This window comes from Antechinus flavipes, chromosome 4 (genome assembly GCF_016432865.1).
Source record: "Antechinus flavipes isolate AdamAnt ecotype Samford, QLD, Australia chromosome 4, AdamAnt_v2, whole genome shotgun sequence".
Taxonomy (NCBI): Eukaryota; Metazoa; Chordata; class Mammalia; order Dasyuromorphia; family Dasyuridae; genus Antechinus; species Antechinus flavipes.
The window spans coordinates 94,516,431-94,660,609 of record NC_067401.1 but is presented as its reverse complement, the minus strand read 5'-3'; the positions used below and the strand labels follow the sequence as shown (position 1 = coordinate 94,660,609).

General features: G+C 35.9%; 3 protein-coding genes across 6 annotated transcripts in view; 2 read left to right on the top strand and 1 right to left on the bottom strand.

Annotated features, from left to right (window-relative positions):
- LOC127559627 (galectin-8-like) overlaps window positions 1-32,294 on the top strand; it is a 37,219-nt gene extending 4,925 nt beyond the window's left edge. For 3 of the 4 annotated variants that reach the window (XM_051993547.1, XM_051993548.1, XM_051993546.1), the window contains 8 exons: window positions 2,695-2,783; window positions 15,810-16,020; window positions 18,011-18,130; window positions 19,330-19,386; window positions 20,463-20,489; window positions 21,587-21,675; window positions 23,019-23,187; window positions 24,601-27,671. In XM_051993547.1, coding sequence (XP_051849507.1) covers window positions 2,695-2,783; window positions 15,810-16,020; window positions 18,011-18,130; window positions 19,330-19,386; window positions 20,463-20,489; window positions 21,587-21,675; window positions 23,019-23,187; window positions 24,601-24,750 — 912 coding nt within the window. In that variant the 3' untranslated portion in view covers window positions 24,751-27,671. Of the gene's footprint in view, window positions 1-2,694; window positions 2,784-15,809; window positions 16,021-18,010; window positions 18,131-19,329; window positions 19,387-20,462; window positions 20,490-21,586; window positions 21,676-23,018; window positions 23,188-24,600; window positions 27,672-32,046 lie in introns of those variants that run through there. The other variant, XM_051993549.1, reaches the window with a different exon arrangement.
- On the top strand, window positions 28,801-51,392 carry LOC127561284 (galectin-8-like). Its single transcript, XM_051996570.1, is given in 7 exon segments — window positions 28,801-28,979; window positions 43,738-43,819; window positions 45,267-45,355; window positions 47,857-47,869; window positions 47,871-48,068; window positions 50,076-50,186; window positions 51,309-51,392. Coding segments are annotated over 7 exon segments (756 nt in total).
- A 17,514-nt stretch (window positions 51,393-68,906) lies between these two features.
- Window positions 68,907-124,159, bottom strand: HEATR1 (HEAT repeat containing 1). The gene is made up of 45 exons (XM_051993545.1): window positions 124,078-124,159; window positions 121,491-121,642; window positions 119,608-119,824; window positions 116,249-116,390; window positions 115,002-115,103; window positions 113,439-113,579; window positions 112,288-112,499; window positions 112,013-112,146; window positions 110,695-110,800; window positions 110,035-110,145; window positions 107,382-107,499; window positions 106,056-106,163; window positions 105,271-105,366; window positions 102,270-102,358; window positions 101,493-101,704; window positions 100,545-100,666; window positions 99,418-99,606; window positions 96,352-96,532; window positions 96,013-96,149; window positions 95,461-95,653; window positions 94,268-94,437; window positions 93,580-93,738; window positions 91,730-91,972; window positions 90,872-91,003; window positions 88,611-88,714; window positions 88,065-88,208; window positions 87,187-87,305; window positions 86,974-87,095; window positions 85,253-85,381; window positions 83,491-83,721; window positions 81,203-81,332; window positions 80,849-81,009; window positions 80,461-80,507; window positions 80,042-80,165; window positions 79,613-79,753; window positions 79,151-79,443; window positions 78,543-78,693; window positions 77,051-77,209; window positions 76,703-76,837; window positions 75,900-76,004; window positions 75,640-75,808; window positions 72,734-72,888; window positions 71,529-71,687; window positions 70,651-70,759; window positions 68,907-70,107 (listed from the first exon to the last, which is right to left on the bottom strand). The coding sequence occupies exons 2-45, from the start codon at window positions 121,630-121,632 to the stop codon at window positions 70,019-70,021; spliced, it is 6,432 nt and encodes a 2,143-aa protein (XP_051849505.1). The 5' UTR covers window positions 121,633-121,642; window positions 124,078-124,159; the 3' UTR covers window positions 68,907-70,018.
- Window positions 124,160-144,179: the final 20,020 nt, after the last annotated feature.

Genomic DNA, 144,179 nt, shown 5'->3' with positions numbered 1-144,179 from the left:
ACAGAGAGATAGAAATAGGTACACATAGGTAGAAAAAGAGAGAAGTGGAAATAGGTAGATAGGAAGATAGAGATAGGTAGAGAAAAAGATGGAGGATAGGTAGGTGGAAATAGAGAGAGATGAGTAGAATGATTTGTATAGACAGAGAAGCAGCAGCCTAGATAAGTAGAGACAAATATAGATAGAAACAGACAGGATAGGTAAATATATAATAGATGGAGAAAGAGAGAAAAAGAATGTCTAACAGGAAAATTTTTGAATTTATGTAATGATAAGACCATTAAGAAATCAACTGGTTGTCACATTTTTCATGCTGAGAGGTATTTGTGTGTTTATTGTATCATGACTTTTATACTGTAACAACTCAGTACAATAAAAGAAAAGCTCAGTGTAGAAGTCAAGGGAAAATGATCTTTAACAAAAACAATTTTCCACTTCTACTCCCAAGATAATATTTCTATTTTTTAATCAACACTATTTTTCAGGGTCTTGCTAGACAATATATGGATTAGATAGAAAGTCTATGTAGATCATTTACTTCTTTCTTACCCTTAGCCTTTGGGAGAGATCTCTGTTTCAAAGTATAATAAAAAAGCTGGACTATTTGAAATGAATGGCTAAAACTTCCATGAACTGATGCTGAGTGAAATGAGCAGGACCAGGAGATCATTATATATTTCAACAACAATACTATATGATGATCAATTCTGATGGACATGGCCATCTCCAGCAATGAGACAAACCAAATCAGTTCCAATAGAGCAGTAATGAATTGAACCAGCTACACCCAGCGAAAGAACTCTGAGAGATAATTAGGAACTATTACATAGAATTCCCAATCCCTATCTTTTTGTCTGCTTGCATTTTTGATTTCCTTCACAGGCTAATGGTACACTGTTTCAAAGTCCGATTCTCTTTGTACAGGAAAATAACTGTTTGGATATGTATACATATATTGTATTTAATTTATATTTTAACATATTTAACATGTATTGGTCAACCTGCCATCTGGGGGAGGGGGTGGAGGGAAGGAGGGGAAAAATTGGAACAAAAGGTTTGGCATTTGTCAATGCTGTAAAATTACCCATGCTATACTTGTAAATAAAAAACTATATATTAAGAAAAAAAAAAAGAAATGAATGGCTAAAATAAAATCCTTGAATCTGATTTATTATTAAATAAGTACAATACTGAATGCCCATAATTCACTATAGTTCTTCCTCTGTCTGGTTTGCATATGACTGTCCTTGAAGTCTGAAGAACAAAGCAAAGCTATGAATAGGACAGATAATCCATTAGAGTGATTTATGATATAGACTTGGAAAAGTTGTGGCTCCTATTCTCATAAATGTATAATTTCAGATACTATAACAACTCAGTATATAATGAATACTTATACTGTGCTTAGCTAGGTGCTGTAGTGGATAAAATAATTTTACTCTTTTAACTTGTGTATTGAGTTTCAAAGTTTTACTCTTGTAATCCTTGTAGTAGATGGACAATGCAAATTGTAGTTATCATAAAATCATAGAAAGCAAAATGTAAGTTGTGTATCTGGCTTTTCCTTCCTTATTCATTATACATTTTTTCTATAAGTAGCATCTTAAGAATATTTCCAGTACTACAATGGGAATGAATTAGGCTCATTTTTTCTCTCCATTCAGAGTTAGTCAAAAAGGTACAGAAGGCAATAACAAATTTGTTACTTTACATCTCAGATTTGGCAAACATTCCCTATTGCTATTGGATTCATTGAATTACTACAAAATATATAAGGATGGTGCCTTTGAGAAAATGACATGGCCATAGACCTCAGAGAGTTCATATGCTAAAATAGCCCCCAAACCCTCTAAATATAAACATCTCACCCTGCCCTGTAGTCACAATTTTTTTTAAATTTCCGAGGCTTATTTTTTCCAAACTTATTCCTTCCACTAGAACACAATCATATTCTCATTTTGTTTTAATTTTGCTTCCAAAAACACGTCTCCTTTATCTTATTAAAAAAAATTTCTTGTATTTGATGCTGCTATCTTTTCGGCTACTGAGCATTTCTTTTGTTTAACAATTATTTATTAAGCTCCTATATTTTTATAAGGCATTATGCTAGATTCTGAGAATTCTCAGAAAGATTAAAAAAACATGGCACTCCCCTTAAAGACCTTTTTAATGGGAGATATACACAAAATAAGTATATTGCAAAAATTAGTAATGGAGAAAAATGTTGAAATAATGTTTAAGGAGTAAGAGAACACGTTTAGATGCAAAAATCAAAAAAGTTTACAGGGAGGAATGGTTCCTATCAGCCTTTGGCCATGATCCTGCGCATTGGAGAATCTTGGTTTAAGCCCATCCCTCAAATTTTTCTGCTTCCTATGATAGGAGTGGGCAGGAGCTGATTACATACCTGGGATCAATTAAGAGGGGTTCTAAAAGATAAAAAAGATGGGGAGGCAACTAGTTGGCTAAGTTTTGCACTTTGAGAAGCCAAAACAATTTAGAAAAATTTGGCTACCAGTATTCACTGGTAAAAGCATAGTTTTTAGAAGTGACATAGACCTTAAATATCACCTGTACTTAGTTTAGTTTCTCACTCAACATCCAAATTTTTGGCTGATATCATTTAATAAAATAATTTCTTTTATTATTTACATAAATGCATAAGTGAGAGAAAACTGTTTTCTTCTTCCTTAGGTGATTCCGTATGTTGGTACACTTTCTGAGGAGCTGGGGTCTGGGAAATTGGTTATTATCCATGGTTGTGTGCCCAGTGATGCAGACAGGTAACCTTCTCTCCTGATGTATACTTGCTCAGTGTCCTCTGCCTTGCTTTTGTTAGAAGGGAAAAGAGAAGAAAGAAATTGAATTTTTGTGGGTAAGAGCAAAAGGAAAAAATATTAGTAAAGACCATTATATTTCTTGCTCTTTCTCCTTGTGAAGTTAATCTGATTAGTAACAATTTCATATTTGTAGCACTTTGTAATTAAAAATCACTTTCACATATTATTTTAGAAACTTGGTGAAAAGATAGACTAAAGAAAGGAAGATAGACAGAGGTAGACAGACCAATTAAGACATTATCACAGTAGGAGTAGATGAAATCACTAGGGATATAAGTTTTTTTTTTTTTTTCTCAATAGTATTTTATTTTTTGAAATACATGTAAAGATAGTTTTCAACATTCATTCTTTTTTGAAAAATGTTTAATTTTTATTTTTTCCAATTTTATGCAAAGATAGTTTTAAACATTCACCTTTGCAAAACCTTGTGTTCCAAATTTTTTTCCCTCATTCCCCTGCCAATCCAATATAAGTTAAATATCAGCATTCATTCTTGTAAGACTTAGTGTTTCTTCCTTCCCTGAGAAAGGGGAAAAAAAACAAGCAAACAAACAACAACAACAACAACAAAGTGAAAATACTATGCTTTGGTCAACATTCAGTGTCCATAGTGCTCCCTCTGAATTCAGATGGCATTTTTCATTCCAAGTCTACTGGAATTGCCTTGAATTGATTTATTGCTGAGAAGAGCCAAGTCCATCATAGCTGATGAGGGATAACTTTAGAAGAAGAAGAGGACCTACTGCAGAACTTTGCCTTCTCTGCCTGAGAAACAGGGAAGTTATTGGAATTTTATCCAAGGTTGTACAAAACAGGAGACTAAGGACTTGGGACCTGAGTTTAGGTCTTCTAATTCTATGTTATCATCCAGGATAAAAACAATTTTGAAAGTAGAGTTCTTCAAAAACAATTACCTCTTTATTTAGCATTTTCTAATGAGCCACCAGAACAATTTTCATCAAATTTCTCATAGATACATTTTTTAAAATCTTACTATTTCCATGCTTCCCTCAAACTTCGTAGATTAGCATTTGCTTAACTGCTGATCAATTTACCAGAAAATTTCATAAGTCATTTTTATATATCCTGGTGATTTTTTCTGGTCAAATATTATGTTCTTTGCTTATTCTCAAGGAGATTTTGAGTTCTTGTATTCATGGAGGGGGTGATTTTTTTTTTTTGTCAGTTAATGTAAGATAGAACTTTCTGTTGTATGATGCTAACCACTATGATAAGTATTTAGTAGGTTATTATTATGGTTATCATCATCATCTCTTACTTTAACTTTCAATAGGGTTCAGATGTAAGCATTCATGGGACTTTCCACTTCTTGTTGTTTGGTTGTTTCAATCCTGTCTCATTCTTAATGATCTCATTTTGGATTTTCTTGGCAAAGGTATTGCTGTGTTTTTCCATTTCCTTCTCCAGCTCATTTTGCAGATGAAGAAACTAAGGCAACCAGGGTGAAGTGCCTTGTCTGGGGGCCCAGAGCTAGTAAATGTCTGAGGCCAGTATTGGACTCAGAAAAATAATTCTTCCTGACTCTCCAGGTCTGGTACTCTGTTCACTGAACCAACCCACTGCCCAGACTTATTGCATAGTTGAATAAAATAGCTGCTTTTTTTGAGTTAAATAAAAGAAGTTTTAGGATGTAAGCTCAATCTCCATAGGTTCATGTCCCATGAAAATACTTAGCATGGCAGTTAGAATCACATAACAGAGTTCTATCATTTCTTTTTTTTTTTTTTTTTTTTTTATAAAATTTTTTTATTTAATAATTACATTATATTTACACTCATTTCTGTTCCGATTTTTTTTTTCCCCTCCCTCCCTCCACCCCCTCCCCTAGATGGCAAGCAGTCCTTTATATGTTGGATATGTTGCAGTATATCCTAGATACAATATATGTTTGCAGAACCGAACAGTTCTCTTGTTGCGTAGGGAGAATTGGATTCAGAAGGTATAAATAATCCGGGAAGAGAAACAAAAATGCAGATAGTTCACATTCGTTTCCCAGTGTTCTTTCTTTGGGTGTAGCTGCTTTTGTCCGTCATTTATCAATTGAAACTCAGGTCTCTTTGTCAAAGAAATCCACTTCCATCAAAATATGTCCTCATACAATATCGTTGTCGAAGTGTATAATGATCTCCTGGTTCTGCTCATTTCACTTAGCATCAGTTCATGTAGGTCTCTCCAAGCCTCTCTGTATTCATCCTGCTGGTCATTTCTTACAGAACAATAATATTCCATAACATTCATATACCACAATTTACCCAGCCATTCTCCAATTGATGGGCATCCATTCATTTTCCAGTTTCTAGCCACTACAAACAGGGCTGCTACAAACATTTTGGCACATACAGGTCCCTTTCCCTTCTTTAGTATTTCTTTGGGATATAAGCCCAATAGAAACACTGCTGGATCAAAGGATATGCACATTTTGATAATTTTTTGGGCATAATTCCAGATTGCTCTCCAGAATGGTTGGATTCGTTCACAACTCCACCAACAATGCATTAGTGTCCCAGTTTCCCCGCATCCCCTCCAACATTCATCATTATTTTTTCCTGTCATCTTAGCCAATCTGACAGGTGTGTAGTGGTATCTCAGAGTTGTCTTAATTTGCATTTCTCTGATCAATAATGATTTGGAACACTCTTTCATATGAGTGGTAATAGTTTCAATCTCATCCTCTGAAAATTGTCTGTTCATATCCTTTGACCATTTATCAATTGGAGAATGGCTTGATTTCTTATAAATTTGAGTCAGTTCTCTATATATTTTGGAAATGAGGCCTTTATCAGAACCTTTAACTGTGAAAATGTTTTCCCAGTTTGTTGCTTCCCTTCTAATCTTGTTTGCATTAGTTTTATTTGTACAAAGGCTTTTTAATTTGATGTAATCGAAATTTTCTATTCTGTGATCAGTAATGGTCTCTAGTTCATCTTTGGTCACAAATTTCTTTCTCCTCCACAAGTCTGAGAGATAAACTATTCTATGTTCCTCTAATTTATTTATAGTCTCGTTCTTTATGCCTAGGTCATAGACCCATTTTGATCTTATCTTGGTATATGGTGTTAAGTGTGGGTCCATGCCTAATTTCTGCCATACTAATTTCCAATTATCCCAGCAGTTTTTTATCAAATATGAATTCTTTTCCCAGAAGTTAGGGGCTTTGGGTTTGTCAAACACTAGATTGCTATAGTTGACTATTCTGTCTTGTGAGCCTAGCCTTTTCCACTGATCCACTAATCTATTTCTTAGCCAATACCAAATGGTTTTGGTGACTGCTGCTTTATAATATAATTTTAGATCAGGTACAGCTAGGCCACCTTCATTTGATTTTTTTTTCATTAATTCCCTTGAGATTCTCGACTTTTTATTGTTCCATATGAATTTTGTTGTTATTTTTTCTAGATCAATAAAATATTTTCTTGGAAGTCTGATTGGTATAGCACTAAATAAATAGATTAGTTTAGGGAGTATTGTCATCTTTATTATGTTCGCTCGGCCGATCCAAGAGCACTTAATATTTTTCCAATTATTTAAGTCTGACTTTATTTGTGTGGAGACTTTTTTATAATTTTGCTCATATAATTCCTGACTTTCCTTTGGTAGATAGATTCCCAAATATTTTATGGTATCAACAGTTATTCTGAATGGAATTTCTCTTTGTATCTCTTGCTGTTGGGTTTTGTTGGTGATGTATAAAAATGCTGAGGATTTATGGGGATTTATTTTGTAGCCAGCTACTTTGCTAAAATTATGAATTATTTCCAATAGCTTTTTGGTAGAATCTCTGGGGTTCTCTAGGTATACCATCATATCATCTGCAAAGAGTGATAGTTTGGTTTCCTCATTGCCTACTCTAATTCCTTTTATATCTTTCTCGACTCTTATTGCCGAGGCTAGTGTTTCTAATACGATATTAAATAATAATGGTGATAGTGGGCAACCTTGCTTCACTCCAGATCTTACTGGGAAAGGTTCCAGTTTTTCCCCATTGCATATGATGCTTACTGATGGTTTTAAATATATGCTCCTGACTATTTTAAGGAAAAGTCCATTTATTCCTATGCTCTCAAGTGTTTTTATTAGGAATGGATGTTGGATTTTATCAAATGCTTTTTCTGCATCTATTGAGATGATCATGTGGTTTTTGTTTGTTTGGTTATTGATATAGTCAATTATGTTAATAGTTTTCCTAATATTGAACCAGCCCTGCATTCCTGGTATAAATCCTACTTGGTCATAGTGTATTATCCTGGTGACAATTTTCTGTAATCTTTTTGCTAATATTTTATTTAAGATTTTAGCATCAATATTCATTAGGGAGATTGGTCTATAATTTTCTTTCTCTGTTTTCAGCCTACCTGGTTTAGGTATCAGTACCATATCTGTGTCATAAAAGGAGTTTGGTAGGACTCCTTCAATCCCTATTTTTTCAAATAGTTTATATAACATTGGAGTTAATTGTTCTTTAAATGTTTGGTAGAATTCACATGTAAATCCATCTGGTCCTGGGGATTTTTTCTTAGGGAGTTGATTGATAGTTTGTTCTATTTCTTTTTCTGAGATGGGACTGTTTAGGATATTTACTTCTTCCTCTGTTAGTTTGGGCAAGCTGTATTTTTGGAGGTATTTTTCTATTTCATTTAAGTTGTCGAATTTATTGGCATAAAGTTGGGCAAAGTAACTCCTAATTATTGCTCTAATTTCCTCTTCGTTAGTGGTGAGTTCTCCCTTTTCATTTTTAAGACTAACAATTTGATTTTCCTCTTTCCTTTTTTTAATCAGATTTACTAAGGGTTTGTCTATTTTGTTGGTTTTTTCATAGAACCAACTCTTAGTTTTATTAATCAATTCAATAGTTTTTTTACTTTCAATTTTATTGATCTCACCTTTTACTTTTAGAATTTCAAGTTTAGTGTTTGACTGGGGGTTTTTAATTTGTTCCTTTTCTAGCATTTTTAATTGCAAACCCAATTCATTGACCTTCTCTTTCTCTATTTTATACAAATAGGCCTCTAGAGATATGAAATTTCCCCTTATTACCGCTTTGGCTGCATCCCATACATTTTGGTATGATGTCTCATTATTATCGTTTTCTTGGGTGAAGTTATTAATTATGTCTATGATTTGCTGTTTTACCCAATCATTCTTTAGTATGAGATTATTTAGTTTCCAATTATTTTTTGGTCTACTTCCCCCTGCTTTTTTGTTGAATGTAATTTTCATTGCATCGTGGTCTGAAAAGGATGCATTTACTATTTCTGCCTTACTACATTTGAGTTTGAGGTTTTTATGTCCTAATATATGGTCAATTTTTGTATAGGTTCCATGAACTGCTGAAAAGAAAGTGTATTCCCTTCTGTCTCCATTACATTTTCTCCAGAGATCTATCATATCTAGCTTTTCTAGTATTCTGTTTACCTCTTTGACTTCTTTCTTATTTATTTTCTGGTTTGATTTATCTAATTCTGAGAGTGCAAGGTTAAGATCTCCCACTATTATAGTTTTACTGTCTATTTCTTCTTGCAGCTCTCTTAGTTTCTCTTTTAAGAATTTAGATGCTACCCCACTTGGTGCATATATGTTTAATATAGATAGTGCTTCATTATCCATGCTACCCTTTAGCAAGATATAGTGTCCTTCCTTATCTCTTTTAATTAGGTCAATTTTTGCTTTAGCTTGATCTGAGATCAGGATGGCTACCCCTGCTTTTTTGACTTCACCTGAAGCATAGTAGATTTTGCTCCAACCTTTTACCTTTAACCTGCATGTATCTCCCCGCTTCAGGTGTGTTTCCTGTAAACAACATATTGTAGGATTCTGGCTTTTAATCCATTCTGCTAACCGCTTCCTCTTTATGGGGGAGTTTACCCCGTTCACGTTTATGGTTAGAATGACCAATTCTGTATTACTTGCCATCTTGTTAACCCCGGTTTATGCTTTCCTCCCTTCTTTCCCCTTTCCCCCCCTTCCAAGTATTAAGCTTGTGAGCACCCCTTGCTTCTCACAGCCCTCCCTTTTTAGTGTCCCTCCCCCCGCCTTAGAGTTCCTCCCCCTATCTTACCCCTTTCCCTCCCAGTTCCCGTATTCCCTTCCGCTTAGCTTATTCCTTCCCTTTCCACTTTTCCCTTCTCACTTTTCAATGAGATGGGAGAAGTTTCACCATAGATTGAATATGTCTTAAGATTTTTCACTTAAAGCCAATTCTGAAGGCAGTAAGATACCCACTATATTCATCCCCCTCCATTCTTTCTCTCAGATATAATAGGTTTCCTATGCCTCTTCATGAGATGTACTACCCCCACTTTACCCTTTTTCTGGTACAATGTCCTTTCCACATCAATTTCTAGAACAAGGTATACATGTATTCTTTATACATCTATATAGTCAAAATATAGTTCCCAAGATTAATCTTTACCTTTTTAGATTTCTCTTGAGTTCTATATTTGTAGATCAAACTTTTTGTTAAGTTCTGGTTTTTTCATCAGAAATAGATGAAATTCGCTTACTTCGTTGAATGTCCATCTTCTTCCCTGGAAAAAGATGCTCATTCTCGCTGGGTAAGTTATTTTTGGTTGCATACCAAGTTCCTTAGCCTTTCGGAATATCATATTCCAGGCCCTTCGATCTTTTAATGTGGATGCTGCCAGATCCTGGGTGATCCTTATTGTGGCTCCTTGATACTTGAATTGGGTTTTTCTAGCCGCTTGCAATATTTTTTCTTTCACCTGAGGGTTCTGGCATTTGGCCACTATATTCCTTGGTGTTTTGATTTTAGGATCCCTTTCAGTGGGTGATCGATGAATCCTTTCAATGTTTATTTTTTCCTCTGTTCCTATGACTTCTGGGCAGTTCTCTTTGATGATTTCCTGGAAGACAGTGTCCAGGCTCTTTTTTTCATCATGTTTTTCTGGGAGTCCAATGATTCTCAGATTGTCTCTCCTGGATCTGTTTTCCAGGTCTGTTGTCTTCCCCAGAAGGTATTTCACATTTTTCTCCATTGTTTGCTTTTTTTGGATTTGCTTGACTGATTCTTCTTGTCTCCTCGAGTCATTCAATTCCACTTGTTCAATTCTGATTTTCAGTGAAGTATTCTCTTCACTCACTTTTTTAAAATCTTTCTCTAATTGTCCAATTGAGTTCTTTTGTTCTGTGGAATTTTTTTCCATTTCGCCAATTTTGTTTTTTAGAGAGCTGTTTTCTGTTTCCAGTTCACTAATCCTATTTTTCAAGGATTTTACTTCTTTATCCACTCTCTCTTTAACTTTCTCCAGGCTCTTTTGCCAAGCCTCCCTCTCCTTTTCCCAAGCCTCCCTCTCCTTTTGCCAAGCCTCACTCTGCTTTCCCCATTTTTCTTCTAGCTCCCTTGTGAGAGCCTTTTTAATCACTTCTATGAGGTTCATCTGTGCTGAGGAACAGATGATTTCCTCCTTTGGGGAATCACCTGGGGACTGCCTGTTTTTAGTCTCCTCAGGATTTAGAGTCTGCTCTCTATCTGTATAGAAGCTGTCAAGGGTTAAAGTCCTCTTCAGCTTCTTGCTCATTCTGTCTATTAATCAGAGATAAACTACCAAAGAAAAACAGAAAAAACTGGAGTCTTTCTTTGGGGGGGGCTGGGTGTGTTATCGAGCTTCCTCTACAGACTGCAGGTGGCAGCAGTGAGGCACTAGCAGGACTGTGCTGCGCCTGCGCTCTGAGATCCCAAAGCGTGCTGAGTCACTGAGGGGGGGGAAGGGGGGGGGCCAGGTCCTGAGAGAGTCCAGCTGTTTGCGGTTGTATTCTTCAGCCCCGGTGTTTTTAGCTTCTCTGCTGGGCTGTTGACTTGCTGCAGGTTCCAAACCTGTAGCGAAGCTCTCCCTGCAGAGACGGCTACGATCACTCCCCACCCCCTCTCAGCTCTGCTCCCGTGCTCTCACTGCCGCTGCCCTCAGCCTGCGCCCGATCTAAAACCGCCCCAGCCCTCCAGTAAAGACAGACCTTTCTTGGCGGATCTCAAGGATGGCTTCTCTTGGTAACTATTTGTGGGTTTTTTTCAGTCAAGCATTGATTCAGAGGCTTGTAATGAAGTGGATAGTGAGAGAAAGCGCGGAGCTTATGCAACTGTGAGCCTCCTCTCCGCCATCTTAACCGGAAGTCCCCGTTCTATCATTTCTTAACCAACAAAAGAAAAATTCCTATCCTGAGAATACGGAACTCAAAATCTCCTTGAGAATAAGCAAAGAGTATTATCAAGTATTTAACATTTGGCCAGAAAAATCACCAGGATATATAAAAATGACCTCTGAAATTTTCTGGTAAATTGACCATTCTTTATATAACCCGAGTAACAGAAAACACAGCAGCATGATAATATGCCTGTTTATCCTGTCCCTTCCTAACTCTGATCTCCTCTGCTAAGCTTCTACTTTGTGGCTTTGTATTTTGAATATTTTGGAGACTATGGATCTGGTATGATGACATTTAGATGTTTTCACTTTTCTGCTTGCTGTTTTTGTTGTTAGATTAATTATGCTGTTAGCTGATGGTCTCTTTTGCTTTTCTCTTTTTTTCACAATTTCACTTTCACTTTTGTAGCTCAGGCCAAAGATTTGGGGCAATAGTTGAAATTATGTTTTTGGATTGTTTCTCTATTTTATTTATAGGTAGAATTCTTGCCTGGAACATAGTAGGCACTTAATAAATGCTAGTTGACTTGACTTGACTTGACTTGATTTGTCTCAGTATCAGTAATCCAAATATGCTATAATAGGGTAAACAAATATTGGAAGTTTCATTTAGAACACAGTAGATAAGTGGAATTAGATATTAGAAAACCTACCACTGTTCCTTGGGATATGCTTAGAGATTGAGATGGGTTCATAAATATCTGTAATGAGTTCAGAATTAATTGAGTCTATAGAAAATGTCAAACAGGATGAACCAAGAGATTCCCAAAATGGGAATCATTTCACCCAGGCATATGAGGGAAGGCATTTTAAAGAAGGCCTGTAAGTCATATAGCATTTATATCACTTACCATGTTCAGAGAATAGGAAGCATCTGATCTGCATCTTGAATGTCTTCAGTAGGCAAAAATGAGCCAATTCCAGGATGAGGGACTTAATTACTTACGTACTTCACAACAGCCATTTCTGAATCTTTCCCACAAGGCCAGTGTTGGTCATCTGTGCATATTGTGATTTGCAAAGACCAGGAGGTCCTGGGCCATTTACAGTATGTGCCCAAGAAAAGACTTTCATTGTCTAAGACATTCTATGCTATAACGCTGTAGATTATATGGCCTGGCCAAAGAGAAGCCTCCAGTCCTCCCTCAACTCCTCCAAAATGACTCTTGGTTGCAATATGTCCTATATAATTTCCATAGAGAAGTCTAAAAGCCAATGTAAATACATAAAGATAGAAGATGATAGTACCATCTTGGGAAATTATGATAGTAGTCTAGTTCAGTTGGAGTGAAGAAAATAAAAAGAGAAAATTCAAAATTATTAATATGTTTTGATCACAATTACTTTCATCTGGAATATCTCAGAAATAAGTATATTATCTGAAGTATTGAATAATTTATGGCAATTCAAAATTGAGATCCAAATAATTCCTTTGATCTCTCAAATGGAATGTCACTTAAAGAAACAGACTAAATATTGCAGCAAATGATACAGGGCATTTTAAGTGTCAAGTTAATTCAAGAAGAATTAAGTTTCTACTATGTGCTAGGCACTGTTCTAAAAGAAAGGCAACAGAAAATGTTTGTGGCAGCTCTGTTTGTAGTGGCTAGAAACTGGAAAATGAATGGATGCCCATCAATTGGAGAATGGTTGAGTAAATTGTGGTATATGAATGTTATGGAATATTATTGTTCTGTAAGAAATGACCAGCAGGATGAATACAGAGACACTTGGAGAGACTTACATGATCTGATGCTAAGTGAAATGAGCAGAACCAGGAGATCATTATACACTTCAACAACGATACTGTATGAGGATGTATTCTGATGGAAGTGGATTTCTTCAACAAATAGAAGATCTAATTCAGTTCCAGTTGATCAATGATGGACAGAAGCAGCTACACCCAAAGAAAGAACACTGGGAAATGAGTGTAAACTGTTTGCATTTTTGTTTTTCTTCCTGGGTTATTTTTACCTTCTGAATCCAATTCTTCCTGTGCAACAAGAGAACTGTTCAGTTCTACACACATATATTGTATCTAGGATATACTGTGACATATTTAACATGTATAGGACTGCTTGCCATCTGGGGGAGGGGGTGGAGGGAGGGAGGGGAAGAGTCGGAACAGAAGTGAGTGCAAGGGATAATGTTGTAAAAAATTACCCAGGCATGGGTTCTATCATTTAAAAAATTAAAATTAATTAAAATTTATAATTAAAATTATTTTTAAAAATAAAATAAAATTAGTGGGGCAGCTAGATAGTATAGTGGATAGAGCCTCAGCTCTGAAGTCAGGAGGACCTGAGTTCAAATGTAGTTTTAGATACTTAATATATCCTAGCTGTATGATCCTAAGCAAGTTATTTACCTCGAATTGCCTTGCCAAAAAATAACAACAAAGTAACAAAATTGGCAATTCTACCTAAATTGATTTACTTATTCACTGCTATTCTAATCAAATTTTCAACTGTGATAGGCCCTGAAGAAAGTATGAATGAGAATAAATCCCTAACATATTCAAAGGACATAACCTGCTGAACATATGGATTTTGCTTGGTCAATCTAGGTCACTTATACTTCTGTAAAGTGAATAAGAAATATCTCCATGTCTACAAGTCTTCAGAAAAGACATTAGAAGTGATCAGACCAAAACCTTGTGTTTGACAGATCAGGAAACTGAAACCAAAGAGTTTGAATGACCTTGTTGTTCAATCATTTTTCATTTATGAGCAACTTTTCATGACCTCATTTGGGATTAGCCAAAGAAACTAGAATGATTTACCATTTACTTCTCCAGCTCATTGCACAGATGAGGAAACTGAGATAAGTAGAGTTTAGTGATAAGGTCATACAGCTAGGAAGTATCTGAAGTCAGAATTAAACTCAGGAAGATGAGTCTTTCTGACTTCAGGCTCTCTAACCAGAAAGCCATCTAGCTGCCCCTGGATGATCTTCCCAATATCAAATAGATCATAATGACAGAGTCAGAATTGGAATCCAGATTTTATGACCACAAGTCCCATCTTTCAGCACTATCTTATGTGGTGATTTTAAAAAGTGCATCTTCAATAATAATGTAGAATGATTAACAAAGCAAGCAATTCATGCATTTTACAGATGAAGATAAAGAATGATGATTTTTTTTAAAATGATTTTTTTAAATCTCCACTAAAAATGGGGATGAGAACGTAAGACATGGCATGATGTCTATAGCATTGGAACTGGAGTCAGGAAGCCTTGCCTTACCATGCCGCTTCAGTTGTAAACTTGGATCAAGTCTTTCAACAGTTTGAGTCTTGACTTTCTCATCTATAGGGAAGAATAATAACAGCTACTTCACATAGTTGATATGAGGGTTGAACAATGTAAAGACAAGATATTATTATGCAGACTATTATTCAGTGGATTTTAGTTTACCATGAATTAATCAATAACCATTTATCAAGCATCTACTGTGTGTGAGAATACAAAGAAAGGCAAAAGATAGTTGTTACTTTCAAGGAGTTCATAGATAAATGGGGCAGATAACATGCAAGCAATTACATACAAAGATGATATAAACAGGACAAATTAGAGACAATTGATAGTGGGAAGGCACTATCATTAATGCATTAAATCAAGGCTCTAAACATACTATTTGTGGAAAAGCCACAGAAACACTGATGATGGTGTGGATCCAAGAGTTGAAAACATATGGACTTAAATCCTACCTTCTTAAGTCCTAGCTAAACTTTTAACAGTCACACATGGTGACTATATGACCCCTAGGAAAGTCACTTAATCTTTCACTGAGCATGCACAGAGGTAACACCCTGGTAAATCATCTTGGCAAACAGGCTAAACAATATTGAGAGTAACCAAGGGGTTTCAAACCCATCAATGGCTTAGGGGGATGACTACCTCAAGCATTTGAAGAAATGGGTAGATGAGAACAATTTGTTCTGATGGCATTAAAGCAGTCATCATAGAGCAATTGGATTTGATCAGACATCGAAGACATCAAGGTCATCCTCTGCATCCTGAGCCATTGCCAATCATGACTTTTACCTTACCACTGAACTTTGGTTACTCTGAAATAGAGTGTAATTTTATATAACTCTGCCTCACTTAAATCTAATTTGCATGCAAGTCAAGACATCATTTCATGATGTCATTGGTTCTCTTGAAATGAAGGATGCACAATCTTTGCTTGAGTAACTGATAAGATTGGAGTTCTCTCTAGTAGGAGTTTTAGCACCAGGATTTAACCTATATTAATAAAATCACAGGTGCAACTGATGTGACAATAAATCACCTCTAACTTGTAAAAAAAATAAAAGAAATAAAAGAAAGGCAACAACAATCCATGGCTTCAAGGATCTTTAGTTAACAATCTAGTGAAGGAGAAAGCATGTGAACAAAATATATACAAGATAAACTGAAGGTAATCTCAGAGGAAAGATACTAGAATTAAAGGCATCTGGAAAGGCTTCTTACAGAAGATGGAATTTTAGCTGAGACTTAGAGGAAGCCTGGAGACAGAGACAAGCAGGGAGTGGGAGCCAGCCAGTGAAGATGCACAGATATTTTATTGGGAATTTGTCACACATTATGAGAGTCTTGGTCAAGTGTGAGACAAGTGGGGCATGAGTGTAGACTGAAGAAATGTTTCTAGGAGAGTGATGGCTTTTTGATTTGTAATGGAAGTGGGTACTATACAGGGATGGAAGGGAGTAAGGAAAGAGGATTGGAAACTCTCTTCCTTTCTTCCTAAAAGACAAAAGACTTTTCTCACATGCTCTTCTCCAAATAGGTTCCAGGTGGATTTCCAGTATGGCAACAGCGTGAAGCCCCGAGCTGATGTGGCTTTCCACTTTAACCCTCGGTTCAAAAGATCAGGCCACATTGTATGCAACACCCTGACGAGAGAGAAGTGGGGAAGGGAAGAGATCACCTATGACATGCCATTTGAAAAAGGAAAACCTTTTAAGATCATGTTTATGGTACTGAAGGACAAGTTCCAGGTCAGTTTATGGGAAAGAGAAATTATTTATCTACTCCCTAGTAGAGGATCTTCATAGCCTCCTGGCTGTAAAGTTGGAAACAGCTTTAAAAGGAGTCTGGTCCAATGTCCTCATTCTCCAGATAAAAGAAAAAAGACTGTGAGAGGTAGTGATTTGTCTTCAGTGGCACCTGTAATGTCAGAGCCGTGATTTGAACTCAGATTTTTTGACACCAAGTCCAATGATTTTTTAACTTAAATTAATAGATAGATATTCAGTAGAATGCTGTGCTAGTAAAATTGACAGACTTCATTCTAGTAAATGTGAATTAGGTTCCTTTTGCAGAGCCAGAGGTAGTAGTCTTACTCCTTGCCAGCTAACAATTACCTATTATTTCATTAATCCAGAGAACCACTACATAGCTCAGTACACTCCATTACTACTTTTAGGTTCATCTTTTCCTTTCCTGGAACCTAAATCTGTATCTTTTCAAGTTCTCCCCTTAGCTTGCAGTTCTGCCATCTAAGGCCAAACAGAGCAGCTGGATCTTAGTTTTACAGGAAGGCCCTTCAGGTAGATCAATCCCCTTTGGAGACACAGCTGCTATCTCTTCTGTTTGGTCCAGCATAAACATCCCCACTTTTTTCAAGTGAACCACATGTGGAATGTGCTGTAGGCTCCCTTGCTGCCCCCTGGTCTACTTCCTCTGGATTCATTCCAGTTTGTCCATGTGATGCCGAAAATTGAATACATGATCTGTGGTCTGGCCAAGACAGAGAACTGCTCTCATTTGTTTTATTTTACTTATTTATTTTTTGGCAAGGCAGGTAGGGTTAAGTGACTTGTCCAAAGTCACACAGCAGTGAATGTTAAGTGTCTGATAATGGGTTTGAATCCAGGGTGACCTGACTCCAGAGCTGGCTCTCTATCCACTGTGCCATCTGGCTGCCCATCATTTGGGACATTATGCCCCTGCTAATATAATTGTATTCCTGGTGGCTTTTTGGATGGTTTTTTTTGGCTCTTGGATCTTACTGCAGACTTCCAGTGAACTTGAAGTCCATTATCTCTGTGTGTGAAGGGCAAAACATTTGAAAAGTCATTCTGTTGGCAGCAGATAAATTTTATGCTTATGCTATGTTATAAAGAATTTTATTGCACCAAAAAGCAACTTTTTAACACCAACATTCTTCTGGTGATGTTAAATAGCTGCAAATCACAGGATACCAGAGTCTTTGAAAAAATTAAAATGACAGAACACCCAAAAGTAAATGGAGAGACACATAAGCAGATTATAGCATATTGTATTACCAATGGAGGAGGTATACAAGTGGTAGCATAAAATCTATCATCAAAAAAGCATATGACTGAAAAAAGGAGGTATGCTAGCCATGAATGAGGGTGAGAAATAGTGAGGAGCCAGTCCTGGTTGCTGCATTGGTACTAATCACACATGAGATAGACCTTCTCTGGTTGTTCCACAGGAAAGCATGCACAAGAATCGCACAGGATGAATTGTTCCCAGTAATGACATCACTTGTTTCTTGGAGTAACATGATACAGCACTTTCTACTACATAGTAAAAGCTTAATAAATATGAACTAATTGACTGCTGTATAGACACAGGTTAGAGGAAGTATGATTTTTAGTCATATTGTACTCCAACATATTGTGAGTTCAAAAAAGAAAGAATTGGAAGACAGTGTGGTGCGGTGGAAAGAGCATGGGACTTGATGTGACTGGAATGGAGTTTATATCCTGACTTTGCCATTTACTACCTTAGGCATGTCACCTAATGTCTCAGGACCTCATCTGTAAAATGATGGAATGGACTAAATGAACTATAAAATTCATTCTAAACTATAACATGGTAATGAAATAAATTCAAATACTAGAGATTAAAACTATAATGCTGTTATCTAAAATGTAGAGATTTAAATTTAATTAAATAAAAATTAAAATAGTAAAGCCTTTAGATATAGTGTATTCTAGTTGTCTGTTATCTTCATAGGTGGCTGTGAATGGAAAACATCTCTTGCTCTACGAACATAGAATTAAGCCAGACAAAATAGATACCCTGGGAATTTATGGCAAAGTACAGATTAAGAAAATTGAATTTCCCAATAACATGGTAAGTAGCTTCATGTATTTGTTTGAATTGCTTTTCTAAAGCTTTCTTTAGAAATGAGAATCTCATAGCGCAAGAGTTCTTAATGAAGTGTTCATGAACCTAAGTTTTTGGGTTTGGTTTTTGTTGTTGTTGTTATTGTTTCTTTTTTAAGGTGGATAGATAGTTAAATAGATAAGTGCAAAACTAGATAACTACATTTCAGATTCTCTTGATAATCCATTTTATTTTATCTCAGTATTTAAAAACATTATTCTGAGAAGAAGTCCATAGTGTTCACCAGACTGTCAAGGGGGTACCATGACACAATAAAATGAAAAACCCTTCATCTAGTAAGATAGAGAGAGTGCTAGTCAGGATATATGTCTGTGAGTATATTGCTCGTGACCTGGGAAGTTAATTACATTCTTTAGATTCTCAGAGGATCTTTTAATAAACCTGACTTTATTTGGATTGTTATAATGTATACTATATCGGATCTGGAATTTTTATGTTTTTTGAAGTGAGCTCAGTAATATATACTTAGCCATCCCTGATCCCATTAGCTAAATGGTTTGCCCTTCCTTTGATTTCTCATGTATTATTCTTTCTTAACCTCTTTTGCCTTTATCACAATCTTTTTATTATACTTCCTTGAGCATATGCTAAAACCTGTTCTCTCTCACAACCCTAACTAGATTGAAAATTCAGGGAAGGTACTGTAAAATTTTTCATCTTTGTTTATTCAGAATGTAGCATAGTGTCTTGCATAAAAAGGAAGTTATTGAATGTTTATTGAACTCAGCCAACTTAGAGCCTAATGGATTTGACCTTCGGCTTTAACTTTATCACTGTGGTACTTGCCATTGCTGGAGAAATGAATAGTTTCTGGGGAAAGTTCTTCATCCCAAAGGTGAGGAATGAATTCCAGGGAGAATGTCATCAGTAGACCCAAACCCAAATCTTTTTTTCCCCCCACTTCCCTTTCACTTTCATAGATGGAGGAAGCATAATATATTTTTAAATGATTCACTAAAAGTTAAATTAAAAGATAAATGGAAATCTTTTATCCCCTTTCAAGAAAGGGAGGGGGAAAATCACTGTTTAATATTAATTAATGAATTCCATTTATACTTATAAGAATATGAAATTCCTTACGCAGACCAAATTAAGAAAGAATGTTTTGAAATATCATATAATTGAATTCTTAATTTGTTCTTCAGTCTTTAGAAGGAAACCAAGCAACTTCTTTGGGAACAGTGAATATGAATTCAAGTAATGTAAGTAGGAAAAACTCATTGATTCTTTAGGTTACTTTGTAAATAAGAAGCAAAGTGTTTATTTTTCTAATTGTATCTCAAATATATAATCACTAGAGATGAATATGTGAAAATGAAGAGAAACACTTTGTATTTCTTTTAATTCTTTATCTTTTTCTTTCTTCTTTCCTTCCTTCCTTCCTTTCTTTCTTTCAATTGGTAGGGTAATTGGGGTTAAGTGACTTGTCCAAGATCACACAGCTTGTATCAAGTGCTGTGTTCTATCCACTATGTCACCTACCTATTTCTAGAGTTCCAGATTCAGACAAAAGCTTAGACTAATAAGGAAACCATCATAATTCATATGAAAAAGAACCACTCATTCACAGCTATTAGGAAACATATTACATCACCAACTTATAATTAGAACACTGGCCAGATGAAGTATTACAATAATAAATAATTACAATATTTATTAGATTAAGTATTACAATAATAAATAATAAGAGGTGACATTTATTTATTTATTTATTTATACGTTGGGTTAGAGTTAGCACTTGCACAAATGTTATGTCATTTACAATCCATAACATCCCAGAAGAGATTTAATAAACTTAAACATCTGGAGACAGTTTGGGGTGATTTATGTGCCCAAGATGAAGGTCTTGCTATCTTCAGCACATTTATACCTCATGAACATAGATATGATTCTGAACACTCTCTTGGTCAGTTAGAAATAGTAATAATAAAAAAAAAAAATTGTTAAGTGCTTATAAGCCAGGGACAGAAATGTATAAAGTTCACTTGCAATTCTGAGAAAATATTATATCATGATGATGTATAAAAGAACAATAAAAGCCATCCTCTGACATGCTGAATTATCATTTTAAATGATTAGCTTTTTATATGGTGGATGAATCTTGAATTTATATCACATGCTAGTTGTAAAATTCTGAGTACAAACCACATGACTTCAGGAGCAAAGATTTATCAGTTCTCTCCAGTTAGATGTTATGATAATGATTACAGGATCATTTTCTCCAGATTGTAAAATATAATCCTCATTATCATTATTTACATTATTTCTCTTGTATCAGGTACAAACATCTGCGGTGTCACAATTTGTAAGTATTTTTTTTTTTTTTACTTCTAGATGAAAGGAAAAATTATTAAATTAATTAGAAATCAATAATGAAATAGAGAAATTAATTTAACTATTTTACTCCAGAATCTTTTTTCATGAATCCCAAAGAGGTAATGGATCATGACAGTAGCAACAGAAGCAAAAAAAGAAGGAAAAAAAAGCCATATTCAAGATGAAGGTCTTGCTATCTTCAGCACATTTATACCTCATGAACATAGATATGATTCTGAACACTCTCTTGGTCAGTTAGAAATAGTAATAAAAAAAAAAAATTAAGTGCTTATAAGCCAGGGACAGAAATGTATAAAGTTCACTTGCAATTCTGAGAAAATATTATATCATGATGATTCTGAATCATCTAGATATAATGATCTAGAGTGTTCTAGAATGTTCTAGAGTGAAATGCCAATTTACAATACTTGCATATCTATCATACATTTGTTTACCTCTATGCCACTGAAATGCTGTTTATCAGTCCTGATTTAATGGGATAAAGGCCAAAAATAATTCTATATTATTTATAATGAATTATATAAGATTCTTACTGTAGCAAAAGCCGATAAGACCATTTCATGTTCATTTGTAACATACAAACTTCAAAGCTATCATTACATCAAGTTCTAAAAAACACACAGGATAGTAATTAGCACTGAACAAAATCATGTACATTTCCCTGTGCACTCCCCATTGAGAAGCCTGCAGTGTTTAGCAGAATAATATTGTTCAGTTGTCTGTCCAACTCTTCATGACCCTACTTGGCTTTTTCTTGGCAAAGATACTGGAGTGGTTTGCCATTTTCCTTCTCTTTCTCATTTTTCATAGAGGAGGGACTGAGACAATCAAGTCTGTGACCTGCCCAGGGTCATATGGGTTACAGAATGCTGAATCAAGACAATTAGTATAAGCAATACAATTTGTGTCAATTCTGTGTCACGGAGCTGATAATCTGGGAGCACTTTTGGTGCCCCCCCTCCCCCCCCCGCCCCGCCAAAAGTAGCATCATCATTTGTTCAATTTGTCCATGTAAACTGCTTCTCTAGCCCATGCAGATCTGCTGAAGATGGTTCTTTTTTTCAGACACTTCCTTATGTTGCACGGTTGAACTCTCCAGTGAAGGCTGGGCAAACCATTGTCATCAAAGGAGAAGTGAAGAAAAATCCAAAGGGGTGGGTAACAGTAAGCCCTCGACTCCTAAAATATTATAATTTTTTGCCTTTGTACAGCTCAGATAATGATTTAAGGCACAGTAGTTTACTGGATTTGTGATCCCATCAATATCTATCTTTCCTCCAGCAGCACTCATCTATGTCAACTCATATGGTCATACTTTCTCAACATTTCTCAACATATAATAACAAATGTTTATTAAATTTTATTTGAGTCTAGAACTCAGAAGAGATGTCAGACTTGGAAAAAGAAAGTTGGGAATCATCTTTGTGGAGGATTTAGATATGAATGAAATTGTACAAAGAAGGAAAAGACTAATAACAGAATTCATTGAAAAACCCACATTAGGGAAGCTGTATTTAGCAAGGATTGATAACATTTTCGTTTTATGTGAAGAGATTGAAGCAAAAAGAAATTAAATAATTTACCCAAGTTCACAAAGCTGGCCAATGGGAAAGCCAAGAAATAGAACTTGGATCTTAGTCTAGGGAACATGAAATGGACATTGAACAAGGAATCATGAGATTTAAATTCTAATCTGATTCAGCTACTAATGAGACTTTGTGATTTTTAGTCACCTTTGAAGAAGAAGGGGTGGCACAGTGAATAGAGCACTGGCCCAGGAACTGAGTTCAAATCAAGCCTCACATAATTAAAACTATGTGACTCTGGGCAAGTCATTTAACCCCAATTGTCTTCCCTCAACCTCCCCACCCCCCTCAGCCAAATGAATAGGAGGCCATGATAGTAGTCCAAATTTGAAAAGCAGAGGTCTTGGACTAGGGTGGTTGAAGTGGGAATGTAGAGGAGAGTCTGAATTTGAGAGAAACTGCCACAGTAAAACCTATGTAGGCTTTAGCAATTGACTGGTTATAGAGAAGCGGGGGAGAAAGAAGAATCAAAAGTGATTCTAAGTCATGAGCCCAAAGAACTGGGAGGATGCAGATGCCATCAAGAGAAATTGAGAGGTTAGAAAGAGAAGCAGGTTTTAGAAGAAGGAACTTGGTTTGGAATTCAATTTATTCAAGGCTTCTGTGCAACTTAGTGTTAAGATCTAATTCTGTCCTATACCAAAACTCCTCGCCTCAATACTATCTTGTTAAAACATCTGGTATGGAATGTGGAAATGTTTTACATGGTTTCATGTGTAGAATGGGGCACTATATTTCTTGCCTTTGCAATGGGGTAGGGGAGGAGATGGGGAGGGAAGGACATAATTTGGAATTAAAAATAAATTTTTTAAAATAAAAAATTTAAAAGAATTTGTCATATATTTCCACCTTTCATTATTTGTTGATTTGGACTAATCTTTTTTTTTTTTTTTTTTTTTTTGTGCTTTTAGAAGCTTTTCTATTGACTTCATAGCAGCCAGTACAAATGACATAGCTTTGCATTTGAACCCCCGGCTAAATGCTAAAGTATTTGTAAGAAATTCTTTTCTCTGTGAAAGCTGGGGAGAAGAAGAAAGAAGTATTACACACTTTCCATTCAGCCCAGGGATGTATTTTGAGGTAAGAGACTCAGTCATGTGAATGGAATGGGAGATAACAAAACTCTTTATAACAAGCTTCATTTAAACTAAAAGCTTGAGGACTCTAGTAGGGGTAAGGGGACATCTGTTTTCTATGTTCTTACTATATACAAAATTAACCAGTTGGCTGACCCATTAGAATTCATTCAACTACATCAAAATTTATGTCCTTAAAAGTAATTGTCACAAATTACCTAGGCAGCACTATACTAGTGAATGGGGATTTTAAATGCTTAAGTGATATCAAAAATTGGAAAACAGGAAGATACAAAAGTTGTTAAAAGTATGTATTATTAGCCAACATATGAGATTATCTTAAAGGATTTGTGTAGTTTGAATTAGTAGCCCCTTCTCTTAAGATATTTACAATTAAAAATAAATTGAATAGGATTTTACAATCAAAAATAAATTGAATAGGATATATCTATGGACTACATGCAGCCATGAATTTATGTAAATTGGCACTAATGTAGGCTATGAAGTTTAATTCAACTGTGTGGAACAGAAAGGAAATCAAAGAAGTTGGGTTTATCATGGATATTATCCTGGAAGACATAGATTTTAATCTAGGTTCAAATGAGAAATGTGCAATGCTGAAGACCAAAGGATAGGTTGTTTCAGATGTAAGAGGACAACTAGAGCAAATGACAAGAGATGGGAAGAAAAATCTTTTTGAGATAACATTTTTGTCTGTCTAGAGAGAAGAGAGTAAGAATGGGTGAATTAAGATCATAGGAATAGGTAGAGTGAAGTCATGTTGGCCTAGTACCCTAGAAGGGAGCTGATACTTGATGCAGTTATTGGATTAGGTTGATTCAGCTTGTTAGGCAAAAGGCTAGATGGAGTCAGGGAATGGTACAAGAAGGTCATGGCACACAGCATGAGTTCACCAAAGTCTACTTGAAGCATTTTTATTGACTCCTAGAAATCTAGAGTGATATAAATAAATACAAGGCTGCTATAAATAGATAGAACTTTTGCCTAAGGTCACATAATGGCATAATTAGAATGAGAACTCAAACCTCTTGACTCCCCATCCTTTTTGTGATGAGCCCTGTGATACTCTGAAATAGGGGAAGCAGAACAATACCCAGGTGGTAAGAGATGAAGGTATCAAGAATGCCCACAATGAAGATCTTTAGCCTAGGGCATAGGGTTGAATACCATTCCCTTCCATTGCTGGAAATCCCAGAAAACCAGGGAGAGGCCATTATAGTAGCCATGCCAGATGTAGACATAAGTCAACAATTTCCTATAGCCTAGGCAGGGGTCCATCCAACTGAATCAGAATGCTGCTAATCTTGGCTCTACTTAGGTAATTATTGTTATTATTCTTTAAAAAGAAACATCTACATTTCCTCTTCTTCTTTTTTTTTTTTTTTATGTGTTTCAGATGATCATTTACTGTACTACCAACGAATACAAAGTTGCCATAAATGGAGTCCATGCCTTTATATACAAACATAGATTTAAGGAACTTGACAGAATTGACACACTGAAGATCGATGGAGATATTAATTTATTAGATATAAGGAGCTGGTAGTTGGAGTCCCAAGAGCAAAATCATAACATGACTTACATAGTAGGTGCCTTTTAACACTATCAATGTGAAATTCTTCTCTGTTGTTCACTTTCCTTATTTTGTCAAGTTACCTTTCATAATATAAAAATTGAAAAAGGTATTTTTAAGAATTATCCCTAAAACACAGCTTAGACTGGAAGAGGAAGAAGAAATCTGTGGCACAGCGGGTATTATAGGTACTCTTGGTGGTTTTTGATTCATTCCCCACCAGAGGCTCCTCTTTCCCCTCTTTCTTTTTTCCTATTTATCCACCTACTCCTCCCCCTTTTTCCCTTTTCCTTGTCCATGATTTAACTGCTGGGGCAATCAGGATTAAAAAGGATTGCTAAATTCTATTCTAAAAGAATCCAAAACCAGTCTAAATTGAACTATATTTATAGGATCTGGCTTAAAAATTGCTAATAATCTGATGCTTTAATTTTGGCTTTTATGATGCATACAGAATACACTTAATAGCTAACTATTCCAAATTAAAAAAAGAAAAAAAAAAGAAAAAAAAGCATGACTTGTAGTTAATTCCTTTGTTATAATATCCATTTAGATTGTACTGTAGCCTTACATAACTCATCCATTATGTAGAAAAGTAAGAATAATAAATCGCCTGAAATGGTTAATTTATTTGAATTTGAATGCATATATTTATGAGTCTAGAACTAATGACTACTTTTCACATAGTTATAATTCAAATACATGTGACCATATTAAGTGATTCAGTATTCAGACTAATCAGGACCTAGCTGTAATACTTTAGCTATTAAGTACAGTAAATGAGCCAAAGTTTAAAAAAAAACAAAAAAACTAATTGCTCTTGAATCTAGGTTGCAGTTGTATCTACATATCATAGATAGAAAGAAATAGGCTGAGGGTGTTTTTTTTGTGAATGAAGAAATACCAATTTCAGAAAAATCTACATTTTAAATATATGAATGATCTTTCATTCGTTTTCATTATAGTTCCTTGTGGACCTAAAAATTACTTGAGTACACATCCAGGAACTTATGATGATTCCATTATAAAGTAGCATGTCTATTTGAATTTTATTTTTAATAGTTTTTGGTGGAGTGAGAGTACCATGTACCATCAAGATCAGATTTTCTACATATATGCCATCTTGAAGGTTGATAGAGCAGATGCTATCAGAAAATGCAGTCTTTTTGAGAAACGACTGTGTGGTAGAAGTGATGAGCTTGTTTGCATGAACTTTTTACCACTCAAAATCTTACCCCATCCTCTCATTAGTAACAGTTCCAAAAACAGCTCTACTCAATGTGATTATATTGAAACCTATATTACTAAGTTGAGGTGCTTTACATTTTTAGCTTTAGTATTTCCCTCAAAGCTTGCTTCCAAAGTAACCTACTCATTATAAGTCAAATCATGTAGCAAATTTCAAGCACATTTCTTCAGTACTGATTTTTATTTGATGAAATGCTCTGGTGAAGAGACGCCAAAGAAGTGGCACTTAAAAGGGTAACTCTGGTCTCCTTGTTGATCTTTCTAGACAAAGTAGCAAAAGCTCAATTTTTGCCTCAAAACTTTCTCTTCACTAAGTAAGGGCTGAGAGTCTATAGAAATAATGAAAGAAATGTAATTATATTGAATGTTAGTAATAAAGCACATATGGAACAACTAAATAATTCTTATGAATCTTTTTGTATAGTATGAATTATAAAATCCTCAATAATTCCTGTAAGAAATTTGTGTGCATACATAAATACATATGTATGCATATGCATATATATATAAATTAATGTTCTTGAAAAACCTGTAAGCTTTGAGGTGTGGCTGGGGATTAAAAATGAACCTTTTCTTTTCCTTTCTTAAAAGATCATAGCTAACTGTAATCAATGTATAATGCTTAGAATTTAAAATAAAGTGCTTTTTTGGGGAGACTCAATGCTTTTTAACACTTTTTAAAAATTACCTAAATCTACTTTGAAAATTTTAAATTACCTTCTATATGTAAAAGACCTGTGATTTCATCAGGATAGATTAATCCTGTGTATGTGTTAACTCCCTTCCCTAAAGCAAACAACAGTACTAATATGATTTAGTGCTAAATCTTTGTCTAAAGATGAGTCTCAGCTAGTAGGTAATGGTGTTTAGAGTCAAAATAGCCTGAGTTCAAACCTGGCTTCACATTCTTAACAGCTGTGTGATCCTGGGCAAGTCATTTAACCTCTGACTCAATTTCCTCAACTGTAAAAAGGTGATAATAATAGTACCTGCCTCAAGGGTTGTTGTGGATCAAACAACATGATATTTTAAAGGATTGGCATAGTGTTTATACACATTGGGTGCTTAATAAATGCCCATTTCCTTTTTTCCTTTCAAATTCAGTATTCTGTGTCATGACCAAAATATATGTGTTTGATAAAATGATAATTCTGCTAAGAAAGGAATGAATTCAGGGAGGTGCTAGCAGAAAGTAGTTTACCTTAGGTTTTCAGCCAATTCCAGGACAGCAATCAAAGTGGTAAATTGAACCTAAAATGAAGAAAAAATTAGTTTCTTTTCCTCCCCACTTTTAATTTGAACAATCAAACTTTGTAAAACCTGTTTCTTTCCTTCTCCTCTCTTCTCCTAAAGAGCAGCCAATTTAATGCAGGTTCAATTCTTCTAAACATATTTCCACATTTTTTCATGTTGAGCAAAAAAAAAAATCAGATCCAAAAAGGAAAAAAAAAACACTACAAAGAAAAAACAAACAACAAAAAGAGGTGAAAATATTATGTTTTGATCCACAATCAGTTACCATAGTTTGTCTCTCTGAATTTGGTGCTTCCCATACCAAGTCTATCTGAATTGAATCACCCCCTTGTTGAAAAGAGCCACATCCATCATAGCTGATCATTGAATAAACTTTTTGTTACTATGGACAATGTTCTCTTGGTTCTGCTCACTTCACTCAGCAACAGTTCATGTAAGTCTCTCCAGGACTGAAATCTGCCTCCTCATTTCTTACAGAACAAATAACTTTCCATTACATTCATCTACTGTGAATACACACAGAAATGTTTATGTGCAAAATGTGTCAGTATACCTACTATTGTTTCTCTTTTCACTGTCAATAATATGATAGTACTCTATAATTTATTTCCCCCCTAAATCTATCCATGCCCTGTAACCATGATTATACCCCTAGGATCTCTTTTGGGCTCCCTTCTCTTTTCAATCTATATTGTCTCACTTGGTGATCTCATCAACTCCAATGATTCAATTATCATTTCTATGCAGGTGATTCCCCACATGAACCATATGCAGTGTTAGTCTCTCTGCTAAGGTATAGTCATGTATCTCCATTTGCTTATAACACAGTTCAAACTGGATGTCCTTTTAGCATCACAAACTCGACATGCCTAATATAATTTCTTTCCCCCCTAAATCCTCCCTCCATTACAGATTTCCCTGTCACTGTCAAGGGATCTCCCTTGATCTAGGCTTGTAGCCAGCTTCTCACTCAATTTATCCTATATCATCATTACCCCACCTCTCATTACCCAATCATCACAGCCACATTGATCAATCCTGATGGAGACAGACCAAGAATCTCCAAAGAGCCTTAGGAATAGGGAGTGCTCTTGGGAATAGTGTATCCCAAACCACTAGACTGATTTCTAGCTCAATCCCTGAATGCATTATTGAGGAGAGAAACCATTAGAGGGGAGTCCTCCATCCTTATTACCAGCAGCCACTGCTGACAATCTGACTTCCATTAACAGGCAGATTAGAACAGAAGACTTGGAAGTGGCAGCCCCACTAGATCCTGCTTCTAGCTCAACCCTCACATTTATCACAATTATCTGGGGAGGTAGCTCCTCTGCATAAGGTACCAGTCATGCCCACCAGTTGCCACAGAGTAAGCTAGTTTTACTGAAACAGCCGCACATCCTGATGGGGACAGACAGTATCCGGTCAAGTCACACCACCACGACTAGTTTGCCTGCCATTTTCCTTGAGATCCTGTAGGAGATGGTCTAGGATCCTGAACTGTAGAGCCTTTGAAATAACATGCTTTCAGCCTGGAATCTGCAGCCGTCATCCTGGGAAGATCCACTCTCTGGAGATGTAGCTGCCCCAGCAGGTGCCACATCTGCATCTACTGCAGACCCAGAATGTCACTGTCTCCAAAGCCGCTGTCAAATGGTCCCAAATCTGGCTCCTGATAGCTACGAGCAGCGTGATCCTGGGCAAGTCGCAGCCTCTCTGTCCACTTTTCTCATCTGTAAAATAAGGATAACAAGCTCCTACTTCTGAGGGTTGTTTTGAGGATCAAATGAGGCAATATTTGTAAAGCGCTTGGCACAGTGCCCGGCCCATAGTAGGACTGTATAAATGTTAGCTGTTATTGTTATTGGCTTTATTGCAGCATCCTGAGAACCATATGATCTTTCCATCTGACTCAAAGCTGAAATTTCCCATACAGTGCCATCTTCACTAGGACATGAGCTCCTTGAGAGCAGATTCTATTTGAATCTCCACTTAGACATAGTAAACTTTGATAAACACTCTGACTCCTTACTTCATTGCCTAATTTTCCTGGCTTCTTTTCAAGACTCACTTTAAGTCCCACCTTCTGAAATAATTTTCCTGGTCTACCCAAGTTCTCCTGTTTTCACCTTTTAGATGATCTCCATCATCATCATCATCTCTTCATATGTATACAGTATAAACGTATATATAACACACATGTATTTATGTTTATATGTGTAATTATTTACATATTGTCTCCTTGCCATTCTTCAATTGATAAATGTTCAGAAGTTATGAACAGATAATTTTCAGAAGAAGAACTCAAAGCAACTATTACATGAAATATCAGTCAGTCACATAAAAAATGCTCTAAATCACAACTCATTAGAGAAATGAAAATTAAAACAACTCTGAGGTACTACTTCATACCTATCAGACTGGCTAACATAAGGGAAAGGGAAAATGACAAAGGCTAGAGGGGCTATAGAAAAATTGAATCATTAATTGTTAATAGAGTTGTGACATGGTCCAACTATTTTGGAGAACAATTTGGAACTATGTTCAAAAAGCTATAAAACTGCAATGATGACACAGCAATATCACTAGTACTAGGTCTGTATCTGAGATTTCTTTTTTTTAAAGGAAAATATATTTATACAAAAAACATAGTAGCTTTTTGTGGTGACAAAGGACTGAAATTAGGATACAACATCAAAATCAGCTTTCCTATGTCTTATGCATAGATGCAATTTTGATTGTTAATAGAGCTGATATTGAAATGCAGCACTGAATTCTGAGTAAAGATGGTGCTATAAAAATGGCTGACTTGTTTATATTTGAACCAATATTTTTCTCTCACTGTTCAGAATTTCACCCTATTGTCATTAGTAACAGATCAAAAATACTACCTAATGTGATTAAAATAAAGCCTGTATAAACAAGCCCCAAACCTTTACATTTTTCTAACTTCAGTACTATCCCTCAAAGCTAGTTGGCAGAAATTCAATGTAGGTAAATTACAAGTTAAGTCATGTAGTGAATTTATTTCAGGTTGTCCAGATCATTTTTGTTTTAAATATTGCTGAAATGGGCCATCTACTGGACTGTAGAAATATTTTTTTTTATGGTAAAGTTTGGTATGATGATATTTTGAAGTGAAACCAATGTAAATTGCTATAGCAAAAAGACCAAATTGCCCAGAAAGGCCCTTAGTCAACAAATTGGGAAGATATAGCTGCCAAAGACAACACAGGATTAGAATATAAACTCATTTTATTAAGATGAGTTTTTATAAAATTTTAGAAAGGATGACATAATTATGAGCAGTATTTTCTCATAAAGAAAAAAAAATGGGAGACTAAAATTAGTCTAATGAAAGATTGGTCAGGTGTTCACCTAAATTCCAAAACCTTTTAGGGATAAAAATGGAAAGAAAAGTACAAGCCAAAGAAAAATGGAAAAGATTTACAAAAGTTATAACAAATTGTTTTCTTCATCAAGTAGAACTCAACACATTTGAACACTAACATCACAGTCTCTGAGGTATGTACAAAGAAAATGATACTAAGGAGAATAAACATGGGAAAAGCAGATTGTATGAAGTAATTGTAGGGGCAATGAATTGGTACCGCGAATAGAGTGCTGGACTTGGAGTCAGGAAGACTCAACCAAATTCAACCACTGACACTAACTGTGACTCTGGGCAAGTCACTTAAGTTCTTTGTTTTCAGTTTCCTCATGTGTAAAATGGGGACAAAAATTGCATCTACCTCCCAGAGTTGTGAGAATCTATGAGACAATAATCGTAAAGCAATTAGCACAGTCCCTGGAACATAATAAGCACAATAAATGTTAGCTATTATGACTGTAGAGGAAATTCATGCTTCAGTTAGTTGATAAAATTGGGAGAGAAGAGAGGGACCAGTTTATAAAAAGTGGAAGACAGTAGAAATATAAGAAAAATCTCAAGCTTTACTGGTTCCAAAAAAAAGAAAAGTTGACTCAGAAAATATCAACCACTGACCTACATGCTTATTTCCCCATCTATATAATTTTCTGATGAGGTTATTAATAGTGAAGAAGCATGTTTTCACTAACATATAAAAGAATGGAAGACATTACCCCTCACATATGACTGTTGGAGATGGGAGGGAATGGGATTGATTGTTTGTGCTGAAGTAGGATTAGCCTTGGGAAGGAATCAAGTCATTTCAGCATGTGAGATAGTAAAGAAAGGGAGTGTTAAGAGATATGAATGACATGAGATGAGGAAGACAGGGAAAAGAGCACAGTGCAAAAAAAAAATCCTCAATAGAAAAAAATGACTGTTTCTTTTAATTTATTTTAACCTTAATTTCAAATTAAAATGAGCATTTCAATATACAAAGTAGAATAGAAAAAGGATTGTACATAAAACAGAATTCTTATTACATAGTTTGCTTTCCCTTTTAAGAATGTGATAAATTCAACATGGAGCTTTTCAGTCTGCTTGTCTGGTTTCTTTTGTTCTCTTTTGTGCATCTACAAAAAAATGACCCAATGAAATCTTTCTTTCTTTTGTGTTTTAATAACTTTTATTAACTCTTGCCCTCCCCCCATCATTGTTTGGTTCATTACTTCTACCATACTGGTCTCCCGTTATAGACAACTGACAGAGACCATAAGGTTTAAAAAAGTATAAATAAGCATTATATGATTCCATTGTATCACTTAAGTGGATAATAACCTTTCTGTGCAAAAAAACAAAAACAAAAACAAAATCAACTTTATCCTTTTCTTATATAGTGTTATGGGAAGACTTCAGGACCAAACTGAGCCCTGATATTGGGTAAGGAATGAAGAGGCAGGATTCAGAAGGAGGTTCAAGCAGGAGTCCATCTATTCAAGGAAGCCTCCACTTTATATACCCTATGGTCTACATAACTATAAAGCACTGCACATGCGCTAACTATAGAGTACTATACACATGCTTATAGAATACTACGCATATATCAACTTGTTACAGATGTTTCAGTATAACTCTGCTTCAAGTATAGCACAGATTGTCACACCCCCTGACTTCTCAGGAAGGCCGAAACACCCTTAGAGTGGGATGGAGAGTCAAACCAGATCTGTCAGCAGTTCCTTACTGGGCTGGAGGGTCTTATATCTTGCCCAGAATTCCCCACAATCTGTGGCCCTCATCATCTCCCCCATTCTTTTGTTTTAATCAGAGCAGGTATACATCAGAGGTTAGATCCATAAAATAGTGGATAACAAGTTCAGCATGGGAGAAATCACACAGGCAAGTAGTTATATCATAAACAAGAAGATGTTATAATAGACTTCCAAGAATCCCAAAAGGAAGCTATAGAAAATAACTTGTTTTGTGTCTCTCATCCTTTGAGCCATCTCATGTAGGTGGTGTATGTTTGGGGCCACCTGTTGCAAGCTCACATATACCTCCTTTAGCAGCAAAAGATAGTCCAAAGCCAATCTATTATACATTGCTTCATGTGCTAGGAAATCCAATGATTCCTTCAAGTTTTAAAATCTTGCATAATCAGTTGCCATACTCATAGAGGTAACAGTCATGCTCTTTCAGTGGCTGGCATAGTCAGAGAGGGAAGCACCTGATGTTTCCTGGGTCTTCTCCTTTATTTTGAAGGACTTCTCCTTTTCCATCTCTTTCTCTCTCTCTCTCTCTCTCTCACTCTCTGATGGACAAGGTGGATACAGCATATTGAACCCATCAAATTCCTTTTCCATCTGTAGAGACACAAGCATTAATCTCCTTTTCCATCTCTCTCTCTCTCTCTCTCTCTCTCTCGCTCTCTGATGGACAAGGTGGATACAGCGTATTGAACCCATCAAATTTCTTTTCCATCTGTAGAGACACAAGCATTAATCTCCTTTTCCATCTCTCTCTCTCTCTCTCTCTCTCTCTCTCTCTCTCTCTCTCTCTCTCTTTCTCTTTCTCTCTCTCTCTCTCTTTCTCTCTCTTTCTCTCTCTCTCTTTCTCTTTCTCTCTCTTCTCTCTCTCTCTCTCTCTCTCTCTCTCTCTCTCTCTCTCGCTCTCTGATGGACAAGGTGGATACAGCGTATTGAACCCATCAAATTCCTTTTCCATCTGTAGAGACACAAGCATTAATGCCCTGCTATTCATTTATAGAACAGTGGAAGAGGATTTTGTGAACAAAGAAGAACTGGAGAGTATTACTGACCACAAAATAGATAATTTTGATTGTGTTAAGTTAAAATGTTTTTGTACAAACAAAAGTAATGCAGAGAAAATTAAAAGGGAAGTAATAGACCGGGAAAACATTTTTACATTCAAATGTTCTGATAAAGGCCTCATTTCTAAAATAAATAGAGAATGACTCAAATTTATAAGAATTCAAGTCATTCTCCAATTGATAAATGGTCAAAGGATATGAAAAGATAATTTTCAGATGAAGAAATTGAAACCATTTCTAGTCATATGAAAAGATGCTCTAAATCATTATTGATCAGATCAGAGAAAATGCAAATTAAGACAATTCTCAGGTACCACTACACACCTCTCAGACTGGCTAAGTTGGCAGGAAAAGATAATGATGTATGTTGGAGGAGATGTGGAAAAACTGGGATACTAATACATTGTTGGTAGGGTTGTGAACTGATCCAACCATTCTGGAGAGCATTTCAGAACTATGCTATCATACTTCCAAGGTCCATCAAAATGTGCGTACCCTTTGATCCAGCAGTGTTTCTCCTGAGCTTACAGCCCAATGAGAATTTAAAGGAGGAAAAGGACCACATGTGCAAAAATGTTTGTGGCAGTCCTTTTTGTAATAGCAAGAAATTGGAAACTGAGTGGATGCCCTTCAATTGGAGAATGGCTGACTAAGTGATGGTATATGAATGTTATAGAATACTATTGTTCTATAAGAAACCATCCACAGGGTGATTTCTGAGAGGCCTAGAGAGACTTACATGAATTGATGCTAAGTGAAATGACATTTTCCTTTAAACTTATCCTAACTCTCAATATTATTGAGGCAGAGTTTAGCTACTGGCATAGAATAATGAAATTATAGGAATGAGTTGTTAAACCATCCCATACTTTGTTCTAATCCTGTACTTTTGAGAGATTTTCCACTAGAAAGAAGGTAAGCAGGTTATTGTTGTTATTATTGTTCTTGTTAGTTTTCCACCATTTATTTTTTTTTGGTCTCTAGATGTTCCTTTGCTTGTGCTCCATTCATTGCCATTTGCTCTGTTTGTTACTTAACCATCCTTCCAAAACATGATTGCCCCCTCCAAAATATTATACCTTTGCTGTTGTATTTGAACATGAATGGTATGACAGTTGACACAAATATAGCACTTGAAATTTTGCATAGTACTGTGTATACATGACTTTCTTTAAACCTCCAACAATCCTGGAGGATATTCTAAAACTAAAGATTATTCTCATTTTACAGATGAAGTTGAGGTTCAGAGAAGTATTATTCATAGCAGTAATAAATCTCTGAGTCAGATTCAGTTCTTCCTGATTTCAAATCCATATTCTATATCCCCTGTGTTACCCTTTTCTTTCTCAATTCCAAGGAATATATGATGACCCACATTACAACCATTCCTACCATTGTTTGAACTTGTAGATTTTCTAGTTAATAAAAATGATGTTAAAAATAACAGTCTAATTCCCCCCCCCCCCCCCATTTAGGCAAATCTTATCTGTTTTCATGAAATCAGTACCTTTACCAATCTAAGCACGAGGAAGCGCTCATGAGTAAGAAAAGAGCCATTCAAATTAAAGACCTGACTAATGGGACCAATAACAAATATTGAAGGAGGTAGAAGGAAAGAAGAGAATTTAGAACTCAAAATTTAAAAAGAAGACTTAATAAATAAATAAATATTAGATTAAAATATTAAAAAAAAGAAGAAAGAAATCCAAACTCAAGGTCAAGGCTAATATAACTTGAGGAATGGCCAGGGTGAACATTTATTCTAAATAAAAAATAGTATTTCTAAGGACAGAAAAATAAAAGGAAAAATAAAAAAAATCAGCATAGCTGATCAATGCATTGAAAACACTCTGAAAATATGTGCAATGTATAACAACACTTATGGATCTTCCCACATCCTCAAGGAGGTATGTGTGATGGGAAAGTCTTCTTATATGCTTTCTTTTATTTCTTTAATAATATTTGATTCTTCTAAATGCATGCAAAGATAGTCTCCAACATTCACCTTTGCAAAACTTTGTGTTCCAGTTTTTCTCCCCTACTTCCCTGCCCTAGACAACAAGCAATCCAATACTGGTTAAATGTGTAATTTTTCTAAACATATTTCCATATTCCTCAAGTTGCACAAGAAAAATCAGATCAAAAGGAAAAGAAGTTTAAAAAAAATTGAGAAAGAAAAAAAAAAAACCCAAGCAAACAAATGACAACAAAAAAGTGAAAATACTATGTGTTTATCCACATTCAGTCTCCATAGTTCTCTTTCTGGATATGGATGGCTCTTTCTATTCCAAGTCTGTAGAAATTGCCTTGAACCACCTCATTGTTGAAAAGAGCCCCAAGTTCAGCATAGCTGATCATCACTTAGTCTTGATGTTGCTGTGTACAATATTCTCTGTTATATTTCTTCTAGAGTCATGTTTGTTCTTTATATTTTCACCAGATTCACTTTTGATTTTTTAAACATTGTTGCTCTTTCCATTTACATTGTTACATATAGTACCCAATATACAGTGTGTATATTGTTTCTGGGCTCTAGAAGATACGTTTTAAGTAAATCTAGGCTCTTGTCTCCCAACCTCTTCCTATATTTTCTTTTTAAAAAGAGCTCAGAAATCTGAGTCCCTCCTCCCCTCTAATAGGCTGAACATGTGATCCTATTGAGCAGAGAGTGGTGCTAATCACTTAAGAAGGTATTACCTTCTTCCTGAGATCCCTGGAGTGACTGCCAGTGGCAGTGACATCTGGGTACTTCTCTGATTCTAGGCAGAGCTAGACCAAACTTGTGAATAAAACTAACCAAATAAGACTCTGAGAGCATGTTACATTCCATTTTCCTTTTCTCCAGTGCATCATTTTTCTATACTGCCTAAAAATGCGGAAATTGGAATTCTGTGAGCAGAGGCAGGGGAATTATTTGCTGCATCAAGAGAGAACAAGAAATTGTCCCTTGAAAATAGGGAAGGAGAGTTATTCAGCATCCCCTCTACCTGCTGATGTTTAGAAAGAGATAATCATCTTTGTAACCTCATGTGATATAATCAGTGAATAACGCCTGGTGGGAAAAATTGGGTTAAATTGTACTTTGGAGCATTAGTCAATAGAGTTAAATTTTTCTATGTAATGGAAATGTCAAATGAAACTTCATTTCCCATAATGCCCGGGGCTAAAAGAATATTAATCCTTGGTTTGCATTCTCTAGACTATATTTCCCAGTGGGCTGTTTATGTGCCTGTCTAATGACATTACTAAGTAAAAAGCTGAGAATTGCGCCCCCAGTTTGGAGGTTTTAAAGGAATCCATTGGATGTAGATAATATACCAAGGGAGAGACAAGCCAACAGAGACTATGTGAAGCAGTATAACCATTGTGCCTCTGAGAACAGGAGTTATAGCTGCACCATCATACTTCAGAACTGAGGTAAAAAGTTTCAGTAATTTTCAAATCTATCACAAGAAATGATTGAAAAGGAAGGAGTGAGAATAAACATTTATATAGAATCTACTATGTGTCAGGCACTTTATGATTATCTTATTTGATCTCTGGGAGATGAATGTTGTTATTATCCCCATTTTATAGAAGAGGAAACTGAGGCAGACAAGTTAAGTCTCATCACTAATAAGTGTTTGAGGTTGAATCTTCCTAACTCTAGGTAGCAATCACTCCTCTACTTAACTAGCTCAGGCTGATGAGGCTGTACTCGGAATATTTATCACTAAAGCTGTGAGATCAAATGAGAACACATATGTAAAGCATTATGCAAACCTTGAAATGCCACATCAATGTTAGTGATGATGGTGGGGGTGATGATGATGATGATGAAGTGACAGTTTTTCCATTATGGTAGAGAATCAGGAATTAAAGAATTAGATTGAAAATCTCCTTGATACATAGAATATTGCAGAAAATATTTTAATTTTTCATTTCCTTTCTTTGTCTTTTTCCCTCTGCCTTTTTTTCCCCATCTCAATCAGAACCTAATAAAATCTTGTTTGCCTTAGTTCTTCATCTGCAAAATGAGCTGAAGGAAATGGAAGACCACTCCATTTTCTTTTGCCAAGAAAACTCTAATGAGGTCAGAAAGAGTTGGATTGAAAATTGACTAACCAGCCATAACAAAATGTTTAATAAAATATCAGTGGATTCATTATTCTTTCTCTATTGGATTTGAGTATTGTCTTAGGATATAGCAAGGGAGAGAAACTTTGCATTGGATGGGGACTTGGCATGTGTTCACTAATCTGTTTTCCCCAAACACATTGATTTGAGGAGTAACATGGCATACAAACATGTTTAATAAAGGATTTTAAAAAATATCCATATAAAACATTATGTTTAATCTATACAAGCATTATGTTTAATAAGGAATTTTTAAAATACCTCTTTAAAATTAACATGACAACATTTTTTCTTTGCACAATTCATAACCCATTTGTAGGAACTTATAATAATGCCTTTTATAAACACAAATGTGTATAAGATGTCCCATAAATCTTAGTACAAATCTAAACTATTAAGTCTTAAAACCACACTAAGACTTTGGGGATATCCTTTATTTACTTGTATCCCCTGTAAAACAGTTATTACAATTACATTCATTTCTATATGTTGGAATACCACATTGTCATTATTGAAGAGATTTGGTTGTCACTAAGGTTGTGTGTAGTAAGTTTATAGCTGAGACCTTATGAAGAGAAAGAAAGAAAGAGAGAAGGGGGAAGAAGAGAGGAAGGAAGGAAGGAAGGAAAGAGGGAGGGGGAAAGGAGGGAAGGGAGGGAAGGAGAGAAGAAGGGAAGGAGGAAAAGGCAAGGGGGAAGAAGTAGGGGAAGAGAGGAGGGGAAGAAGGGAAGAGGAGAAGGGCAAGAGGAGAAGGAGGAAGGGGAAGAAGGAAAAGGAGTGAAAGGGGGAAGGGGGGAAGGAGAAGGGTGGAAGGGGAAAAGGAGAAAGGGGAAGGGGGAAAAAGAAAAGGGAAATGTATGAAGGAAGAGTTATAGAGTACATAAAAACTGAAGCAAAACATAGACTATATCTGAGAGAAGACCTCCCTCTCCTTGTTGCCACTAACATCAATTGGCTCAACAAATTAACATTCAGCACTGAATGAACCTGAGATGATTTTAAATGGTTGTTATAGTTAATGGATTAGTCTAATGCTGACTGATAGTCACCCAGTGACTGACAGGAGATACTGGAATAATGAAAAGAGTACTGGACTCATCCCTTCTTCCTGTTCTCCCTCTCTTCCCCACTTCCTGATTTAGTATAAGAATTAAAGTCATAAGCAGTACAGCCTGAGGATTTGCAAAGTGTCATCTATAGTTGAGGAAACCTGGAAACCATAGTGTACCTTATTGAAATCAGAATTATTTTTCTTTTCTTATTGTCCCATGAGTAACTTGGGGAAAGAAAAGGGTAGACTTCCAGGTTGTAATTAAGTACTTCCAAATGGAACATATCAATCCAACCACGACTGTAACACTTTCCTGCTAAGAAATTCCAGTTGTTTCCTATTGCCTACAGGATCAAAAGAAAGAACATTAAGTGCTTCACTAACCTTAAAGCATTATATAAATGCTAGATATCACTATTGTCATTGTCAAATGTCATTATGAAAATACAAACTCCTCTTTGGCATTGAAAGCTTTTTCTAATTTAAAATTTTAAAGCCTATTACCAATAATTGCAGTTCATCTTTCCACACTAATTTCACATTACTACTCTCTTTTACCAATTATACATTCCAATCAATCATCCCTACTGGTTTCTTCCCATCCATATACAATATACCACTTGAATAAGTGGTAACATTGTCCTTTCTCTCCTCCACTTCTTGGATTTCTTAGACTCTTTCAAGGCTCAATTCTGACAAAGGCTTTCTTTGATGTCCTCATTTCCCCAAGATTTTCTCTCTTCAAAATTGCTTTGTTTTTATATATCTTCTATTTATTCCAACATATGTGTATGGCAGAGGTGTCAAACTCATGGCTTGTATGCTTGAACCAAATTAAAATGTAATTAGAAAATATTTAACAAAATAAATAAAAGTACAACATAATATTTGTGATATATAATAAGTGTTTTTATATTTCTGTATACAAACAAATACACAAGGTAATGTTTATTATATATGTAATATAATGTAATTATAATTATATATACTTAAAATAATATTAATTTGAAGTTTGCCAAAGCAATATGTGACCCACAGGAATCTGTTTTAATTTGAGTTTGACCTACTGGTGTAAGGGATAGAAGACTGCCCAGTTCTAATCTTTGACCCTATACTCGTTGTATGACCTTAAAAAGTCATTTAAAATCCTAGTACTCTAGACACCTCTCTAAGATTATAAATTGCAGGGAAGGTGTCTATTTGCATGGATCAAGGAAGTTCTCCACACCAATGAAATCACAAGTATAACCCCCTAATTTGGTACAACAATACTCTGCCATGACAAAGAATTTGTCAAAATAGAGTTTATCTTTTACCTTTGTGTGCACATAGTAGGTATTTAAACATTTGTTGAATTAAGTAGTTACTGCATGCTTGCTGTGCCTCATAAAATTGTGCTTAACACTGGTGATAGGCCCAACCTCATGAAACTTATGCTCTAATAATAATGCATGTTTTAATACTTCAAGGATCTGTGAATCAGTAATTCTCCTCTTATGCAAACCTCAGTCTTTCTACAATGAGAGTTGCATAGGTTAGATTTAGGATTTATGTAAATTAAAACTTTCTAACAATAGGGTTTTCCCAAAACAAGAATGGGCTAACTGGGAGGTATTTAGATTATTTAGATGAAACCTTGGGTATGCTATAGTCTGAGAAGAATTCCCATTTGGTCTAGATGTGATGGCTCTGAACATCCTTCCAAAAGTGAGATACTGTGCCTTTCTTTTTTTGACAATCTTTAAGAATTGCTGTGGCAGTAAAAGTCATTGCCTTGAGGTCAGTCTAGAGATTCTTTCTGAGGTCCAAAACTGAATATATGCTCCTATGATTTATTTAATACTTTGATATATACAAAACAGTGCAAATATGAGGCTTGCTAAGGCAATATGTGTCCAACATAAATCTGCTCCTATGTGAGTTTGACTCACTGGAATAGGGGATAAAAAACTCCCCAGCTTATACCTTTGGCACTATTCTAGTTGTGTGACATGAAAAAAGTCATTTAACACAGCAATCCAGTGAGGTACAAGTATTATTATTTCCATTTTAAAGATGAAGAAACTAAGACGTACACAAAAAAGATGAAGTGAGTACTGAGGATACGCAGCTGGTCTGAGTAAACCCAAATCCTAGGTCTAAATCAATTGTGTGTGGCTGCAGTTAACACAATGTCAAATCATGGAGGGACATAGCAGTCTAAACTTTATTAATGACTATTTCTTGTTTTTGCTCTAATAACAAAAGAGTCACTTCAATAAAAATAAAGAAAAACAAACTATAAATACAGAGAGACAGACAGACAAATCATTCACTACTAAAACAACTGACCACCAGCACCATCAATTTGAGATGGCTAAGCTAAAATAATACACTCAGGGCTGGTGGCTGGTGTTGCCTTGTTCAAAGGGCCTTTGGTATTCAGTGGTCAGCTGTCCTGGGATTCTCAGGAGCTAGTGCCAGGATGCTAGAGAAGAACAAGGGGCAAACTACTTATCATGCTCCTTTTAAATCTATCTCTGTTCCACCACACCAGCCTCCAGTTAGAGAACAGACCTTCATGTGTCACAGATTTGTTTACATTTATTGTTATTATTATTTCTAATAACATATTCCTACTTTTCTGTTGATGTCCCCTTGCTCATTTTGAAACTAGACCTTTCAGATGTCTAGGAAGTTTAGCTTAGGTAACAGTTGCTCATTGAACAGTGAGTGAAGGAAGGAAAGGCAGAGGCTTGTAGACTTCCTTAACTCTGCATCTGGATGATGACATCACTGTGGAGGGACTGATGAACTAAGTAACTGGAAGCAGAATGATTTTGGTTTTCCTTCTCCACCCATATACAACTAAGTTATGCCTCCAGAAGATCACAAACTTGCTGGAGGAACAGGCTTCTGCTGGGATCTCCTGGAGGGCTGAGTAAGGCAGGGTAAGTAGGGAGAGAAATTGATCTTTCTGCAGCCATGATGACCCTGCTGTAGCCCTTGGGGGGTGAGGAGGAGGGAAAAGGGCATTTGTACAGAACTAGATCTCTGGGCAGCCCCTTCTGTCAAAGCAAGATAATGAAAAGCTTTTAGAGGATGATGTTACCTAAACTCACTATTTGTTTGGGTCTGGCTGCCATTGCTGAAGAATTTTCCCCATTCTAGGTCTAATAGCAAATTACTTCTCAACAGGGAAAGTGGGTAACCTGTAATGCAATTAGAATTCTTGCCTCTGAAAACTCTGTCACCATCGAGAGAAATGAGGATGGATGGATGGATGGATGGATGTTGGGGAAAAGTAAACAACTTGCTTAGGCTGCTCTTAATTCTTCCCAATTCAGTTTGCATAGAAATATTACATGTATACTTCTCCCCAGATTCCCTACTATCTGGTTCTTTCCTCCCCTTATTCTTCCATTGTCCCGAGTCCTTGTGTGAGGAAGAACCACAGATCTTAGAAACCAATTAGTCCAATCCCAGCCCCCCACTCCCCAACCCTCTACACAGATAGAAAATTTAAGTTAGGTAGCTTGTGCAAGACCGCACAAGCAGTGACACCAGAAATAAGATTTGAACCCAAATCTAGTGTTTGTGTTTTTTCCCCATGGGATCCTAACTTCTGTAGGAAAGCCATTATTTGCAGGGATATAACAGTATTCCCTTACAGCTAGTTTCATGGCAGCAACCTAAAGTCCTCCTCCTTCTTTTCAAAAACAATTGAACTTGGCCACTGAGTCATCTTGTGGTTAAAATTTAAGAAGTAAATAAAAGATTAAAAGCGAAAATCAGGAAGCCCTTTTCCTCTCCTGATTTACAGGGAACTCTAGTTTATGGCTCTCATTTGTTGAAGGAATATGGTGAAAATAATGACTGTTTGGATCCTCCCAGGTTAATCCACTTAAAATAAGCCTTTCACTAAAAGAAAAGTTTGAGATATGCCTTTAAATAGGTCTTAACTATTTCTTATAATAATGAATATGGATATGCATCTCATTTACCTCCAGTTGAATAAGTGGTCTTTTGTTCTTGAATATTGTCTGAATTTTGCAGAGTTTTGAAGCATTCTTCCTGGGGAAGAATGGGAGTTGGGAGGAAGGGAGAAGGTAACTGATTTCGTTTGGAGCAAAAGAAAATTTGCTGTTTTTAGCTATTTGCTACAGATTATAGCAAAATCTATAGCTTTGGTTGGTATGTGTAGATATACAGAAGAAAAAAAAGCAGAGTTTTTGAAAATAGATTTGAGGGAACTTTAGTTTAATTCCTTTGCTGCTGCTGGTGGTCATTAAGGTTTTCTCACAGTGCACAAAGTTCAGTTCAAATGAGTAGTTTTTCTTTCTAAAACTCTGGCTGGGAATATGTAAAAAAAAAATACATATATAAACCAAAAAAAAGTTGTTTTTTATGTAACTGGAGGAAATTTTTTTTAAATTAAAAAAAAAACAACAACAACTCTGAGTCTCATGAATCTTATTTGGACCTTGGACTTCCCCTGCCAATGAACTTGCCTATATTGGTAAAGAGATAGAAAAAACAAACCAAGTAAAAAGTCAAAGCTTTACTTGATTGGCTGTCTTATTTTTCACCTCCCCAGTTACTACTTCTGATAAATGCTGCAGGTTATTAGGGGCTATGGCTTAATTGTTGTTTGATATTACATTTCTGTGTTTTTCAAGAGAGTTTATTAAACCCTATGTTGTATGGTGTGTATTGGTTTCTAGTATTTAAATTAGAGGAATTTCATTTGTAAAGAACAGGTAAAGATTTGGAACAATTTTTAAATTATTTTGAGGCCTAGGGCACTGTGTTCTATAAGGATGATTAATAACAAGAATCTTGCATGAAATAGAGTTCTGGATGGAGGAAAGTGATGAATTACATTGATTAGAATGTCAGCTCCATGAGAGTAGGGATTGCTTCTTTCTATGTATTTGTAAATTCAATGTTAAGCATAGGGTTTGGCATATAAGAATGGGTTTGATAAATGCTTGTGATTAATTGTTTGATTGAATGTTTTTATCTCCATTTGTGCTTTTTAAAATTTCATTTTATACTGGGGTCAATTCCCCAAGTTTTCACCAGATGTAGTATAAAGCATATTTAAATCCATAGATCATTAGCAGAAGAGGCAGCAACCAGTTTGAAAGACAACATAATATTTTCAAACAATCCACAACATGTCATCCACGAGCCAGTAACGGACTTCTACAAAATTAGGTTGTTTTTTTTTTAATGGAGAGAGTACTATGTATTATGGATATGGTTAGTTTATTTATAAGCATGTGAATGAAATTAGGAATTATCCAATGCCAAAAATTTCGCCTTATCCAAGTGTTATAACTTCTTCCTCCATAGTTTTCATCAGACATTTAGTAAAGAGCAAAATTAACAGTTGTGCATCAGCTCCTCTCATCCTTTCTTTGTGGAAATGTATAATTAATAGCTGGGAAGGATCTACTCATAGGATCATAGTTCTAGAGCATCAGAAACTAGCTAGTCTCATTTTACAGAAGAGAGAATTGAGGCTCATCGAAACATAATCCAAAGTCACACATATAATAAATTGTTAAGAAAAGATTTGAGTTCAGGACCTCTCTCCAAATATAGCAGTCTCATCACTGTAACATAATAAAATGGAAAGTTTGGGGGAAGAGAGGATATAAATAAAGCCACATAGAATTCGTTATCCCCTAAATCACTGGGGATTGGCTATCTCTTAAATAGGTAAGGAGGTAGATAGATAGGTAGAGATTGAAGGAGACAGATAGACAGATAGAAACAGATAGATATAGACATAGGTAGAAATAGAGAGAAGTGGAAATAAATAGAAAGATAGAGATAGGTGGAGACAAGGGTAGAGGATAGGCAGGTGGACATAGAGAGAGATAAGTAGAGTGATTTATATAGACAGAGAAACAGCAGCCTGGATAGGTAGAGACAGATATAGATAGAAACAGACAAAACAGGTAAATATATAATAGATGAATAGATAGATAGAAACATAGAATGTCCAACAATAAAACTTTCAAATTTATGTAATGATAAGACTATTGAGAAATGAACTTCTTGTCATGTTTTTCATGCTGAGAGGTGTTGCTGTGTCTGTTGTATCATGAGTTTTATGCTGTAATGACTCCGTACAATAAAAGAAAAGTCCAGTGTAGAAGTCGATGGAAAATTATCTTTGACAAAAAGAACTCATTTCTACTACTACTCTCAAGATAATATTTCTCTTTTTTAATCAACCCTTTTATGTTTCAGGATTTCCCTAGACAACATATAGAGTAGATAGAAAGTCTATCTAGATCTTTTGCTTCTTTCTTTACCCTTTAGCCTTTGGGAGATTCCTCTGTTTCACAGTATATAAAAGAGCTGGGCCATTTGAAATGAATGACTAAATTAAATCTTTGAATCTGATTTATTATTAAATAAGTACAATACTGAATACCCATAATTCACTATAGTTTTTCCTCTTTGTGATTTGCAGTTGGCTGTCCTTTTAAAGTCTGAAAGACAAAGCAACACTACAATTAGGTCAGATAATCCATTAGGGTGTTTTATGATATAGATTTGGAAAAGTTGTGGCTTCTCATATTTACATAAGTGCGTAAGTGAGAGAAAACTGTTTCCTTCTTCCTTAGATGATTTCATATTTTGATAAACTTTCTGAGGAGCTGAGGCCTGGGAATTTGTTTGTTATCTGTGGTCATGTGCCCCATAATGCAGACAGGTAACCCTCTCTCCTGATGTATCTGCTTGGTTCGGATCCTCTACTCTGATGTATCTACTTGGTTCAGATCCTCAGCCTTGCTTTTGTTAAAAGGGAAAAGACAAGAAAGAAATTGAATATTGTAAGTAGGAGCAAAAGGAAAAATATTAGTAAAGACCTTTATATTTCTTGCTCTTTCTCCTTGTGAAATCAATCTAAGTTAACAGCTTACATTTTTGTAGCACTTTGTATTGGACTCAGAAAAATAATTCTTCCATACTTCAGGCCTGCCACTCTGTCCAGTGAACCAACCCGCTGCCAGCTCTTATTGCATAGTTGGATAAAAAGCTTAGTTGCGTTTTTGGAATTAAATAAAACAAGTATTCGGATGTAAGCTCACTCATAGATTCATATTCCATGATGATAACCAAACAAATACTTAGCATGTCAGTTAGAATCATATAACAAAGAGTTCTATCTTTCATTAAATGACAAAAGATAAATTCCCATCCTGAGAATAAGGGATTCAAAATATCCTTGAGAATAAGCAAAGAATAGATCAGGTACTTAACATTTGGCCAGAAAAATCACCAAGATATATAACAATTACCTATGAAATTTTCTGCTAAATTGAACATCCTATATACAACTCTAATAACAGCAAACACAGTAGCATGATAATATGCCTGTTTATTTTGTCCCCTTCTAACTTTGATCTCCTCTGCTAAGCCTCTATTTTGAAGCTTTTTATATTGAATAGTATGGAGACTATGTGATGACATTTATTGAAGCTATTTTCACTTTTCTGCTTGCTGTTTTTGTTGTTAGGTTGATGTGATGATTTCCTTTGTTCCTTTTCTCTTTTTTTCACAATTTCACCTTTACTTTTGTACCTCAGATTAAAAATTTGGGGAATTTGAAAGCAGTAGCTGAAATGATGTTTTTGGATTATTTCTCTATTTTATTTATAGGTAGAATTCTTGCCTGGCACATAGTAGGCAACTGAAAAAAGCTTGTTGACTTGACTTGACTTGATTTGTTTCAATATCAGGAATCCAAATGTGCTATAAAAGGATAAACAAATATAGGAAGTTTCATTTAGAACACAGTAGATAAGTGGAATTACATATTTGAAAATCTAACCCTGTCCCTTAAAATATGCTTAGAGATTGAGATGGGTTCACAAATATCTATAATATGACTTCAGAATTAATTCAGTCCATAGAAAATGTCAAACAGGATGAACCAAGAGATTCTCATAAGAATCACTTCACCAGGCATATGAGGGAAGGCATTTTAAAGAAGCCCTGTAAGTCAAATAGCATTTATATCACCTACCATGTTCAGAGAATAGGAAGCATCTGATCTGCATCTTGAATGTCTTCAGTAGGCAAAAATGAACCAGAAGTTAATTCCAGGATGAAGGACTCAATTACTTATGTACTTCACAACAACCATTTCTGAATCTTTCCCACAAGGCCAGTATTGGTCATCTGAGCATACTGTGATTTGCAAAGATCAGGAGGTCCTGGGCCATTTACAGTATGTGCCCAAGAAAAGACTTTCATCGTCTAAGACATTCTATGCTATAACAGCAGTAGATTATATGGACTGGCCAAAGAGAAACCTCCAGTCCTCCCTCAACTCCTCCAAAATGACTCTTGGTTGCAATATGTCCTATACATTTTCCACAGAGTGTTATAAAAGCCAATGTAAATGAATGAAGGTAAAAGATGATAGTATCATCTTGGGAAATTATGATAGTAGTCTAGTTCAGCTGGAGTGAAGAAAATAGAAAATGGAAAATTCAAAAATATAAATTCTATCATCATGCTTTCATCTGGGATGACTCAGAAACAATTGTATTATCTGAAGTACTGAATAATTTAAGGCAATTTAAACTTGGGATTCAAATAATTCTCTTGATCTCTCAAATGGAATGTCACTTAAAGAAATAGACTAAATATTGCAGCAAATAATACAGGGCATTTTAAGTGTCAGGTTAATTCAAGAAGCATTTATTAAGTTTCTACTATGAGTCAGGCACTGTGCTAAATGAAAGGCAACAACAATTCATGGCCTCTAGGAGCGTGAGTTAACAATGTAATGGAGGAGAAAACATGTGAACAAAATATATAGAGGATAAACTGAAGGTAATCTCAGAGGAAAGGTACTAGAATTAAAGGCATCTGGAAAGGCTCCTTACAGAAGATGGAATTTTACCTGAGACTTAGGGGAAGCCTGGAGACAGAGACAAGCAGGGAGTGGGAGCCAGCCAGTGAAAATGCACAGATATTTTATTGGGAATTTGTCACACATTATGAGAGTCTTGGTCAAGTGTGAGACAAGTGGGGCATGAGTGTAGACTGAAGAAATGTTTCTAGGAGAGTGATGGCTTTTTGATTTGTAATGGAAGTGGGTACTATACAGGGATGGAAGGGAGTAAGGAAGGAGGATTGGAAACTCTCTTCCTTTCTTCCTAAAAGACAAAAGACTTTTCTCACATGCTCTTCTCCAAATAGGTTCCAGGTGGATTTTCCAGTGTGGCAACAGCGTGAAGCCCCGAGCTGATATGGCTTTCCACTTTAACCCTGGATTCAAAAAATCAGGCCACATTGTATGCAATGCCTTGATAATGGAGAAATGGGGATGGGAAGAGGTTGTCAATGACATGCCATTTGAAAAAGGAAAAGATTTTCAGATCATGTTTATGGTACTGAAGGACAAGTTTCAGGTCAGTTTATGGGAAAGAGAAATTATTTATTTACTCCCTAGTAGAAGATCTTCATAGCCTCCTGGCTGTAAAGTCAAAAGCAGCCTTAAAAGGAGTCTGGTCCAATGTCCTCATTGTCCAGATAAGAGAAAAAAGACTATGAGAGGTACAGTGACTTGCTCTCAGTAGCACCTGTCATGTCAGAGCCCTGATTTGAACTCAGATTTTTTGACACCAAATCCAATGCTTTTTTTTACTTAATAGATATTCAGTAGAATGTTGTGTTAGTAAAATTGACAGACTTCATCCTAGTAAATGTGAATTAGGTTCTTGTTGCAGAGCTAGAGGTGGTAGTCTTACTCCTTGCCAGCTAACAATTACCTATTATTTCATTAATTCAGAGAACCACTACATAGCTCAGTACACTACACTATTACTTTTAGGTTCATTTTTTCCTTTCCTGGAACCTAAATCTGTATCTTTTCAAGTTCTCCCTTAGCTTGCAGTTCTGCCATCTAAGGCCAAACAGAGCAGCTGGATCTTGGTTTTACAGGAAGGCTTTTCAGGTAGAGACACAGCTGCTATCTCTTCTGTTTGGTCCAGCATAAATATCCCCACTTCCTTCAAGTGAACCACATGTGGAATGTGTTCCAGGCTCGCTCGCTGCCCCGGTCTACTTCCTCTGGATTCATTCCAGTTTGTCCATGTGATGCCTAAAACTGAATACACGATCTGTGGTCTGGCCAAGACAGAGAACTGCTCTCATTTGTTTTATTTTACTTATTTATTTTTTGGCAAGGCAGGTAGGGTTAAGTGACTTGTCCAAAGTCACACAGCAGTGAATATTAAGTGTCTGATAATGGATTTGAATCCAGGTCGACCTGACTTCAGAGCTGGTTCTCTACCCACTGTGCCATCTGGCTGCCCATTATTTGGGACTTTATGTCCCTGCTAATGTAGCCCAAAATTGTATTCCTGGTGATTTTTTGGATGGTTTTCTTTTTTGGCTCTTGTATCTTACTGCGGACCCAGTGAACTTGAAGTCCATTATCTCTGGGTGTGAAGGGCAAAATGTTTGAAAAGTCATTGATTAGACAACTCCTCCAAGCAACATTCTCTTGGCAGCAGATAAATTTTATGCTTATGCTATATTATAAAGAATATTATTGCACCAAAAAGCAACTTTTTAACACCAACATTCTTCTGGTGATGTTAAATGGCTGCAAATCACAGGATACCAGAGTCTTTGAAAAAATTAAAATGACAGATCACCCAAAAGTAAATGGAGAGACACATAAGCAGATTATAGCATATTATATTACCAATGGAGGAGGTATACAAGAAGTAGCATAAAATTTATCATCAAAAAAGTGTATGACTAAAAAAGGAGGTATGCTAGCCATGAAGTGAAGGTGAGAAAGAGTGAGGAACCAGTCCTGGTTGCTGCATTGGTACTAATCACACATGAGATAGACCTTCTCCAGTTATTCCATAGGAGAGCATGCACAAGAATCGCACAGGATGAATTGTTCCCAGTAATGACATCACTTGTTTCTTGGAGTAACATGATACAGCACTTTCTACTACATAGTAAACGCTTAATAAATATGAACTAACTGACTGCTATGTAGACACAGTTTAGAGGAAGTATGATTTTTAGTCATATTATACTCCAACATATTGTGAGCTCAAAAAAGAAAGAATTGGAAGACAGTGTGGTGCAGTAGAAAGACTATTCAACTTGGAGCATGGGACATGCTGTGACTGGAATGGAGTTTATATCCTAACTTTGCCATTTACTACCTTAGGCATGTCACCTAATGTCTCAGTAAAATGATGGAATGGACTAAATGAACTATAAAATCCATTCTAACTCTAAATATAATATGGTAATGAAATACATTCAAATATTAGAGATTAAAACTATAATGCTGTTATCTAGAACTTAAAGATTTTAACTTAATTAAATAAAAATTAAATGATAAAGCCTTTAGATAGATGTATTTTACTTGTCTGCTATCTTCATAGATGGCTGTGAATCTATTGCTCTACAAACATAGAATTAAGCCAGACAAAATAGATACCCTGGGAATTTATGGCAAAATAGAGATTGAGTCAATTGAGTTTCACAATAACATGGTAAATAGCTTCATGATTTTTTTAAAAATTGCTTTTCTAACGCTTTCTTTAGAAATGAGAACCTTACAATGCAAGAGTTCTTAACAAAGTGTTTATTTGATTAAGTTTTTGGGTTTTTTTATTGTTTAGGTAGATAGCTAGTTAAATAGATAAGTAGAAAACTAGGATAATTAAATTTCAGATTCACTTGGTAATCCACTGTATTTTATTTCATGCATTTAAAAACATTATTCTGAGAAGAGATCCATAGTGATCATCTGACTGTCAAGGGGAACCATGACACAATAAGATGAAAAATCCTTCATCTAGTAAGATAGTGCTGGTCAGGAAATATGTCCATGAGTATATTGGTAATCTCCTGGGAAGTTAATTACATTCATCAGATTCCAAGAAGATTATTTAATAAACCTGACTTTATTTGAATTGTTATAATATACTATATTGGATCTGAAATTTTTATATCTTTTGAAGTGAGCTCATTAATATATACTTAGCTATCCCTAATCCCCTTAGCTAAATGGTCTGCCCTTCCTCTGATTTTTCATATATTATTCTTTCTGAATTCTTTTGCCTTTATCATAATCTTTTTATTATACTCACTTGTGTATATGTTAAAAACCTGTTTTCCCTCCAAACCCAACTAGATTGGAAATTCTTTTGCGGAAGGTACTATATAAATTTTCATCTTTGTATATATAAGATGTAGTTAATGAATGTTTATTGAACTCAGACAACTTAGATCCTAATGCATTTGGCCTTCTGCTTTAACTTCATCGTGTGGTACTTGCCATTGATGGAGAAATAAATAGTTTCTGGAAAAAATACTTTATATCAAATGTAAGGAATGAATTCCAGAGACAATGTCATCAGTAGGCCCAAACTCAAAACCTTTTTTCCTCCACTTTGCTTTCTCTTTCATTGATAAAGGAAGCAAAGACATTTAAAATGATTCATTAGAAGTTAAAAGATAAATGGAAATCTTTTGTCCTCTTTTAAGAAAGTGAGGGATATCAATTAATGAATTCCATTTATATTCTAAGCATATGAAATTCCTTAAGCAGAGCAAACTAAGAAAGAATGTTTTGAAATATCACATAATTGAATTCTTAATTTGTTTTTCAGTCTTTAGAAGGAAACCAAGCAACTTGTTTGGGAACAATGAATATGAATTCAGGAAATATAAGTAGGAAAAACTCATTGTGGTGATCAAGATTCTTTAGGTCACTTTGTAAATAAGAAGCAAGATGTTTATTTTTCTAATTGTATCTCAAATATATAACCACTAGAGATGAATATGTGAAAATGAAGAGAAACACTTTGCATTTCTTTCTTTCTTTCTTTCTTTTTTTTTTGGAATTATCAAGGTGATTGGGGTTAAGTGACTTGCCAAAGATCACACAGCTAATAAGTGTTAAGTGCCTGTGTTCTATCCACCATGGCACTAAATATTTCTAGAGTTCCAGATTCAGAAAGGCTTAGATTAATAAGGAAAGAATCATCTTTCATATGAAAAAAATCACTCATTCACAGCTATTAGGAAACATATTATATCACCATCTTAAAGTAAGAACACTAGCCAGATGAAGTTAGTTATTTGATTAACTGTTACAAGAATAATAATAGGTGACTTATCTCAGTCTTTCAGGTTGGATTAGGGTTAGCCCTTCCATAAATGTTATGTCATTCACAACCCATAACATCCCAGAAGAGATTTAATAGACTTAAACATCTGGAGACAGTTTGGAGTGATTTATGTGCCCAAGATGAAGGTCTTGTTGCTTTCAGTACATTTATACCTCATGAACATAGATATGATTCTGAGCACTCTCTTGGTCAGTTAGAAATAGTAATAAAAAAACATTAAATAGTGATTATGCTGTTCCAGGTACAGAAATGTATAAACTTCACCTCTAATTCTGAGAAAATATTATATCATGATGATAGATAAAAGAACAAAAAAAGCCACCCTCTGACATGCTGAATTATCATTTTAAATGATTAGCTTTTTATATTCTGGATGAATTTCTAATATATATCACATGCCAGTTATAGAATTCTGACACAAACCACATGACTTCAGCAATAAAGATTTATCAGCTCTCTCCAGTTATGTTATTAGATCGGAGTTTACCCAGATTATATTTTATAATCCTTGTTTTCCTTATTCACATTATTTCTTTTCTGTCAGGTGCATACATCTGCGGTGTCACAATTTGTAAGTATTTTTTTACTTCTAGGTGAAAGGCAAAATCATAAAATAGATTAGAAATCAGTAATGAAATAGACAAATTAATTTAACTATTTTACTCCACAATCTTTTTCCATGAAGCCCAAAGATGTAATGGATGATGACAGTAGCAACAGAAGAAAAAAGAGCCATATTCCTGAATGTTTTGCCAGTTTACAAACTTGTTTATCTATCATACATTTTTTTACCTTCCTGCCACTGAAATGCTGTTTACCAATCCTGATTCAATGGATAAAGGCCAAAAATAATTCTATATTATTTATAATGAATCATATAAGATTCTTACTGTAGCAAAAGCCAAATAAGACCATTTCATGTTCATCTGTAGCATACAAACTTCAAAGCTATCATTACATCAAGTTCTAAAAAACACACAGGGTAGTAATTAGCACTGAACAAAATCATGTATATTTCCCAATGTTCTCCCCATTGCAGTGTTTAGCAGAATAATATTGTTCAGCTGTCTGTCCAACTCTTCATGGCTTTTTCTTGGCAAAGATACTGGAGTGGTTTGCCATTTTCTTCTCTTTCTCATTTTTCATAGAGGAGGGACTGAGACAATCAACTCTGTGACCTGCCCAGGATCATATGGCTTACAGAATGCTGAATCAAGACAATTAGTATAAGCAATACAATTTGTGTCAATTCTGTGTCATGGAGCTGATAATTTGGTAGCACTCTGGTGCCCCCGAAAAGCAGCATCATCACTTGTTCAATTTGTCCATGTAACCTGACTTCTCCAGCCCATGCAGATCTGCAGAAGATGGTTCTTTTTTTTCAGGCACGTCCTTATATTGCACAATTGAACTCTTCAGTGAAGGCTGGGCAAACCATTTTCATCAAAGGAGAAGTGAAGAAAAAACAGAAGGGGTGGATAACAATAAGCCCTTAATTCCTAAAATATTATACCTTTTTGCCTTTGTATAGCCCAGGTAACAGTTTAAAGGATACTAGATCATTGGATTAGTGAAATCCAATCAATATATATCTTTCCTTCAACAACACTCATCCATGTTAACTCATATGGTCATACTTTCTCAACACTGTATAAATAACAACAAATGTTTATTAAATCTTATTCAGGTCTAGAACTCAGAAGAGATGTCAGGCTTGGAGAGAGTTGGGAATCATCTTCATGGAGGAATTAGGTGTAAATGAAATTGCATAAGAAGAAAGAAAAAAGGAGTAATAACAGAAATTGTTGAAAAACCGACATTAGGGAAGCTGTATTTAGCAAGGATACATAATATCTTCATTCCTGAAGAGATTGAAGCAAAAAGAAATTAAATAATTTATCCAAGTTAACAAAGCTGGCCAACGGGAAAGCCAAGAAATAGAAATTGAATCCTAGTCTCAAGAACATGAAATGGACATTGGATAAGGAATCATAGGATTAAATTCTAATCTGATTCAGCTACTAATGAGGCTTTGTGATTTTGGACTAGTCACCTTTCAAGGAGAAAGGGTGGTGCAGTGAATAGAACATTGGCCCAGGAGGAACTGAGCTAAAATCCAGACACACATATTTATAGCTTTGTCACTCTAGCCAAGTCATTTAACCCCAATTGCCTCCCCTCAACCTTGCCCCCCCAAAAAAAATTAATAAGAGACCATAGTCCAAATTTGAAAAGTAGAGGTCTTGAACTAGGGTGGTTGAAGAGGGAATGAAGAGGAGAGTCTGGATTTGAGAGAAACTGCCACACTAAAACTTACATAGGATTTAGCGATTGACTGGCTATAGAGAGGTGGGGAGAAAAAGAAGAATCAAAAGTGATTCTAAGTCATGAGCCCAAAGAATAGGAGGATGCAGATGCCATCAAGAGAAATTGAGAAGTTAGAAAGAGAAGCAGGTTTTAGAAGAAGGAACTTGGTTTGGAATTCAATTTATTCAAGGCTTCTGTGCAACATAGTGTTAAGATCTAATTCTGTCCTATACCAAAACTCCTCGCCTCAATACTATCTTGTTAAAACATCTGGTATGGAATGTGGAAATGTTTTACATGGTTTCATGTGTAGAATGGGGCACTGTATTTCTTGCCTTTGCAGTGAGTGGGGGAGGAGATGGGGAGGGAAGGAGAGAATTTGGAATTAACAATAATTTTTTAAAGAAAAAATTAAATTTAAAAGAATCTGTTATGTATATCTATCTTTCACCATTTGTGATTTGGGCTTCTCTCTCTGTGTTTCTCTTTCTCTGTCTCTCTCTCTGTCTCTCTGTCTCTCTCTTTCTTTCTCTCTCAGAAGCTTTTCTATTGACTTCATAGCAGACAATACAAATGACATAGCTTTGCATTTGAACCCCCGGCTAAATGCTAAAGTATTTGTAAGAAATTCTTTTCTCTGTGAAAGCTGGGGAGAAGAAGAAAGAAGTATTACACACTTTCCATTCAGCCCAGGGATGTATTTTGAGGTAAGAGACTCAGTCATGTGAATGGAATGGGAGATAACAAAACTCTTTATAACAAGCTTCATTTAAACTGAAAGCTTGAGGACTCTAGTAGGGGTAAGGGGACATCTGTTTTCTATGTTCTTACTATATACAAAATTAACCAGTTGGCTGACCCATTAGAATTCATTCAACTACATCAAAATTTATGTCCTTAAAAGTGATTGTCACAAATTACCTAGGCAGCACTATACTAGTGAATGGGGATTTTAAATGCTTAAGTGATATCAAAAATTGGAAAACAGGAAGATACAAAAGTTGTTAAAAGTATGTATTATTAGCCAACATATGAGATTATCTTAAAGGATTTGTGTAGTTTGAATTAGTAGCCCCTTCTCTTAAGATGTTTACAATTAAAAATAAATTGAATAGGATTTTACAATCAAAAATAAATTGAATAGGATATATCTATGAACTACATGCAGCCATGAATTTATGTAAATTGGCACTAATGTAGGCTATGAAGTTTAATTCAACTGTGTGGAACAGAATAAGGAAATCAAAGAAGTTGGGTTTATCATGGATATTATCCTGGAAGACATAGATTTTAATCTAGGTTCAAATGAGAAATGTGCAATGCTGAAGACCAAAGGATAGGTTGTTTCAGATGTAAGAGGACAACTAAAGCAAATGACAAGAGATGGGAAGAAAAACCTTTTTGAGATAACATTTTTGTCTGTCTAGAGAGAAGAGAGTAAGAATGGGTGAATTAAGATCATAGGAATAGGTAGAGTGAAGTCATGTTGGCCGAGTACCCTAGAAGGGAGCTGATACTTGATGCAATTGTTGGATTAGGTTGATTCAGCTTGTTAGGCAAAAGGCTAGATGGAGTCAGGGAATGGTACAAGAAGGTCATGGCACACAGCATGAGTTTCCCTTTTTATTTTTCCTATTTGTCCACCTGTTTGTCCTGCTTTTTCCTTTTTCCTTGGTCATTTTTTAACTGATGGGACAAATAGGGTTAAAAAGGGTTGCTAAATTCTATTCTAAAAGAATCCCAAACCAGTCTAAACTGAAGTATATTTCTAAGATCTGACTTAAAAGTTGTTAATAATCTGATGTTTTAATTTTGACCTTTTATAATGCATATAGAATACATTCTATAGCTAACTATACCAAAAAAAAAGAAAAAAGAAAAAAGAAAAAAGCATGACTTGTATTTAATTCTTTTGTTATAATCTCCATTCAAATTGTACAATAGTCTTAAACAACTCATCCATTATCTAAGCAAGTATGAATAATAAATCTTCTGAAGTGGTCAATTTATTTGAATTCTCATTGCATATATTCCTTAGGCTAAAACTGCTGGCTGCATTTACATAATTATAATTCAAATACATGTAACCATGTTAGGGGATTCAGTATTCAGACTAATCAGGACCTAGCTGTAATATTTTAGCTATTAAGTACAGTAAATGAGCCAAAGTTAAAAAAAAAAAACAAAACTAATTGGTCTTGAATATTGAGTGTAGTTATGTCTACATATTATAGACAAAAAGAAATAGACTCAGTATAATTATTTTGCGTATGAGCAAATGACAATTTCAGAAGAATCTATACTTTTAAAATGTGAATGACTTTTCATTTACTTTCATTAAATGTCCCTGTGTGAGAAATGCAAATTAAGACAACTTTGAGGTACGGCTACAAACCTCTCAGATTGGCTAAGATGACAGGAAATGATAATGATGAATGTTGGAGGGACTGTAGGAAAACTAGGACACTAATATATTGTTGGTGGAACTGTGAATGGATCCAACCATTCTGGAGAACAATTTGGAACTATGTCCAAAGGACTATCAAATGGTGCATATCCTTTGATTCTGCAGTGTTTCTACTGGGCTTGTATCACAAAGAGATCATAAAGAAGGGAAAGGGACCCACATGTGCAAAAATGTTTGTGGCAGCCCTTTTTGTAGGGGCAAGAAACTGGAAACTGAGTGGATGCCCATCAACTGGAGAATGGCTGAATAAATTGTGGTATATGAATGTTATGGAATATTATTATTATGTAATTAAATGACCAGCAGAATGATTTCAGAGAGGCCTGGAGAGACTTATATGAACTGATGCTAAATGAAATGAGCAGAATCAAGAGATCATTGTATATGGCAACACCAAAATTACATGATGATCAATTCTGATGTACATGGCTCTCATCAACAATGAGATGATTCAGGCCAGTTAGAGAGCCTTCTACTTCTAGAGAGAGAACCTTGGAAACTGAATGTGGAGCACAACATAGTATTTTCACTCTTTTTGTTGTTATTTGCTTGCATTTTGTTTTCTAACTTTTTTCCTTTTTGATCTCATTTTTTTGTGTAGCATGATATTTGTGGAAATATGTATAGAAGAATTGCATGTTTAACATATACTAGATCATTTGTCATCTGGGGAGAGGATTGGGGGAAAGTGAGGGAAACAAAATAGAACACAAGGTTTTGTAAGGGTGAATGTTGGAAATTGTCCATGTATATATTTTGAAAATAAAAAGCTTTAATTAAAATAAAAGTCCTCATGGATCTGTGCTAAAAATAACTTGAGTACACACCCAAGAATTTATGATGATTCCATGTCTATTTGAAGTTTATTTTTAATAGTTTTTGGCAAGATGAAATGAGAGTACCATGTGTAATCAAGATCAGATTTCTTACATCTTGAACATAATATGCCATCTTGAATGCTGATAGAGCAGATGCTATCACAAAATGCAATACTGAATTGTGAGAAAAGACTGTGTGGTAGAAGTGATGGGCTTGTTGAAATGAACTTTTTACCACTCAAAATCTTATCCCATCATCTCACTAGTAACAGATCCAAAAACAGCTCTACTCAATGTGATTAACTTGAAACCTATGCTATGCCAAAACAGATGTTGAGATAAGACCTAATAGGAATTTGATGTGAAAATTTATTATTATTGAAATATGGGGGTGACTGCAAGTGGGGAAGAAGGGTCCCAGATCCAAGCAAGTATTAATGGAGGGAGAATCCAGCTTATAAGGAGCAAGAACCATGAAGGGGGAGGGTACCTATCACCATAAGCAATAATTATACAGAAGCAAAAAGCTAGATATTAGTACCTTATCTGGGGATTACCAAAATATGCTTCAGCCTCATCCTGCCCAAGATGTTCCAGGGAGTTAACAAAGGAGAGGATTGATTGAAGAAACAACTTCTAGGTCTAAGAGAAAGAGGAATCTGCTGCAATAGGGCCAACAGTTGTACCTGCAGGGAAATTGGGCACAGGATGCCAAGTTTTTGCTTATCCATTGTGCACAAGGGGTGCATGAGAAATGGAGACCTGTCAGCGATTTTTTGTACAGATGTCTCATGTTGTCCTTGAGGACTGATAAGTTAAATCATGGGGGCTATGGTGAAATAGCAGTTTTCTTTTCTGACCTCAGGGGTTTTACTATACTTTAAGTTATCTAAGCTTTCAGGGTTAGGTAAGGGTTAGTTTAGATGTCGGGGTGGTACTTCACTTGTATTACTAAATCGAGATGTTTTACATTTCTTTATTATTATTATTAGATCTTTTTATTTTTCAAAACATATGCATGGACAATTCTTTAACATTAGCCCTTGCAAAATCTCGTATACCAATTTTACCTCCTTTCCCCCATGCCCTCCCCTAGATGTTATATGTTATATATGTTATGTTAATATATGTTAAAATGGTAGAAACATATATTAAATCCAATATGTACATACATATTTATACAATTATTGTGCTGCACACAAAAAAAGAAGAAGCAGAATAAAATGTAAGCAAACAACAACGAAAAGAGTGAAAATGCAATGTTGTGAACTGAATGAGGTTCTCACAGTCCTCTCTCTGGGTGTAGATGGCTCTCTTCATCAGTGAACAACTGGAATTGGTTTGAATTATCTCATTGTTGAAGAGAGCCACGTCCATCAGAACTATTATAATCTTGTTGCCATGTACAATGATCTCCTGGTTCTGTTCATTTCACTTAGCATCAGTTCACATAAGTCTCTCCAGGCCTCTCTGAAATCATCCTGCTGGTCATTTCTTACAGAACAATAATATTCCATAACATTCATATACCACAACTTATTCAGTCATTTTCCAATTGATGGGCATCCATTCAGTTTCCACTTTCTTGCCACTACAAGAAGGGCTGCCACAAACATTTTTGCACATGTGGGTCCTTTTCCTTCCTTTAAGATCTCTTTGGGATATAAGCCCAATAGAAACACTGCTGGGTCAAAGGGTATGCATAGTTCCAAATTACTCTCCAGAATGGTTGGATCCATTCACAATTTCATCAACAGTGCATCAGTGTCCCAGTTTTCCCACATCCCCTCCAACATTTGTCATTATCTTTTCCTGTCATCTTAGCCAACCTGAGGTGTATAATGTACCTCAGAGTTGTCTTAATTTGCATTTCTCTGATCAATAGTGATTTGAAGTACCTTTTCATATGATTAGAAATAGTTTCAATTTCTTCATTTGAAAATTGTCCCTTTATATCCTTTGACCATTTATCAATTGGAGAATGGCTTGAATTCTTATAAATTTGAGTCAATTCTCTATATATTTTAGAAATGAGGCCTTTATCAGTTTTCCTAGTTTATTGCTTCCCTTCTAATCTTGTCTGCATTAGTTTTCTTTGTACCAAAGAGATGTTTTACATTTCTAGCATTAGTATTTCTCTAAAAGCTTGCTAAGTGGTGGAAATTCAATATAACCAACTCACTATGTTAAATCATGTAGCAAATTACAAGGATTTCAAGCAAATTTCTTCAATATTGGTTTTTATTTGATGAAATGGTCTGATATAGAGACACCAGCAAAATAGTATTTAAAAGGGTTACTCTGCTCTCATTGTTGACCTTTCTAGACAAAGTAGCAAAAGCTGAACTTTTAGCTCAAACATTTTCTTCACTAAGTAAGGGCTGAGATTCTATAGATATAAATGAATGATAGTAATAATAAAAAAAACTAGTTATATTGAATGTTAATAATAAAAGTCACATATATGGAGGAACTAGATAATTCTTAGTTCAGAGAATATGAAGGCTGAACCTTTTTTCATAGTATGCATTATAAAATCAATAATTCCTATAAGTAACTTATATGTATACATAAATATATATACATATGTGTATATACACATGTATATACACACATACACACACACAAATATACACATATATCAATTAATGTTCTTGAAAAATCTATAAACAGTAAGTTGTAGCTAGGGATTGAAAATGAACTTTTCATTTCCTTTGTTAAAAGATCATAGCTAACTGTAATTAATGTATAACGCTTAGATTTTAAAATAAAGTGCTTTTTTGGGGGACTCAATTGTTTTTAATACTTTTTAAAAAATTACATAAGGCTACTTTGAATATTTTAAATTACCTCCTTCTATATGTAAAAAACCTGTGATTTCATCAGAATAGATTAATACTGTGTACCTCTGAACTCTCTTCCCTGAAGCAAACAGCAGCATTAATGTGATTTAGTTACTAAATCTTTGTCTGAAGATGAGTCTCAGAAGGTAAATAATGGTGTTTAAAAGGTGGGCCTGGAGTTAGAATAACCTGAGTTCAAATCTGGCTTCAAATACTTAGCAGTTGTGTAATCCTGGGCAAGCTGCTTAGCTTATGACTGGATTTCCTCACCTGTAAAAAGGTGATGATAATAAATAGCACCTGCCTCCAAGGGTTGTTGTGGATCACATGACATGATATATATATATATATATTTAAATAACTTTTTATTGACATAACCCATGCCAGGGTAATTTTTTACAGCATTATCCCTTGCATTCACTTCTGTTCGATTTTTCCCTTCCCTTTCTCCACCCCCTCCCCCAGATGGCAAGCAGTCCTTTATATGTTAAATTGGTTACAGTATAACCTAGATACAATACATATTTGCAGAACCGAACAGTTCTCTTGTTGCACAGGGAGAATTGGATTCAGAAGGTTTAAATAATCCGGGAAGAAAAACAAAAATGCAAGCAGTTTATATTCATCTCCCAGTGTTCTTTCTTTGGGTGTAGCTGCTTCTGTCCATCCTTGATCAATTAAAGCTCTCTTTATCGAAGAGATCCACTTCCATCAGAATATATCCTCAAACAGTATCACTGTTGAGGTATATAATGATCTCCTGGTTCTGCTCATTTCACTTAGCATCAGTTCATGTAAGTCTCACCAGTCCTCTCTGTATTCATCCTGCTGGTTATTCCTTACAGAACAATAATATTCCATAACGTTCATATACCACAATTTACTCAACCATTCTCCAATTGATGGGCATCCATTCATTTTCCAGCTTCTAGCCACTACAAACAGGGCTGCCACAAACATTTTGGCACATACAGGTCCCTTTCCCTTCTTTAGTATCTCTTTGGGGGTATAAACCCAGTAGAAACACTGCTGGATCAAAGGGTATGCACAGTTTGATAACCTTTTTGAGCATAGTTCCATATTGTTCTCCTTAATAGCTGGATTGTTCACAACTCCACCAACAATGTATCAGTGTCCCTGTTTTCCCACATCCCCTCCAACATTCCTCATTATCTTTCCCTGAAATGACATGATATTTTGAAATTTTTGGCACAGTGTTTGGCACACAGTGGGTGCTTAATAAATGCCTGTTTTTTTTTTCTTTCAATTCCAGTATTCTGGGTCATGACTGAACTATATGTGTTTGATAAAATGATAACTCTGCTAAGAAAGGAATGAATTCAGGGAGGAGCAGAAAGTAGTTTACCTTAGCTTTTCAGCCAATTTTAGGGCAGCAATCAAAGCAGTGAATTGAACCTAAAATGAAGAAAAAAAACTTTTTTTTTGTATGAAAGTCAGGACCATATTCAAAGTCATTTTAAACTGACTTTAAATTCACCTTGCATATCACTGACATAGCCTTTGAGAAACCTGGGCCATTTTTATGCTAAGAAGAAGACTTCCAGAATGAAGGACAAATAAGAAACAAGAGTCAGATTTTAGTGGGAGAAAATTCCCAGTATAAATTTAAACATTGGCCTGTTTTACAAATCAGCTTCTTTTAAATTTGATTAGCATTAAGTTAGTCTAAGCAGAACATGTCCACTTCTGACTTAGCTAGAGCCTGCAGCTTCTTTTAATATGGCCTGAGAGTCAATACATTTCTCAAAATATAAGCTATGAGCTTTTTTACTTTTCTTCTTATACATTATTTTAAAATGTAAAAAGCTATTCTTAAGTCTTGTACCAAACAAAAAACAGATGCTGGACTGGATTTGGCACTCAGCTCATAGTTTTCTAACTGCTGGACTAGACTGATAAAAGCCTACAGGCTACAATAGGATTTAGAACTTCTTGTCTTCACATCTGACTCATACTATGACACTGCCTACTATAATTAGCTGCCTCTTGAAAAAAAATAATTCATCAAAATTTTCATGTTTAAACATAGCATTTAGAGGCAACAAGACCTGTGTGGACCATTGTCATATATTTATGTTTCATGCTAAATCGATGGCAGGAAACAGCTAAGATCGTCAAGGTTCAAACACCTCAATTCAGAATTTTATCCCTAGAAAGGTCTGTTCTATATGGATAAAGTATTCTTGGTTTATAATTAATACCATCACAAGCCACTTGCTAAAGGCATCAATTTCCTAGAATAGCTTGTAATTTTATGCTTCCATATCATAGCAAACATTTTAAACCAGTGTATTCACCAGATTTGATGTGTATAGCTTACCTGTGGCCAAAGGAGAGAAAAGATAAACTTCCACTTAATAAAAATAGCCTTGAATAGTCTGAAGTCATGCCAACTTAAAGATTGAGACTACCAAGGTGTTTGATTTCAAGCCAAAATTCCAGGTGAGTTGATAAAGGAAAAATCAAACATGGGAGGGGGAAAAAGACAACCAATTATACCTTAGGCACTTAATCTTTAAGATTGTTCCAAAATATAATCTTTATAATAAATAGTTGGTCAATGAATAAGAATTATACTCTTGGTGGAGGGGGGGGGATAGAAAATGAATCATTATCAATCCAAGGGTATATGGATAAGCAAACCTGAATATTAGGCAAAGCACACAGTTTGTAATTCAGCTGTAATTCAGCTAATGACTGAGGTACTCCACTGTCTCTCAGTAGCAGCATATCTGAAATACAATTTGGGTCTTTTTTGAGATGGAAAAAAGTTCTTTGCAGTCTTAAATTATAGAGTCACAACAAATGGCACAATCACATTTAAGGATTCGTAATACACAGAAATGGTTATGTGTAAAATGTGTCAGTATTTCCACTATTGTTTCTTTTCACCATCAATAATGTTTGTACATTCTTTCTTTTGATTGTACTGGAAGCTCCCCAGAGTTCAGGAAAATCCATTTACTGGCCTAAGGAGCTCACTACAAAATGTCTTTGGATGTAAAGCATCAATTTAGCTCAGGATTTCCCAAGTGGAATGACTATTTGAGGGCTCGAAATCTAATTGGTAAGAAACAGAAATCTTAATTGCTGGGATTGAAGGGAATGAAATGTATCTGGAGTAACCCTGGGATACAAGGAAATGGGAGGAGAATTTAAAATAAGGAAGGAATTAAGCCTATTTTTACACTAAAGGATGCTCATATGTAAAAATGCATTTATGGATAATTTCATATTTATATGTTAGAGAAAAACATTAGTTTTCTCATGGAACTCATTCACATTATAGTGAATCAGGGTCTTGTGAGACCCTGACTTGGGAGGTACTCAGGAAACATTATTGAAAGGCAAATCATTTAGAAAAAATTACTTCACCTTTTGACCAAAACCAAACCAAACCAGATTTCCAGGAGCAAAGGTGAGTAGAGACATGTGTAGTGAGAGGCTTGAGAAAATACTAGAGGATGTTGAATGATTGCTCTGGAAAGTGAGATATAGCAAATCAATTAGGTAGGAATAGAATGTTTGTCTTGCTGCAATGAGAGTTCAGTTGAGCTTAGCTAACATAAATTTATGGTTGGCCCCATCAGCATGTTATGATCTCCTTTTACCAAGGAAATGCTATAGGGAGAAGAGTAGCAGTAAGTCATTGTAAGGATGATATCCTAGGAAAGAACCAAGAAGTAGAGAGAATGAAATTCATAAAGATAACTAAGGGCTGGATTAAGGGATGTAAGACATAGGGAAGATGGAATGATAGAAGACTGATGAAAGGAATTTCAGAGTTCAAGAACATGGAAGTTAGAACAGATGGATGAAGGAAGGACCAACTCTAAGTGCAGCTGAAGTGGAGTGGAAAAGGTCGTAGATGTACTTAAGTATCTGTTTTTATGTTGAAGGTCCGAGAATGATGAAGAGAGAAAGATTGTGGGCCAAGCACTGAACTCATTGAAGAATGTCAGAGAATGTCCTGGGAATCTAGAGGTAAAACCACAAAGTTTTGGTTTAGGTCATAAAGTTGATTAGGAAGAACATGGAAGGAGAAGTTGTTTAGCAAAGGTTGTTAAGAAAGGGTCTAGAAGCGGCAATGGGCATTAAGGAGCATTTCAACTTCCCTACCATCACCAGTGAACCAGTACAAAAACCGGTGGAATTAAAAGTGATATCATTAAAGCTCCCATTAAAGGGAGCTAGGTTTTGGGGTGTACTAAAAGATGGATTGAGACAGATTTAAAGTGAATGGAAATTTTAAAATTATGGAGTATGTAATTCAGAGTACAGTAGACAGGATGGGAAGATTGAGAATAGGGAGGCAGGATAAAGATGAATAGACCTGGGGAAGTGTCTTAAGTCAAGGATGGGTAAAGGGGAGTTTATATTGCCCTCTTACTTCATTAGAAAAATTGAAGCCATTCACTGAGAGCCCCCTCTTCTATCACCCTTAACTAAGTCACTCAGATGTCTTCTCCCACTATCTTTTTTCTATTACATGCTCAAGTGAAGGTGTAATTCTCCTTCTCAAGGCAAATCTCTCCATTTGCATGATCCCTCTCCAAGAGGGACCCATCCTTCTTCTCATCTTCAGCATATTTCTACCATTATCATCTTCATGCTTTCTCTCCTGTCTTCTTTCCCTGTCTACTGGTTTCTTCCTTCCTACCACATCTATCCTACTCTTAAGAACCTTCACCTCATCCTACCATTCCCATTAGCTATGATCCTATCTCTCCTCCACTTTATAGACAGATTATCTGAAAAAGCCATTTACTATTATAGGTGCCTCCATTTTTATTTCCTCCTCTCACTTGCTTCTAAATCTTCTGCAATCTGGCTTCTAATTCCATCATTGAACTGAGCGTCTCTCTTAAATTTCACAAGGAACTCTTAATTGCCAAATCTAATGGCCTTTCCTAAATTGGGATCTTTCTTAACTTCTCTGCAGCATTTCACACAACCTTTTCCTTCTGTTTAGTCTTGCCTCCAGGTTTTCATGACACTGCTCTCTCTCTTCGATTCTGTCCGACTGTTCTTTCTCAATCTCCTTTATTGGTCCCTCATCTATCCCATGCCCTGTAACCATGACTATATGCTGAGGATCTCTCTTCCCTCAGGTAATCCCCACATGTACCATATGCAGTGCTAGTTTCTCTGCTAAGTCATGTATTTCCATTTGCTTAAACACAGTTCAAACTGGATGTCCTTTTAGCATTACAAACTCGACATGCCTAATATAATTTCTTCCCCCCTAAATCCTCCCTCCATTACAGATTTCCCTATCACTGTTAGGGATCTCCCTTGATCTAGGCTTGCAGCCAACTTCTCACTCAATTTATCCTATATCACCATTATTCCACCTCTCATTACCCAATCACCACAGTCACCTTGATCAATCCTGATGGAGACAGACCAAGAATCTCCAAAGAGCCTTAGGAATAGGGTGTGCTCTTGGGAATAGTGTATCCCAAACCACTAGACTGATTTCTAGCTCAATCCCTGAATGCATTATTGAGGAGAGAAACCATTAGAAGGGAGTCCTTCATCCTTATTACCAGCAACCACTGCTGACAATCTGACTTCCATTAACAGGCAGATTGGAACAGAAGACTTGGAAGTGGCAGCCCCGCTAGATCCTGCTTCTAGCTCAACCCTCACATTTATCACAATTATCTGGGGAGGTAGCTCCTCTGCATAAGGTACCAGTCATCCCCACCAGTTGCCACAGAGTTAAGCTAATTTTACTGAAACAGCCGCACATCCTGATGGGGACAGACAGTATCCGGGCAAGTCACACCACCACGACCAGTTTGCCTGCCATCTTCCTTGAGATCCTGCAGGAGATGGTCTAGGATCCTGAACTGTGGAGCCTTTGAAATAACATGCTTTCAACCTGGAATCTGCAGCTGTCATCCTGGGAACATCCACTCTCTGGAGATGCAGCTGCCCCAGCAGGTGCCACATCTGCATCTACTGCAGACCCAGAATGTCACTGTCTCCAAAGCCACTGTCAAATGGCCCCAAATCTGGCTCCTGATAGCTACGAGCAGCGTGATCCTGGGCAAGTCACAGTCTCTCTCTGTCCCACTTTTCTCATCTGTAAAATAAGGACAAGAACCTACTTCTGAGGGTTGTTTTGAGGATCAAATGAGGCAATATTTGTAAAGCGCTTGGCACAGTGCCCGGCCTATAGTAGGCACTGTATAAATGTTGCTGTTATTGGCTTTGTTGCAGCATCCTGAGAACCATATGATCTTTCCATCTGACTCAAAGCTGAAATGCCCCATACAGTGCCGTCTTCACTAGGACATGAGCTCCTTGAGAGCAGATTCTTTCTGAATCTCCACTTAGACATAGTAAACTTTGATGAACACTCTGACTCCTTATTTCATTGCCTAATTTTCCTGGCTTCTTTTAAGACTCAGTTTAAGTCTTAGCTTCTGAAATAATTTTCTTGGTCTACCCAAGTTTCACCTTTCAGATGACCTTCCATCATTATCATGTGTATGCAATATAACCATGTATACATGTGTGTATTTATGTATACATATATGTATGTTTATATGTGGTTATTTACATATTGTCTCCTTGCCATTCCACAATTGATAAATGCTCAGAGGTTATGAACAATTTTCAGAAGAACTCAATACAATTATTTCATGAAATATCAGTCACATAAAAAATGCTCTAAATCACAACTCATTAGAGAAATGAAAATTAAAACAACTCCGAGGTACTACTTCATATCTATCAGACTGGCTAACATAAGGGAGAGGGAAAATGACATGCTGGAGGGGCTATGGAAAAATTGAGACATTGTTAATGGAATTGTGAACTGGTCCAGCCATTCTGGAGATTAATTTGGAACTATGTTCAAAGAGCTATAAAACTGCAAATGAAGATATAGCAATATTACTACTAGGTTTGTATCTGAGATTTGAAAAAAAAAAGAAAAAATGCATTTGTACAAAAAATATAGCTTTTTTGTGGTGGCAAAGGACTAGAAATTAGGATATACTGCAACAAGATCAGATTTCCTATGTCTTGAGCATACAGTTTTGATTGTTAATAGAACAGATATTGAAATGCTGTAATTTTGAGAAAAGATGGTGCTTTAGAAATGATTAGCTTGTTTACATTCAAACTAGCATTTTTCTCTCACTGTTCAAAATTTCACCCTATTGTCATTAGTAACTGAGATCAAAAACACTACTCTACCTAAGGTGATTAAAATAAAGCCTGTATAAACAAGCCCCAAACCTTTACATTTTCCTAACTTCAGTACAATCCCTCAAAGCTAATTGGCAGAAATTCAATGTAAATAAATTCCAAGTAAAATCATGTAGTGAATTTATTTCAAGATATTCAGATCATTTTGTTGTGTTAATTATTGCTGAAATGGGCCATCTACTTGACTACAGAAATTTTTTTTTATGGTGAGGTTTGATAGGATGAGATTTTGAAGTGAAATCAATATAAATTGCTGTAGAAAGGAGACCAAATTGCCCAGAAAACACGTTAAGTCATCAAACATTTGATTTATTTGAAAACTGGGAAGACATGGCCACCAAAGAGTTAGGATATAAACTCTTTTTATTAAGATGAGTTCTTCATAAAATCTTAACAAAAGATGAAAGGTGATTATGAGTATTTTCTCAGAGAAAAGTGGGAGACTAAAACTAGTTTAATGAAAGTTTGGTGAGGTATTCATCTAAATAAAGGTCATTCCAAGACCATTTAGATATAAAAATGGAAAGAGAACTACAAACTGAAAAAAAATGGAAAAGATTTGCAAAAATTACTAATTATAACAAATTGTTTTCTTCGTCAAGGAGACTGAAGTCACCACATCTGGACACTAACATCAGTCTTTGATGTGTATACAGAGAAAGAAATGATACTAAGGAGAATAAACACATGAAAAGCAAATTGGATGAAGTAATTTTAGGGGCAATGAGTTGGCACAGCAAATAAAAGCACTGGACCTGGAGTCAGGAAGACTCAACCAAATTCAACCACTGACACTAACTGTGACTCTGGGCAAACCACTTAAGCTGTTTGCTTTCAGTTTCCTCATGTGTAAAATGGGGACAAAAACAGCATCTATGTCCCAGAATTGTTTTGAGGATCTATAAGATAATAATTGTAAAGCAATTAGCATAGTGCCTGGAAAGTAAATGTTAGCTATTATTATTGTAAAGGAGATTCATACTGCAGTTAGCTAATAAAATTGTGAAGGAAGAGAGGGACCAATTTATAAAGAAATATAGGAAAAATCTCGAGCCTTACTGATTCCCCCCCAAAAAAGATGACCCAGAAAATATCAATTGCTGACCTACATACTTATTTCCCCATCTATATAATTTTCTGATCAAAGTATTAACAGGGAAGAAGCATGTTTTCACCAAAATATTCAATGAAAGACATCATTATCTTTCACATGTGACTGTTGGAGTGGGATAGAATGGGATTGTTTGTGCAGAAATAGGGTTAGCTTAGAGAAGGAATCAAGTCATTTCATCAAGTGAAACATTAAAGAAAGGGAGTGGCAAGAAGTATGAGTGACAGAAGATGAGAAAGAGGGGGAAAAGAGCACAGTACAAAAAAGAAAAAACCATCCTCAAGCTAAATAGAAAAAATGTTTCTTTTTCTTTATTTTGACCATAATTTCAAACAAAAATGACATTTCAATATACAAAGTAGAATAGAAAAAGGATTGTAAATAAAACGAAATTCTTATTACATAGTTTGCTTTCCCTTTTAAGAATGTAATGAATTCAACATGAGCCTTTCAGTCTGCTTGTCTGATTTCTTTTGTTCTTTTCTGTGCATTTACAAAAAAATGACCCAATATACTCCTTTTTTTTTCTTTTTGTCTTTTAGTAACTCTTGCCCTCCCCTCATCATTGTTTGGTTCATTACTTGTACCACAATGGCCTCCCACTTTAGACAACTGACAGATGACCATAAAGTTTTAAAAATGACAAATAAGCATTATATGATTTCAATGTAATATGATGTCACTTAAGTGGATAACTTTTCTGTCTGTGCAAAAAAAAAACTTTTTCCTTGTTCCAGTGAACATTAAAATGTGTATACATTCACATATGGAGGATCTAGAATGGTGGCAATTCCCTCTACTGATATGGATGGCAAATGATTTATTATTTAGGAGATTTGGTCTTTGGGAATTGCCTAAAGTCAGTGGCTACATGGCTCATCCAGGATTACCTATATAGTAAGAGTTGAAAGAGGATGTAAAACCAGTATTCTGTACTCCAGCCCTAGGATGCTACTCATTACAGAATAAAACACAAGAATTTTCTTACAAAATAATTTACAGCACATGGACCTAAAATTATGGATTATAGTTAAGTGCAAACTAGCCTTCAGTAGTAAAATTTATACTTATTATTGTATCTAATTTTCCATTAAAAGCTGCAATCCAAATAAAAAAAGACACTTAGAAAATAAAACAAAAAGTAGGGCATGTAATATAAAAACATGTTTCATTTATTCTTTATGCATATATATATATACACAATTAGAAGATGGCCACATTATACACGAATACAAACCAGAAGAAATACTTCCATTTTAAAAAATCAGCTCATGAAATTTTCTAATTTCAAGTAGTTGGTTAAGGCACAAACATGGAACTAAGATATTCACAGATGCAACCATAAAAGAGGTGTCCCAAACTGTTAACAGGGCAGACAGAAACCCAAAAAGAGTTTCTTAGAAATAGCTCTGGAGTGGCTCTCCCAAGATGACTTCCAGTTGTTGAATAGTCTTCTGGCACTGATTTTCCACTTCTTCACATTCATCTGAGAGAAAAGAAATCCTGAAGTCAGCTTCTGGGCCCCATTTCATTCCCCCACATTCCTTCATTTGGCCCAGCACCCCCTCAAAAGGACCTTAACACTGCCCAGCAACAGGGGTGGAACTAGTGCAAAGTAAGACTCTACTAAACACTCCCCAGTCCTGTTGTTCTTTTCACAAAATACTAAGCTCTCTCAAGTCTGGAAAAGCAGGGCAGAGAGCACTGGCTCCTCATGTAGGCAGTGGAGCAACCGTGTTTAGCTCATATGCTATTAATATGCCCACTGTCTGATTTCTACCTTGTTGGGAAAACATTTCTATGACACATTTCCATGTCTGTGAAATATACATTACTTCATTTGACATCACACCAGCCACAGTAAGATAAGTCCTCTTATCATCCCATTTTACAGGTAAGGACCTGGGATCAGAAGGGTGAGTGACACGCCAAGGCCTGACACCTCCTGGGCACTGCCCTGTGTCTGTGATTGGCCTCCACATGTCCAGAGAATTCGGGTCTGCACTCAAACACTACAAGAGGATTTTACCTTCCATCAGCTCTGCTAAGAAAGGAATGGATTCAGGGAGAAGCACAATGTAGTTCTCCTTTAGTTTTTCAGCCAGCTCTAAAACCGTAATCAAGGCAGCGAATCGAACCTAAAATGAAGAAAAGACATGTACATCTCCAGGACAATGCTAAAAAGAAGGGGGCTCCCAGCTTTGGAATGTAAATATTTCTTGAGCTGTAGGGAGAGCTACCACTACACAGCTACAACTTTTTACCTCAAAGGGCCCGTAACTTGAACAATTTAGGGTAGTAAGAACAAAAATATTAACTATTAATTTTTTTTACTCAGAACATGTGTTAAGAGCATCCACTTAATGTCAGTTTATCTAATTCCCCTCCTCTTTCTCTCTCTCTCTTTTTTTTTTTTTGTCTTACCAATAAGGAAACTGAGGCACAGAACAGTCATAAAGTCAGTATCTGAACCTGGGTTTCTCTGATCCAAATCAAATGTCCTATCTGTTATGGCATAATGGGATTGGGGTACATCTTTAATCATTATAATAAGAGGAAAAATTATATATAATTATATGAAAGAGGTATTCTTATCACCTTACTTGTCTCATACAGTTGCTGAAGATAAAAGAACACCAGAGAAACCCAAGAAAATTAACCAGCATATTTTATATTTTATTGCTTGCACAATTAATGTTGTTATAGCTAGGGTATAACAAATTCTAAAAATCCTATAGCCAAATATAAAAAATCTTCCAGGACATTATTTGCCCTTACCAGGGCCTTTCCTACATGACCATAACCAAAACATCTCTTTGCTGCACTATGCCACGATTCATCACCATTTAAAGTTACTGGATGCTACAGACATGCAGCAGGATCATCAAATGATCACATTTCTCCTACCTTAGGTGAAGAATGCCGCATCTTAAGGAGAATTTGGTAGTTCAATGGTTTCCAAAGAGAATCATCTGCCATGGCTACAGAAAACTGAGCAATACATGGTATCAGGTGCTTCGTCACTCTTTCCTGGAATGTCTCTTCTCCTCCAAGCATGTTTTCCAGCTATTGGGAGCCAAACAAATACTTTTATAAACTGTCTGAATGTTCAATGTTTGAACAAACATTCTTATTCATATATGTTTAAATAACTTTCAGATTAGCAAAGAACAAAGGCACTAATATTTGAACATTCCATGAACTGTTACATTCAGCAATATCATAAAACAAATATTATAGAGATGAAATTTGTGGGGAGATTAATAATCTTCCCAGCAAATTTATCAATCTTTGAAGAAACTCCATTAAATGAAATCTATGGAAAATACAGGTGACAATGTCATAACCTATCATTTCCTCTTCTCATTAAAGATCCCACTGGATAAAAACCTTATCAAAGGTAAGCCCAACCTGCCTTATCAGAATAGAAGGACTGTAACAGAAGTTAGGTACTCTGAGGGAATATACTAGCGAGAGAAAAGTTCATGAGGATTTCCTGCTTCGTATCAAAACTACAGATATACATGAAAATTGTGAAAGAAATTGAATAAAGATGGTTTGGGAATTAGGCATCTCTACTTTGCCCTGGTTGGAGGGGAAAGGGCCATTCACATACCCGCTCCCACTAATGATTGACATGAGAGCTCTGACCAGCTTCAGCCCTATGAGAGCTTGCTCCTTCTTGGGTACCCCTCTCTTAGAGGACGCAATAATACTTAATGGCAGTGGTCTTGTTTATTCCCATACAGCTCATTACTCCTGAGCTCAAGCCTTTTATTACCCTCATCATCCCTCCCTGGAAACAAAGGTTATAATGCAGGTTCCATCAGACCTAGCCTGGAAAGCTCAAAGCAATTTTAGGATTCTGAGTTGCATGTAGGGGTACTTATAGGAACTGCCTTTATAAAGCATACTCTTTGAAAACTAAGGTTCCAAGAGGAAAAATCCTTATAATCATCAAGGTAAGCAATACTCCTTAGCCCCAAAATGTTAGGATTAACAATACACCCACAAAAAGAGTATTAACTACATTTTTAATACTTATAACATATCTCAACATTTATTGATGAGAGGCTACTACTTTAGAAAAGAAAAAAATTAGATCCTAATACCTGATCCACCAGAGGCATCATCAGTGCTTCAGCTCTCTCTTTGCTTACAAAATGCTGAGTGTCAAAAAGAAAGATTTTGTGCAGACAATCCAATATAAACTGCAGTAACAAACAGCTCTTTTCAGGTTCATTTCCAGAGTCAAAAAAGGCTTCATCTACAAATGAACAAAAATTTGGAAAGAGAAAATTTACAAGGCTCTACTCTATACATGCTCTGTAGAGTATGTACTAACTAAAGTGGACACCCACTAAAATTCAGTACAAGAATATTTTTTTGTATCTAAAACATTCAATCTGTTTAATAAATCACACATAAAAACAAAAAAAGATGTTTTGAACTGGCATGGTCTGATCCCCAAGTACAAAATAAACACAGTCTGCCAGTGCTTCAGGCAGTATGTAAAAGATATTGACTTTAGACTAAATTATATTTATGAATCTTGTGTCAGTATTTAATCTGACTGTCAAGAATCACTAGACTCTAAACAACTAATTGATCTACCTATCTGAAGTTCAACACTGCTGTGTATATGAGGCTAATATAATTTTAAAAGGTCATCCTCAAAAAAAAAAGGAAAAAAAAAACCCTCTATAGTCTTCTGGTTTGTGGCCTTCTTATTCTCCTTTTTCTAAACTTAACCACATTTGTGGCTGCCTTGTTATCTTTTTTCCTTTCCTTAAACATAGATGTGATCCTCCCAAGGTTCTATCATATGCTTCCTCTTCCTTTTCTTTATATTCTTTATAGTACCATTCAATCTCTTCACTTCAGTAATGTTCTCTAAGCCCCTAGTTCCCAATTCAACATTCCAATCTCCTCCCAGAAATCAGGACTTTTATTTTCAATTATACTTCGATATTAGATAAGGACCTCAGACTCAGATCTCAAATTTAAATTTTTATCTTAAAAGTTGACTCCTCCTCCTCATCTCCCTATTTCTATGAATGGAACTATTGTCATGCTAGTTTCCAGTTATGTTCCATTCTTCTTCTCTTGCACATGTCCAATCAGTTCCCAAAAGCTGTCATTTCTCTTTCTGCAACATCCTTTAAATTCCAGCCTTGTCTTCTATTCCTGCTGAAACTCTTCTAATTTAGCTCTTCTTTACTAAGCTATCACAACAGAGTCCCTTAATTGGTGTTCCTACTTTTAATTTATTCCCTTTATACTCCTTCTATATCTTAATGATTGCTATGACTTTGTTATCCCTCTATTTAAAAACTCTGGAACTGAAAAACAAATGACTCCACATTGCCTACTGAATAAAGTATAAGTGACTGAGTCTGGTATTCAAAGCTCTCCATAATTTGACTCCAACACAATCTCACATTATTCCTCCTTTAGAAACATTGGACAGCTCTTCACCTTCTGATCTTACCCTAATTTCCCTTGTTACTCCTCCTATCTCCCCTTCCTCACCATCCTCCATCTCAATCTAAGTGACTTTTTCCTCACCAAATTTCTCATAGCACTTTCTGGGATTAATTTTTCTTTACCTCTACTATACTCTACACTTATTTCTACATACACCCTAACAATTCTTTTTTTTTTTTTACTTTTTGCTGAGGCAATTGGGGTTAAGTGACTTGCCCAGGGTTATACAGATTTGTTAAGTGTCTGAGACCAGATTTGAATTCAGGTCTTCCTGACTTCAGGGCTGGTGCTCTATCTACTGAGCCACCTAGCTGCCCCTGTCCTACCAATTCTTTAAACTGTTAACTCAAGGGCAGGAGTTGGCTTGTTCTCAAAGCCTACCACAGTGGCTTACATATATAAAAACTTAACAAATATTCATTAAAAGGGAGTGAATTTTCCCTAAAATTTGTGTTACATCCTCTTGTTCAAAAGTGAATTACTAGTGGAGCAATGTTTTCTTATTCCTTGACAAAATTCCAATCCACTTCCACTGTTCTTTTGCCATTTCCTTTCATGATTTTTCCTCCTACCCCTTTCTCTCCCGAAATGCAGGGATCCTAGCCATAAGTCTCTACAATGTGTTATTTCCCCTTGTCTGTCAATTTTAATCTCAGAAATTCAATTATCAGTCTCTGTAGATAATTCCCAGGTTTCTTCCAGCACTATACTTTGATCCATCTTCAGACCCAAGCTCTCCCTAGATTTGTGTTTTTATTCTCTTGCCACCATGTCCTCCCCACATCCAATCAGTTGTAAAGTCTTGTCTATACAACAGTTCTTCCATCTATTCCCTCCTTTTCAGTCACTGTCCCTACTCTAAGTATGTCTCTCTTTTGGCTGGACTTTTTAAAAGCTTCCCATAGAAACTACCTTCTGCTGATTTTGACTCCAACCTAACCTATAGATCCCTGCCGCTCAGATACGGTCATTTCCTTGAGCTGCAATCTTTTTTTTTTGTATCTCCCCTGCCTGCTAATAAAGTTCAATCCCTGAAGCTTGCTATTATTAGTCCTGCTTTATCTTACTGTAGACATCTCCTCTTTCTGTGATCTAATCTTTAGCAAAAGAATACTCCTTATTCCCCAACTCTCCTCCCTTTCCCCAATATGAGCTTTATGCTATGTACCAACTCTATCCAGGAGCCCCCACCCAAGGTCTAGGTCATGGATCACTTACTGCAAGAAGCTCCTTTCCTGCCAATCCCCAATCCCCAGAGGCAGAGCTTTCCTCCTTCCCCAGATGCTTCCTAGCATTTTGTGCTTCCCTTAAATTTAGGTTTCACACCACTTTCTGTGTCTCTGCATTACTGCAAGCTCTTTAAAGGCAGGAGTCTTCTTATTCTTCTGTTTCCTAAGAACAGAGCATCAATTCCTTGTGTCTCAGAGAGAACCTGAGAAATGCTCAAGTAAACTATCCTCCACGTTACAAAAAGGCTATAAGTATAGTACAAGCTAGAGTAAAAATGTCTAAGTGAGATTTTAAAAAATACCTGTTTTAGAGATGTTGATTTGGTTCAAAGTGTCAGCAAAAGGTTTCACTAAATGACCAGCAAATAGGGTAAAAAGACCTTTCAGTTTTTCAGCAATACAATCTGCTAAGTTGCAGAATGTCAGCAGCCTGTCCTTTGGAGCATCTTCTGTTCTGGCCCAATCAAATAGCTGAAGGAGAAAAAATAGATTCATTTCCATTTCATACTTTGCTATAACGGCCATTTGGGACAATACAGGCCTGAACAAAGAAGAGTCTTACCTTAAAGAAGAGAGGTCTGAAAGTAACTTCAGAAAGTTTCATAACCATGCTCACTAGACAGCTAACTATACAACCTTCAGTTTGACCAACTTCTTCTAGGTTATCCTGAATGTGAAAGAGAAGTTTTTAGTTTCATTAGCCATAATAAGATTTACATAGTGCAAAGTACTCTAATATGCTATCTCAACTTCCCTAAATCTCTATAGTTTAAATATTATAGGCATCTTCATCCCATTTTACAGATGACAAGATTAAGACTTAAGTCTTAAATGTAGGAAAAAAGATTTGCATCCAAGTGTTGTTATCCAAGTCCAGGGCAACAGAGGCATCAAACTTGTGGCCTGCAAAACTCCTGAGTGCAGCCCAAACCAGATAAAGCATAACTGGGAAATATTGAACAAAATTAAAAAAAAAAATGCAACATGGATAATGTTAAATTAAGGTTTTCTCAGCTAACTTGAGGCTGACTTTCTGTTTGAATTTGATATTACTGGAGAACATAATCTACTGCCAATATTGCTTTCTTAAAAGAGAACCTGATCTCTAGTTCTTTACTATTTCTGAAATAATTTAGGGAGTACGACACAACACAATCTTTGATAATAGTGAGAAAAGAAATTTAATTGTGAGATTTCACCTTCTTTTCTCTCTTTCTCTCAATCACCATATAACCTACAAATTAAAAAAATTTATGAAGAAAGCAACCAAAAATTGGGCATCCAAAAGCTATAAAAATTAAGAAAAACAAAAACAAACTTGGGATAGAAACCAGAACTAGAACAAAATAAAGAGAAAAATCTCACCTCTGGGTGTAATGATCTGAAGTTCAAGGCTTCCAAGAAAAATGCTGTTAACTGAGACTGATGAGAGTTGAGGTCTTCCTTCTCCATTACTGCAATGTGCTCTTGAAGGAGGCTCATAAATGGACCTATTCGATTCTATCAAAAATAAAGGAACAGTTACTAAGTTCAGGTTTTCCACTGATCTGTACTATTCTAAAATAATTAAGAAAGAATTCACAACTACACTCATAATATTAAAAGATAAAGGCTTTTGAACATTGTTTCTCTAGGAAAAAAAAAAAGCAAGAAAATTAAAAAATTTTAACCACTTTCTATTTTCCAAAATTTAACCCTGAAAATTACTCTAACCTTCCAGTTCTTTCCAATTTGCTTGTAAACTGTGTTGAGTGCTGATAGTAAAACTCTTGAAGAAAGTGTAGTAGCCAGTGTTGCTTTTAGGGATGTCACTCGGAGAGTTGCCTGGGAAGTAGGACTCATCTCTTTCACAACTGTCTCCCAACGGATTGCCTATAAAAATAAAAGTGAATTACTAGAGTCGTCTTGGATTGCATCAAGCATCTTAAAAGGAAATTGATGATAAATCAAGGAATCAAATCTTATGGTATTAATATGTCAGCGTTTGCAACAATTAGAATAGCATTCGTTGAATATTTTTAATTTGCATGAATGAAAATTCTATGTTAAGCCTTTACTGATAAACCTGAGCAGGATATCAACTCATCTTTGTCATACTGACAACTGAGGGATAGTGATATTATGAAGTGATAGAAGAGAACCAAACAAGCAGAACAGAGGTATAGATACTTGGATCTGAAACTAAGAAAAGTCTGTAGTACATGAAATTAACTACTTCATCTCAGAACATTTAGGTACATCCCCTGAATAAATGTTTCTCTGAAAGAAATCTGATTTAATTCTCTGAACTCAGAGGACATGATTCAGTTGTATTTGAGGTTGTTATTACAATAAGGAAAAAAAACTTAACTTTATAAAATCAAATGGCAAATGATCAAACATAATGGAACAATATCAATGAGAGGAAGAACTCCCTAGAAAATATTATCTTGTATTTTAAAAGTAGATTTTAACTACCCAATACTGTTGGCAGGCAGACATAACACTGTAGTAATGTAGAGTATTCTGCTTTTAAAGACACTATAGGATATATAATCTTCCTTAATGGAAAGAAATAAAGCATGCTTAATTTCCCATAAAGTGAAGGCAGAAAGAAAAAAGAATGGCCAAATCATTTGGACTTCTGAAGTTTCCATGTTAATTTTGTTATTAAATCAAGGATATGGAAAAAAGAAAAAATAAGTACATATTTGATCAAGAAATACATCATCAAAGACTAAAAGGTGATAACTGAAATTTCTCCTATTAGAAACAAAGTAAAAAGGTCACATATCAATAAATATTGTGCTTAGCACTAGGATACAAAGAAGCAGAAACAGTTCCTGACTTCAAGATCATTTTCTAATGAGAAAGACATCATATTGATAACTACATAATAGAGTTAAATATTGTATAAATGACAGGCAATCTCATATAGAAGAATCTAGCAGTAGAAGAATTGGAGGTTAGGAGGAAGACAGAACAAGAGACAGAAACGATGACAGCATTACTCAGCCATCGGGGCAAGAAGTGCTTTTTGTACCAATGCAGAGCAACACTTGCTCTTCAACTTGGTGAGCACTCTGGGGCACTGAGAGCTCAGTGATTTGCCCAGTGTTACATAACCAGGACAACACGATTAATTCCCAAATTTTGCTGTATTTAGATTTTACTATTAAGAACAAAGAAAAGATTTTCCTATCCTCCTCCAAATTCTGCGGCCTACCTGTATCAAAATACCCTGTAGGTATGGGCTGAGAAAATGTGGAAGAGTTTCAACAACTTTCTGGAGGGCTGCCAATGCACTAAGCAAGTAAACCTCACTTGAGATCAGCTCGTTCGTATTCTCCAGGGTAGTCAATAATGCAGGCATAAGTCTAAAAAAAATGGGCAAAACATTACAATATCCAGCAGATTAACCACTCCAACAGAAAAAGAACGCAAAACAAAAAGAATAATTCCACCCATTATAGCATTATACACAACGAAGTCTTATACTTTTTTTTGTCCCTCATGCTATAGCAGAAAAGTGAGACCTAAGGGCCAATAATGTTGGCACTAATACCACAATATGCAATATCCTAAAGGGAGTCTAGCTTATCCTCCACGGGGATAGGATCAATTCCTGGAAAAAAAACATATTCTGTTCCTTCTTTCCACATCTCTCCATTCTTAGCCTTTGCTACTAAGTGGGAATTATGAAATGTTCTGTATTTATAAACTTGAAATGGCAAATAATTCTTTACTAATTTGTATTGGCATTTTAACACTAAAAGCAAAAAAAAAAAAAAAAAAAAAAAGGCTTCTATGTGCAATTTTGCCCTATAAGCATACCTGGGCAGATGAGGTATTGCTAGTGCTCCCAGTACATAGGTGACCTCAGCTATACACAACAAAGCACTTCCCAATACGTTTTTCTCATCCTTCACCTCTGGATTGATCAGATTAATGGCTGCACTCAATACAGGGATAAAAACCTCTGAATTTTCTGTGCCAAAATTTTTGCAGAGTAACTTCAAACTGTACAAGGCAGTCTGTCTGTTGATAGCCTGTTCTTCTTCTTTCTCCTTTATTTTATGCTGTGCAATATCCAAGAGATCTGGAACCAGTTTCAAGAAAAGGGTCACCTAAAGACAAAAAACAAAAATTCAACATAAAAATTAAAAAAAAAATTATGCAAACTAAATAGATCTTTATTTCATTTTTCACTACCAAAAAGAATTATTAAGCTGCAATGCACATCAGATACTGAAGGTGTCTGTACTCAAGTGAAATAAAGTTAGACCTTTTCCTTACCTGTCCCTTTTTCCACTTTGCATACTGATGCAGTTTATTGTTTAAGAGGTCCATTGCTTTACGACGGACAGAAGGCAGTTGGTTAGTCAGCAATCCTCTTATCACAGGAACAAAAGTTTCCGTGGGCAATAAGGAATTGACCTATGAAGCACAAAAGGGAGAGATTCTATCTGAATCTATAAACTACATTTTAGGAGAAATATACAAAACATCACATTTCTGGAGATACAAATAGAGGTACTACATCCCTCACAGTCAGGCCTGTTTCTAAACACTATGAAAACATGATAATGATTTTATCTAACTGAAAAAATTACTGATTTCTCAAAACTATATATATATATATATGAAATATATAAAGTAAACTTTGCTAAACAACAAACAGCAACAATAAAACGCTATAATTGAGAAAGGAAATTTAAAACTCACTTTATCAAGCAAATCATAAGCTTTACTCAGGAGAGCACGCCAAAACTTTGCAGTTAATTTGTCTGCATTTTCCTCCACTGACTGTGCCACAGAATTTATATAACCAAGAACAGTTTCAAGTAATCTAAAAACAAAGGAGAAATTGTTTGGTTAACAATAATTATGAAAACATTTAAATCAAAGAAACAAGAAAATCTTTCTATTTTTATTCTTCTAAGGTAGAAAGCAATTAATCAATGACTTCTGCTTAAATTTTTTTAAATTTAAAAAACTTAGTATTTCTATAAATAACGAGGTCTACTAAACATCATTCTTAGATGGGGAGCAGATAGGGACAAATCTGTCCTTCAAGTTGAAATATTAAAAAAAAGAAAAAAGTGTTAAAAGATTAAAACAAAACCAAAAAACAATGAATATACCTTTGTTCAAGGCCTTGTAAAGCCACAGCACCACCATTTTCCATGACCTAGGTTTTTAGAAAGAAAATAATTACAAAAGCATTTAAGTTGGATGAAACTGCTTAAAAGAATTCCCTAAAACTTAAGTTGAAGACTCTACTTTCCAATTCTTTTCAGAGATTACAGACTTCATTCAGATTGAAACCACTCATTCAAACCAACCTACTCTTCCACCCACAATGTATTCTGGGTATTTTTTTTTTGGGGGGGGGGAATTTAAAAGACTCAAACTCAAAACATTTATGCTTTGACAAATTTTCTAAATTAGTTATTATTAATAATCTAAGAGAGTTCTCACAGGAAAAATAAAATGCTTCATACAAACAAGAATCTGAAATAAAAGTATTACCTTTTTGATAAAATTATGGGAAGCCAAGAGTTGAGACATAAAGGACACAGACAAAAATGTAAAATGTCGGAGCTGCTTGCTGGTATGAGTGTCCACATTGAAAACCTGTACCATCTGTTCCAGTGTCTTGGTCTTGTGAGATCCTGTTTTGGGAGGTTCTTCTGGAGAATAAAAGGCAAGACAATTGATCTCACTAAATTTCAAGTTGAACTATCTGTACAGAAATGGGTATGATATGCTTCAGTATTTTTACAAGATATTGTGGGAAAGAGGGAGTAATGAGTATTTATTTAGAAACTTCCATGGCATTCACAAACACATACAAAAGGCTGCAGAAGAACGATTTCTACTCACCCCCTTCTTTTTTCTCTGGAAGTTTGGTTAAGTATCTGAGTATATTCATTAAACTTTGGAGCTGCTGCTGGACAGTAAATTCACAAGAGACTGATATCCAAAATTCAGTGTCAGTCTCTAAGATAGCATCCTATTTAAAGAAGAGGGAAAACGCTGAAAGAACTGTAACTTTCAAGTTAATAAAAGTTAAGGAAATTTAATTAAATGTACAAATAGTTTCAATTTTTCTCCAACAAAGTAGATCAGAACAATGTTGTTCATTACAATCAAAGTTACCCCTAGAGTGACAACGGTTTAAGTACTGTATTCTAAAATCAAGAAAAAAAACAGATGGATCAGGAGAGTGAGGAGGACAGATTGATTGACGAATGTACCCATCTACCTATATATAATACTGAATTCCAAAGAGAGCAAAAGAAGCTAATCCCTCAGCCTTTTTCCCTTCTCCAGGAATTCTTTATTTTAGGCCCTATTCATTTGCAAAGACAGTTATCAAAATTAAGTTACCTGGTAAACAGGCAAAGAAAATTAAGAATACTCCAATTGTCAAGAATATCAAGGGAATTAATGAAAAAAAAAAAGTAAAGGAAGATAATTTAGTCATACCAGATCTTACACTATATTATAAAGCAGTAGTCATCAAAACCATCTGATACTGGCTAAGAAATATGAGTGATGGATCAGTGGAATAGATTAGGTACAGAAAATACAATAGGGAATGACTATAGTAATCTAGTGTTTGATAAACTAAAGACCCCAGCTTCTGAGACAAAAAAATCATTTGACAAAAATTGCTGGGGAAACTGGATAATAGTAAAGTATAAACAAAGTATACACTAATATCTCACACCCTATACAAAGATAAGGTCAAAATGGGTACATGATTCAAACACAACAGGAGATACCATAATTAGAATACCAATTAGAAGAGCAAGGAATTGTTTACCTCTCAGATCTATGAGGAAGGGAAAAATTTATAACCAAAGAAGAGAGAGAGCATTTTGAAGTGCAAAATGGATAATTTTGATTACATTAAATTAAAAAGTTTTTGCACAAATAAAATGAATGCAATTGATACTAGAAGGAAAGCAGAAAGGTGGGAAATAATTTTTATAGCAAATGTTTCTAATAGACTTTTTTTCTCAAATATATAGAGAAATGAGTCAAAATTTTTAAGAATACAAGTCATTTCCAAACTGATATGTGGTCAAAGGATATGAATAGGCAATTTTCAGATGAAGAAATCAAAGCTATCTATAGTTATTGTGCCACATCACAACTCTCAGATTGACTAACATGACAGAAGAAGAAAATGATCAATGTTGGAAGGATTGTGAGAAAATTGGAATACTAATGCATTGTTGGTGTAGTTGTAAACTGGTCCAACCACTCCAGAGAACAATGTTGAACAACTGCCCTTAAGGATAATCAAACTGTGCATAGCCTTTGATCTAGCAATACTACTACCAGTTTCGTATTCCACAGATTTTTTTTTTAAAGAGAAAAAAAGGACCTATTTATAACAAAAATATTCATGGCTAAATTTTTTTTTTTTCATGGTGGCTAAGAATTAGATATTAAAGGCATGCCTACCAACTGGGGAATAGCTGAACAAGCAGTAAATGATTGTAATGGAACACTATTGTGGTATAAGAAATGACCAGCAGAAATAGTTAATGCAATAAAATTGCATTAGCCCCTTATTCAAAAGAAGACTTTTCATTGCTTCTTAAATCAATGCTCAAAGGATGAAGATTTGCCACTAACCTGTTTAAAAGTAAGTGTATAAAAAATGCCCTACACTCTGAAGTCAGTATCAAAAAAGGAGTCCTAAAAACCTTTTAAGCAATAAAAGCATAAATTGAATAGATGGATGGTTCTCTTCAGTGACGACTTTAAAAGAGACAACACATATTTGAATGTCTAAGTTCTGGAATATTTGTTTAAAAGACTAGTCTCATTATTTTTGACATTTCAATTTGTTTCCATCTCAGCACACTAGATTACACAATGATGTAGAGTAGGGAAATAAGGTTGGGAGAGGTAAATTTGGTTGATACCAACACTTTCAAGCAGTGAATAACATTTTAAGCTAATTTCAGTTTTTAAAAGTTCATTGTTAAGTCTTCAGTAAATTACTGAAATAACCACAGACATATTTAAAGTTGATATAATCTCACTAACATAACTGTTAAAATTTAAATTTTAAACTCACATGTTAGAAAATACCATAGATTCTCTGTGACACATTACCATCTTTTTTTCACTTCCCCACCTAATATTCTGACCTTTTCTCCATGGGCAGCAACCAACACTGTTTTAGTGACGTACTGTTCAAAAAGCAACAGCAGGAGAATCCAGAGGAATTTCTCTGCACCAAGAGTGTCAACAAGTTGTACAAGGATGGGCAGGCGTCTGTGTTCGGGAACATGAGGTAGAGCATCCACAAACACATTTATAATTTTAACCACAACTTCTTCTATGTTCCTTGTGACATCTGCAGACTTACCACTGTCAGCCTGTAAACCAACAAACAAATGAAGAGTCAGAAAAAGCATTTCTGCCTGATTAAGCAAACTGCTTGTCTGAGTAATGACTGAAAAGAAAACAAAGTCATAAACCCTCTAAAAATAAACATATAAGGAAATTTAATGACTAAGGCCTTACTTTGGTAAGGCTAAGGCATGCATTGTAACTGCCTACCATGTGGTAAAGCATTGTGCCAACTGCATGAGGACACAAGGAAATATAAATTACGGGCCCCTCTATCAAGAGATCTATTATCTATATCAGAAACATAGAAAAGAAAACTTAAAATTTTAAATAAATTTTAAGAATCAAATGAGTGATATCTTCATGTGAAAAGGACTAAGCCTTGAACTTGCAGTTAGGGAAAGCAAGGGTTCAAATATCAGTTACAAGGTACAGGACCATGGAGAGGTACCTTATTTAACTCAAAACTGGGTTTCTTTTCATATGTAAAAAGAGAAAAATCAATGAATCACCTACTTTAGTGCCTTCAATGTGTCCAAAACAGAACCAATTATGTTCCCTCCCAACCCTTCCCTTCTATTTCTGTTGAAGGTACTACTACTACTACTACTACTACTACTACTACTACTACTACTACTACTACTACTACTACTACTACCACCACCACTACCACCAATTACTTAGGCTTACAACCTTAAGAGTCATCCCCAACTCTCCGCTCTCCCTCACTGCTCACATCCAACTAGTCACCAAGGTCAATTGATATATTATACAGATAATATAATCTGCATACACACTTCTTTATTCCCACAAAGGAAAACCACCCAACATCAGCACTTCCTCAGAGATCAGAAAAGTCTCCTTGGACTGATTTTTTTTGCTCCCAGGCTCCCTAAAATGCCCTTCACACTGAGAGCCCAGGTCCTGGAGTCGGGGGACCTGAGTTCAAATCCATCTTCAGACACTTACTAGCTACATGCCATTATTATCACTAACTCACACATGGAGGCTGAGAGCAGTTAGGTGACTCAAGACATGGAGCTAGTATGTATCAGAAGTAAGAGCTCAACTAAGTCTTCCTAAAAATCCTGTGCTCCACCCCCTACATGACTAAACATTCCCTCATCATCCCAGGTCCCCAGCAAACCAGTCTACTTCCTGTTCCAATGCAAATTCCACCTCACATCTCTTGGCCTTTATTCAGACAAACCCCGTTCCTAGAATGAACACCCACCTACATCTCTGCCTAACAAAATTCAGTCTCCCTTCTGAGATCAGTTCAAGATTCACCTCCTTAGGAAACCTATCTTAATCCACTGACTTGTTGCTAGCATTCTCCTGTCAAAAATTATGTACATAATTTGCCTTTAATTTTCTAGGTATGTACTAACCATTTGTTTAAGGCTTCACTGATATGGGTATTTCCTTCACCCATGCAGACTGCAACCACCCTTAGTCTTCCTTAGACAAATAATCTTATCAGCCTAAAGATTTTCTTGTATCTTTTCCTAACCCAAGGTCTCTAAAAGAAATGATACTACAATATAGATAGCATACCTGGATAAGAGCAGGAATGACCATTTTCACTGTCTTGTTGATAACTTGAAAACTATAAGTATCATCAAGGCGCATAACATTGGCTCCCATGAATGTAAAAATGGGCATAATGTTGTGCAAAACTTTATCCTGAAAGAAATAGATCATCAGAACTGTCATCTTTAAAAACATCTTATAGAAGAAACATGGTTTCTTAAATGACACAGCATATTTATATACTTCAAGACTAATCATTGTCATAAAACGATATCTTTATTCAAAAATCTCATTTAGGAAAAAAACCATCTTTTTAAATGGTGTATTCAGGTACCTCTAACAAATGCCATCTATAATGAATACTTGTTATCTGGGATCAGCTTTTCAAAGTAATTTATAATTTTACTATTCAACATAAAATAATTTAATCCAGTGTATATTCATGAGATTTGGTTTATATATAATTCACTTACTGCTTCCATTAAAAAAAAAAAAAAGACAGGCTATTACTAAGAGAAAAAAACCTAGAACACTCTGACGTGATGCCAAATTGAGGACTGAAACTAAGAGAGATGTTTGGTTTCAAGACAAATTCAATGTGAGCTGATAAAAGAAAAGTTAAGGATCATCAAGAAAAACAACCAGTTGTACCTCAGACATTTATTCTTTATAAAGTTGTTTCATAACATATTTACAATTAACAGCTTATCAATACTGTGCACATCAAGTTAGTTCTTTGATAAACAAAACGTAGTTATAAACCTAAATATATACCATAAGGGATCCAACACCTAAATCTCAAAGTACACAATCTGTACTTCAGATTAAAGCACATGACCAAAACCTTCTACTGTCTCCTGGGCGAATACCTAAAATGTAACTTGGGATCTTTTTTGGAGGAGACATAATTAGCTTTTTAAAAAAAGACTCAGTCTATAATCTTAAATTACAAACCTTACATTAATTACATATATGAGTTAATAATGAACAAAATTCTTATTTTTACCCCGGCTGCTGATTTTTTTAACCATAAATGATATACATGTACAAATCCTACATCTGTATTTTCTTCTAGTAGGGGAAGAAAATAAGCATTTAGATAGTATCTAATAGGCGCCAGGCATTGTGCTTAGTGTTGCCCCAGTCACAAAACTTATAAATGTCTAGGGTTTAGTTTGAACTCAGGCCTTCCTAACATCAGAATCACAGTTCTATCAGTTGTACTTCTAAAAGTTCCTCAGTTAATAAAACTTTGATTCAATTATCTATAGAACTACAAAACATCTTTGCATGTGAAACATAAATTACCCCAGCATTTCCCAACAATTTGAGGGTATGAAATTCTTAAATTAAACTTGAGTGAAGAAAAAGGAGCAGAAGTGGGGGCAAAGAAGAAGGCAAAAAAAGAACCACCTTGGACAGAGAGAGAAGGAACTTGATTTTTGAGCAAAGCAAGAAGTCAAACCCATTTTTATTTCTGTATTTCAAATGTCTTAGAATTTCCATGGAAATTTTTCATAGTAGAGAATATAAGGTAGAAATAGTGGAGAAAGGGCTGGACTTGCAACCTCATAACTCTGACACTCATTTACTATATGATCTTGTCCAAGAGTCAACCTCTCTGAGCCTCTTACCTCAATTACAAATTGAATTGCTCTACATGGTAGGTCTGCTGTGAACAGAACATTTTAAAAAGTTCTAAAGTACTATATAAATGAAATATTATTATAAAACATAAAACATACAGGGAATATTCCAGCAACTGCACCCAAAAGCAAGAGGGCATGGTGATGTGTCTGAGGCATCTCTGAAACCCGCACACACTGAACTAACAATTCAACATTGAATTTTTCTTCATCAAGAATACCTAGAGAGGGAGGAGATAAAAACTTTAAATGGATCAACAAGTAGATGTAACCTCGAAATATCCTCCCATCCCTACAATATCCTATACATACCTTTAGGGATCTTAGAACCATCTGGGGATAGTTTCTGGCAGATATTAAGTAGACAGCTGAGAATTAGCTGTTTGGTGTATTCCAGATTTCCCTGCTCCGGTGGCAAAGTTTCTAGACACCTTTAAAATTTTAATCCAAGTGATAATGAGGAATAAAAAAATTTGTACAATTTTTGTTGTCAGTGTCCATCAGAAGTCATAGATCACATCAAGTTTCATAAAAATCAAATAGAAATGACTAAAATAACAAAATCAGGACTTTTAGCATAATGCCAAGTCTTCTCTAAACTTTTCCAAGGAGTTTAATGGCAAATTGCTACTCTTATCACACTGCAAAGAAAATGAGAGCAGACAAAATCTCCTTATATCTAGCTCTGCAGAGGGAAATATGAGACGTGCATTGTGTTAAGACTAATGATTTATTTAAGTTTCAAAAACTATCCACTCAAGACTCTACATCTAGGAGAATATATAAATAGTAATACCAAACAACAACTGAATCTTACCTAAGCCTAGGCCAAACTTTTAAATTCCAGTAACAAAGCCCCAAAACAAAGCCCCAAGGCATGTACTCTAGGTTCATTTAACAGAATTCCCAATGGACAATAGAATTTGCTTAATCCAAAACTAAGATAAATTTGAATTTTCTAGGGATTCTTGGCCAAGAATTTACCAACACTATGAACCATTCTTTGTTTTGGTTTTTTTAATTATTTTATTTGCACAAATGGCAACTATTTCTGTAAGAAATACAAATTGAATCTTCATATTATATTTGGAAATAAGAACAAATGAATAATAACAATTCTCAGATAAGTATCAGAATTCTATTCTCTAATGGACAATAATTAATTAAAAGCCATTTTAAGAGTGATTTACCTGGAGAGCAAATTAAAAAGACATGGCACTAATAACTGAGGACTTTTGAGTTTCTTTTTATGTTGCAGTAATTCTAAGATGAGGGTTACTCTCTGCCAGTAAACATTGCCAACATCTTGTGCAGGTTCTGTATCTTGTAGTTTTCTGCAGCAGGAATAAAAAATTATTCTTAAGCAGAGATTTTTAAGAATTCATGCAGAAAGAAGTAAACAGAATCGGAATATATATACACACTACTACAATAAAATAAATGAAAATAATACAAAGGCAACTTTCTCCTCTCAGTAAAAAAAGAAGAGGGGTACTGAATGTGGTCTATGCTGCCAGGCACAATCATAATGTTGACTGGCTGGCTTGTTTTAAGTGTTTTTCTTTGTTATCAGAGTGGATTCAATGATGGAGGGAAGGTATTTTGGAAAAATAGGTTTTTTGAAAAAACAAAAGGCACCAATAAAACTCTTAATTATATAAGCAAATAAAAAAAGCTAGATAACGTACAAAAACTAGAACAAAAGGATTTTTCTTAAATAAGTTCATAATTCTTACTTCTGTTGCATTTTTTGTCTTCTTGTTTGCTGAATTGTACCCAAGGACTTGGTTTTCTCTGGTGGTTCCAGTTCTAATCGGATTTGTTCAGCATCAACAGAAATCTGAAATTATGTTAAAGTAAGAATTACCAATAATTTCGATTTCTAGGATAAACAATTATACTGAATACACATATTTTAAAAACCACAAATAGTTTCTTTTAATTGTCTTTCATCCATTCAATTTCAAAATAAGGACGATAAATTCTATCAAGTTAATTTGAGTTTAAATCAAACCAATTGACTCGCCATGCTTAAAGGAAAATTATTCTCTCATTTAAAGAGTGTAAAGCTGTCTGAAAAGCATAATGGTAAGTGTTAAATTCTTAATCATCTAAGTTTCAAACCATGTGCTGATTAACTCTCACATGAGTTTATTTATGAAATGAGGGCTAAAAATAAGAGTTCACAAAATTACATAAGTAGAGAGAATTACCATATTGATAGGTTTGAATTTGATTCATTTAACTATCAGCAACTAACACCTAACAGTGGAAGAGACATGGTAAGCACTCAAACTTTTGCTAAAGAGTTTTCCCAAGTGCCAATCCACCTGGCAGGTGCAGAAAATGTTTTAAACTAATAATACTTTCTATTTATATGCTTTAACTCATTTTAAGCCTCATATTACATGCCACCCCCCCCCAACTCCCCATATACCTACACAAATTTAACAAGAGCAAATAACATCATATGTACATTTCATATGTATGGGACAGAAATACTGTAATAAAACTCATCAAGGCTATATCACATTAAAGGATAAAATAGACTCTGAGTCAAAGATTATCAGTAACATATTAATATATTTTCTTTTAAAGTAATAGGTAAAATTCGTAAAATTTCTTTGACATTAATATTACTATTATTGCTAATAAAATTTAAGCTCACATTTATATAGTGATTTCTTCAATTGTTAATGCCCTCTCCCCTAGCAAAACAGATAGTACTAATATAAAACCTTTCAAACACTTCAATATAAAACGCTTGTTAACAAATATGTGGGTTTTCTTCTGGGAGGGAAGAGGTATCTTCTTTAATTTAAAAAATAGGACAAAGAAAAGTAAGTTGCCCACCAGTCTAGCTAAATAACCCAAATCATTTATCTTTTACATCCTTTAAATATTTCTATTACTCTTTTTTTTTTTTTTTTTTAAAAGAGGAGTGAATATGTAGAGAGAGGGTTATGGCAAGAGGAGTTCTCCAAATCTTTTTTACAGCCCCCTAAGAACTTGAAAACTAAAACTAGATATAACAATATGAATTTGCAACAGTACTGCAGTATAATTTCCTGATTTTTTTTTTCATGTCACATTTTTAACATTTAAAAACAAAGCTAAAACAAACTAAAATTACATTTGGTAACTTGTACTCAACTTGATTTTATGAATCAGAAATCCTCTTTTCTTTCTTTCTTTCTTTTTTTTTTTTTAAACACACATCAAGTTTATGTCTGTATATTTGGTGTCAGGATCCCTTGCATAAGGGAATTCTATAGTATGCCAAATAAATGTTTTTCATTTCTGCAATCCCAAAGAGTAGGGTAGAAAATGAGGGAAAATGAAAGGGAAGATGCTTAAAAAACAAAATTAGGAAATGAAATTTAAGGAAAAGTTTGGCTGGTCACAATATTTAAAGATACTCCTATTTCTCTAGATATTCAAATTCCAAATCCTACCTTGTACTTGCCTCTAATAAAAAATACCTTTCTAGCACACTCACTATCTCTACCATATGATCTGAGTTATTTAATTCTACTTTCAAATCCACAGCTGATTAATAATAACATTCAGCAGTCATCCACAATACAATGAACATGATTTTGATTGCATTATTCATTTCATCATATTAAGTCAGAATCCTCGCCCCTTGAGTGTCATAATGTTCCCCCAGGTCACCTGCAAACTCCTGATCACTATCACGTACCACTTAACAGAAATCTGGTCCAGACAAATATTACTAAATGGTTAAACTATAAACGAAAAAAAAGTATCAGAAACTAAATGGAAAGGTCTACATTTATTTCATTACTATAATTCTTTATTAATGTCATTTTGTTGACACCCCCCTCCATAATTAATTAACAATAAACACAATATAAGAAAGAGTGAGATAAGGACATGAAGAAGCCAAATCAAAGTAAAGATGAAGAATGCTCAAAAATATTCTAAACCAAAATGATTAATAATGAGTAGTGGCTCTAAAAAGGCTGTAACTTACTGTTTTAAAAACACTGCTAACAGTCTGAGCACAGAGTGTATTTTTGCAATTCAAAAGTAAATCAAACAGCACTCCCAAAAGCTTCTGTTGAACTTTATCATCTGATATAGCAGCAAAGAATGGTTTCGTAATCTAAAAATTAGAAAAAGAATCACATGAAAGCAAATTCCTAAAAAGCCTACTTATATAGCTTTGTCATATTTTTAGAAAACAATGTATGCCCATTCCATACTTTAAGGCACCCTGAGTTAAAATGTAGCTCTTGCTATTGGCCTAACTATAACAATATCAATAATTCAAAGATCTGTAACTTTTCAGTGTGAGCAGCCCTCTTTCCTTTGGCAACAATTGTAACTTCTATACAGCCTAATAGCAAGTTGAGAATCAACCTGAGGAGAAGCTTCACAAAATAAGTGAGGCTGGCACTAGAACACCACAAGGTACCCAGCCCCGAGGCTATTCCTGAAGCTTTTCCAGCTTGGATGAATTCGCTGCCAGAACTTTTGCTCCTCCTTTTTTTTTTTTTTTTTAAAACACATTACGAACTGAATCCTCTCATGCTAGGATGAGGCTAATGTTAAAGAAGGATTTTAATGGATGATTAGGAAGTTTTTCAAATTAAATGAAATCTTAAACTCTGCTTATTTCTTTAGAACTTGTCCATCACAATGATCATTAAGTAAAATCCACTCCATATTTTAAAACACTTAACACCACTCAATAACTTTATTTGTTCTTCAGCCATCAACATACATCACATATTATCCAATTCCAGTGCAAATGCATTGTGCTCTACTATTAGGAGTGTTAAAGGGAAAAGCAAACTTAAATTCTAGATTCTAATTAGAAAATACCAACCTTCCCAAGGGCAAGGATCTGGAATGTAGGCATCCCTTCGAAGACTTCCTTGGTGGTATGCACAGCTTTGAGGAATACATCTAAACTCTGTGGGTCCTTGTGCAAGAGAGAAGCTGAATGCTCATTGTACTTCCCAAGGGCAAGGTGCAAAATGACAGCTTCATCCTTCAGGACTGTAGGGGGTTCCTTTAGTACTTTCTCTAGCAACTGATCAATTGTGGGCAACAGCTGAGAAAGCACCATCTAAAAATTGGGAAAAACTATTAATGTCAATTGACATGTGTCTCTACTTGTTACACAAGAACATTATTAATCATCAAAAAAATTCAACATGGGAAGTAGTCCAGGAGACACTTTCAGGGAAGTGATAGGATCTTCAAAAAATAGAAAGAGCTAATGAGTATTAGGAATGTTTTGAGAGAACTTCCACCAGGAAGCACCAAAGTCTTAAAAGGCCATCTTGATCTGAAACATCTTTAGGTCCTTCAGGTGACTAAAGCAAACTACACAGCTTTGATACTACTAATAATCCTGAAGAACAAGGACTGTTTTTTTCCCTCAGATTAGAGTTTAAAAAAGGGTGTCACAGCATCGGTTCAAATTATACTATATGCTCTAGTTTAAAGATGCTAAATAAATACTTTTAAATAATCACAAACATTAAGTGCTGAAATGCCGAGTCAAACATTTAATACTTTGTGACTTCAGAAGCACTGTTAGCATGTTCTTACAAGTGACATTACATTTTTAAGAAGTCTTGGTTATCCATTATTCTCTTTTTTCAGGATCTGACTACAATTCAAAAACTTCTATTTTATCTATAAATTAAAAATATAGAATGCTGTTCATTAAGCCTAAGATAAAGAATATTAAGTTTTTATTTTAAATATACCTTAGTCATCTTTCCCTTAAGTGTGCAAATATAAAACATTTACATATAAAATGTATTAAATCACTATAATTAGATTATTCTTTCCAGATGGAACATATTCATTTGATTTGTACTTCACATATCCATTCAACTATGTATGATTAAAAGAACAGGTAGGAAAAGAGGATTTTAAGCTACTATTAATGCCAGTTTGTAGTTTTCTTTATTGCCTCCATATAACATTTCCTGTTAGAACTATTAGAAAAGATCATGAAGGGCTTTAGAATATGGCATTATGAAAACTGATGTTGCAATAGTAAAAATAACAGTACTAATAATGTAATTTTATAAAATACTTAAAAGGTTTGCAAAGCATTTTCTTCCTAACATCATAAGGTTGACAGTCCAACTATCATCACTAAACCAAGACTGGAAATGAGTCACACACAGCAAGTAAATGTCTGAGGTAGGATTCAAATACGGATGTCCAGACTCCAAAAATGACACTCTATCCACAATTATTATTATTATCACTTTCAGTAAAATTTGCCATTTATAATTTACAAAATTAATTGAGAAGACATACAGAGAAGGATTTTCATGGTAAAGTTATAAAAGCTCAAATTAAAGTTCTACCAATAGTCACATCTCCTTGGGATTTTAAAACATGAATATATACACATTTGCAAACATATACATATGTATATACATAGACATATATACAGATAGGTATACACCTACACACTCATACCCACAACCCACACCCCCTCTAACATGCAGAAGCAATATGCTTATTTAAAACAATCCCTTCTACCTAGCTCCAAAACAACATTTAAGCTTTGTTCTCTCTGCATCCCAGTATCCCCTTCCTATTACTTCTTAAGCTAATGAAAGTAAAATTTCCCCCATATATCATCAGTTATCACAATATTTTGGTCACATCAGACTTAAAATATATTTCTCATTAAAATATACACACCTCACTATTGACTTCCTGAAGAATTTTCATCAAGTTTTTTGCAATATAGGATGGACAGCTATGTACACAATAAAGCAAATGTTTTAAGGCTTCAGTTAACATCTGGTGAGATTTTGGCTTTTTTCCTGTTTGCAGATCCTCAAACAAAGTATTCAAATCCTAGAACATTAAAACAGCTTATGAAGGGTCTTCAAATGGTAGAAGTACTAATTTCTAAAAACCATCAACCAAATGACATTATTTCACTATTTGCCATTTTTCGTATAAAATTGGCTCATAGATGATACTATTAGCTAACAGGACACTATGAGCATATTTTACCTAAGAATAATTCCCAATTATTTTATCTAGAGGAAAATGTATCTCATTATTATTAAAATGTTGTAATAATAAGTATTTTAAAATTTCAATTTTAACCCTAGTACTTAAAAATTTTTAAATGGCTTTTTAATACCTTTGTTACTTCTTTAAATTTCCAATTATATCCCCCCATTTATTATGTTAAGCAATCTCTCCCCACTATATTATTTATTATACACATTTCTGTGAAGTAACTGATTAAATTTCTCATGAAATAAGATGAAAACCAATAGTACAAATGTTAACTCTAGACTTGACTTCATATATGTATATGAACACACTTCTCCCTCCCTCCCCCAGCTTATACATTGCTAATGGGAAGATATACCTGTGCTACATATGTAGCATCTGAAATAATCTCCTCTTCTTTTTGGACTAAGTGTTGTATTACAGGATAAAGTGGAGACTCTACTTCACGTAAGGTCTGGAGGCAGAGAATGGCAGCTCTTCGTACTTCTCTTATAGGACTTCCCAAATTTATGAGTAAACATATCACCACTGGGGAAAAAGATATATATTAAAATACAGCACACATATATAAACCCCCCACAGGGTAGGGAAATTTGAAACATTTTAAATCAAATATTCTATAAGTTAGAAAAGCTAAATCTGAGTCAACTGTGACATTTTCAGGAACTTTTATTTTTCTTAATTCATTAACATGTCCAATTCAATAAACATTCATTAAATGACTACTGTCTACTATGCGCATGGCACTATACCAGGAACAAGAGAAATAAAAACTTGAGTCACAGAGCATACGTAGTCTTTGCCCTCAAAAAATTTATCATATCAATGAAAGAGAAGACATGTATATGATGCGTACAGGCATAATTAAAGAGAGTGGAATGAAAAATTCAGGAAGGGAAAGATTAAGAAAGGCTTCATGAAAGTAGTAAAATCTAAGCTAAAATAATGAATCTAATCAGGAAGGAGACGCATTTCTCATCCTTCAAATGAATATACTTAGTCACAGCTAAGACTTTAGTCAGATGTCTCTATATGCTGTATGAAAAGCCAATATCCAAATTTTCTATATTGGATCAACTCATAAACCAAGCAAAAGAGCTCCATTTATTCTGAATAGAAACTTCTAAGGTTACTCACTCTCTTCTAATAAGTTATTTTCCAATACAAACAAGGCCATTCTTAACAATGACAATTTATCTTTAGCTGATTTCTTTTCATTTATCAAACTGTACCCTTTTTAAAGGAATTTCCTGACATTTTAGTTCTATAATATTATAGCATTACACATGAAGATCATTTTTTCAAGGTTTTGAAGTGATTCCCTTCCCCAACCATTCTAATGAAAGTAAGATACTTTGCCTTTTGTCCAGGAAAGAGGGTGCAGTGCAGAGGTAGGAGGAGGTTGCTGAAAACCAAAGGCCCATTACAGCAGCAGCAAGTATGCAAGAATATTGCAAGTATATCTGAATAAATTTGAAACTTCATAAACTCCAATATAAACTAGGAAAGGGAAAATATATAAACATGATTATGAAAATGACAATTTTATACCTGGAGAAGATGTTGATGCCAGGTATTTTTTCTTCTGTGCAGCCTGACCTGCCAGCATTGCACGTCCTATGTAAAGAGCTTGAGTCTGTAGTATTGTTTTCACGTTATAGTTAAGTGGATTTGAAAGGCTATAATTATAGGTCCATAAAAGTGAGAAGAACTTGAATAACTCAAAAACATCTTCTAAATGTACCTAAATAAGATAAAAGGAAGTTAAGATCAGCTTTCTTCAAATTAGTAACCAACATATTGTTAAATATAGTTTTCATTATGGGTACTAGGAAATATATGTTAGGCCCCCCCCTCCCCCAAAATAAATAAATAAATTCCTGTATTTGAGCAAGGCACTAATTTCTGAATTATAGCACAAATAAAATTCAAAATTAAAAAAACAAACAAACAAAACAAAAACAAAACAGGCTTGGTTAAAATCATTTTCCTAGAAGACGAGATACTGAAATGAGAAATGTCTAAAATTACAGAAGGCAATTTAATTCTACTACATTTTGTTTTCTATAGCATATAAAATCATTTTAGCTGAAAATGAAGTACCTTTAAGAAAAGTTTCATCAGAACTCTGAAGCAAAGGGCATCAGCACCAGCAATAATAACCTCAAATATCTGGATCAATAAGTGCAGATAGTCTCGGCTGTCTTCTTTCATATGTTCAGGATTCCACCACTTATCATCTAATGGGCATGAAAATATGTGAGGCATAAAATAATCCACAAATCTAAGAATATGATGAGCCTACAGTGGCTAAACACAAGATTATTTTTTTGCCCTAGAAAAAAATGGCTTTCTAATTATAACACGAAATAATGAGCACATCTAATTTTTCTTAACTGGTTTTTAAGACAATCAAATCTAAAAACATTAACAATGACATACCTTTAAGAAAAGATTTAGGAGGCTTCAAAACTTGAATAAAGTTTTTCAATGAAAATGCAATCATAACAGCATCTTCCACAGCAATCATCTGCCCTCTGTTGAGCTTTTCTACATACTGAATCCATATCTCCACTGGTATTCCTTTGTCTGACAGTTCAGAATGACATTCAAAAGAGATTTCCTGAGTTGGTAGAAATAGGATGAAAAAGTTTAGTATTTTATTAAAGGGAAATTAAAAGAATATATAAATATAAATCTATACGTAATGTTTTTTTTGTTTGCATCAAGGAGTCTTTTTTTATTATTATATGTTGGAACACAGAAATTAGCAAAGCCCCGAGTTTCCTTATTTTCCTAGAAATGACACTGGGAAAGGAAAAAAAATTTCCCCTATTTTTAATTTACTATTTTATTTGAATGAGGGATAGTAATTGGAAAATGGGGGGAAGGGGGGGAGGAAAGGAGGGAAAGGAACAAAAGCTCCTCTACATGAAGTAAAAACAATAGCTTTCCTCAAAGATTCTTAAGAAGATTCAAGTCCATTCAACATTTAAAAAAATTTAAATAGGAGGAATGTACAGTCAAATCTCTTTTTACATACAATATTAACATTTCTAAGTCAATGAAACAATAGCTCTAAAAGGCCATCTCTAGAAAGTAAGGAAAAAATGATAAATAAGAATCAATCTAAGTATATATGGGGGAAAAATTATTTTGACATTGAAAAAGGATAGATTGTTCCCTAAATATATTGACCCTATGTAAACTGTGGGATAGGGGGAGGGGAAGAAGTATACCCTTCCCTCCAAATAAAAAAAAACACATCAGGAAGGATAATGGGAAAAACAGCAAATTTCCTTGAATAAAACTTGGGAGTTTTCTATATTTGAAATACTATGTGGCAGTGTCACCATATCTCAAGAGAAATAAAAGATAAAGTTTAAAAGAGACCAGCTTAAGTAAACAAAACAATGTGAGAAAGCAGAGATATTGTATATAGACTACAAAGAGAATTGCTGAGTGTTGTGATGATGGTGGTTTACTCAATTGTTCAAATAAGCTGGACTAGAAAAATAGGGACAATCATCATATTCTGGAGTATGTGAATGAAAGGGCACCAAGATTGAAAAGTGAGAAGGTACAACTTTATATAAAGAGGAGATAAGCCACAGACTGCTAATCTAGAAGATAAGGATGGGAAATAAGGTTTTTTTAAGAGCTAAGGCAAATTCTTAGGTTACAGATTTATGATCAATAATGCACTTAAGGATATCTCTCTGCATTAGATGGCCAAACATACTCTGCACTCCTACTTACTGCTACCTCCAGATTTATTTGTCCGGGATCATTATTCCATGACATTTCCTGTCTGAGGAAAATTTTTAAGGACCATGGAGTCGGTATACATCACCTTTTCTGCATCTTTATTGTCTTCAACTATTGACCTTATCGTGGTTCTCCCAACATTCTCCAAGTCTGAGCCCCTGCCTTAGAGCTCTCTCTCCATACCCTTCCATTCAGTTCGTTAGTTCAGCCACTTCTTACTTAGGTTTAGTGAATCTCTTATAAGTTTTTTTCTCAATCCCTCATCTCTTAGAATCTAAGGATTTTTCTCTCTCCCATTTCAGCTTCATAATATGAACAAATTTTGGACTGCATCACCTCCTTTGAAATTCCATTCAGACTACAATTTCATATCCTTCTACTTCCCATACTCTTGGACCTACCCTATGCCTGATTTCCACCTTTAGCCTGTCCTCTAATCCAAAGATTCATCCCTATTCTCTCAATTTTAACTCCACCACTCTGGCTTTGTTTCCTCTATAATGAGGTTTATTTAAGTGGTTACTTTAACATTTACTAGCTATACTCCTGGGTCCCGATATTCTATTTTTCCAAACCTGAGATTATGTAATTCTTTAAAAAACAGATTTATCTAGTTTCTCCAGTCCTGCTCCATGGGTAGTAAACGATGACAGTAGAAAAAAATAACAATATCAATCCAGCTTTATCTATTATAATAATAAGTTATATTTATCTATTATAATAATAAGTTATATAGCTGTAGCTATACCAATATTTTTGGTCAATAATCTTGTTCCACCTTCTTTAAATGAAAACAATTCCCATATTTTTCTCCTCCATAGGATTATTCCACTTTGCTGATGAATTTTTACTCATCCCTTACAGCAAACCCAAGGGCCTTCCATAACACTCCTATTCAGAACTCACAAAGCACTGCTTTTTTACTTTTCTAATGTATTTAGAATACATTATTTTTTTACTATCATTTATGGAGAATATTGGACAGTTTTATAGGTGGTGCAGAAGACAGAGCACTGGGCTCTGTCATCAGGAAGACTCATCTTCCCGAGTTCAAATCTGGCCTCAGAAACTTACTAACTGTGTGATCCTGGGCAAGTCAACTTATCTGTTGTCTCAGTTCCTCATCTGTAAAATGAGCTAGACAAACCACTCCATTATCTTTAGTAAGAAAACCCCAAATGGAGTCATGAAGAGCCAGACACGACCAAAACACAAGGCAAGGTCAGATTGGGCTTATTTAAGCCTTTTCTCTCAGCCAATGTCAATAGTTCCTCACTAAAACAAGCAGAAAGAAAGCATCGTGCTAAATTACAAATGAAAGAAAGATATTTTGGTAACAGTGCTGGATTTGGCACCTTCTAGAACTGGGTCTGAGTCTAGATTCAAACTCAATTAATTGTGTGACCTTATAAAATCCATATAACATCCTGCTTAAGGAGCAGGACTGGAGAAATTAGCAAAATGCAAAATAGAAACATTACCTGTACTGTCTACTTCACTGGCCTGTTGGAAGGCAATATTTTCAAACCATAAAATGCTACATAAATGTGAATTAAAGGACGTGTATTACAAATCTAATCTATAACCCTGAGGAAGTGGCAAAGTTGAGAATTTTGCCTCACAATTGACCTCTAATTAAATGAGACATTTCTTCTCTTTCTCCTCCACCCCCACTGTTATTCTATTTCGGTGTCAGACTGCCATTTAATCATGAACTTGCAGGGGCTTTTTTGTCCTTACCAACGAAGTAATAACTTCATTTTCTCTTATTTTTCTTTCCAGCAAATTGAAGACTTTCAATGCAAATGGAAAGTGAGTTTCCTTTAATGAAGAGCAGCAAGAGACAAGAACTGAAATGACAACTTGGGAAGTTACTTTCTGCTTCAATGTGTAGCTCTCCTTTTCACCAACAGCTATCAAATCCTCCACCTTCAAAAGTAAATAGACAAGTATCATTGCCTATTCTGAACTTCACAAGATAATTCTGCTGACAATGTTTACAGCTCTATACATCATGCCATATTCTAAAATATATGTTGTTGAAAAATACAACTAAATGTTTAAAATGAAGTATCTATGCTATAAATGCAAAAAAAAAAAAAAAAAGAAATTACAAGTTCTAAAAAATCTGAGCAAGTACATTCAGATACTGAAGTTACTAATTAAACTGAATGTTTAAGGTCCCATTTTTAAAAATAGATTTTTATTGATATCTTTTATTTTTATATCACCTAGATTTTCCCAGGATTCTCTTCCTTCCCCCAAAGAATCAATCCTTATAATAAAACATTTTAAATAGCATTAGAAAGGGGGAAAAAATTCTCAAAGCTTATTAATATGTAAAAAAGACAACATTAAAAGTTCTCCCACATTCATGAATAACAGTCCTTTATAAAGGAGCACAATTAGGATTATCTTCTTGTATCTCTTCTTTGAAAAGACTTTATTGACTTAAGGTTAAAATGCATTTACTCTACCACTGCATTAAATTTTCTTGGTTGAAATTATTACAGTATTTACCACTGGCTCTACTCCTCTGCCCCCTTCTCCCCTTTTCCCTCCCCCCCCCCCAAAAAAAAGGAAGTGAGATAGTACTAGACTCTTCTGAAAAGATAAAAAGGATAGACTAATACAGCCTTAGAATCTAGTGTATATTCTCTCTGCAAATGTTGATAAAATACCATTTTTTATTCTAAAAAGTTATCTGCTATATAGCAGTATTTATTCTTTTTCTGTTTAATTTTAAAAGTGACATGCTATTTAAAAAGATAAATATTTACAAAGACCTTTGACAAAGCAAAATCCAAGAATCAAAATTAAGTTTCAGCAAGAAATTTTTTAAATAGGCATTCTGATAAAATACTTACCATCTTTAACATCGAAGATGGATTCCCTGAATTTATATTGTCAGCCAACAACTGAACCATTTTCTGATTTGCTACACCAATCAATTCTGTTGGCTTTGTGGTTTTAATTACTTTTTCAAGAGCTATGAAAAAATAGTGAATAAGTTTATAAATCACTCAAAAAAAATTACAGGAAAACTACTTAAATCCAATTCTAAAAACATCAGATTTGTATTATAACTTCATCATCCTTCATAATGTTTACTTTTTTTAATTATATATTATTTGTCTTGGAAAAAAAAGATTGTTACCAGTTAATTTCTTTTTAAAGAATAGGATTTGTCTTTTATCATTTCCTGTAGTGTGCTTTCTAGAGCCCCCAAGATGAGATATCACACTGCTTTCTAGAGCTCCATGTAGGGTGCCAAAATGTAGTGTGCTTTCTAGAGCACCCAAATTAGGGCGCCAAAATGTATTGTCCAGACTAGCTCCCTAGAGGATCTCAGGACCAGCCCGAATGCTTGGTCTTAGTGGAGGAGTGATGAAACAGGAGACCCATGAGGAGTGCATTTATTTCAAGTCCTCTCAGCCCCTAAATACCTTACCTTAGTACAATTACATCACTACAGCACACTGAGCATGGGCTAACTATAGTACCATTACATCACCACAACACACTGCCCAATTGCTAGCTATAAGCACTCTGCTATTTATATGTAAATGCCTCTTTACTGTAAGTATCCCTTGCTTTAAGTAGAACACAAGTGATTACACCCCCCTTGACTTCTCAGGAAGGATGAGATACCTGTAGGGAAATGAACCAGACATTGTTAGCAGGTTCCCTCTGGGCTGAAGGATCTTATACCTCATCCAGAGTTCTCCCACTATCTGTAGCTCTCTATAATTTCCTTCTGGAATTAATACTGATTTTATTTTTTCAATTTAAAAGATCAAAACTGAATAGCTTACCTTCTTTCCATCCTTTCAGTATAGGGTGCAAAGAGCAAATTCCTGATTTTGACAGATAAGTAGCCATTTTTATCTCTTGGGATTTTGAATTGTCATTGGTAACAACCATAAATGGCAGCAAATGTATGACCACTTGATTTAGTAACTCATCATTTCCATTCAGAATCTCTTCTTTAATTAGAGTGTCGGCTGCTAATTCAAGTATTTTGTACCTAAAAATGTTTATTTTTAAAGAATTGGTTAAGGAATAATGTAGAGAACTACAAATAGCTACTAACTATGGACTGAGACAAAACTCATCCTACATCCACCCAAAGGAGGAGCATATTTTTCCTTTAAGGCTCCAGCACAAATGATAACAATTTATTTTGTTTCCTAATTAAAATCTGAAAATCTCTGAAAGAGCTAAGTGACATATTTACCAGAGAATCTACATTATTCTAAATGTAGAGCATTCCAAATAAATTTTCATGTACAAGAATACTTTGCAATAGTCCATTTTCTTAACCAGGGGACCATGACCTTATTTTAAAAATGTTTATAACTGCATTTCAATATGATCTTCTTTGAAAGCCTATATATTTTACTTTATGTACTTACAACCATTATTCTGAATAGGGAAATATGAGGCCCCCACCCCAGATTGCCAAAGAATATATGACACAAACAAAAATTAAGAACCCCTGGTCTACAGAATGAAAATATCAGATTTCCAATGTCAGGTTACTTTGACATTGCTACAAAACAATCTAAAATACGATAAAGAAAAATACAAACCACGCCCCGTCCTGGGAAAGTTCTGCTCTTTGAAAAAGTCTCAAAAGACTTGAAACTGTTTCTTCTGGGCTAAACTCTTTTTTGAAAACCTACAGATAAACAGAAAATCACATTTTAAATGCTTCTTGCCTCTTTAAACTGAATTTGAAAGAGAAAATATTTACCTAATATCCACCTCTGAAAACCTTGAAGCAATTTATATTTTTATCATTCTAATATTTTTGAAAGGGAATTACAATAGATCATCTTAATACACTACAATTTTTCTACTAGTGTTGTGAATTGTGTTGGAATCCTTACTAACTGCTAACTAATTAGAGTTGATCTAATCTTACAAGAAGATGTTTTGGGCAGAACCTGAAACAAGGTACTAAGAAGAACTAATTAATACAAGGCTTGTGTTCACACCTTTACTCATTGGAGTTCAATGAGTTCATACCTCCCTTGAAGCTTTTTGGGCCAGAGAGAAACCCATAATCCCTCTCTCTGGAAGGAGCATAAATAGGCCAATGGGCCAGTCGAGGAAGTTCTACAGGGGAAGAAGCTACGAGTCGAGATTTCAGCAGAGTTATATGAAGAATGGTGCTGGCTCTGGAGGCTGAAGAAAGCAGAGGCAGAAGCAAAGGACAAAGCGGCAAGATCTCTTGGAACCAAGCAGAGAGATAGGCCTCTAAGCTAATCGGGCTATATTGGAGATAATAAAAGATATGAACTTTTATCACCTGGCTGCGTTTTGAGAAGAAAAAGCTCACCACATTTTGGCGCCCGAACAGGGACCGATTCAGATCCATCTGAACTAGATCGCAACAAATTGAATTATAGAATGCATTATACTTTTACAAAGTACTTTCAAATCCATTTTCTTATTTGATGTTGCAAATGTGACGGCTAAATAATATGAATTACTAGATAATTCCTTTAAAAGATGCTGTTGTTTTATACTCTGAAGAAAAACTGCAACAGTACTTTAAGAATTACTACAAAACTGGAGAAGGGCAAATATCCCAATTTTCAAAAAAAGGGAAAAGAATGTCAGAAAACCAAAGGCTAGTTAGTATCTGACTTCAATTACTGAGAAAATTCTAGAATGGATCATTTTTTAAAATGTGATTGGTGGACAGATAGAAAGGGAAACAGTGGCTACAGAGGCTATATATCTTCATCAAGAACATTTAAGAAATCAAGAACCAACTTTTTTTTTTTCCTGGAATTACAAAACCAGAATGTTTGGATAGTTTAGCTAGATTTCAGTACAGTTTTTATAAAGGAGTTACTATTATTTTTTGTGGAGAAGATGGAAAGATAGGAAAATAAAACACAATTAAAGAAATTCACAACTGGCTGAATGGTCACATTCAAAAAAGCAGTGGTTAATGGTTTAAGGTCAACATGGAAGAAAACCCTCTATTTACCCCTCCCCTTCCTTAGGGTTCATTCCTAGGTTGGTCTGTGATGTTTGGAATTGTTATCAATGACTTGTTTAAAGCACCAGAGGGGGGAGATGGTTCTTCAAATGTGCAGAGAGCTAGAAGAGATAGCAAATTTAATAGGTGACAGAATGTGCACTTAATTTGCAGGCAAAAGCCCTGGGCTGAATAAATTATGATTAAGTCTTGGACGTGTACATAAAAAGAAAATGAACTTCAAAACCCAGATGGGATAGATACGGTTTTAAAAAAACAAGTGGGCAGAAAGGCCTGGAGAGACTTACACGAACTGATATTGAGTGAAATGAGCAAGGCCAGGAGATCATAATATACTTCAACAACAACACTATATGATGACCAATTCTGACGGACCTGGCCATCCTCAGCAATGAGATGAGCCAAATCAGTTCCAATGGAGCAGTAATGAGCTGAACAAGCTACATCCAGTGAAAGAACTCTGGGAGATGACTAAGAACTATTTACATTGAATTCCCAATCCCTATATTTCTGCCCACCTGCATTTGTGATTTCCTTCACAGGCTAATTGTACACTATTTCAGAGTCCGATTCTTTTTGTACAGCAAAATAACGGTTTGGTCATGTATTCTTATTATGTATCTAATTTATATTTTAATATATTTAACATCTACTGGTCATCCTGCCATCTGGGGGAGGGGGTGGGAGGAAGGAGGGGAAAAATTGGAACAAAAGGTTTGACAATTGTCAATGCTGTAAAGTTACCCATACATATAACCTGTAAACAAAAGGCTATTAAAATTACAAAAAAAAAAAAAAAAAAAAAAGGTGGGGTTTTAAGTGGCCTTCAAGTTTAGTGAGTGTCAGCAGTGCAATATGGCAACCCAAAAGCTCATATGAGAAGCATGATTCCCTCAGTCTAATTAATCCCCACTGCCTCTGCCACTTTGGGCTTCATCTTGAGGGCAGAGCTCACATTCAGGGGCCATAGTTTAAGAGGGAGACCCTACTCTGGAAAAGGGGCGGACTAGGGCCAATGTCCTCTAAGCATCAGGCAAAAGAACTACAAGAGAAACCTCAGGGGGAGCTTGGTAGTGTCTTCAAGGATCTCCTTTGGGAGAAAGGATTATACTTGTTCTGTGAAGAGCAAGGGGTGGAAACTGCAAGGAGGCCAATTCAGGCTTGAGTTGGAATAAATTTCCTAACCATTAGAGCTCTCCAAAAATGGAATGGCTTCTCTTGAGAAGTGCTGAGGTCTTCTTGGAAATTCCTAAGTAGAGGATGTTTCTAACATGGCTGTTCCTAATACTTGTTGATTAATAAGAAACATTCTTTGTAGGAATAGAACTGCTCTCTAAAATCTTCTGAAGTCACTTATTCTGGGGCTCAGTTTCCTTATCTTCCCATGAGGGGGAAGAAGAGACAAATAAGCTGTAGGTGCCCACCTGCTTAAAATCCATGATCCTACAAGAATGATTTACATGAAGAAATAACTTCCAGATTCAACCCCGACAGGAAATTTTGGGAACGTAGGAAAAGAGAAGACAAAGGTACACTAGTTAATAACATTTGCAATTTAATGACAAGAACATACTTACCACAAAAGCATTCATGGCTGACAGAACAACATCTAAATTATCGTCACCAAGACGCATTATAATAGCTTCTTTTATAAAAGAAGCATCAATATTGTCCTGGATAACAGAACAAAAAAGAAAAATACAAAATTAAATTTCTAGCTGTTAAGTCACAATTAATTAGTCTCATTTGTGCAATAAAAAGGGCAGCATGCATATTTCCTCCTAAGCCAAAAATTTAGTTTTTTCTCATGTTTCATTGAAAATTCCATTAAATACTTACAATTAAGGATAATTTAATGATTAATTAATTTATATAGATTTCAGGAGGAAAATTCCACGTCAAAGGAAAGGGAAAAAACACAGAAAAGCTAAACTATGCTAAGACATCAGGCAGGCTATGCCTGCACTTTATGCTCTAGTATGTTAAAAAACAAACAAAAAACCAACCAAACAAACAAAAAAACTAAGCATGATACACAGGAAAAGTCAGCAGAGATGGAGCCATCTCTAAATTAATCTCTTTTCCTTCCTAAATTATCTGAGCCCATTAAACCTTTAATCATTCAGTTTATCACTATCACTGAATGATTTTTTTTATTAAAGTAGAAAAAAAAATAATGGTTATGAGAATATATAGAGGAAGAAATAGAGAAGCTTGTCTTTACATCCAAAGCACCCAAGTCACAATTTCATACCAACAAACATACATCACGTATCTCTACTATGTTATTAACATTATAATATAATATAATATAACATTATGGCATCATATATATGAGAATTATCAAACACACGTCACTCACCTTTGATGTTTCCATAATATTTTTCAGATGGTTAACTGCCAAAAGTCTCACTGGAGCCAGTGGATGGTTCAAGCTCAGCGTGAGGCAAGAATCAGAATCTGCTAAAAACTACAAGATACGTCACAATCACTGAATGAGTCCACAGAAAAGACAGCATTATCTGGTTCAGAAAAAACAGCTGAGCAAGATCAGTTTTAACATAATGGCCCACATAAGCAGTAACTGCCAGAACCTAATTTTAAACACCAGAGTCAAAATTCAACACTTTCAGACTTCCTTATATAGTAGCTTTCCATGTATTAGACCAACAGACCAAGAATCTATACTGATATATACTGAGATAAACTTAATTTTATATTCCTTATTTTTTTATTCCAAATAAAAGCTACAATGCAAAAAAAAAAAAAAAAAAAAAAAAAAAAAAAAACACTTTATCATCTAATTACAAATAAACAAATAAAAAACTCCATGACTATGAGTGGTCCTTGAATGAAAATTAAACTCATTTGAATGACGACAAAGACTGGCACAGGTATTTAATAGCATTAAAAATTTACTACTCAACAAAGTAGAGAGATAAGCACATTATGTGTTTTGCTAGAATTCAAACATGTTATCACTAAAGATATAAGGTTAACATTTGTAGCAGGCAATAACTCTCAAATTAATCAGTTACAATCCTATTTATATAACTTCTCTCAAGACTAGGATTTTTACCAAAGATTTTACTAGCATAGGAAAAAATGTTGCTTAGGCATGGATTCTCAAGAAAATTTTTGAAAATCCATATGTCCATGGAAATTCAAGTGCAAATATCAAAAACTTGAGCAGCAAATATACAAGTTAATACTGTATTATTAAGATTATTTCATCTCTCTTTACCCCTTACCTGAAGAAAAATAGGATGGGTAGAAAGAGATAGGAAAGGAAAGAGAAAGAAAAAAGAACAGCATGACTCAAAAGAAACTAGTATTATATTTTAGAGGACATTAATGGAGACCAAGCAGAAAAATGTTCCTGCCAGGAGCTTCCACAAATCAAACATATTCAGTAAAAGAATATTATGCCAGCATCTTTCTGTCAAATCATAATGCTTCAGCCAGAGCCTTTCCTCATGCTAAACCTCAAACCCAAAATATACTCCCCAAGAAGATTCAAAACCACATTCTTTATTCAGCAGTTCCTAAAATCTGATTCTCTCCAAGACACTTCGTAAGCTAACAGAAAAAGCAGAACAGATTTCCCTTTGCTCCTTCCTATCTATCTAATCATGCAAATTTTACAACTGCTCCTTTCCCTTCATTTTCTGTAGTAACCAGAGCCTACCTGAAATTTTCCTCCACTTGTGGAGAGAGAAATAAATTGATGAAAAAATTCTTGCTTTTGGGGATCTGTAACATCCTTCAGATGGTCCTCCAATACCAAATCTAATGTCTTAGGGTATCTGTAAGAAACAAAAAACCATCAATAAACAACTAAAGGCTTATGCTGTAGAGATAGAAAAAAAAATTCATCTGGAAAAACAAAAAGTCAAGAATGTCAAAGGAATCAGTTAAAAAATGTGAAGGAAGGCAGCCTGAGCAGCACTAGATTTCAAACTATATCACAAAAGGATAATTATCAAAACACTCAAGTAACTAGGAATCAGAATGTGGACCAGTGGAACTAATTAGGTTCATACACAGTAACAACCACAGTAATCTAGAATTTGATAAATAAATCCAAAGATCCAAACTTTTGGTACAATAACTCACTAGCTGATAAAAAGTGCTGGGAAATATGGAAAGCAATTTGGCAGAAACTATGCATAGATCAATACCTACCCAACCTTATAGCAAGATAAAGTCAAAATGAAAACACAATTTTTACAGAGAGTTCATATATACCTATATTAGGGGAACATGAAAAATTTTACTTATCAGATCTAGGCATAAGGGAAGAGAGTTTATGGCCAAATGAGATAGCAAGGATCATGGGAAGTTAAATGAATAATAGTGATCACATGAAAATAGTTTTTGCAGAAACAAAATGAGTAAAATTATAGAGAACTGAACCAAATTTGTAAAAATAAGAGCCATCCCCCAATTGACAAATGGTCAAAAGATATGAATACAGTTTTTTCATAAGAAAAAAAAACCAGTTATCAATAGTCACATTAAAAAAAACAATCTAAATCACTATTGATTAGAGAAATGAAAGTTAAAATAACTGAGATGCCACTACACACTTATCAGATTGTCAGAAAATGACAAATGCTGGTGGAAAAATAGGGATACTAATAAACTGCTAATAGAGTTGTGAACTGGTCTAACCATTATGGAAAACAATTTAGAACTAAACCCAAAAGACAATCAAATTGTGCATAAATTCTTACTCTCAAAGTAATCAAAGAAAAGAAAAAGGACCTATTTGTACAAAAAAATTTAAAGTTAACACTTTGTGTGGTGGTAAGGAACTGGAAAATCAAGGGATACCCATTAATTGGGGAATGGATGAACAAGTTGTGGTAAAGGATAATAATAGTATGTATTGTGCTCTAAGAAACCTGTTAAGTTTTATATGAAATAATGAAAAGTTAAGTAAACAGAACCAGGAGAACATTGTTCATAGTAAAGACAATATCTAAACTGTTCTTGTAAATGAAATCAGAAAAAAAAGAAAAAAATGAAAGCTATTTGAAAACGGAATTAATAAGTTTAGCACAAGATATACCAAACCTAATGCAAGTGACAAACTCTCTGAATATCAGAATGGACCAAAAAGAAGACAAAAGAAGCTGGGTGGCAAAGTGGCAAAAGTACCAGATTTGGAATGAGGAAAACCTGAGTTCAAATTTGACCTTATAAATCTTGGGCAAGTCACTTAACCTTGTTTATCTCAGTTTCTTCACCTGTAAAATGAACAAGAAAAAGAAATGGCAAAGCACTCTGGTATCTTTGCCAAAGAAAGAATCATAGATGCCTGAAAATGACTAAATAAAAAGACAACAATAACTCCATGAGACAATGATAAATATTAAAACACAATCAAGATTTGAAAAGAAGAAAATATAGGCCATCTCACAGTAAACAAATAACCTAAAAACAGAGTAAGGAAAAAAAATATCATCACTGGACTCCATGAATGCCATGATAAAAAAAAAAAAAACCAAAAACCAAAAACCAAAAAATCTAGCTATATTATTTCTAGAAAATTAAAAGGAAACTATCTGTTATCTCTTGGAATCAGAGGGGTAATATGGAAATAGAAAGACTCCACTGGCCACTTCCTCAAAAAAAGACAAAATGGAAACTCACAATATTACAGATAAAATCCAGAGCTTACAAGTTTAAAAATATGTATATATTGCAAGCATCCAGAAAGAAAGAATTCAAGTACCAAGGAGCCACAGTCAAAATCATACACAATATAATAGGCACGAGTATGATGGGGGCGAGAGCTCTGAATACCATATTCCAGAATGCAAAGGATTTGGGCTAAAAGCCAAGAGAAAACCTGATTACAATGGAAAAAAATGAAACTTTACTGAAGCAGAAAAATTCCTGATGAAAACACCAGAGCTACAGAGAAACTTTGGAGTTTAAATAAAAAAATTAAGAGAAATATATTTCATTCAAGAAGAACAAGAGAGGGAATTACAAAGAAGGATTTTGGACTGTGAGCTCCTGAAGACTGTTTTCTGCCTGTTTTAATATTCCCTTATACACAATGAGCACTTAATAAATGTTTACTGACTGAGGATTAACTAGCTATCTTAAAAACCAAAAGGAAGAGAAACAAATGCTTCTCTAACAAAATCTCTCAAGAACAGAAACATTTCCAACACTTTCTTCTCTTATTAATAGACCACTGCATACTGCAAATAATTCAACGCAAAATTTTTTTTGCATAAAATAGATTTTTAATTTACAGAACTGTAAATTTAAAAAGGGAAAAATTAAATTCATAAAAAGGAACATATAAAGAAAAAGTAACTTACTTGCTTTCCAAAAGTCTAATGAGAGGAAGGAGTTGTTCATTGAGTAGTGATATCTCCTTAGAATTTATTTCTTTCCTTGAACTATATGAAATATATTCTTCAAGAAGAGTGCTAAGAAATAAAACATAAAATGTAGGTCAATATGAGGTTTTCTTATTAGATATGCAAGTGCCTTTAACTAGGGACAAGAAGTATTATTTCTTCCCAATAATTAAGGTTTTTCTTTGTTACCATTTACTATGACATATCAAACAATACTTGGTTTTAGTTTCACATTAATCTATCCTGAAAACTTCTGAATCCAGAATCACCAACATAATGAAGCAATGTTATAGAAAACAAATGTAATCTAGTAACAGACAAAAGAATCAATGTGTTTTCATTGATTAGTATGGTATCTGTTAATAATTAAATGACTTGCATTAAAACAAAGTATGAAAAGCAAGGGAGAAAATTCATCCCTGATTCAATCATACTACATACAATTTTTTTTTTTTAAATAACTTTTTACTGACAGAACCCATGCCAGGGTAATTTTTTACAGCATTATCCCTTGCACTCACTTCTGTTCCAATTTTCCCCCTCCCTCCCTCCACCCCCTTCCCCAGATGGCAAGCAGTCCTTTACACTACATACAAAATTTAAAAGTGGTATTCTTACCTAGCCAACAAATGGTCTAAGTTGTTTTCCAATGATATATCTTTAAGTATATCTTCTAAGAGTCTAGCATATATATGACTGTCCAGTTCCTCAGTTTCTTCTTCTTCTTAGTAAGCAACAACATAGAAATAAGGATTACAGGAGGAAATTGCAATTATTTTAAACTAATATCTTACACGTCAACATTTCACCATGAAAGAGAACTTGAGTTCTCAACAACTCTTTCAGCACAGGAAAAGCTTTATGAAATTCAATCAAGTTAAAAAAGATCTAAGTACAAATCTAACAACAACCTTTTGATCTGTCATACAGGGACCAACCAAGTTCAACAGAGAAGACTTGGGACCAGAAAGTTCAATCACTGCTGGATAAAAGGTATCCAAATACCATCTATCCACTAAGGCATGGAAAGGTTACAATCTACATCATTGGAGGGATGAAATTATAGATCTTGTGAAACAATGAAGCATTTAAAAATACTAATTCTATTCAATTCACTAATAGTGAAAAAGTTTTAAAATCAGGATACTTTCAAAAAACCTATTTTACCCTATCTTTTACTGTTATACATTAATACATTAAGATTGCATAGTGATTTATATTTTCCAAAGCACTTTCACATATGAAAAACCTTAGAATGGCTTTTAAATTAAAATACCATGCAGTCACTAGTATGTCCATTTTACAGATGAAAAAATAAAGTCACACAGAAATCAAATCCAATCTGCCTGTGACAAGAATTCAGGGCTCTTAACTCCCAGTCCAATCCAGTAGCAAAAGAATTCTAAAAATTTCTTCAAAATTTGAAAAACCTGAATCCAAAAAAGAAGCTAAAAATCCAATTTAATAATTTCCTCCCTCCAACCACGAATGTTTATATTCCTTATTAGATACATCATCAACATTAGGATTGTCATAGGTTTTAAATAGAGTGGGCTCACTCATCAACAAGGTTTAGTGCTGAAAAGTTGCTTAAAAATCAAAACTTTAGAATGGAAAATCTTTTCCCATAGAATGATAGTATCAGAGGAGTTCTACTGTAACTTCTGATTACTTGTAAATGGTAGCAATTTTAGTTTAAGTGTTTCTTCTTAAGGACACTCTCTCAAGTATTTAATGAGTAAAAGTGAAAAGCACATGCTAAATAGTCACCTTTTTATTTTATTTTATAAAATTTTATTTAACACACTTAATTTAATTAAGATTTAGTTACAATATTTAATACATAACATCCAGATGTTAAGATATTTGAAAAAACCAAGGTTTTTCAAAATTAGAAAAGAATAAATCAGTTTAAGACAATATAAAAATCACAAACCTGTAACATGATGAACAATGGTGACAACAAGATGAGGAAGCATGTAATGCAGAAGAGGACTAATGTCATACATCACTGAAATTTCATGTAGTAAGGAAACAAGATCAGGAACATTACACAGGTGAGCAAATAGCCTATAAAAAATAAAGTCCACATTATCTGTCTCTGGTAGTCAATATACAGAAATTATTAAGTTAAAAGTACGCATCATTTAACTCAAATTTGTTAAACTTTTTCAGAACAAAAAATTTGTCTTTTCATTATCCTATACTTACTTTTTCCCAAGGCCTTCTACTTTCTGTCTCTGCAAGAGCACAATCAAGCAACCTAATCCATTCTTGATCAAAGAGGGAATTTTAGTCAAAGTTTTGCCAATCTGTGATGCCAAAGAATGAACAAAAGTATCCTCCATTGTCACTTTCACTGAGACTTGACAGATTATCATGTAGGTTGCAGCTCGATAATCAGGCAAAGATGACTTTAATCCCTAAATTTTTTTTTTAAAAGATTAGAGAAAATTATAAATTATACTTCAATAAAACTTTTAGTTTTCTATTTCTGTGTCCCAAAAGTCTTAGTGCAGTTTAAAGCTACTTAAACCTTAAAATTGAACTACTATTGTTAGAATACATTTACAGAACTATCATGCATCATGTAAACTACAGGTTTTCTCTCCTTCAGAAGCGGAATGGGTACTTATTGACCCTGGGCAGGTGGGAGAAAGGGGATATCAGGATTCAAGGTGTGGCATAAGGCTTGACAAGACAACAAAATATAAACTCCTCGAAGGCAAGACTTTATTTTTGTCTTTGTATCCCTGATACCAAACATAGTATTTGGCATAGAATAGGCACTTAATAATTGCTTGCTGAAAATATACTTAAAACACACATTCCAAAGAGCTTACCTCTTTTAAAATACAATATACCCATGTTCTTTAACCCAATCCCTCCAAAGAGAATTCATTTGCTTTTGTCAATTATTTTCTCCTAATATTTAGCTAAGGTCTCCGAGAAATTGGGAGCTTTAATTAGGGAGAAATTTTGAGGCTTAACAGGGAAACATAAGGATGCTAGAACCATGGAAGTCAGTAAAAGAAGAACTGGCATTAATATGGGGAGGAGATGCATAAAGAGAAAAACAAAACTTAAGGTGCCTGGATTGGACTAATCTGAATTTTTTCTGATCGAGTGTTTCAAATGATGAGAATAGTAATCATACAATTTGCATTGGTAAATTTTTTTTTTTTTTACCAAAATGACAGCTTTGAAGAGAAAGGGAGTTATTTTCCATATTTTTTTAACATGACTTAAACAACTTCTATATAAATTTATATTAGCATCAATATTCTTCTAAAAGAATTCCTAGAAATTCCTGAGTGGATAGGAGTTCAAAATAATCCTTCTCACATGTGAAAAGAACAAACCTTTTGAATATAGGGGAAGAGCTTAGCAAGTAAAGAGTCTGATATATCATTAGCGGACACCAAAGCTGACACAATAGTGGAAGCATAAAAAGTCAGTAGGACTCTCAACTGAGCTGAACTTCCAGGATACTCTGAAAAAACCTATAAAGAAAAATCAGAAAGAATTAGACTAGAAAAATAATAACTAGACATAAGTATAAGATTCAAATTATTTTCTTCAGAATTCTAAATATTTTATTTATTTATTTATTGTGGAAGCAGTTGGGGTTAAGTGACTTGCCCAGAGTCACACAAGCTTAGAAGTGTTAAATGTCTGAAGCCAGATTTGAACTCAGGTCCTCCTGGCTTCTGGGCTGGTGTTTTATCCACTGCGCCATTTAGCTGCTCAATACTTTATTTTTTGCATCATCTTATTTTAATGCAAGATAACTGATTCCAAATTATACATCTCACAGTGTTGCTAAATTGGAAGACTGTGTTAATAACCTAGTTGGCATATTAGAAAGCCAGCACCAGCTGAAGTCTCTCATAGTACTAATATTACTTTATATTTTAAAGCCAATGTTTAGCATGAGGAATTTAACTACCTAAATTAATCATGTTTTGTTCTATTACCAGGCTTTTCCTCTATTCAGTTGTTCCAGGGAACAATATTTAGCATATTTGAGTGTAGGATAATAAAGGTTACAGCTTCTTCTCAACATAACAAAGGTTGTTTTTTTTTGCCACTTCATGGAAAACAGTGACAGGGTCACCAAAGACAGTGCTAGGGAGGCGTGATAATACCTGAGTTTTCCACAGCTCACCATTTTTAAAACAGGGCCACATGAGCATCTGAGGATTGGAGGCTTTATCAGAGGAACACACAGGGGCTACATTCATAATTGGGGCAATTAAATAAAATTTTCATGTAAGATAATTGCACTGATGATCTCACAGGAGACTAAGCTCTCTTACTAATTAATACCAAAAATAGGATAATTCAACCATTTGATATTTTTTAGTTTTTCTTCTGTAAAACCAGAAGGCTAGATGACTAAATATAACTATTAATAGGCTAATGACTATGACATTGATTCATCATTTGCATATCTAGATATTCATAGATATAGGAATAAATATTTCTAAAATGGTTGTTTTGATAACTAATTCAACTTGTACTAAAATAATTTAACAATTTACTTTAAAAAGAAAAGCATTTTTTATATTATGTAAATATATAATCAAATTATCACTTATTGAAGCATATTCCACAGCAAAAAAAAGGTATCCCCACTGTATCTGGGTAGATACTCCCTCTTAATGGCTTAGTGGCTAATCTCCAAGAATGATGTGGCCATGAAGAAACCACCACCAGCCTGTTACCACCAGTCTGATGATGAGCCTTTTCAAACATACAGTATCTCATATGGCCCCTATCTGAATTGAAGACTTTCTTGTCAGAGCTTGCATTTTACTGGCAAAATTTTGAAAAACAAAAGGGCCACCTTCATGCTTTAATGAAGTACTAGAACAGCATTTTAATGCACACTATACATGCAGAATGAAACAATATATACTAACCTTTACAGATTTGGTTACCAGACTGCATATAAAATCCATGAAACCAAGGTCTTTGTAGCAATGGGTAACCAAAGTTCCTTTGGCTAAATGAACCCCAGACATCTGTTATTGGAAGAAACAGTCAAAATAAATTTAAAAGCTCAAAGATCAATCTACTTTAAATAAATTTAATCAGCTAAACAAATACAGAGTTCTCTGTACTATATTAGTTATACTATTAGTTATACTATTATTACTATATTAGTTATACTATTGATTAAAAAAAAGCATTAAGATAGTAAAGGTTTAGGGAAGAGACAGAATTTAAAGGATGGGTATGACTCTGATCATACAGAATTCTGAATATAGGAAATAACATAAAGAAAAACATGAAGGTAAGAGTTTATGATGTGTCTGTGGTACAGTGAGCACACTTTTTGCTATGATGGGATATGCACATTGTGAAATAATGGGAAATAAGGTTGGACATGTAAGATGGTGGAGACAGAGTTTACATTGTATGTATCATGAAATTGAGAGGTAATGTATATATCAAAACAGGGTAAGAAAGGATAGGGAAAGCAGGCAAATCAAAACTGCAATTTGAAAAGCAGAAATTCTGGGAGAAGAAACAAACTAGAGATTTGTATTCCCTTCTTATCAAATGTTATTTCCATCATCTCTGTCCTATTGTCTGGCCCTGAGGCCAAAGCCTACTCCAGACCAGTGGAGGCAAGGTCAGAAGTCATAAAGGGATATGTATAAATTATAAATTAAATGATTATAGACTACTTCTCCCCAAGATTTTCTTTTCTTTTTTTTTTTTAAAGCCAGATTTCTTCTAGTCTTGTTTCTATCTTCTTTGGTTTCTTTGATAATTTAATGCGCTGAAAAGATATGCAACCAATTTTTAAAATTTTGGCCTACCATAATTACTGTAAATTGAGAAGTATTAAACATGTACTTTTGCATACACCTTACCCCTTTAAGGCTATGTAACAGGAACCTCTTCATTAAAATACACATTCTTCTAATTTTTGTGTAAGTTTATAGCTACAAATTGAGGTAATCTGCAAAATTTTACAACACTTTGTGTCATTTTTGTTCCTCTTCCAAAATTCTTTTTGTATAGAAAGAACTCAATTTAAAAGGTTCCTAATAGCATTAAATAATATTTCTCAAACAAATTTTCCCTTTATCAAGGTTTTTAATAATGGCAACTATAACTAGAAGTACATACTTTGACAAATGTCATTTAATAATCATACCTTAACAGGTTCCAACCAATTCCATTTATGTGTTGGACTACTAATTTTTAGAAGCTGTATAACACGGACAAATATTTTTGTCTCATGATATGGAAGAACACAACCAATCAGGCTATCTTGATTGTAAAGATGTATATGAAATCTAGGAAGATGATGAACAGTTAAAACTTATTAAAAATACATTATTAATATATTTCCCCCAATAATTTAAAATGCCATTTTCTAAACTTAGCTATATCAAATTCTATTATATCATACACAAATATAGGACATGTTATAAGACACATCAATTGATATTTAAGTTATGCCAATAGACAATGACATCACAAAATTTATGGCATGGGAGGACAAAAGGACAGTCAAGGAGAGAAAATGATAAAACCCCTCCCAAGGGGAAGAGCAAGATGATGGCAAAAGTTATACTCTTTTTCTCTTGGGAACTGCTATGTTCTTTCCCCATGACTATGAAGATAAAGGGAATCTGTTTCTCTGCAAAGGACTCCAGAGGCACCAGCATTTACTCAGCCTGGCAGATGGGCTGATATTTGTCCTAGCTACAAAGGAGTTAAAGGGAATTCAGCTTGGAGTGCAAACAACAAATTAGGTTAGCTGGGAGAGAAGGTGATTTACCCTTGACACTTTCAGGCTTCCTGCATGTTTTGAGTCCAATATTTCTGGAAAATATAGCAACTCAAAAAAAAAAAAAAAAAAAAAAAAAAGACGACCTCCTAACAGTTCTTATCATCACTTGATTTTGGTTGACTGATTTGGGATTATAGAGCCTATTCAAGCTGGTTCTGCTGAGGGAATCCCAGTCAAGTCATCCTATCTTTCTGGGTATCAAATATGTAAATCTTATCTTACACAAACTAAAAAGGCTGAATTGAATTATTTTAAAAGTTTCCTCTAACTTCTCCAAGACAATTTTAAAGGAATCATCATGAAAAAAATGCAATCCATCTCCAAAGAGACCTGATGAACCATAAGTACAAATTAAAGTATAATTTTCTCACTTTTTTTTTTGCAATATGGCTAATATGGAAATGTTTGCATGATTTCATAGTATAACTGGTATTGTTTATCTTCTCAATGGGGAGGGGAAGATGTAGAAGGGAAAGAATTTGTAACTCCAAATTTAAAAAAAGAATGTGTTAAATAAATGATTTTTTTCTTTCTAAAAAAGCAGTGGGGGTAACCAGAAAGTACAGTGGATAGAATACCACCCTGGAATCAGGAGAATCCAAGTTCAAATCTGACCTCAGACTCTTAATACTTACTAGCTGTGTGAGCCTGGGCAAGGCACTTAATCCTAATTGCCTCAAAAAAGAAAAAGGAATGAAAAAAAAAAAAGAAAAAGGAATTCCAATGAATTGAATATTAACTAGGCTCAGAGGGTGGCTTGCTGTAGATAACCAGAGGTGGGAAAGGCCAGGGAAGAAGAGATAGGTGGCAGTCTAGTTTGGCTGAAATGGACGTGAAAACTCTTTGTAACCATAACTTGTCAAGTAAAGGTGTAACTTGTCATTTTTCTTTCCATAATGCCAACAATAAACTATCTTGTACTTCTACAATCCTATTCTTTCATGGAAACAATTTTGATGACTATGGGAGACATTTATAAATATGGTTATCTGTATTACACTATATACTACAAAGAGGCAATCTCCACCTAAAGTCATTATTCTCTTGGGGGAAAAAAAAGTCAAATGACATTGCATAATTAATAATCATGAGTGAGTTCTATCGGAACAATGTCATCTAGAAAGTTTTCACACATAAAGGAAGTTTTCAAAATTTACAATGGAATTGGATTATATCTTATATCTTACGTGTTGGCATTAATGTGAAAGACCTTGAGTTAGATATTTATTCAGGGTGTGTGTGCGTGTGTGTGTGTGTGTATACACACCTCTGTGATTTTTAAATCATAGATTTTTTAAAATGACAATTAAATATTAAATCATTAACCTCTATCCATTATATCAACTTCACTGATCTATTCCCTCAACTAAATACTGCAATGAAACAAAAACATTAATCCTCCAGGACTAGCTGAATTTTTTAAAAAAGTAAATGTTGTCTGAAACACAATTAGGAATATACTCATTAATATAACTAGTCTATTCTCCCTTTAAAAAAAGGGTAGATATGTTTACCTTTACATGGAGAGGTATAGAATTAGAAGTTTACTTCTAAGTCTTATAACTTTATAACCACACACAGAGGAAAACATGAATAGCTGAGACCCAAACTTTCAAATGCATATAAAAACTGATTTGTTTTGGAAAAAGAAATTACTTGATTTTTTTTTTCCTCTTAATAACACACTTAAAGAACTTTTGAGCTGGAAAGAATTTTAAAGATTGTCTAGACTAGGGGTTCTTACTTTGGAAAATATTAACTTTTTTTTTCTTTTGGCTAAAGCAATTGAGGTTAAGTGACTTGCCTATGGTCATACAGCTAGGAAGTGTTAAGTGTCTGAGGCCAGATTTGAATTTAGGTGTCCTGACTTTAGGACTAGTGCTCTATCCACTGTGCTGACTAGCTGCCCCAATATGAACATATTTTTGGAAAAAATTTTGATAAATGGATTTTAACACTGATTTCCTTTGTAATTCCATTTAAAAACATTATTCTGAGGATTCTACAAGCTTTATTAAAGTACCAAAGGGCTATGACATTTAAAAAATAAAAATTTAAAATCTTTAGGTCTAGACTGATATAGATGAGGTCATAGAGGGTCAAAGGTAAGTGATTTATCAAAATTTATACTCATATAAAAGGGTGGTCAATGCTCCTTTCCCTACAGCAGACTTTCTCTGATTTATATGGGTAGATCGTCTATCTATGTATCAGCTACGTTGAGAGGAATCAAAATGCACCAATAATATACTGGTTCAAAAAACCCTACTACATTATTGGCATTTATCACTACCTATTAAAAGCATTTGAGATTAGACAAAAAGATGCACATAGTTGCAAGTATGTGACCATGACTCTTCCCAAACAATTCAAGAAACGGAGGCTTTCTATACAGAAAAGGACATTTGAATATATCTTGCCCCAGGTGTATATGGACATTCTCAAAATGGGTAGAGTGGGCCCATTTAAAAAAAGACATTTTAAGCCATTAATTACAAGTTCTTATTAACAATTTTTGTAAATATCCAAATAAAAGATAAATTTTAATGCTGGAATTGGATGCTTATCTAGTATTTAGATCCTGCAATTTAACAGAAAAAAAAATTTAACACACTTTAAATTAACTACACAAATGAATACTTGGAATCATTTTAGTTATTTTTAAAAAATACTTGGAATTTTAAGGCTATTAGTATGAATACTGTTTAACTGACTACCTGTGAATCAACCATTCCAGGCACTTCTGTGCTGGTTTTAGCATGAAATAAGGAGACAAGTGTATAAGAAATAATGAGATATTTTCATCCAGCTGTTTGTTTACTGCCTTAGTCTGAACACTCCTCTCCAAACTTTTTGCCAACTGACTGAATAAAGCAGACTCAAACTTCTGAAATGAAGGGTCGATTCCAATAAGCTCTTCAAGGCCAGTACATCCTAAGGAAAAAAAAAAAAGTAAAGAGAGATTTTATATAAAAAAGACAACACATCTTACTGCCAAGACCTAGAAATAGTAGAGTGGCATGTCACCACTATTATCCTTAATTCAAATATATAATGAAGTTTTAAAACACATGTATTTACTATTTAAAATACCTCAATGAATGTTGAGATTTGAGTAATGCCGCAAAAGTAGACGAGCTCTTCCCTAATTCTGATTCTACCAGAAATTTGTTGTGTGATTTTCTTGTTAAGAGTTAAATATTAGGAATTTCAAACTACTTAACATATAATTTATCTCCATCTCAAATACGAAGACACATAAACATTTCTGATCTAACCATTTATCTTACTACTCCCTTTTCAATTCAAATAGGTTTAGCTAATCTTATTACTACTCTCTTACTGCATGAAAACTTTATAGTTCAAAATAACACTGAAAGAGTCTTATAGACTGAAGGAAGATCAGAGTTCCAGCTTATTCCTGAATAGAAATCTCTTCTACAGCATCTGCATACATGATTTCCGTCCTTTGAAAGAGGATGCCCTACTTCCATCCACCATCCTCCATTTTTGGTCAAAGTCCACAATAGAGAGCTCATCATCTTCTGAAGCAGGCCATCTTACTTATAAATAGTTCTAATTATTAGGAAATTTTCCCTTATAGGAGTCAAATCTGCTGAGGCTGAGAATCCATGCTACAAGTTCTGTTTGCTGAGATCAAACAAAATAAATCTAAATGTTTTCCTATACACAACCCTTTAATCATTTGAACATAGACACTTTCCCTCCAAAATGCCCTCTTTTCTAAGATAGACATCTCACATTTCCTCATCAGTTCAGTTAATTTCTTCTGATCACACTCTGATATGTCAATGCCCTTCCGAATTTGTGGTACCTAAATAGTACCTGTAGTCTGTTGCACAGATCCCATGACAGAGCACATATTTCCTTTTATGCCAGAGCTGCTTCTTTGTCAGAGAAACTTCCTAATTTCTGGCAGAGCCTAAAACTCATACTTTACCAAGCTAGATCTAGAAGGGAATTTATAAGCCATCCAGTCTAATTCCCTCATTTTATAAATGAAGAAACTGAGGCTCAAAGGGAATAATTATCTTATCTAAGGTCATGAAGTTATGAAGCAGAGGAGGGAATTCAAATTCAAGCATTCCAATTCTAAAGTCAGAGACTCTTTATATGACATACTGACAACTATTTTTGGTATCCCTTTTACTATAAAGCAAAGGTTTCAAAGTCATGGCCCTCCTGCATAGAATGCAATCAAATTAAAACCAGATCAAAATGTTACTGGGAAATATTTAACAAAATCAGTTATAATACAATGTAGATCTTAATTTGTAGCTTTCTTAGGCAATATATGGTCCATAAGGATTTGTTTCTATATGAGTTTGAAGACAGTGGTGTTTATAACACAAGAAGGTCACAGTAGATGCCTAATAAATATTAATTATTATTTTTTTTTAAATCCACAAAGCCTGTGGCAGAGAGCTAGTTTAACACAAGTTTTGGTTCTCAATCCTCTAATTCAGATGTAACATAAAACAAGTCCTAAAAGCAACATACAGCATGGAAGGGAAGAAAGGCTTTTGTATCAATGAAGAAAATAAACATAATTTTTTTTTTTTTAACACAATGTAGTTACCTATAGCAAAGATGGTATCTCTGTCAATGCTGGCTGCTTCCTTACAATCAAATAGCAAGGATGCAACCTCATGCCTAGCCAAGAGACTGGGATCATTTTGAGGGAGAGCAAGACGTTGTAGTTGCTGCGATAAAGATGTCATCTTTTACCACCTTAAAAAAAAAAAAAAAGAGAGACAACAGTAATAATGAGCAATCCTAGGAATTTAGACAGTAGATATGAAGACTATAAGCAATTATCACTCCAGCCTAAGTAGTCTCCTGTATCAGACTTTCAAGCAATCAACAAACATTTACTAAGCATCTACTTTGTGCTAGACACTGTGCTAATTGCTAGAGACCCACAGAGACAAAACAAATTTTCTGCCTTTAAATTCACACTTTAATAGGTGAGATGGCATATTATGTATAAATAAGCACAACACATATGAAATGAATATAAAGTAATATGGAGGGAGGAAGCATTAGAAACTGGGGAATTCAGAAAAGTTCTCATGCAAAGACCATAATTAGAAATTCTAAAAGAAAGAGGTGAGAAGAGTACACATCAAGCACAGGTATACTTGTGCAACAACAGTTGGGGAATGGTGTAGGTAACAACAAATTAGTGTGGCTAGGTGGAGAAAAGTGTGAAGGATGGCAGTGCATAATGAGCCTGGAAAGATAAGTAAAATCCAGGTTGCAAAGGGAATAAAATATCAGATGAATTTTTATTTTGTTCTAGAGTCTAGACTTTCTATTATATGAATTATATTGAGTAGAGAAGTGACACAGTCAGACCTGCATTTTAGGAATTCAACTGGGAAGAAGATAAAACTGGCAAGGGAGAGGCTGGAGCATGTAAGACAAGCTCGAAGACGACTAAAATTACAGGTGAGAGGGGATGAGGGCCTGAACTACAGAGACATCAAAACCTAACAAATGATTAGATATCTGGGGTGAGAAAGAGTGGAAGATGACTGAGGTTTCGCTGGGCGACTGAAAGGATGGTAATACCATTGACAAAAACATAGTAGTTCTGAATCTGTATCCCAAAGAAATAAGAAAAAAGAGAAAAAACCCATATGTGCAAAAATGTTTATAATAGCTCTCTTTGTAGTAGCAAGGAGCTGGAAACTCAGTGGATGCCCATCAGTTGGAGAATGGCTGAATAAGTTATGGAATATTATTGTTTTATAAGAAACGCTCAGAAGGATGATTTCAGAAAAGCCTGGAAAGACATATAAATTGACCCTGAGTGAAGTCAGCAGAACTAGGAAAATGTGGTACATAGCAACAAGATTATGTGACAATCAACTGTAAGGGACTTGGCTCTTCAACAGCGAGGTAACTCAAGGCAATTCCAATACACTTGGGATAAAGAAAGAACTATATGGATCAACACATAGTATTTTCACTTTTTTGTTTGCTTTTTCCTTCCTCGTGGCTTTTTTTTTTTCCCCCTTTTTGGTCTGATTTTTTTTTTTTTTTTGGCAGGACACAACAAATACAGAAATATGTTTAAAAGGAGTGTATCTGATTCCTTGCTGCCTTGGAGTAGGGAAAAGTACGGGAGAAAAATTTAAAACACAAACTTTTTGTAAAACTGCATAGCTGCATAGAGAGGTTGACAATTTACTCACAACAGAGTGGAAAGAGAGAGAGGTACTGAACAGAATCTTGGGGTACACCCAATTAGGGAGGTTAAAGAAAAGGAGAATACAGAAAAAGAGACGGAAAAAATGTCAGATAAGGAAGAGATCATAAAAGAGCCGCATCAGGAAAATTCAGGAGAGAGGATCCATAAAAAGTCAAAACAATCTTGAGTGTTGAGAAGGAAAAAAAAAAAGTACTTACCCGATAATTCTGAATCACGGTTCAGAAATTGGATAGCTAAAGGTAGAAAGAGTGAATATATAGATCTTAGACAGCTTTCCCCCAGGAATTTTAGTGTGAAAGAGAAAAGACATGGGGCAATGGCTTGAAGAGAAGAAAAGGGGTTAAGGGAAGGTATTGAGATGTTAAGAATGCAGGAGCCTTGGGCTAATTCAAGGGTGGCAGATAAAGGGAGATTAAGGATTTGGGGAAAGGGAAGCGCTAAGGGAAGACGCTGCCTAAAGGTATCCAGGAGACAAGTACAGAGCAAAGAGTCGGCCTTGGAGGAAGAGCAACCTCTTCGCTAGAACCTGAACAAAGAATGGGGGATGATATCCAGGGGTCTGGAGATGTGAGGCAGAAGAGAAAATACTCGCAAAGGCTGATTATGCACCGGTTTGGAAAGAGGCAGCGGAAGTCCGCCCCGCATGGGCAGACACTAGAGTTACAGACACGTGGGAGAAGACACGCCCCTCTTGGAGTTCACCAGCCCCAAAGCAGCTGAGTCGGGACTCCAAACGTCTCCCCGAACAGACCCACACAGGGCCGTAGTGTCCATAACACACTGGCGGGAGCTGCGGCTGCCTCCAGCCCCCCCTTCCGCGCCCCCCTGACCAGGATACAGCACTCCTCGCTCCCCTTCCGCTGTGAAATGGCACCGGCACCAGCGTGCCCAGGACTGCGCGCACCCGCACCCGCTCCATTCCCTGCTTAGTCTCGCTTCGCTCACTCACCCACTTAATGCAGAGTTCTCGGGGGATCAAGTACTAGTCCGCAAGGTTCCCCCACATGGGAACGCTAAACCGGAACCCTGACCCCGGAAGCAATGAGTGGTGCGCAAGAGCACTTCCAGGTTCACTCTCGCGAGAGAACTCACGTCAGAGCGGAAAATATCCTAATCTCGGCAGGAATCGTCCCGCCCTCTGAGGCTTCTTAAGGCGGAGCTATGTGTCCACGTGACCCCTTGCTCCACCTTTTTCTTTGCCCTGAAGTTTGAGGCCCGGTAGGTTGTTCTAGCAATGGAATTGAATTTTCTTCTTCCATTCTTTCCCTTTGACTAATCTTTTTTGGGAGCTTTGATTTGGGGAGAGTTAGAAAATCTAGCTCCTCCATTATACCTAAAGATGCAGTAGAAGCAACATAAAAACACTAGCTGTGCGACCCTGGGTAAATCACTTAACTGTTTGCCTCAGTTTCTTCATCTGTAAAATGAGCGGAAGAAGGAAATGGCAAATCCTCCAGTAATTTTGCCAAGAAAACCCCAATGGGATCATGAAGTTGAAACTGAAACAACAAGGATACTCACCTCTTCCTCTCTCCCCTTCCCCCCCCCCCCCCCCCGCAAAAAACAACAACAATAAAAAAAAAGTGGAAACAATTCTAGATAAACAAAAAATAGAAATGGTAAATTGGCATTCTCAGAAGAAATGCTCTCCTATCGAGAGGGACAAGGTAAGATCTCAGGGGGAGGACTTAAAATAAGCCAGGGAATTCAGAAGGAAAAGATGTTGAGGAGAGAGAACATTCTAAGAACAAGAATGCCAACATCAAGTGCAGAGAGGAGGTGTCTTGTCTGAGGAATACCAAAACAGCCCCTTTTTATTCTATCCTAGAGCATGATGCAAAGTGTAAGAACCCTGGAGAGATTAGAAAGAGTCACATTATGAACTCTGTTTCACATTGTGAATTCTATTTTAAAAAATAGAATTTTATCCTCGAAATAATATGGAATTATTAAGTTTAAAAAATTAATCTGTTCCTTCCATTATTGAACAAATAGTGGACAAATAGACAACAGAATGAAGTCCTTAAAGCATAATTGCATAGTTTGGCACAGCAATTCTCAGTATTTTTGGTCTTAGGACCCATTTACACTCTTCAAAATTATTGAGGACCTATTTTGTTTATGTGAATTTTCTACTAAGGTTTACCACATCAAAAATTAGAAGTTTTAATGTTATTATGAAAATGGTTTTTATAACTCAGGGAGTTCTTGAAAAGGTTTCCAGAATCCTCAGGGGTCCTTAATATAATGAGAATTGTTCTGACAAAACAAATTGCTGATTTATCCTGAAAGCATCATCTCTTGGGAACTGAATGGCATATTTCATCTTCATTATTTTGGAGTCCTGGTATATCATTGTATTTGTCAGAATTTTAAAATCCTTCAAAGTTCTTTTCTTCTATAATATTGTTATATCCAATGTTCTGTTCTCTCAACTTTGCATCATCTTCCAGTTTTCTCTGAAATTTTTTATTTTATCACTTCTTATAGCACAACAATATTCTATCACATTCAAATGCCACAATTTGTTTAGCTTTTCCCTAATAGTATTATGCCCTCTTAGTTTCTCGTGGTGGGCTACTGTAAACAGAGGTGCCATAAATATTTTTGTACATGTAGATTATTTTCTTCTTTCTTGGAAATAAGCTTCTAGTAGCTAACAAAGCGAGGTCTAAGGATATACACAATTTGGTAACTTTCTGGATATTGAGTTGGATATTGCTTTTCCAAATGACCCGACCAAGTCATATCCCCACCAATAGTACACTATTTTACCTGTTTTCCCAAAGCAAAGAGAGAAGATTTCCTGGACAGCACATCCCTAGCACCTAGATCTTTTTTTCTTTATCTTTTTTAGAAAAGGGAACTTTCCTAGGTAGCACTTGTTGTGATCTAGTTCAGATGGATCTGAATCGGTCCCTGTTTGGGCGCCAAAATGTGTGAGCTTTTTCTTCTCAAGACACAGCCAGGTGATAAAAGTTCAGATCTTTTATTATCTCCAATATAGCCCGGTTAGCTTAGAGGCCTATCTCTCTGCTTGGTTCCAAGAGCTCCCTCCGAATGTCGCCAAATCCAAAGGTCTGGTCCTTCAGCCTCTGCCTCTGCTTTCTTCTGCCTCCAACCAGCACAGAGATGGAATGAATCTCTGAAATCTCGACTTGTAGCTTCTTCACTCTGAAGAACTTCCTTGACTGGCCCATTGAAGCTCTATTTATCCTCAAGAGAGGGATTGTGGGTTTTCTCCCATAGTGCTCTCTGGCCCAAAGAGCTTCAAGGGAGGTGTGAACTCATTGAACTCCAATGTGTAAAGGTGTGAACACAAACCTTGTATTAATTAGTTCTACTTAGTACCTTGTTTCAGGTTCTGCCCAAAACATCTTCTTGTAAGATTAGATCAACTCTAATTAGTTAGCAGTTAGTAAGGATTCCAACAAGCACTAACTTTAGTGATTATTTTCTGGTCAACACCAAATTTGAAAGTTTGGGATCAGGCCTTCTAGAGAAAGGGTATCACCAAGGTAGTGGCTTTCTTGATAAAAGAAGATCATACCTGTAGTCCCTAGTGCCAAAAAGAATAGTAGCAAAAGTCTAAAGTCACAATTGGTAGAAGATCAGAGAACGCAACTGCTTCTCAGTCTTCTTGTATCATCATCATCCTCTCACATGAAGAGATCCATTCTACAGGTCTGACTTAGACCTCCATCAGCCACTGGCAGATGGCTCCCATATCACAACACTCAATGTGGTGATTCTATGCAAGTCACAATCTCTCTTGTTCTCAGTTTCCTCATTTGTAAGATGGGATTGTTAAAAGCACCCACTTCACAAGATTGCCATGAAGATAAAAATGAAATAACACGCAAACATTTTGCAAACAATAAATAGCTATATAAATATGAGCTATGGGAACTGGGGAACTATTCCTCATATTGGAGACTTAGATATGAACTATTTTCAAAGATTTCCCAGGCAAACTCTTGATTGATGAGGACATTAGCCAAAGAAAGAGTGGTTTTAGGGAGAGCCCTCAAGATTATGTTTAGTAAAAGTAAACCCCCAGATCTGGGATATTAGGCTACTGTTATGTGGCCTCTATAAGAAAATTCAAATGGAAAAGTCTCAGACAAGATCTTGATATAGTGGAAACCCTAATAGCAGTAGAGACTCCAATATTTTCAAGTAATCACAGATCACCTGGCCTTGGGAGTGATGTAGTCATCTTAGGAATGTAATTATTGGAGAATGATCTGGCATAAGCTTGGAGAACATTTGTGAAAGAAAGGGAGTTGGTTCTGATATCTTTATTTCACTAAATTATCCTTCAAGGATGTCTAACTTGCCATCCAAAAGTCTGGGCTGCCATTCTCCAATTGATAAATAGTCAAAGGATATGAACAGACAATTTTCAGATGATGAAATTGAAACTATTTCCACTCATATGAAAGAGTGTTCCAAATTACTATTGATTAGAGAAATGCAAATTAAGACAACTCTGAGATACCACTACAACCTGTCAGATTGGCTAAGGGACAAGAAAAAATAATGATGAATGTTGGAGGGGATGCGGGAAAACTGGGACACTGATGCATTGTTGGTGGAGTTGTGAATGAATCCAACCATTCTGGAGAGCAATCTGGAATTATGCCCCAAAAGTTACCAAACTGTACATACCCTTTGATCCAGCAGTGCCACTACTGGGCTTATATCCCAAAGAGATATTAAAGAAAGGAAAGGGACCTGTATGTGCCAAAATGTTTGTGGCAGCCCTGTTTGTAGTGGCTAGAAACTAGAAAATGAATGGATGCCCACCAATTGGAGAATGGCTGGGTAAAATGTGGTATATGAATGTTATGGAATATTATTGTTCTGTAAGAAATGACCAGCAGGATGAATACAGAGAGGCTTGGAGAGACTTACATGAACTGATGCTAAGTGAAATGAGCAGAACCAGGAGATCATTATATACCTCAACAACGATACTGTATGAGGATGTATTGTGATGGAAGTGAATTTCTTTGACAAAGAGATCTAACTCAGTTTCAATTGATCAATGATGGACAGAAGCAGCTACAACCAAAGAAAGAACACTGGAAAATGAATGCAAACTGTTTACATTTTTATTTTTCTTCCCAGGTTATTTCTACCTTCTGAATCCAATTCTCCCTGTGCAATAAGAGAACCGTTCGGTTCTGCACATATATATTGTATCTAGGATATACTGTGACATATTTAACATGTATAGGATTGCTTGCCATCTGGAGAAGGGGGTAAAGAGGGGGGGAAATCAGAACAGAAGTGAGTGCAAGGGATAATGTTGTAAAAATTTACACTGGCATGGGTTCTGTCAATAAAAAGTTATTAAAAAATACAAAAAAAAAAAGTCTGGGTTGCTATCTTGTACCTGGATTCAAGCAATGAGTACTTCTTAGTTTTATGAAATAAGAGAGGGATCCTTGTTAGTTCCCATTACCAAACTTCTCACTAATCATGTTGACCCCACACTCATGGTGTCATTCATCTTGCTGTGTTCTTTGTTCTGCACTCTCTAACTCCATCTTTAACAGTTTTCAATGCCAATATATCTATTTGTTTGCTCCTTGCTCTTTGTTATCTTCCGCTTTTGAAATTTAGCCCATTTTAACTGGTGTTAAAATTATAAGAAAACTTTGCTTCTTGACTTAGAAATTATTTAAGCTTTCACATTCTTTAGGAATACCCATGACACCAGTCTGGAGCTCCCAAATACTTTGGTGATACACCTTTGAACCCTAACAACCACATGGTTGAAACCTATTTTACGAACATAAAAGTTCATTAAACTAATAGGAAAAAACTTTGATCAATCCCCTGCCTACAAATGTACTAATTTATTAGTTTGATTGACTGTCCCAGATGCAAATCATAGACTGGATCATGGTTGCTTTTTATCCATTCAATTTTCCATCACAAATTCTTAGATTGATCTCTATGGAATAATCATTGACTTTATGCTGGTTCTGTTGTCTTTTGAATCACTTTAAGTTTTGGCTAGGTGATTTATGGATATATGGCATCACTAGAAAATATAGATTTCAAAGACAGATTTTTTTTTTTTTTGCTGCAGGAAGCGGTAAATAATATAATAAAATTAAGTTGAGGGTATCATTTGAAATGAGAGCTCTTTGTGTAAGCTATAGAAATTTTAATTAGAAAAAAAATTATGTTTTTTCTGTCCATTTCACTTTGGCCAGCAAATGCCTCCCTAAATAAAGAATTACATGGTAATACAGCATGCAAGTTAGTGAAGAGAAAAGAATATCCTCAGAAAAGACTAGGAATAGGAAAGAATGATACAGTTTTCAAAATCTGCTACCAGGTTGATGTGATGGTGTGGCAATGTTTTCTAATAAAGACTTCTGAGCTTTGCTCTTTTTTGTTGTTGTTCAGAAAGTTTTATCTCTGATGTGTGTTAGAGATATTTCATCTTTTGGGAAAGTTTCCAAGAGGGAGATCTGTGGAAAGCAAGGTTTTAGCTACTACTTCTGTTTTCAAAATTTTTGAGTGTAGTAATTGATTGTTATTTCATATAAGTTTTGTCCTGTGGTCCTATTTGAGGTTTTCTTGACAAAAATACTAGAATGTTTTACCAATTCCCCTCCCCCACCCAGCTCATTTTATAGATGAGAAACTAAAGCAAACAGGATTAAGTGACTTGCTCAGGATCACACAGCTAGTATGTAGCTGAGGCTAAATTTGAATTTAAATAAGCCTTTCTACTTTCAAGACTGGCACTGTATCCACTATACCATCTTGCTGCCCCAGTAAGTGGTTGAGGAATATGAAAATGTAGAGCTAGAATGTTTCATTTACTCAAACTTGGCTAACAAAGGAAAGATTTGGAAGATCTGATCTATGACTCCAGGTGCTACCAGCCATTTGGAACCAGACAAAAATTTATCTTATCAAGTTATAATTGGTTCTCTGCTGGTATTATGGATGAAAGCAAAAGAAAGCAATAAACAGTTAAAACTACATAGATACATATTATAATCATACATAGTTACATATTATATCTATATATCTATATACATAGATACATATCATAATTACCTAGCCAGTATAAGAAAGATGGCATTGTATAAATGGAATAAGTTATATGTTACACAAAGATCCTAGCAAAAGGAGAAAGACTTTAAGGATAAATTCTATTTTTGTAGGAACTTGCTCTTGCTTATATTTATTCTACTAAGCAATTATCAATTAATTCTTATTTCCCCAGTAAGGAAAGAAGGCATTTGTAGCAACAAAATTCTAAGAAGCATATATATCCTTATAGACATCATAAAAAAGGATCATAAAAAAATACAAACTAGATACTGTAAAATGAATTATGGCAGTGATAGTTTAACTAGACTCAGAACATATCATAATTGGGGTAATAAGTGTTTTTCAATTATTTTATTTTTCCAGTGCAGATGGTCAAATTCATCTTTTTAAAATTATTATAGATGTTACTGATAAAGCTTGGTAGTGTTAGAGGGCTCAAATGCAATTCATGCTATGTCATCTTTACTCACAGAATTTTATCAAAGAGAAGAAATCATTCTTACTTCTGGACTCTGCACAGGATATTGTTTATGATACAGGCAAATACCTTAAGCAAGCAATCATTTTTGTGTTTCATATATCTTAATTTTGACCTTAATATTCATTAGATTTAAAAAATAAAGTCATCTTCATAATCTTATCTGTCATAGAATCTAATAGTTCCAATGAATATGTGAGAAACAACTTGTTTGGAAACAATTTCAAAGTTGCATTTTGTCCTATACTTTAGAAAGAATCAATTATTTTTATTCATCAATAAGCAAAGGACACAGAAATTTACACTAGTTATACCTTTCAATAAGTTGTGTAACTATAAATATGTGTATAGTCTGCTACAAAAAACAACTGAAAAGCATTCCAGTATCACTTCATCAAAGATAATATCTATGTTTGCATAGACTCTTTTCAAAAAGATGCCAAAGATATATAATTTTCTTACTATGACTCTTTCTTCTTCTAAGGCAAATTACAATACCTCTATGAATTAGTAGATAGGCTCCATGAGTTGCTATAGTTAAAAAATTTATCTCCTTGAAATTCATCTATCCAAATTTAGCCAGGCTGGCCCTCTCCAAACCCAACCAAGATGGCCTTCTCCAAATTTAGCTAGGCTAGTCACCAGTTAGCAGATAGATATGCCATTTATCTCTGGGCTTATATTCACTTCCTTTCTAATTTCTAGGACCTGCCAGAATGTGCTCTTCTCCTGCATTGACTTTGACAGCTCAATACCACCTCCAAGCCAAGAGTCTATACTGATGAAAAATTAAGCATGTGGTTTTATAGTTGTTGATGCCTTCATAAGTGCTATCCCCCATCCTTAGGGAGAAGGGTTGTTAAATTTGATTTTTCTCTATTCTTTTAGAAACTTCCCTTCTTTGACAGTTGGATCAGTGCTAGACCTGGAGACCAGAATTTGAGAGTTCAAATTTGGCCTCAGTCACTTGCTAGCTATATGACTGTGCAAATTCACTTAACTTCTTTTTGCCTCAACTTCCTCATCTATCTAGGATTTAGAAGACTCTCTAGTCTCTATTGTTGAAACAGTAAAACAGATTTAATAACGGCACTTACTTTGCAGAATTGTTGTGAGGACGAGATGAGATGATATTTATAAAGAACAGAGTCTGGTATAGAGTTAATTTTATATTCCCTATCTCCCTTTCTTCCTCTTTCTTTGGGATAATGCTGAGGATTAATACCTGAGTACCTATAGGTGTACAATATGGGTTATTTTGGTCCTGATACTTTTTCTATTTCCTTCATTTTTGTATTATCATTGACCATGTAGTGCATCTGATCTTTAAGTAGAAACTTACAAATATGGTGCTTCCATTACTTTTGCCAAGAAATAAAAATTACTGTAAAACCCCTGACTGATCAGTTTTATTTTGCATCTTTTATTATCCTCATTTTAGTTGCATGAACAAATAGTCCCAGCCTCTTTATGTGGTAGAAAGTGTATTCAATTTAGAATAAAAAAACCTGCATTCAAATCCAGGTCTGCCACATATGATCTTAAGTGATCTTGGGCAAATCACAATAATAATCGCTGAGATTTTATAACATTTAAAGATTTACAAGTACTTTATTTGTGTGTCTATGTTTGTATACATGTATGTATGTGTTTGTATATATGTACGTATATATTTATATAAAAATAGTTATTGCTTCAGATGTTATGGCATTTGGTTTTGGTAAAACATAGATCTAAACAAAAAAAAAACACTTTGAAAATCATCTGGAAAATTGTATCTATTCTGCTAGTATCTTTTTAGTAGGATCCTTCAGTGTCTCATCCTGGCATGAAAATGAATGTATAAACCCAAACCTATGAAATCAAAAGAATTTTAATTTTTCTGCCATTTGGAGAACTATATAATAACCACCAGATGGCAGAAGAATCCTTCTTTTACCACTTATTCTGGCTTTCTTTTCATTGTGGTGAGTGATTTAGATTTCCCAGTAATTTTATCATAAATGAGACTTGCAAATTAATGAGACCTGTAGTAAAATTAGAATCAGTGGCACAAGTCAAAAGTTGTTGGCAAGGAAAGGATTCATAGATATGCCATGTTTTCACAAACAATTTGGCTGTCATTTTATTTTATCTATTAATCCAACAGAAAATTGGGGTTTTTTAGGTATCTTCTCTAGGACAGCTAAACATATATGTTCTTCAAGGAAGGTAATAGTTACAGAAAATAATAATAATATGATAAATATGTTTAGGATTTAGAAGGCTATCTAGTCTCTACTGTTGATAAGTTGTTACCCTATAATGTCAAAATTTTGTATTTTTGTTTGTAACTGAGTTTTTTCTTTGTAATAAACTCACAACTTTGCACAATATATCTTTTAAATGAAGTCTTATTTATGATTGTTTTTTTGGACAAAGCAATTTAACTGGCTAAGATGTAAAGGGTTTGTAATCTGCTTGGGCAGAGAGAATACCCAGGCTAATGAAATCACAGGCCAAGAGAAAAATTCTTAAGTTATTTCCCCTTATATATTTTCTTTTCCTATCACATGCATGCGTGCGCATGCGTGCGTGCATGTGTGTGTGTGTGTGTGTGTGTGTGTGTGTGTGTGTGTGTGAGAGAGAGAGAGAGAGAGAGAGAGAGAGAGAGAGAGAGAGAGAGAGAGAGAGAGAAGGAGGGAAGGAGAAAGGAGAAAGAAGGAGAGAACTGGGATTAAGTAACTTGCTCAGGGTAACATAGCTAGTAAATGTTTAAATATTTGAGGAAAATTTGAACTCAGGTCCTCCTGACTCCACACTGGAGCTCTATCCACTATATATAGTGGTCTATATATAGACCACCAGGGCACAGAAGGTGAGATCTCTAGAACAACAAACCGCGGGAAATTAGCTAGATCACCAGGCCACAGAAGGCAAGACATTTGGCCATGAGGCCACGGAAGACGAGACATCTGGACCACCAGGCCACGGAAGGAGAGACATCTGGAACACCAAGATGCGGAAAATGATCTAAACTACCATGCCGGAGAAGGCAAGATATTCTTGACAACTAGGCCATGGAAGGTGAGATATTCTTGACCACAGGCCATTGAAGCAGAGACATATGGAACAACAAGTCTTGGGAAATGATCTAGACCACCAGGCCATGGAAGGTGAGATATCTAGACCACCAAGCCACAGAAGACAAGACATCTGAACCACCAGGTCACGGAAGGCGAGACATCTGGACCACCAGGACATGAAAGGCGAGACATATGGACCACCAGGACACGAAAGGCGAGACATATGAAACACCAAGATATGGAAAATGATCTAGATCATGAAGACATGGAAGATAAGACACCTGGATCACCAAGATGTGGGAAATGATTTAGACCACGAGACCATGGAAGGCAAGACATCTTGACCTCCAGACCACGGAAGGCGAGACATCTGGAACACCAAGATACAGGAAATGATCTAGACCATGAGGTCACAAAAGGCAAGACATATAGATTATGAGGCCACGGAAGAAGAGACATCTGAACCACCAGGCAACAGAAGCTGAGAAATCTGGAACACCAAGACACGGGAAATGATCTAGACCACCAGGACACTAAAGGCGAGATATCCGGACCACGAGGCCACAGAAGACTAGACATCTAGACCACATGGCCATGGAAGGCAAGACATGCCAAAAGGAAGGCCAAAGGAAGGTACTCCAAGCCAGAGGAAATGATCTAGACCATGAGGCCACAGAAGACAAGATGTTCAGACCACCAGGCCACAAAAGGTGAGACATTCAGAGGCCATGGAAGATGAGGCATCTGCACCACCAGGCCATGGAAGGCAAGACATCTGGAATGCCAAGACGTGGGGAATGATCTAGACCACCAGAACATGAAAGGTAAAACATCTGGATCATGAAGCCATGAAAGATGAGACACCTAGACCACCTGGCCATGGAAGGCAAAACATCTGGACCACCAAGATGCGGGTAATGAGCTAGACCACAAGGCCACAGAAGGGGAGACATCTGGACTACCAGGCCATGGAAGGCGTGACATCCAGACCATGACTCCACAGAAGGTGAATCATCCGGACCCCCAGGCCATGGAAGGTGAGACATCTGGACCATGAGGCCATGGAAGGCAAGACATCTAGACCACCAGGCCACTGAAGACAAGACATCTAGACCACCAGGCCACGGAAGGTGAAACATCTGGACTGCCAGGACATGAAAGGTGAGACATATGGAACACCAAGACACGGGAAATGATCTAGATTACGAGGACATGGAAGACAAGACACTTGGACCACCAAGATACGGGAAATGATTTAGACCATGAGGCCATGGAAGGCGAGACATCTTGACCTCCAGGCCATGGAAGATGAGACATCTGAAACACCAAGATGTGGGAAATGATCTAGACCATGAGGCCACAAAAGGCAAGACATACGGATTATGAGGCCATGGAAGACGAGACATCTGGACCACCAGGCCATGGAAGGCAAATCATCTGGAATGCCAAGACGCGGGGAATGATCTAGACCACAAGGCCACAGAAGGTGAGACATCCAGACCACCAGGCCATGGAAGGCGTGACATACAGACCATGACTCCACCAAAGGCGAATTATCTGGATCCCCAGGCCACAGAAGGCGAGACATCTGGACCATGAGCCCACGGAAGACGAGTCATCTGGACCCTCAGGCCATGGAAAGTGAGACATCTGGAGCATGAGGCCACAGAAGATGAGACATATGTACCACCAGGCCACGGAAAGTGAGACATCCAGACCATGAGGCCACGGAAGACGAAACCTCTTGAACACCAAGATGAGGGAAATGATCTAGACCACGAGGCCATGGAAGGCAAGACACCTGGATCACCAGGCCATGGAAGGTGAGACACCTGGAACACCAAGACACCAGAAATGATCTAGACCATGAGGCCATGGAAGATGCGACTTTTGGATCACCAGGCCATGGAAGCCGAGACATCTGGAACAACAAGTCACAGGAAATGATCTAGACTACCAGGCCACGGAAGGCGAGACATTAGGACCATGAGGCCATGGAAGGTGGGAAATCTGGACCACCAGGACACGAAAGGTGAGACATATGGAACACCAAGACATGGGAAATGATCTAGATCACAAGGACATGGAAGAAAAGACACCTGGGCCACTAAGACTTAGGAAGTGATTTAGACCACGAGGCCACAAAAGGCAAGATATACGGACCATGAGACCACAGAAGACAAGACATCTGGACCACCAGGCAATGGAAGCTGAGACATTTGGAACACCAAGACATGGAAAATGATCTTGACCACCAGGACACTAAAAGAGAGATATCTGGACCATGAGGCCATGGAAGATGAGACATCTTGACCACCTGGCCATGGAAGGCAAGACACCTGGTACGCCAAGGCACAGGAAATGATCTAGACCACAAGGCCAAGGCAAGACTTTCGGACCCCAGGCCACAAAAGGTGAGACATCCAGACCATGAGGCTATGGAAGATGAGACATTTGCACCACCAGGCCACGGAAGGCAAGACATCTGGAATGCCAAGACATGGGGAATGATCTAGACCACCAGGGCATGGAAGGTGAAACATCTGGACATGAGGCCACGAAAGATGAGACACTTAGACCACCAGGCTATAGGAAAGCAAGACATCTGGAACACCAAGATGCGGGAAATGATCTAGACCACCAGGATATGAAAGATAAGACATCCAGACCATGAGGCCACAGAAGACGAGTCATCTGAACCACCAGGCCACGGAAAGTGAGACATCTGGACCATGAGGCCATGGAAGATGAGACATATGAACCACTAGGCCATGGAAAGTGAGACATCTGGACCATGAGGCCACGGAAGACGAGACATCTTGAACACCAAGATGAGGGAACTGATCTAGACTGCGAGACCATGGAAGGTGAGACACCTGGAACATGAAGACACCAGAAATAATCGGACCCCCAGGCCACAAAAGGCAAGACATCTAGACCATGAGGCCACAGAAGATGAGACATCTGCACCACCAGGCCATAGAAGGTGGGGAATGATCTAGACCACCAGGATATGAAAGGTATGACATCCAGACCATGAGGCCATGGAAGACATCTAAACCACCTGGCCATGGAAGGCAAAAAATATAGAACACCAAGATGCTGGTAATGATCTAGACCACAAGGCCATAGAAGGCAAGACATCTGGACCACCAGGCCATGGAAGGCGAGACATCTGGAACACCAAGATGCAGGAAATGATGTAGACCATGAGGCCATGGAAGGCGAGACATCTGGACCATGAAGCCGAGACATCCGGACCATGAAGCCATATAAGACAAGACATCTGTACCACCAGGTGATGGAAGGCTAGACATCTGGAACACCAAGATGTGGAGAATGATCTAGACCACAAGGACACGGAAATTGAGACATCTGGAGCACCAGGCCATGGAAGGCAAGATATCTGGACCACCAAGACATGGGAAATTATCTAAATGAGGCCACGGAAGACAAGTGGACTACCAGGCCATGGAAGGTGAGACATCCAGACCAGGAGGCCATAGAAAATGAGACATCTGGAACACCAAAACACAGAAAATGATCTAGACCACGAGGACACAGAAGTTGAGACATCTGGAGCATCAGGCCACAGAAGGCAAGATATCTGGACCACCTGGACCACCTGGACCACCAAGATGTGGGAAATGATCTAGACCATGAGGCCATGGAAGACGAGAGCCCACTTGGATGAGACTCCTGTAACATCAAGACACGAGAAAAGATCTAGACCTTGAAACCATGGATGATAAGACAGCTGGACCATCATACCAGAGAAGGCAAGACATGGAAAATGATCTAGACCACAAGGCCACAGACGGCGAGACATCCAGACCATCAGGACACGGAAGGCAAGACATCTAGACCACCAAGACATGGGGAATTATCTAGACCATGAGGCCACAGAAGGTGAGACATCCAGACCACCAGGCCACAGAAGTCAAGAGATCTGGAACACCAAGATGCAGGAAATGATCTAGACCATAAGGCCACCAAAGATGAGACACCTGGACCATAAATACATGGGAAATGGTCTAGAACACCAGCCCATGGAAGATGAGACATTCAGATTACCAGGACACAGAAGGCAAGACATCCAGACCATGAAGCCATGGAAGATGAGATATCTGGACCACCAGGCCTTGGAAGGCAAGACATCTGGACCACCAGACCACAGAAGGTGAGACATCTGGAATACCAAGACACGAGAAATTATCTAGACCATGAGGCTATGGAAAATGAGATACCTGGACCATCAAGATGAGAAAAAACGATCTAGACCAGCAGGCCATGGAAGATGAGACACCTGAACCACCAAGACACAGGAAATGATTGAGACCATGTAGACACGGAAGACGAGACACCTGGACCATCAAGATGAGGGAAATGATCTAGACCATCAGGCCATGGATGGTGAGACATTTGGACTACCAAGATGTGAGAAATGATCCAGACTACCAGGACATGGAAGGCGAGACATCCGGGACATGAGGACATGGAAAGCAAGACATCTGGAACACCAAGACATGAGAAATTATCTAGACCACGAGGCCACGTAAGATGAGACACCTGGATGACCAAGATGTGAGAAATGATCTAGGCCATGAGGCTACAGAAGATGAGACATCTGGAACACCAAGATGCAGGAAATGATCTAGACCAAAAGGCCACCAAACGCAACACACCTGGACCACAAAGACATGGGAAATGATCTAGAAAACCAGGCCATGGAAGACAAGACATCTGGACCACTAGGCCATGGAAGGTGAGATGTCTGGACCACCAGGCCACAGAAGGTGAGACATTTGGAACACCAAGACATGGGAAATGATCTAGAGCATGAGGACATGGAAGATGAGACATCAGGAGCACCAGACCACGGAAGGCAAGACATCTGGACCACCAAGACACAGGAAATCATCTAGACCATGAGGCCACGGAAACCGAGACACCTGGACCACCAAGATGTGGCAAATGATCTAGACCATGAGGCCATGGAAGATGAGAAGCCACGTGGATGACACTTCTGTAACACCAAGACACGAGAAATGATCTAGACCATGAAACTACAGATAACAAGACAGCTAGACCACCAGACCACAGAAAGCAAACAGCAAGACATAGGAAATCATCTAGACCATGAGGCCAGGGAAGATGAGACAGCTGGACGATCAAGACAGGAAAAATGATCTAGACCACCAGGCCATAGAAGATGAGATGTCTGGAACATGAAGATGCAGGAAATGATGTAGACTACAGAAAACGAGACACCTGGACCACCAAAATGTGAGAAATGGAATACCACCAGGCCATGGAAGGCGAGACATCCAGACCATGAGGCCACAGAAGACAAGACACCTAGACCACCAAAACGTGGCAAATGATCTAGGCCATGAGGCCATGGAAGATGAGAAGCCATGTGGATGACACTTCTGTAACACCAAGACACGAGAAATGATCTAGACCATGAAACCACAGATGACAAGACAGCTGGACCACCAGATCATGGAAGATGAGACATCTGGAACACCAAGAAGGGGGAAATGAAGTAGACCACTAGGTCACAGAAAACGAGACACCTGGACCACCAAGATGTGAGAAATGATCTAGACCACCAGGCCACAGAAGGCAAGACATGCAGACCATGAGGCCACAGAAAACAGGACTGGAATACCAGGCCACAGAAAGCGAGATATCTGAAATACCATGAGGACCAGACGACTAGACATCTGGACTATCAAAAGATGGGAAATGATCGAGACCACATGGACATGAAAGGCAAAACATCTGGATAACCCAGCCATGGAAGGCGAAAAATCTGGAACACCAAGACACAAGAAATTATCTAGACCACAAAACCACAGAAAATGAGAAACCTAGATGACCAAAACATGAGAAATGATCTAGATCACAAGACCATGGAAGAAGAGACACCAGGACCATCAAGACATGGGAAATACTCTAGACCAGCAGGCTATGGAAGGCAAGACACCTGGATGACCAAGACACAAGAAATGATCTAGACCATGAGGCCATGGAAGACAAGACATCTAGACCACCTGGCTATGGAAGGCAAAACATCTGGACCGCCAAGATACTGGTAATGAGCTAGAGCACAAGGCCACAGAAGGCAAGATATCCTGACCACCAGGCCACAGAAGGTGAGACACCTGGACCACTAAGACGTGGCTAATAATCTAAAACACCAGGCCATGGAAGACGAGACATTCAGATCACCAGGCCACAGAAGGTGAGACATCCAGACCATGAGGCCACAGAAGACAAGACACCTGGACCATCGAGATGAGGGAAAAGATGTAGACCAGCAGGCCATCGAAGGTGAAACATCCAGACCATGAGGACACAGAAGACAAGACATCTGGAATACCAAGATGTGGAAAATGATCTAGACCACCAGGCGATAGAAGGCAAGATATTCTTGACCACGAGGCCACAGAAAGTGAGACATCCAGACTAGCAGGCCACAGAAAGCAAGACATCCAGATCATGAGGCCATGGAAGACGAGACATCTGGGCCACTCAGGCATGGAAGGCAAGACATCTGGAACACCAAGACTCGAGAAATTATCTAGACCACGAGACCACAGAAGGCAAGATATTCTTGACTACGAGGCCATGGGAAGCAAGACATCCAGACCACCAGGCCACAGAAGGCAAGACATCCAGATCATGAGGCCATGGAAGATGAGACATCTGGACCACTTAGGCATGGAAGGCAAGACATCCGGAACACCAAGACATGAGAAATTATCTAGACCACGAGGCCACAGAAGACGAGACACCTAGCCCATCAAGATGCGGGAAATGATCTAGACCAGCAGGCCATGGAAGGCGAGACATCTGGGCCATGAGGACACAGAAGACAAGACAACAACATGTGGAAAATGATCTAGACCACCAGGAGATGGAAGGCAAGATATTCTTGACCATGAGGCCACAGAAAGTGAGACATCCAGACCAGCAGGCCACAGAAGGCAAGACATCCAGATCATGAGGCCATGGAAGATGAGACATCTGGGCCACTCAGGCATGGAAGGCAAGACATCTGGAACACTAAGATATGAGAAATTATCTAGACCACGAGACCACAGAAGGCAAGATATACTTGACCACGAAGCCATGGGAGGCAAGACATCCAGACCACCAGGCCACAGAAGGCAAGACATCTAGATCATGAGGCCATGGAAGATGAGACATCTGGACCACTCAGGCATGGAAGCAAGACATGGAACACCAAGACATGAGAAATTATCTCACAGAAGATGAAACACCTGGCCCATCAAGATGTGGGAAATGATCTAGACCAACAGGCCACAAAAGGCGAGACATTTGGGCCACCAAGACGTGGGAAATGATCTAGACCAGCAGGCCACAGAAGGTGAGACATCTGGACCACCAAGACGCGGGAAATGATCTAGACCATGAGGACACAGAATATGAGACATCTGGACTACCAAGACATGGAAAATGATTGAGACCACGTGGACACAAAAAACGAGATATCTGGACCACCCAGCCATGGAAGGCAAGACATGTGGAACACCAAGACAAGAGAAATGATTGAGACCACAAGGCCACAAAAGATGAGACACCTGAATGATCAAGACAGGAAAAATGATCTAGACCACGAGGCCATGGAAGTCGAGACACGTGGACCATCAAGCCAAGAGAAATGATTGAGACCACAATGCCACAAAAGATGAGACACCTGAATGATCAAGACAGGAAAAATGATCTAGACCAAGAGGCCATGGAAGTCGAGACTCGTGGACCATCAAGCCAAGGGAAATGATCTAGACCAGCAGGCCATGGAAGGTGAGACATCCGGACCACCAAGACACACAAAATGATCTAGATCACGAGGCTATAGAAGATGAGATAACTGGACCACCAAGACATGGCAAATGATCTGGACCATGAGGCCATGGAAGATGAGAGGTCACATGGATGACACTTGTGTAACATCAAGACAAAAGAAATGATCTAGACCATGAAGCCACGCATGACAAGAAAGCTGGAGCACCAGACCACAGAAGGCAAAACATCTGGAACACCAAGACATGAAAAATCATCTAGGCCATGAGGCCAGGGAAGATGAGATACCTGGATGATCAAGACAGGAGAAATGATCTATACCACCAGGCCACAGAAGGTGAGACATCTGGACCACCAAGACATGGGAAATTATCTAGACGAGGCCACGGAAGATGAGACATCTGGACCACCAGGCCACAGAAGCCAAGATATCTGGAACACCAAGACACGAGAAATGACCTAGACCATGGAAGGCGAGATACCTGGATCACCAGTATGTGGGAAATGATCTAGAACACCAGGCTATGGAAGACGAGACATTTGGACCACCAGGCCACAGAAAGCATCCAGACCAGGAGACCACGGAACACAAGACATCTGGACCACCAGGTCACGAAAGGTGAAACATCTGGACCACCTGCCCACAGAAGGTGAGGCATCTGGAAGAACAAAACATGAGAAATGAACTACACCATGAAGACACAGAAGACGAGACATCTAAACCACCAGACCATGGAAGGCAAGACATCAAGATCATGAGGCCATGGAAGAGGAGATATCTGGACCACTGGGCCACGGAAGCTGCGACATCTAAAACACCAAGTCGCGGGAAATGATCTAGACCATGAGGCCACATAAGACGAGATACATGGACCACCAAGATGCAGGAAATGATCTGGACCATGAGGCCACGGAAGATGAGATATCTAAACAAGAAGGCCATGAAAGGTGAGACAACTGGAACACCAATGCTAAATTAAGGCTGTAGAAAAATATAGAAAAGGGTTTTTCTGGACTAGAAAAAATAAAAAAAAAGGTTTTCTAGATTGAGGCTCTAGAAAAAGATAGTAAAAGGTTTTTTGTGGTTTCAGGATCTAGAAAAGAACCAGGAAGAGGTTTTTCTGGTTTGAGGCACTAGAAAAATATTTTCTGAATTGTGGCTCTCAAAAAATCTAAAAAAGCATCTTTCGAGATTGAGGGTATAGAAAAATGGTTTTTTTTTCTGGATTGAGGCTCTAGAAAAACCTAAAAAAGTGTTTTTCTGGATTGAGGCTATAGAAAAATATCTAGAAAAAGATTTTCTGAATTGAGGCTTCAGAAAAATCTAGAAGAGGGTTTTTCTGGATTGAGACATCTGGAGACATCTAAACCACAAGGCCACGGAAGGTGAGACATCTGGGACACAAAGACGTGGAAAATAATCTAGATCATGAGGCCACAAAAGACAAGACATCTGGACTGCCAGATTGTGGAAAGCAAGGCATCTGTCCACTAAGACATGGGAAATCATCTAGACCACAAGGCCACAAAAGGAGAGACATCTGGACCACCAGGCCATGCAAGATGAGACATCTGGACCACAAGGACACAGAAGGTGAGACAACTGGAACACCAAGACACAGGAAATCATCTAGACCGCGAAGCCACGGAAAGAAAGATATCTGGACCAGCAAGACATGGGAAATCTAGACGAGGCCATGGAAGACAAGATATCTGGACCACCAGGCCACCAAAGCCAAGATATCTGGAACACCAAGACACGGGAAATCATCTAGACCATGAAGCCATGGAAGGAAAGACGTCTGGACCACCAGGCCATGAAAGATGAGACATCTGGACCACAAGGACACAGAAGGTGAGACAACTGGAACACCAAGACACAGGAAATCATCTAGACTATGAGGCCCTGGAAAAAGAGACTTCGTCACCACCAAGACACGGGAAATTATCTACATGAGACCATGGAGGACAAGACATCTGGATCACCAGACCACAGAAGCCAAGATATCTGGAACACCAAGACATGGGGAAAATCTAGAAAAGGTGTTTTGCAGAGTGAGGCTCTAGAAAAATTTAGAAAACAGTGTTTCTGGATAGAGAGTCAAGAAAAATATCAACAATTATTTCTGCATTGAGGCTCTAGAAATATTTAGAAAAGGGTTTTTCTGGATTGAGGCTCTAGAAAAACCTAGAAAAGAATTTGCTGGATTAAGGCTCTACAGAAATCTAGTAAAGGGTGATTCTGGATTGGTGCTTTAGAAAAATATCTAGAAAAATGTATTCTGGATTGAGGCTTGAGAGAAATATAGAAAAATGGTTTTCAGGATTAAGGGGCTAGAAAAATCTAGAAAAGGGATTTTTCGGGATTGAGGCTCTAGAAAAATCTAGAAAATAACTTTTTTTTTTGCATTGAGGGTCTAGAAGAATGTAGAAAGGGTTTTTTTTTCTGGATTGAGACTCTAGAAAAATCTAGAAATGGGTTTTTGTACATTGAGGCTCAAGAAAAATTTAGAAGAGGGATTTTTTGGATGGAGACATCTGGAGACCTCTGGACTGCCAGACCATGGAAGGTAAGATATCTGGACC

Bases quoted from the DNA above. Each gene is read 5' to 3' on its own strand.
- HEATR1 (XM_051993545.1), bottom strand. From the start codon at position 121,632: ATGACATCTTTATCGCAGCAACTACAACGTCTTGCTCTCCCTCAAAAT. The intron at 83,722-85,252 runs GTATGCTATCTA...GTTGGTTTACAG, and splicing joins TCATTCCTGCTCTTATCCAG to GCTGACAGTGGTAAGTCTGC. The intron at 76,005-76,702 runs GTGAGATTTTTC...TTTCACATTCAG, and splicing joins TCAGATCATTACACCCAGAG to GATAACCTAGAAGAAGTTGG.